At 41.9% G+C, this 144,179-nt stretch overlaps 1 pseudogene; it reads right to left on the bottom strand.

The window, feature by feature from the left end:
• Positions 1 to 59,928: 59,928 nt before the first annotated feature.
• LOC147431234 (uncharacterized) lies at positions 59,929 to 96,749 on the bottom strand (annotated as a pseudogene).
• Positions 96,750 to 144,179: the final 47,430 nt, after the last annotated feature.

Raw genomic sequence — 144,179 nt, 5'->3', positions numbered from 1 at the left:
TGTTGCACCTAATTCTCAAGTGCAAGATACTACTATTGCTACGGAGAGAGCAGAGTCTAGCAGTCAGACACGAAGACACTCTATAAGAGTATCACATACATCCGAGCGGTTTGATCCGGGCATACATCACATTTTGGTCAGTGATAGTGGAGAGCCAACCTGCTACAAAGAAGCTATACAACTGGACGATAGCATTAAGTGGGAGCAGGCTATGCAATCAAAATAAAACTTGATTGTGGCTAATGAGACATGGATTTGGTTGAATTACCAAAAGGCAAAAATGCTTTACCTTGAAAGTGGGTATACAAGAAGAAGTTTACAACGGAAGATTTTGAGCCTAGGTACAAGGCTCGTCTAGTTGCCAAGGGTTTCAAGCAGCAAAAAAGGTGTGGATTTTGATGAGATTTTCTCTCCTGTAGTTAAGATGACTACACTTCACATTGTGCTTAGCTTGGTTGCTATCCAGGACATGGAACTTGTCCAAATGGACGTGAGCATAGCATTTATTCATGGGGATCTAGATGAATATGTCTACATGAAACAACCAGAGGGTTTTGTATGTGATACCCAAAAGCCAAAGGATTTTCACTTAAAGGTATGCACCGCATTTGAACAAGTCACTAGGGAAGCATTGTATCTAGTTGAAAGTTGCAAAACCTACGGAGAGGTATCAAAGGATAGAGACACAACCACCAATAGTTCCTCTTCAATCATCAGTGAGTCATCGACAAAACAAAGTGCTCCTACTTCAATCACACAAAATGTTGATCATGGTCAAGGAAGTGATTCAAAGGATGAACCGAGCTTATCGACAAAATCCCAATTTGTGACAACAATAGCCACAAGTAGCAAATGTACCAAGAGCTTTGAAGTGGTGTGAAATTGAGTAGAACACATCAACCACAATACAAATGAGTGTTTTTACAATCAAAATTACATGAGGGAAAGGCCATACAAAGCTCCAATGATGCAATAATTGCCACCACCTTTGAGGTACCAGATAGGACCCAACAATGTGACACAGGGGGAGACAAATCATAACTTGTGTTGGCCCAATAGCCACCTTTACCTCAAGAAAATCGAGCCATTGTTCGATATATGCATTTGATAGAACTACTCATGAGTCAGCAAGTGTTGCCACCAACTGTTTATTACAAGGAGCGTGTAGAAATTCATGGGAGAGAGCCTAAGGAGGTAGCATATACCACTGAGGATTGTCCTTTTTGGGCAGTAGATGAGGCTAGAGAACCTTCATATGTGGCTCAAACAGAAAAAGACAAGTATATGATGGAGAAAAATATGCTCATGTTCATAGCAAACCAAAATTACAACCCTAGAGGGTATCCTCGTAGGACATGACCACCAATGGGGGCACCATCAATTGCCCATCCAGAAGGTTCATGCTATGAATGTGGAGGTAACCATTGGGCATGATTTTGTCCACATAAGGGAGAGAGAATAAAAATATTTGGATTTTGTGAGGGTTGTGGGAAAGGACACTTGATCCAACATTGTGCCAAGAACCCAGAAAACAAGGGAAAAGCGATTGTGAATGTCATTGGGGTTTTACCTTGTTCTAGTATATATGAAAAAAAGTCAATAGCTCCTGTCAAAGTGGTGACTAGAGCTCAAGATCAAGAAGCAACAAAAAACATGCAGGCAGTGGATGAGCCAAAACTTCCAGAACAAATTGAGTTTGAAAGTTTAACGATAAGGACTCAACAAAAATTGTGAAAAGTGAAAAGAGACAAAATGAAAGCAAAAAGGCTCCCAGAAAAGACGTCCTTAGAGACAAAACTACACTATATGAGGGAACAACTCAAGTGCGAGCAGGATGACAAAGGGAAAGTTAAGGAGCAAAAGAGTCAAACACCATATCGAGTGGATCAATCTTAGTAGAAAAAGTGAATGAGCACTTAAACGCCATGATGCAGGCCTACAAGGCAAGACCAAAAAGAAACCAAAACCTAGAACAAAGATGGTTGATCTATTCACATCCAAAAGTTGAAATAAAACGGTTGGAAATTGCAGATAACTCATAGAGACAGCTCAAGCTCTAATGCAGCCAAAAGTATTGGGCATCCTTGAACAAGTAGTGCCGATACCTGAAAAGGAGGATGAAAGTGTACAACAATCGAACAAAATGGGTGAATCAAATTAATCAAGGAATGAGTTGCCATTGGATATGAAGGTGGTTGCAAACAATATGGATGAGGCCAAATCTCAAGAGATACAACCAATTATTGAAGTGGATAATCCATGGCCACAATCCTTATGGAAACAATTAGAAATTGAAAAGATAGTAGTGCCACATTGTAGTCAGTACCAATCCCAAAAATCAACATGGACCATGAGATTTATCGTGGGGATATACAATCATTGTACAGAGATGCAGGGAAAAAAGTTTCTGTAGATAATAAACATGGAGCGTTAAAGAGTTTAACTTCTTTTGTAGGGGAACACGAGACAAAATCTGAGGTGAGGGTTGTGACATCCCAATGGAGTCTAGCTCCACAGATGATGGACACAAAAAGATTGTGCAATTGATGTTATCTCCTATCAGATGCACAATTACTCTAGAAAATTTTTTGAAGATTAGACCACATTTATGGGGTTAAATGGGAAAAAACCAGGAAAAATTAGGGTTTAAAATTTCTCCATAGGATGTTCTTGAAAATGAAAATGTGGATAAAATGCAAGCTGAGAAACCAAATGCAAAGCTTGTACTAGTGAACAAGGTAGGTGATTATTGTGAAGGAGAAGAAGAAACACCACCTTAGCACTAGAGCGCAAAGGAGTAAAGATGATAGACATACTTGATAGTGAGGTAGCGGTATCCATCACAATGAAGGAAATATGGGAGGAGTAGGGAAGACCAGCTCTCAAGAAGACGCGTATGAAATTGCAACTAGCAGATGGATTTGTAGAGAAACCTTGGCCATTCTTGAAAATATAATCATATCCTCTTGTGGAATTGAGTACTAACATACCTTTGCACTAATAGACGTCCAAAAAAGGAACAACTTTGAGGTTATTTTGGAGTGACCCTTCATGTGTCAACTCAAAATGGTTCAATGTTGGGGCTATGACCACCTCTACTTGTTGAGGCATAAAGGGATCACATGAGGGTCATCATAAAGGACCATAGTTACAAAGATGTTAATCAAACCCCAATGGAATATTTTGATGTAACTACAAAATTCAAAACACAATTACCTGCTTGGTTGATAAAACAAATGCATGTTTGGATGTGTGGAGCATCTGAATGAGGAAGACTAAAAAAAGAAGATTGTATCCTAGAGAGATCGGTTGAGGATACAAGCTACATGCGGGAGCCATTTCTAGAGGAGTAAATTTGAACCCTTCAGATGGGAGAAAATACTGGTGAATCTAGATGTGTGTGTGAATGAGATAACACCCACAATATTTTTCAACGAAGACGATTTTGACATAATGCCCTTCCATATGGTAAAGCTATCTTAGAGCTAGAAGTGGAACCAGAGACAATGAAAACACACAAAATGATTGATTGTAAGCGAATAGTGGACGAGGTTTCTCTTTGAGATATTAGTAAAGATGACAACGAAGAGTTTCATGATTCACGGAGTGATGAGTTAGGCATGATGCTGAGGACGAGCTACCAAGTAACTCAAAAACTGAAGACAAACCAAAACAAAATGAGGTAGTCTTCTACGACATTCCAGATAAGAGATCGACAAGACAATAAAGATATCAAGCAAAATGAGTGCCAAAATAGTGAAATAGACAATACAAACCAATGTCTCAATTATTGAGCAAAACGCAATATCTTATGCTTGTGGGAGTAGATGACTGTGTCATCATCTCTACAAACAAACCCAAAGAAGAAAAACAAAAAGAAACCCAAGGGAGGAATAGAAACATCGAAAAAAATGTCCAAAACAAAACAAAAACACAACTATCAAAAGCTAAAATAGAGTCTAAAAGAAGTTTGGACAATGGAGACGGAAAGTGAAGAGGATTCTAACAAAAAGAGATTTGACGCTCCCTCTCACTATAAAAAATACACCATCCAAGACATATGAATTGTGGTACAACAACCAATGAGGGGGAGTTAAAGGAACCACATACATTTTATGATGGGCTTGAGAATGCCAAGAGAATTGACCTAGCTAAAGAGCAACTTTTAATAGCTACTCTAAAGCAGTATAGAGATGTGTTTGCCTAGTCATACAAGGATCTTAAGGGAGTGGACCCGAGTATATGTCAGTATGCAATACCTCTTAACAACGATGCTAAGCGACATAGACAATGTCCCTATACTTACAATGAGGCATTTGCTAAGAAAATCAAAGAAGAGATAGACAAGATTAACGAGGTGGAGTTTATCTACGAGATCAAATACACAAATTGGTTGTCACCAATCATGGTAGTGCCCAAAAATAATGGCAAATTACAAGTGTGTGTGAATCTCAAGAGGTAAACACTGCTACGGTAAGAGACAACTATCCCTTACCTATCACAGATCATGTGATTGAGAGAGCTATGGACAAGGAAGCATATAGATTTCTTGATGGCTTTTTGGCTATAATCATCTTACAATGAAGCTACATGATCAACACAAAATGGCCTTTGCAATAGAATGGGGCATATTTTCTTATAGAGTGATGCCATTTGGCTTGACTAATGCACTTGACACATTCCACAAGCCAATGAGTCATGCGTTCAAGGATTATTTAAGAAAATCCTTAGAAATTTATATGGATGACATAGAGATACAAGTCTTATGGGCCATTGAAGCTATTATCAAAGATTCATCTACATGTATGCTATCATTGCAAAACCTCTCTATGCTCTCATCACAAAATTTGAATGGACTAAGAAATGTGAAAAAGTGTTTCAACAATTGAAGCAGCGATTGATTTTTGCTCCAATTCTAAACGCTCCTAATTGGAACGAGATCTTTCATCTCCATGTAGATGCACCAGTTTAGAAGCACCTCTTGGAGTTGACGATGATCTACCAAATTCATACCTTTTTAATATACAATTGATGCCAAGATGGAGCAAACACGTGATACCACTACTCACCATTGGTTCTTTGCAGATTGAAAGGCAACCATCAACCATTGAGCAAACATGCTCACTTGTGCTAATAACAAGACGATTATATAATCGTAGAAATGATGGAATACTTAGGCTATGAGTGGATCCATCAAAGATTAAATATGTGTACTTGAGCAAGCTCATGTACACAAAAACACAAAAATTACAAAGATTGATGAGACATGGGGTATATTGGTCTCACGGAGGCAGCAAAGTGTCCATGACTATGTTATTGTATGTGACACTTGTGAAATCCAGGCACCACATATATTGTGTGTACTCTCTCTCTCTCTCTCTCTCTCTCTCTCTCTCTCTCTCTCTCTCTCTCTCTCTCTCTCTCTCTACTCTATAATCTCTCGTGTGTGAAAATTATCTCTCTCCATTAAGTAAGTTACTCAACTATCTACTTAGTTATGCCCTATTTCCTAACAGGGGTGACGAGCTACTGGATGTTGAGTTTGCAGATGACTCAACTTTGTACTTGGAGGGTCACGAGGCCAACCTACACAGGTGTGAGTAGGCTCTTGGGACTTTTTGTTGTGCATCAGGCGCACCGATCAATTGGAGAAAGACATTGGATTTCTCGGTTGGCAGTGCTCCTACGCCTGATTGGCTGCCACGTGAGGATTTTAGATTGATCCCCCCAGGGACTGCAATTTGAAACTTGGGCTGTCAAGTTGGCTTGGACTTGTCTCTTGAGCAGCAGATTTCTCCCCTTGTCCTTCCCATCAGGAGAAAGCTGCTACATTGGAGCTCAGCACGACTTTCTCTAGCAGGCAGAGTTGTAGTGGCCAACTAGGTGTTGTTGGCTACTGTGTGGTACATTACATCTTGTTGGATCTTTTTGAGTTCCTGCATCAGCCAGGTAGAGAGGTTGATCAGGATTTTCCTTTGGTCAGGGTGTGACACTCAGATAGGCCGGGCTAAAGTGGCCTCGTAGGTCATCACTCTACCTTGTTCTCAGGGGGGTTGGGATCATAGACCCAACACAGCAGAGCAAAGCCCTTCATTGTAAGTGTGTTATCAGAGGAGTGCTTCCAGGGGAGGAGCCCTAGAAGGAGTTTTTGCTTCAGCGACTTAGAGCTACACTGCCTCAAGTTGGAGGCCCTTGGAGACCTTTGATCAGATGGATTTTCACAAAGATGCACAGAGTTGGTCTGAGCAAGAGATTGGATGACCGTTTTGTTGTGATTCTGCTTCGCTCCTAGGAGGAGATGAAGATATGAGGAGATTCTTGGAGTAGCACCAGCCTACTTACACAGAGGAGTGCTTGAGAGATCCCCTTGTTTGGAACCCCATGGTTAGCACTCAGAGAGGAGGTTACTTGGTTGGTAGTAGGCCTCATGTTTCTTGGGGTCCCATGGTAGAGAGTCCAGCATGCACTTTAGGTGACTGGCTATAGTTCTGAGGCTTGTGAGAGGAGCTTCAAAGCATCCAACTATAGGGCATGAGAGGGGTGCAAATCATGTGTCACGACATAACAGCGATAGTACCAGCTGAGTGACTTACACCTCTTGAGTCAGCAATGCCTAGATAGATGGGGGCCTTTACGCAACTAAAGGTCCTCATTGTAGTTCGGGCTTGCTAAAAGATTGTACCCTCCCTGTTTTGTGAGATACAAGGTGAGGGTCGCTTACACCCAGTTACAATAGAGGCCCCACAGGTTGCAGAGTGTTGTTTTCAGAGGATACAATTTGTGGGCATCTGTGGGAGGACTTGTGTCATGGATCATGACCCAGCAGCTTGTGAGACTGTCCATTGGATGTTGTGGGCTTGGGAGAGTTGTCCACTAGCACGAGTGTAGTGGGATCCTGGAGAGTGGTTTTGGAGGGATCCTTTCTCCTCAGTCGACCATCCAGGTGTCCCGTTCTTTCAGTACATTGTTCGGCTGGGATGTCACATACTGATAGCAGGGAGAGATATTTGTCCTACTGTAGCACCACATTGGCAGGAGGAGGGTCTTATAGCTGAGTTCTTCTCGGCTTTTTGGGCGAGGTTGTGGGACACCAGGCAGCCATGGAGAGTCATGTTGTTCCAGTGACTGGCTGCACATAAACCTACAGCAGTGGGAAGTTGGTTTGTACACAGTGATCTCTCAATAGCACGTGCAGCTTGTGACCATCCCTTGGAGAGTCAACGCCACTGTATTTGGGATTGCCCTATGGTAGAGTAGGTTTGGCTTTAGGTCCTTCGGCTGATGCGAGTTCTTTTCACTACACGGCAGTACACTTGGGGGGCAGCTGCTTGGTTCACTCTCACGGGCACTGCATTACAATTTGATCTATCTTCCACCAGCAAGATGATAATATACAGGGGAGTTGACCTACACTCCATCCTGGTACTACAGAGCATACCCCACAAGAGTGGTACAGCAAGAGAGAGGTGTGTTGGGAGCTCGTCTGTGGCGTGACACTCTGGTTCATCTGGCGAGCCTATTGCTTCCGTATCTTCGAGGCTCGGCTTGTGCCACCAACGGAGACTCTTCAGGATTTTGACTATAGCTAATCCATACTCTCAGGGGACAATTTGAGAGACTTCATGGCATCTCCGACCGCATGTGGAAGCGTAGGGAGGAGTTCCTTTGACTTTGGCACCCTGGGCCTTTCTTCACCATGGCCTGGGTGGAGCTCAGTTGGCACTACCGTCCACTTGTGTGGCCTTTTCCTCCTCCCATCTCGTCTAGCCTCATTGTACATATGCTATTTTTTCACTCGGGGAGTCTCCCCTTATGAGTGTTGTAGCCCTCTCTAGTAGATGTGGTTGTATCCCTATGGGCAGTTTCATTCTTTGATGGATTTCTTTGCCTTGTGCAGTAGATCCTCAAGGGGTTCACTCAAAAATATGTAGAATAGCACGTGAGTTCAACAGAAGGGTTTCATTTCTCTTATCAACTTACAAAAAAGATACATACAAAATGGTGTTCAAAATCAAAAAGTGGAAATTTTGGTATATAGGGGGTCTTTTTATTGAGAAAATTGGTACATAAGGGGTCTCTATATACCTCAAAAAATGTAGAATAGAGGGTTTTATCAATACCTCTTGAATGCACGTGCTATACAAGATCTCTATATAGTGACCCCCTCCCCCCCACCCGAGAGAGTAGATCTAGGTGTGACTCTACTGGTGGTAGTTGATCTATCATGCCTAATTCTTGATAGGCAATTCTTATCAAAATTGGGCCCACGTTCATGTACATTTTGTTGCATTCATTGCCCTTTAGAATCGCTTTGACAAGGTCCTCCAAGATGTAATTTCCAAGGTCACACTTGATCACTCTTTGTTTAGCTAGCCCCATAGACATCACCACAGCTATGTGTAGGTTGGGCTCTGTGTACCAGGGTGGTTTTTGAACCTTCAAATGGTGAGAAATAAGTCTCAAAGGCAGCTCCATATCTGTGTAAATTAGGTCCTTGAAAGTGAACTGGTGCCCCTGTTTCTTTATGAAGGCCTTGTCATTGTCTTTTGTCTTGATCTTGTGGAGCAGGTTATGATTTTATGCTGGTATGTGTAGATCTTGGTTGATCAAGTCATTTGTGATCATAAACTTGACCGTTTATCCATCTTTAACAATAAGTGTTGCTTTTTCATTGTATTGAATTGAGCTCATCAGCTCGTGTGCTATTTGGAAATATGTTTCCCAAGGAAGAAGGAGGAAGAATGTGTCTAGTTGCAGACATTGCTTCTATCACTTCCCTCTGTTGGTGCAGCGTCATCCACAACTTTTTGGGGAATATAGTCGTATTTACTTTGGTTCCATCAGTCGCTTGGAATTTTCCAATAAACACATTGGATAGTGTAATGTACCCAACATTTATCCATATAAATCATTTCAGATATTCTTGTAAAGTAATTGAGATTCTCGATTTTGTGAGTCATCATGAGTTTATCATAGCAATTGTAATGAAAATCGGGTTCAGAATCTATTTATTTATGATCTTTCTTTATGTGGAACAATAGGTTTATGTGGGAACCTAATCTATGTGTGAAGAAAAAGCTTAGAGATAGTATTTTTAGGAAACAAAGAGAGGTGGGCCAAAATTAGGATACTTCTTTCTTTCTCTCTTTCAAAATAGAATGGGAACTTGTAAGTATAGAGCTTTTTAAAATCGCGCATAGGGTTCGCGTATATATATACATATATATGTATATATATATATATTTTTAATTATTTTTTTTAAGAGCCACGACGATGCGCAAGCTTTTTCCCTCTCCTATTCTTGAAACCTCTCAGTATTCTTAGCACCCCCCTAGGGCCTATATAAAGGACCCTTCTCCTCTCACTTTGAACACACACATCTACAGAAGCGGAGCTCTATGGCAACGACGCGTTGGAGGAAGCCTCTCTCTCTTAACCTCTCACCTTCAAACCATCTCCATCTCCAATCTTCAACGTGCCTTCACCCGATTTGTGAACACACTCTCTCTCTCTCTCCAACAACACGCTTTTCTTTTCTCCATTCCGAAGCTATGGCTCCGAAGCGTGTAACAAGAAGTTCTAAGGATGCCCATACCGTTGCACCACCAAGGAAAGTGTCCAGTCCGAACAAATCTCATACGGAAGCATCAACCGAAGAAGAAGTCGAAGCCGTCCAACCTCCAACACAGGAGTTGGCCGCACACGCTCCAAATCCGGTAAGACAAATTTATAATTCTGCATTGCTATTCATGTTTGACTTGGGAAGCTAAGCATAGGAAACCCCTTAAACCGTCCGAGAAACGTGATTCTATCACATGAAACAAACATATGTTTTCATAGATTAGTGAAAGAATTGTTTGATAAATTGTCACTGTTGTTGAATTGTTATTGCTTAATAAATTGTTATTGTTCGATAAGCGGTTTCTGATTGATATGAAGAATTGGTTGATCATGTTTAATGAATCATTTAATAAGAAGAATTGTTGAAAGAATATATTTTGTCCTCGCGCGTAGCGAGATGATCCCGCGGGTAGCGGAGGTTAAGCTGAGGTTATCGGCTCTCTTTTGTTCCTTGCGGTTAGCAAGATGCATCGCGGGTAGCGGGATGCCTAGCTGTTAGCAAGATGCCTCGCGGCGGGTAGCGGGATGCCTCGCGGTTAGCGAGATGGGAAGGTTGCGCAATTCGCGGTTAGCGAATAAATCCTTTGCAAAGGCTCTGTTGGTTAGACGGAGGAAGTCCGCGAGTAGCGGCAAACTCATGAGAAATTGGAAAGTTATTTTTGTTGAATAATAGGGTTGTTACAATAGACCTTATTTGAATTGTTTTGGTATTGTTTGAAGGGTTGTGTAAAAGAACCTGTGTTTGGAACTAATTAAGGAACACTGTTTGTATATGTTAAACAGTGTGGTAAAAAGGGTGAGTGCGGTGTGGAAAGTGGGGACCGGCTCAGGTTGTTGGTCAAGGATGGGTGGACTCGATTAGTCGAGTACTTTTCACTTTGTCTCAGTTAGTTAGAGATTTATCTCATATCATATTTTGGATTTAAGGATGGCGGCCGTGCCTCTTAAACGCGGGAAAAAGGGCGTTGTTTTTGGATCCTTAATATGTGAAAGGGATTTCTTCTCTTATAATGTAGGATCTAGAATCCATAGAACCCTTAACCTCATCGACCAGGATTGTGGCGTAGGGTCTTGCAACTATGAACACAATAGGTGGAAGTCTTCTTCTCTTTCCTTGCTCGTATCTTTGCTTCGCATTATCAGAGTAGGGTGTTGTCAACGGATTTAGAGGATAAAGAAGGCTATCTTCCAAGTCGCCCCGATCTTTCAAGACGGGGACCTTACAGTTGGTATCAGAGCCTTGGCTTAAAAGATTTAGTTGGCTACTTCAAGCTTCTTCATGTGTATGGTTTTTTTATCCCCATTACGGGACTCGCAGGGATATTACAATATGTCGATTGATGTACATCATAGTTATGGTTGAAACCTCCTTTTATGTTTGCTCTTGGAGAGATCTTTTGTAGACTCCTATATTACATTTCGATGACTTTATGATTAAAAGATTGAGTTTTCTCTACAAAGACATTGTTTGACTGGTTAAGTCATGTACGTGATTTTTTGTGTAGATTGGATGACCCATGACTGGTTAAGTCATGTGATTGAGATAATCATGACTGGTTAAGTCTTATGAGTGAGTTTGACAAATTGGATAAGTCATGACTGGTTAAGTCAAGATTGGTTAGGTCATGTGATTGGGTTTTAATGAATTGGATAAGTAAGGATTGATTAAGTCATACGATTGAGCTTTTAGTGGACTGGATAAGTCTAAGTTTCGAAAGTACCCTATTGATTTGAGTTATTACAAACATTGATGTACACTCAGGGGAATCCTCAAATCACTTCTACGTTGGAAAACCCTCAGAACGATGCTCTCTATATGGAGATTCAGGAGAAGAAGTTGTTGCTTAAACAAATGCAACCACCTTCTTTTAAAGGAGAGGGTGATGATATTGAAAAAGAAGCAGAAGTATAGATTGAAGCTATGGATGATTACTTCTTTGCTGCGAGAACCACACCTGCAAATCAAGCGATGTTAGGGATGTTTCGCCTCTCAGGGGAAGCAAAATTATGGTGGAAACAACATTGTCGTGACATGGGAGTGTTGGAGAACTCTCAGAGTTGGTGGGAGATCAAACAAGCGGTGAAGGAAAGATATTTACCTCCTGTCCATGAAGCAATAAAGATGAACGAGTTCTTTAGCTTGAAACAATATGATTTATCCTTGGAAGAGTACTACTCAAAGTTTGTAAGGCTTAGACGTTATGCACCATCAATGACCATAGAGCAGCAGGTAGCTCGCTTTTGTCAAGGATTAAGAGAACCCATTTGCTCGCAATTGGAAGCCTTGAAACCTACCACTGTACAATATGCTTTACTATGAGCCAAACCTTTAATGAAGGAACAAGGGATTACAAAAAGAATTAAACGGAATCAAAGTTTCAACGATAGACAACCACAAAGGGTTTATGCTGCTAATGCGCAAGATTCTCGATGCTTGAATGCTCGATGCTTTGAATGTGGGGAGTTGGGACATTATCGTAACTCTTGTCCACAACTGACTAATGGAGCAGTAGTAGCAAGTGAAGCAGACTAAGGACATCACTCTTTTGGATATAATGAAGGTCGAGATAGTAATTAGAGTAGGGGTATTCTCATTTTTTCTCGAGATGAGGACATCTCGAATCCCTAAGTTGGGGAGATTGTAATGTATCCAACATTTATCCATATAAATCATTTCAGATATTTTTGTAAAGTAATTGAGATTCTCGATTTTGTGAGTCATCATGAGTTTATCAGAGCAATTGTAATGAAAATCGGGTTCAGAATCTATTTATTTATGATCTTTCTTTATGTGGAACAATAGGTTTATGTGGGAACCTAATCTGTGTGTGAAGAAAAAACTTAGAGATAGTAATTTTAGGAAACAAAGAGAGGTGGGTCAAAATTAGGATACTTCTTTCTTTCTCTCTTTCAAAATAGAATGGGAACTTGTAAGTATAGAGCTTTTTAAAATCGCACATAGGGTTCGCGTATATAGATACATATATATGTATATATATTTTTTTTATTTTTTATTTTTTTTAAAGAGCCACGACGACGCGCGAGCTTTTTCCCTCTCCTATTCTTGAAACCTCTCAGTATTCTTAGCACCCCCCTAGGGTCTATATAAAGGACCCTTCTCCTCTCACTTTGAACACACACATCTACAGAAGCGAAGCTCAATAGAGCTACGACGGGTCGGAGGAAGCCTCTCTCTCTTAACCTCTCACCTTCAAACCATCTCCATCTCCAATCTTCAACGTGCCTTCACCCGATTTGTGAACACACACTCTCTCTCTCCAACAACACGCTTTTTTTTTCTCCATTCCGAAGCTATGGCTCCGAAGCGTATAACACGAAGTTCTAAGGACGCCCATGCCTTTGCACCACCAAGGAAGGTGGGAAGGAAGGTGTCGACTCCGAACAGATCTCATACGAAAGCATCAACCGAAGAAGAAGTCGAAGCCGTCCAACCTCCAACACAGGAGTTAGCCGCACGCGCTCCAAATCCGGTAAGACAAATTTATAATTCTGCATTGCTATTCATGTTTGACTTGGCAAGCTAATCATAGGGAACCCCTTAAACCGTCCGAGAAACGTGATTCTATCACATGATTGTTGTAATTTCGGTTGCTTTGGTCTCTATTGCCAGGTTGGTTCATTGGTGATTGTTGTCTTTGCTGATTTGTATTTGGGAATCCATTTATACCTGTGTTGGTTTGAAAAAGAATTAGTTCATTGTACGGATTTCTTATGCCAAGTATAATTGCTCTGATTGGTTCTTACTCCTCGAAAGCTTGGCTGGGCTGAGTTGGATGTCTGATTTGAAGGGGTTGCTTTGGGTAGCCATGTTTGTTGCGACTTGGTTTCCATTATGGATTTCTTTACCCAAACTTATTTGAATTTCTTTCCCAGGATGTTTGTCCAATCTAGGTCTTTTGTTAAAAAAGTGCGGGAACCAAGAGTGCTAAGGGTAATATGGCCATGAGTCCAAATACCAAATTAAAAGGTGTTGTTTTTTGTATGCTACCATATATGTCCAAAGAGTTGAATATAACTTCTAGTCCCAATTCGCTCTTGACTTCTCTACAATTTTTGTGAGCACTGTGCATAGAATTTTGTTTGTGCTCTCCGCTTGTTCGTTTGCTTGAGGGTAATATGGCATTGAGTTCAAATAAAGCACCTTAAATTATTGCAATAGATAGTTAATCACGTCGATTATGAAGTGATTCCCTTGATCACAATCAAAAGTCCATATCTAGTGAAGATGTTCTCATATAAGAATTGCACTATCATTTTGGCATCATTCTTTTGTGTGGCTTTGGCTTCTATTCATTTGGTCAAATAATATGTGGCCACTACGATTTATTGAGTATGCTTTCTATAGGCCGGTGTTGAGATAGGTCCAACAAATTCTATCTCCCACTTGGTAAAAGCCCTTGCATCCATAATCGGTCTCAATGGCATTTCATCACGTCACATAGGTGCTTTGGTGCATTGGAAATCTTCACATTATTTCACATATTCATGTACAGAGTTGGCCATGAGATTCCTGCAAGAAGTATTGCTTTTGCAATTTTGTTTACAAAAAAGTGACTTCCTACTTGTCTGGCACGAGCTTGCTCAAGAATAGGTAGGTACTCTCTTTTTGCAGCACAGATTCACAAGTTGTTATCGTTTCACCTCCAAATAAAGGTGATTTTCAATCATTATGTAGTTTTTTGCTTCTCGTTGGATTGATTTTTTTTTGGATTTGCTCATGTTTGTTGGCAAGAATCCTCTTTCTGGTAATCCACAATGTATTTTTCCCACTTAGATGCTGCTGCTATTGGGAACATTGTAGCATGTGCTTTGGGATAATTATCAAAGGTAAATCACATCTTAGAAAACCCATGATAATTATCTTAACCTCAAATAATCAGTTTAACTAATTATCTCAGCATAATTACACTGTTTTTAAGAAAAATTAAAAAGGGAAAAATAGTAAAATAATTCAAAATGCTTCAGGATAATAATCAGAGGTAAATCACATCTTATTAAACCCGTGATACTTATCCTACCTTTAGATAATTAGCTTAACTAATTATCTCAATAGAATTACACTATTTTTAGGAGAAAATAAAAGGGAAAAAATAGCAAACTAGTCCAAAATGCTTTGGGATAATTATTAGAGGTAAAATATATCTTATTAAACCAATGATAATTATATTAACCTCAGATATTTAGTTTAACTATTTATCTCAACAAAATTACATTGTTTTTTGGACAAAATAAAAGGGGAAAAATAGTAAACTAATCCAAAATACGTTGAGATAATTATCAAAGGTAAATCATAATTTATGAGACTCGTGATAATTATCTCAACCTCAGATAATTAGTTTAACTAATTATCTCAAAAAAATTACATTGTTTTCTATGGAAAAATAAAAGGAGGAAAATAGTAAATTAATCCAAAAACCTTTGAGATAATTATCAGAGGTAAAATACACCTTGAAGAACCCGTGATAAATAATGTAACCTCAGATAATTAGTTTAGATACTTATATTCATTAAAAGTTATTGATATTGTGTATAAAATAGAGAAAGGAAATTAGTAAATGAATTTATATAATTACCAAATAAATATCTAAGGTCCAAAATCACTATTGAAGGTTGGAAAAACTACCTTAGCATAAATGATTGGTATAACAAATTACTATCAAAAAAATTTGTCTAAATTAAACTTTGAGTATAGGAGAGAAAAGTTATAAATCAATTTTATGAAAATTCCTAAAGCAAGAACATATCAAATTACATCTAGGGTGAGTAATCCATTAACAGAAAGGTAACTTACAATTTACAAAGGCCAAAAATAGAATATTCTTAAAATAGTTCCCCTAATTAGATGATAATTATGGGAAATTACTAATAGTACAAGGAAGTTACAGGAGAAATATCTCATTCAATAAACTATCAAGGATACCTACTTACTCCAAAAATCCTTATTTTTGGATAAAAAAGAAGAAAATAGATTATTCAATTAAACCTCTAATCGATTAAGTCCTTTTATAAAGGCTGCCGATATGGCTCCAAAGAGAACCAGAGGACATCCTCTTACTAAGGAAGAGGATGTTAGCAACAAAAGAAATAAAGCCACTTATGATCATGAGGCTGGGCCTAGCCATAGTGCGACGGAGGAAAGTCTGCAGGCTCTAGCACATTAGCACATGGACGACCAGTCCCAGGTGGATTTCTATTTTGTTCTCTTAAGTCTTTTAAAGAGGTAACTTCCAAGAAACCAACGAGCAATGATTGAAAATAGGAAAGGAATGATTGGGTTATTACTGATTGACCTAGGAAAGAAATGTTTGACCATCCTTAAGACAGCTCAAGACACCTCTAATTCCTTGGAGTATTTTACTCCAGGTACTGAGTAATGATGGCGATTCTGCCATGGATGAGTCGATTTCCTCAACTCGCGTGGAGTCTTTACCCCGTGCTTGTTTGTGTTTGTGGATATTACTTAAGATATCAGGTTTATCCTAGAGGAACCGCCCGGTTGTATGAGCAACCGGTTGGCGTATGGGCACCCGGACTTTGGGTGATGGATTTTTCCACCCCTGTTTTTATAAATAAGGAATGGGTGCCGTTTTTTTCACCCCTGTATAGGTGGTCTTGAGACAAGCCAGTACTGGTCAGAGATACTTCAGAATGACAGTACCTTGTCTTAAGTCTAAAGACATTTGTTTGCTAAAAGAATGTTTTCAATACTGCTTTCAAGGGTTGTGTTAATGAAATTCTATTAAGAAAGTTAAAAGGAATCATTGTTTTAATTGTGAAAAGAATGTGGTACTAATTAAACAACACAGAAATCATGTGTGAGTGCGGGGTGGTAAGCGGGGATTGACTAAGGTTGTCAATCATGGACGGGTGGACCTGATTAGTTAGGTAACTATGCATTCCCGCGCACTAAAACGTTTAGAAACTTCTTCACTTGGAAGAGGAATCTACCAACGGCTGTGCCCTCACATATATTAGGGGGAAAAAAGTGTTGGCTACGGAAACCTTAATCTAATGATGGAAGTTATAGGGTTGGAATAGTTTTTTTTTTATTGTGGTCCCATTTCCACTGCGAGACAGGACTAGGTCTCCTTCTAGGGCTATAAACCTAAACCATTGTCAATGGTAAGGGTGAATTCTTTGGAATTTTTCTTGTTTAAGGACTCTGATTTTAGTAGGCCTAGAGACCTGTCAATGGTCCCATCCTGTTTTTTGTGTCGATGGATTTGGGGACCTTACATTTTTCTTGCTAAAGTTGTAGACTTTGATGAGTGGAGTGATTGAGTTGCAAAGAGAGGACTCTTTTGAGTCTAATTTGTCGACAATGATGAATGTTGAAGAGGAGATATTTGTGGAGAATTTGGATCAGTTTTTCCATGGTTCTTGGAAGCAGTTTGTTTACTTGAGAAGATGTTTTGGGGATATATTTGTTGATTTTCAGATTTGCAAAGGGGTGAAAAATTAAAGAATGTAGAATTCAGTCATGCAGAATTCAGTACTTCATATTTCCAGAATGCAGATTTCAGGGATGCAAATGATCCTGAACCTATATTTGAATTTTTTTATTGAATTTTGGTTGAGTGAAAACTTGATCATTGGACTATGGTTCTACCAGTTTGTTTTGTATGAGCTCTTATAGATGATGATTTACTTGATGGGTTCCAAGCCCTAGCATGTTGCCAATAAATGGTGCACTTGTAAATCACTCTTGATGGCGAGGTGGTGCACAATGTTTATCCTTTGGGGGACAAAGGGCCGTGTCTAATGACCTTAAAGTATGTAGTTGCATATCTTGGATTTAGTTCCAAGCACTATACTTTGCCTACTTTTGAGGAGTTAGCACTGAGTTTTTGGAACAAGGGATGTGTGGGATTCGAGTCCAAAGTTTTTGCTGGGAAAAACTTTTTGCCACTGGGTTGTCCCAGGTGTTAGCCTTGCATATTCTTTCAGTAAAGTGTTATTGAACCTTAGTAGTTTACTTCTCAGTTTGTAATCAGTGAAGAGCTTTGTGCCTCTTCATTCTTCCTAGTATTTGGCCTCGAACCTGATGGTAGCACATTGTAAGAGATGAAGATGATGAATGAAAGGCTATGGCTATGAAGATTCTGTGTTTCTCTGTGTGTTCTGTCTTCAGCTTCCATTGAGTACCTTGATTCTGTTCTAAACCGGCACGGGTGCTAAAACTGTTTTGAGTCTGTAATGAGATGATGCACTATCTTAATGGTTGATTTAGTTTTTATTCCCACTCCCCTATGCCTCAAAAACACCTCTCTCATGAGAGGCAGCCGTGTGTAGCCTCCCTTGTGTTGCAAGTCCAAATTGGACCCTCCAATCCGCCCATGTGTGGCCTCCCTTGAGAAGACAATTCTGCCTTTGAAATTGGCCTCCGGCCATTGACTTTCGACCACCAGCCAACCGGCCGAACGATCGGCGGTTTTCCGACCACTTTTTGACCGTCATCTGGTTATAAAATTTTGGCAAAAAAGGAATATTCTGGCGAAGCCAGTCTCAAGCTTTGCTTGAGATTGCTAGCTGTGAAAATTTTGGTTTTTGATAAGTGATTTTTCTTCACGCACGATGGCTTCTCCTCATAATGGGGGCCTTACAAATGTGTGTTTTTAACACAAAAAATTACAAGAGGTAAATCAGGCTCCATACTTAACAGTCTCCCACTTGGAGACTGGTCTCCAAACCAAACCTGTGACTACTTTTCATCCTAACTTCTTATCTTTTAATGCCGATTGAAAATGAGCAAAATCTCAACTTCTCCTTGTTGACCACCTTCGTAAACATGTTTGTAGGATTTTCACTTGTATGCACCTTTCCTAGCTTTAGTTGTCCCTCTTTCAAAAGTGTGCATATGAAGTGATATCTCACCTCAATGTGCTTTGTCCTTGAATGAAAGGTTGAGTTCTTTGCAAGATGGATAGCGCTTTGGCTATCACTGGACAATACACAATTGTCTTGTTTGAATCCAAGCTCTTCTAAGAATCTGTGAAGCCACAAAATTTCTTTTCTTGCCTCTTTCATTGCTACATACTCTACTTCCGTGGTAGAAAGTGAGACCACTTTTTGCAGCTTTGAAGCCCACCTTGGTGTTGTTCCTCCAACCGTGAAGACATAGCCAGTAGTGCTCCTTCGAGTATCTTTGTCACCTGCCATATCTGCATCAGCATACCCTTGAAGAAAAATTTCAATTCCTCCAAAGTACAAAGCATTTGTTGTTGTCTCTTTCAGATACCTAAGTATCCACTTCACAGCTTGACAGTGCTATTTACCTAGGTTGTCCACATGAACCTACTTACAACTCCCACTGCATGTGAAAGGTCTGGCCTTTGTCTAGACCATAGCATACATAAGAGAACCTACTGTTGCAGCATATGGAACTTTAGACATATAGGCTATCTTCTCTTGTGTCTTTGGACACATATGTTTGGTTAGTTTAAAGTGACCAACCAAAGGTGTAGAAATCGTTTTTGCATTTTGCATTGCAAACTTTCTAGTACATTTTTTATGTAATCCTCTTGAGATAGCTTTATTGTCTTCTTCATCCTATCCTTTGATATCTTCATACCAAGTATCTTCTTTGCAACACCTAAATATTTCATTGAAAAAGATTTAGACAACTCCTCTTTTAGGTCTTTGATGTCCTACATGTTAGCACTTGCAATCAACATGTCATCAACATACAACATTAGGATGATGAACTTCATTTTCCAAATTCTTTGTGTAGACGTAGTGATCTGAGTTTTTGTGAATCCATGATCCAACATCCATCGATCAAACTTCAAATACCATTGTCTTGCTGCTTGCTTTAAACCATACAAGCTCTTCTTTAATCTGCAAACCATTTTTTCCTTACGTTTTACTTCATTCCCCTTTGGTTGAATCATGTAAATTTCCTCCTCTAAGTCACCGTGAGGGAATGCCGTATTTACATCTATTTGCTCCAAATTTAAATCATGAGCAGCCACAAGGCTTAAGACAAGCCTAATTGAGTTCATTTTTACAATAGGAGAAAATATTTCATTTGACGTGGCCCTTCTTGCTGCAGTTCCAACATTCAAGAACTGACTTCGTAAGTGACTTGCTCCGCCTTGAGCGATCATGACCCTTTTGGTTTTTGAACCTCTCCTTAGGCCTTCCTCTTGTTTCCATTGATAGTGCAACACTTGATGATTCTCCTGTGCTTCTCCTTCACATTTTCTTGCTTAGGAGAATACCCACAACATCACCAAAATTAAGAGTATTTGTGCCAGATATAGAATTACTTACAACCATCACAAGGATGTCCCTCCTATGCGGTAGAGACAATAGTATAAAGAGAGCTCACACTTTGTCATTGAAATTGATTTTCACCGATCTAATTTGACTTATGTTTGTGTTAAAGTCATTTAGGTGTTCTGGAACTGAACCATTCTCTGCCATCTTTAGATTGAACAAGTGCTTCATGGAAAATACCTTATTGGATGCCGATGGTTTCTTGTAGAGACGTCAAGTGACTTCATCAAGTCCTCCGTGGGCTTCATCTCTGAAACATTGAAGGCCACTGTTGACACAAGATTAGCTGGATTGTTCCTAATGCCTTTTGATTAAGGACATTCCATGCTTCATCCTCCATTGTTGCGGGCTTCTTTCCAAGACTGCCTAGTGGCAAATAAAGGTCCATCTGGTAGAGATAGTTTTCAATCTGCATCTTCCAATGTTGGTATTTTTTTCCGTTGAACTTCTTGATCTTGAGCTTCCCTTCCTCCACCATTACTCCCACTCAACTCAAGGACTCCTTTCCTTGAGATACTTTAGCTACAAGCAAACCTTGCTCTGATACCAGTTATTGGGAAATAGGGTGTAACTAAGTAGAAAATTGAGTAGTTTACTTAATGGAGAGAGATAATTTTTACACACGAGAGATTATAGAGAGAGAGAGAGAGTACACACAATATACATGGTTCACCCAATGTGGGCTATGTCCACAGGAAAGCAACCACACAATGGTTCTAGTACTTCAAAACAAGAAGTAGATTACAAAGGGATGGGGGACGCATGTCTAACCTCACCATCCTATCTTATTGTAGTATTAGCGAGAACCACGATTAATGGGACGAAGCTGACTCGGAAAACAACTAACAACTCGCATCTAACTCAAGCTGTACTCAAGTGACTGAAATCACCAAAAGCCAATCGCTCATCGACGAACAAATCACATCCGTTACAGCATCAAATGAGATCCAAACATAACAAAACTTCTAGGACATGTTTATAAGACCTAAGCAAACATAATTATGGTCTCAAACCCCACTTTAGCTCAAGTTCCAAAATCGCGATTATTAACAGATTTTTGACCTAGTCATTTTCGACCCAGAATGCATCTATACCCCGCCTATGTTTAGTTTTTTATTTGAAAGTGTAAATTCCTAGTTATGATGAAATTAGGCCGTGGGTTGGTGACGCCAAAACTTACAAATTACTGTGATGTGTTTACGTGCGTAGAGCTCTTACTTGCGGTTGCAATGCAACAAACGCGACTGTAATGTGACAACCGGGGAGGGAGTAGGAAGCACGAGAAGGAGAGGAGTGAGCACCGTTACCTCACACTGTGTATTTCATTCTCCAAAACTTAATCAAAACTTTACAAAGTTGGCTTTTATACCTTAGCCAAGGTGTAAAATGTGTAATGTCCAATGCCCAAGACCTTTGAGGCTCCACACTTATTGTATCTGCACCCTAGGCACAGTAACTGATCTGTTCTTTACAATTTGGAACTCACATTGAGCCCGTAACACATTGAAATATTACAATGGCTTGAAATAAAACGGGACTTTACAATACGTTGCCATTTTGAAAAAACGTGTGATAAATGTGTAACTCCATTTTTTACTGCTTCTTCACTTTGATCTTCGATGTGCATCAATACATCTTTGTTCATGTTAACTAAGTCAATGGTTTTGACATTCCTGAAGCTTCAGATCCGCAATCCCCATACAAAGATTGTACATCCATATTCATATCAGAAGGTAGGTTATCCAACCAAACTTCCTCTATAGGAGCTGGCTTTAGAGTTAGGCTCCCATCATTGATCTCTCTAACTTTTTCCCATAAGTGTCATGGCCAATCTTCCTCTATGAATGGAATTACGCCTAAGGCATCTTTGTTGTCTGACACTATAAGTTCTGGTTCTTTTGTTTCAAGGTGGGGTTCTGCCATCACATCGGGTTTTTCTTTAGTGTCTCTTACTATAAGTTCTTCAAGTTTTGCGATACTTTCAAGCTTAGGTTTTTGTTTTTTAAGAATTTCTTACGTGATTCTTACCAAATTTTGATAAGCTTCCAGCTTAGCTGCTTCCATGTCTGGAGAAGGATAGTTTTTCCATTTGTTTTCCATGTTTTGGCTTGCTTTAAGTCCTACTTGGTAGGCTTCCAAGGCAGCATTAATAGGCTCAAAATTTTAATCAACCAAAGTGGATCTCCAGATTTCACGGTTGTTTCCTTGATTTCACTTCCAGTTTCTTTCACCTTATCCTGGAATAACTTTTTTGCTTTCTCCTCGATTTCAACCCGTTGTTTTTGTTTTCTCATTTCATATCTTTTGCTTCTGCTTCTTTTGATCCTTCGAGAGGAAACTTTTGTATTTTCAGAATCATCAGAGGAGTTGTGTTTCTTTTTCTTGGCCTGGGCTCTAGTGATTACCTTGATTGGAACAATTGGTTCACTCTTTGATGAGCTACTAGGTATCACTTGGACTATGTTTACTACTGTTTTACCCTTGTTTAAAGGATTTTTAGGACAATCTTCCGAAAAGTCTTCTCCCTTTTTGCAACATTGTATGCAATAGGCTTCAACTGGCTTGAGATTTTTTTCAGGCTCTGGACATTCATTTTTCCAATGATCATCTGCACCGCAGTTGTGACAATTTCCCGTTCTTGGCTTAATCATAGGTCTTACCATGGGAGGTCTGACGCCTTGATTAGCTACATAATACATTGGTGCAAGCTCTAGTGGAGCATAAGTCACGGTTTTCTCCATTGGTGGTGGATGTGAATTATACCAATCTCCTTCTACCATTACTGTAGATGGACTAGGCTCCACATAGGGTGTAACAGGCACTAATGCTTGTTCATCTATGACTCCTTTGGAGTGCATGTACTTTACAGGCACTGCATATGTCCTGGGTACGGAGGTTGTTGACCCAACACAGGTTGAGGTCTTTCCATACCCATTGGTGGTCTTTTACCTTGGGCCATATTAGGTTGATATCTATACATGAGTTGTCCTTGTGGCCTCATAGGCACGTACTGAACATTCCCATCATCCTTTGGTCGGAAGTAGCACTCGTGGGTCTTATGGTTGGTCCATTTATCCTCAATTGCACACCATTTTTGTGGCCTAATTGGTTGTCCCTGTTGAGGTATCCCTTGTCATGTTTCCCTCATGGGTGCTTTTTACATGTTATTCATCATGTCGTTCATCCTTTTGATCATATCTTCTATGGCTGAAAGTGGTGTTGCAGCAGCTGTTCCCACTTGTGCTTGTCTAGAAGATGATGTTTTCTCACTTTGGTGATCCTTAGGGACATCTTCTTTGTTAAAAATTTCACAATTTGAAGGAGTACGAGCGGAAGTGCGACGCGAGAGAGAGTGCGAGAAGAAGAGCACGACGATATGGTGAACTCGCTCTACTGTAATGTGTAGAGCATAGTGAGTTCTTATTAGGTTTTTACAAAAGAATATGTGTACATACCTGGCGGCCCGCCCACTTACTTGGGCGACCACATTGGGCTTCATACCCCAACAACCTCCCACTTAAAGTCCAATGTGGTACTTTAAGTGTGAGAGAAGATACTATACAAGCTAATATACAAGAGATGTAGAGAAGTGATGTACTACCCTACACCTAACTGCTTGCGAAAATGCGCAAAGCTCTCTGAGGGAAGTCCTTTTGTAAGTAGATCAGCAGGATTTTCTATGGTGTGAACTTTGACAAGCTGAATTTGCTTATCCTCGAGACTTTCCCTGATGAAATGATACTTCACATCCACATGCTTTGTCTTTGAGTGATAAACTGGATTGCGAGCCAATTGTATAGCACTTTGACTATCACAATATAACACAGGCATCTCTTCTTTGATTCCCAAATCTGTTACTAGTCGATTAAGCCAAATTGATTCTTTCATGCCTCTGATGCTGCAACATATTCAGCCTCTGTAGTAGACTGAGTAACACAATCTTGTAATCTAGAACGCCATGATACTGCTCCACCAACCAATGTAAAGACATACCCTGACGTAGACCTTTGGTTGTCTAAGTCACCTGCATAATCTGAGTCTGTAAAACCCTTTACACTTAGCTCCTGACTCCCATAGCATATACACATACTCTTTGTAGCTTTCAGGTATCTCAATATTCCTTTCACTGCCTCCCAATGTTTCTTGCCTGGGTTTGACATGTATCGACTTACTACTCCCACTGCAAATGCAATGTCTGGGCGAGTAGCAATCATTGCATACATTAAACTACCCACTGCAGACGCATATGGAATCTTATCCATTTCAGCCTGTTCTTCCTCAGACACAGGACAATCTTGTTTGCTAAGTTTCACATATGGTGGCAATGGAACACTCAATGCCTTTCCCTTCTCCATATTGAAACGTTGCAAAACCTTGTCAATATACTCTGTTTGAGATAACCAAATCAACTTCTTTGATCTGTCTCTCTCAATGCGCATACCAAGTATATGACTTGCCTCACCCATGTCTTTCATGTCAAACGATTTTGCCATCTTTGACTTCAAAGCTGAAATTTCTTCCAAGTGCTTGCCAGCAATCAACATGTCATCCACATACAAAATAAGGATCATCCAACGGCCATCCTTAGCCTTCTTTGTATATAGACAATGATCGAACTCACTACGTTTGTAGCCTTGAGAAAGCATAAACTTGTGGAATTTATGGTACCATGCCCTCGGTGATTGTTTTAAGCCATAAAGACTCTTTAACAACTGGCATACCCAATCTTCCTTGCCTTTCTCAACAAACCCTTCTGGCTACTACATGTAAATTTCCACATCTAAATCACCATGCAAGAACGCTGTCTTGACATCCATTTGGTGCAACACCAAATCTAATATGGCAACCAATGCAAGAAAGCATTTCAATGTAGTCATCTTGACCACCGGAGAGAAGACTTCATCAAAGTCAATGCCTTGTTCTTGCTTAAAGCCCTTGGCAACAAGCCTTGATTTGTACTTTGGCTGACTATCATGAGCGGTGATCTTATACCTGTAAACCCATTTACAGGGTAGAGACTTTTTGCCCCATGGTAATTTAACTAGCTTCCATGTCTGGTTTTTATGCAGAGCTGTCATCTATGACTGCATGGCCAATTGCCAATTCTCGGAGTCCTTCATTTGCACTGCTTCCTTGTAACATGAAGGCTCATTGCAATCAGTCAACATGACATAGTTCATAGATGGAACAAACCTATCAGGAGGTCGCATGACACGTCCAGATCTACGCACAATAGGTGGCTCAGGCTCAGCCACAACCTGTGGTTCCACTCTATCCTGTCCTTGCTCCTCTTGAGCCCTGACATTTTGTCTTGTCCTTGCTCCTCTTGAGCCCTGACATTTTGTCTTGCACGTGCAGGTCCATCTTCTTGGAAGACAACTCTTCTAATCTCCTCAACCCTCTCTGGTTTAGAATGATATTTGGATTCATTAAAGTGAACATCATTGCTGCAGACAACCTTTCTGGATTCGGGGTCCCAAAGTCTGTACCCCATCTCACCAGAATTACCATAGCCTAGAAAGATGCACTTTCTACTCTTTGGCTCAAGTTTGTTCCTAAATTCCTTTGGAACGTGAGTATATGCCTCACAGCCAAAGACTCTGAGATGCCTATATGAGGGCATTTTGCCTTACCATACCATCTCTGGCACTGAATCCTTCTGCAAAACCTTGCTAGGAGATCTATTTACAAGATGAACAGCTGTTGATACAGCTTCAGCCCAAAACCCATTTGGCAGCTGTGCATTAGACAACATACTTCTGACCTTCTCTTGTATGGTCCTATTCATCCTCTCAGCAGCACCATTTTGAGGAGGATTGTAAGGAGCAGTAAGTTCACGTTTTATACCTTTTGACTCACAAAAGTCCTGAAAGGCCTTTGAAACATACTCTCCACCATTGTCAATGCGTAAGCATTTAAGCTTCTTGCCACTCTGATTCTCCACAAGTGTCACAAACGTTTTGAAAACACTAAACGCTTCATCCTTGTGCTTGAGAAAGTAAACCCATACTTTCCTCGAGTAATCATCTATAAATGTCATAAAGTAAGAAGCTCCCCCTAGAGATAGGTTAGGCATAGGTCCACACAAATCACTATGAACAAGTGCCAACTGTGTATCTCTTCTACTGCTTCTATGCTTATGTGGCTGCTGTGTTTGCTTACCATACAGACAATGTTCACAGAATTCAAAATCATTAAATAAAAAGCCAGGAAAATAACCAGAACGAGACAAGATTTCCATTCCCTTCTTGGACATATGTCCTAACCGGCTATGCCACAAAGAAACGTTCGGCTGCTCGGTTACATTGATTACATTTTTAGAGACATTTGATACATAAATCATGTAAAGTCCTCCAGACTTTACTCCATGTGCTACTGTCATAGAACCCTTGGATATCTTCCACATGTTCTGTCCAAAAGTGGTGACGTAGCCAGCATCATCAAGTAAACCTGTGCTGATCAAGCTCTTTGTAATGGCGGGAACATGTCTCACATTCTTCAGTGTGAAAGAAGAGCCATTCTTAAACTTCAATTGAACATCTCCAACACCTAAGATCTCACATGTCTGCCCATTGCCTAGCCGAACATGATCTTTAGTGGTCACATAAGAGGTAAACCACTCCTTGTTTGGAGACACATGAAGTGATGCCCCTGAGTCTATAATCTAGTCACTCAGTGCATTTCCATTAGATGCTGTAAGAAGAGCTGAGTCCATTGTATTCTTCAAGAAGTAGATGTCTCCTGACACTAGATTGTCATCCTCTGCAACAGTGTTTGTCACATTTATTTCTTGAATCTTCACTGAGGACTTGTTCTTCTCACCATGGTATTCAGCTTTCTCTTTGCCTTTTTCTGCTTTCCATTCTCTGCAGTCTCTTTTCATGTGACCCTTCTTGCCACAATGGTAGCATTCTATGTCACTCTTGCCTTTAGCACTGCGGGACTTGCTACAAGACTGATTCCTCTTTCCACCTTTGTACTTTTCTTTGGTCCTTCCCCTGACAACTAAGGCTGTTCCTTTGCCTTTTTCCATTGTCTTTCTATTGGTTTCTTCAGTAAGCAAACTTCCTTCTACACCTGCTATGTTCAAACCATCTGGAGGTGCAGAATAACTCAAAGCTGTGCGAAAAGTGTCCCAAGTTTCCGGCAATGTGATGAACAGGAACATAGCTCTAACAGGTTCATCAAACTTGACACCTTGAGCTGCCAACTGACTATAGATTGTGTTGAATTCATTCAGATGATTGGACATAGGTGTCCCTTCTTTCATCTTCAAGTCAACAAGCTTCTTAAGCCAGTATACCTGTGAAGCTGCACTCTGCTTCTCATAAATATCACTCAGCTTTAACCATGCTTGATAGGCCGACATCTCGTCTGCTACATTGAAGTAAACGCTTTCTGCCAAAGTCAGCATAATGGTAGAAAGTGCCAATTCATCCATTTCGCTCCATTCATCTTCGTCCATATCTTCTGGTTTTATCCCCTTGAGCTTTATAGGTTTTATCTGCTTCTTTTGTACCAACACGTGCCAAATCTTCTTCTTCCACAATGGGAAATTGGTTCCATCCAGCTTCTTGATATTGTAAAGAGTAGTGTCCTGTGATCCAGCCATAGCTACGCTTCACAGTAGTTTACTTTCCTGGGAAAAATTCGGCAGAGTTTCCCATGTAAACTGACCTCTGAACCAATATCAACCTGTCAAATGAACCAAGAAAGCTTCAGATTCTGCATAAATTTCGGCAGAGTCTCCTTTGTAAAATGGCTTTGGTGTACTCAAAAACAGACCAAAAAACAGCTCAAAAACCCACTGTGTCTCTGACACTGTAAGCTGCGAGTAAACCTGTCATGCACCTGTACTGTCTCTGACTGTCCTGTCATTGTCCTGTAAGCATAGACTGTGACAATGCCTCAACGGCAGTAAAGCAAAGATGCAATCCCAACTGTCTAACTCACAGTCAATACATCCTAGCTGCCTATCTAAGGGTGCTCGAGGGATCGCTCCAAGACCTGTATCACCGAAAGAATCTCAACATTCAAGAATCCCCCAGCTCAATAAAACCTCACTCAACCCTCAACAAAGGCTGCAGTAAATTTGACAGTACATAGACTTCCCACAAAGTCATACATCCACAAATTTCCCACTATATGCTGTAACCGCTGCGGCGGTTTTTTGCTGCGTGACTCACAGCCAGCAAACCCTCAACAGACATACATCATCTCTGACAATACATCCCATGTGGAAGTACCTACAATGTTAGGATGAAATCTGGAATATCAAGCAGCAAACACAAGCTACCTGATGAACTAGTGGATGTCGCCTACAGTCTGTGTGTAGATGCCTCCGTGTCGTATGTGACACGCCTCCAAGAACTGTGAGTTGTCCTTCGATGTGTAGACAGCCACAAATCAACACTCTGGGAGTGTCAATATCCTCAGCACCTGCAGTCGTAAGCCGAAAACCCCAAATTTGCAGAGTCGGATCTGCACCCGTCGAGACCACGTAGTCGAAAATGGCATGCGCAGACCTTTGTCGAAGCCGAATGGTGGCCGAGATGACCTCAAAATGAAATTCTGAGAACACCCACAGGATTTGGGGCCGTGTCTTCGCCTGTCGAATTTCACTCCAATCTGAGCTGGTGACTCTAGCCTCCTGCAGTGCTGCCCCGAGCCTCGATCTGAGCTCTGATACCAGTAGAAGGAGTACAAGCGGAAGTGCGACGCGACAGAGAGTGCGAGAAGAAGAGCACGACGATATGGTGAACTCGCTCTACTGTAATGTGTAGAGCATAGTGAGTTCTTATTAGGTTTTTACAAAAGAATATGTGTACATACCTGGCGGCCCGCCCACTTACCTGGGCGACCACATTGGGCTTTATACCCCAACACAATTGTCTCCTAAGTCACTAGCATCTGACACACACTCTTCTAGGGTTGTATTGTTAGAATCTGGACACACCCCACGGCAACTAACTACTCAGAAGATTATTATTTTTGTAATTATTCATTCATTGAGGAAAACCTGACTTTTCACCTTGTAAATATTGGGACTTACAGAAGTTTCCAGATTGTATCCCAGTTTTGATAGTTAGATTGAGTAGATGGTTGATTTTGGAACTTTAGGGTTTGAGAATTGTAAGGAATATATACCACTTTTTGACCTTAATGAAAAAACCCTTTTGTCATTCTGAAAACAAGTTTTGAAGTCTGTGAGTGAGCGTACTGTGTACGAGAGAGAGAGAGTGTGAGCTTCATCTTGACGCTACGTGTGCTCCGGTGGTCGGAATCGAGTGCGGAGAAGTGCAGCGTGTTGCCCCCGACGAGAGCTACGCGCCGATACCCACATTGTGCGCGTACGGTCCGATTTTGCGAGCTCCTTCTATGAGCTTCATCTGGTGTTTGGGTGAGCATACGCTGTCCAATTTTGCATTGCAGCATATCTACGCGTTCACATTGAGTAGAACTACACATTAGGAACTTTAGATTTTGGAAACGAAGACTTGCAGATTTCGGTCAGACATCCTACGTGTTTTTGCAACGGGTGTTTTGGGTTGGTATTTTGGTTCATAGACCTTAGGAAGAGCGACCTACTGGTATTAGTAGGGTCTCCTTCAAGTTCTATGGTGTTTCGAGATTGTTTGAGGGGTGTTCGGCTCTAGAAAGCGTTGTAGGAAGTTTCCTCTTATGCACTCTTGAAGGCTGTGACTTAGACAATTGGTAGAGACCTCTGTAGGAATTAGTTACGAGTCTCGGTCGAGTGTAGGTTGACACCTTATGCTTGCTTCCACGCACCTGCGGGTCCAGCTTCTCGTCCTTAGCTGACATTATATGTTAGGTGAGTTCTCGTTGTGCTATCGTCCGTAGCGACGTATCCGTCCAACATTGGCGCCGTTGTCGGGGACGAAAACCTTAGGTAGGTGACCGAGACTAATCCTTGAGGATTGGGATTTTTGGCTTGCCAAGAGTCTCGTTTTACATTTAGATAGGATCAGAGGGTGGAGGACTCTCTAGGTCTTAGAGGGAGTCTAGGAAGCGTGTGTCTGGCCTAGATCCTTCGACTTAGGTAGATTAGGTAGACCAAGATAGTTTTAGGTATTACAACTTCTCAACAAGAACCCTTGGCGGTTTCCCCCTCCAAGCAAGAAGAACCTTTCCCCTAGCGTTTTCTTCATCAAGCACCTTCGCCATCCCTTGCATCAGCCTGGCGTTTTTGCATCAACATCATCACCACACAGAGACCCCAGCATAGCTAGCGTTTTTGTACAAGCTACAACCCTAGCATTTTGGATCCCAGCGTTTGCAGATTTGCAGCGTTTTCAGCCACAGCAATGCAGCGTTTTCAGCAATGAAGAAACTGCAAGTTCAGCCCCTAAAGAAGTAGCAGATTCTTCCCGGAAGGACCATCAGTTTTCAGCCTTAAGAAACCTCATTTTTTAACCCTAAACCTGCAGAATTTCAGCGACAAAGACCCATAGAAACAGCCCCCAAAATCAGCGTTTTTGGACTGGCCGCAGATTTTAGCCCATAGCATTGTTGGACAGTAGATATTCACTTGCATATTTCAGCCCTTAGACCAGTGTCGTCATCCTCGTCGACATAGCCTAGACTTGCATCAGTCTCATGTATACCGTTTATACCAGTTTGTGCAATCAATAGTAGACCACTCTCGCCGACGAGAGTGGGGCCTTCGGAGGAGGGTTTTACGTCTTTGGCGTCATATCTCTCTTCTCTCTCTATCTCTTAGTCTCATTCACTTGCACGCACAGTGTCCATTCACTTTGTATGTGATCATAGCATTCTCTCATTAAGAACGGAAGGCTCTACCTTCCATAAGAACAAAAGGAACCTTGAGCACAGTTCGGAGCACTCATCTTGAGCAAAGCGCAAACATTCATTCCGTTGCACCTTACATTGGTATCAGAGCTTTGGCAGTGTTCTCTATCACTCAAGGAAAGAACCACAAGAACCACATAATTTTTTTTCTTGTTGAGGTCGCAGAACCCAAGTTCGCTTGGGCGTGCCGATTCCTAATCGTGTTTTTGAAGAGTGACAAGAATCCCAAGAAAGAAGGGCTTGTCTAGCCTCCCCTTGTGCCTCTTTTCACTCATTGAGAGCGGACCGTGCGGCTGGCCAATCGACGTGAGATGGGAAAAAGCAACCTTGGTGTGAGCGCAAGGCCGCTAAGGGGTGCACCTGCGGAAAAGAGTAGAACTGGGGTGAAGAGAAGATCCTTCTCTAACACAGATTATGCAAGCGAAAAAAGAATCCCAAGAACAACAAGACTCAAGAACTCAAGAACCCCAAGAACCAAGACCCACAAGAACCCAAGTTCCTCGTGAACTTAAGAACCCAAGACCACAAGAACCCACAAGAACCCACGACTTCAGTGGATGGTCATCACTCAAAGCGGAATGGATACTTCGCTTGGAGGTGATGAGCATGAGAGAGGCGAAGAAGAATTTTCCCCACCAGGAGGTTTTTCCGACCCTCCCCCTTCCCTATCTACGTCAAGGATTGCACTAACTCCTATGGAGGAGTTGGACCAGTTGTTTTTGGAAAGAGAGTTAGAACGCGAAGAAAGAGAAGCAGAAAGAAAGGCCTACGAAGAAGAAATGGCAGCTATAGATCGTGACTACGAAGAAGAAATGGCAGCCATAGAGCGTCAGTACGACTTGGAAGAAAAAGAAAGTCAAGCAAGATTTGATCGCGAGAACAAAGCAAGAATGCAAGAGATGTTGCGACTTTTTTCTCAAGTGCAGGCACAGATGCAACAGAATCAAGAAAAGGAGACTCTCTCAGTCTCTTCTTTTCCAAAGCATGACACACAGGATTTGCATGATTATGAGAAGCATGATGAATTGAATGATGATGATGAGCATGATGATTTGAATGATGATGATGAGCATGATGATTTAGATGACAATGATAAGCATGATGATTTGCATGATCAAGATGTGATTTCTCACAAGCATGAGGATTTTCATGACGATGATGTGATTGTTTACAAGGATGATGTGTTAGTGGATGCTTTTTCTAGCGAATCTAACCTCGTTGCAGATTCCATCAATCAGGAAGGATCGATCTTGGCTCTCGAGTCGAGGTCCAAAGAACCCCCTCAAGAAGAACCGATCTTGGCTCTCGAGCTTAGGTCCAAAGAACCCTCACATGAAGTATTATGTTCTCATGATTGATACGCACACATAAGTGTTTCATTCGTGATCGTTTCCAGTATTTTAGTCAGCGTCTTTATGTGATCCCTTTTCCTAGGCATGACTTATTGTACGTTGAGCACGTTTCACTCATGAATGAACACGAATGTATGCGGATTTCTCATGAACAGCTGAAAAGTATGCATTCAAGGAAGTCTCATTCCATGTCTCTTCCTTGGCATGACACATTCGTAGAACGAGCACATGAAAGTATGAGCACCAAGCATGCGCATTTCCGTTGTGAATTGCCACAGTTGATTGCTCTAGATCATAAGAGAAAGATTCGATCTCATTGTTTGCGTGTGTGTGGTGAACAGGTTAGCACTCCGTCTATTTTTTCATCTACATTGCATGCACAGTCTTTTAGGAAGACAAGATTTTTTCCACTCACTTTACATGGAATAGATATGTTCATGGTTTTGTGTTGGAAATGGTTTCAGGAATTTTCAGCCATGGAGATTCTTGAAGAAGGAAAGAAGCAGGACTATCGACGAAGTTGAAGCATCGAAGGAGCCACAGAAGACTGTGTCGCTTTCAGCGCGGCCCAAAGAAGCAAGCGTTTCAAACCTTTATGAAGTTCAAGTATCGCACGACCCACACAAGCTACAACACGATCAGGGTTCAGTCAGTTCAGCCAGTCTAGATTAGAAGTGATCTGGCACTTTTGTGAGTCTCTTCGTAGACCGTGCATGTCCAGTCACTTAGTGTAGATGCATATCCTCTAGTTGCACACAGCATGATCATAAGCATTCCCATCAGAATCCTTCAAGGGAATTTTCCAGTGTATTTAGCCTATTTTTCCTATTTTTGACATTTTCACTTATTATTTTTAAGTGACTTTTGTTGAAAAGTAGATAGGGCTAAGTTTGTATATAAGCAAACCTAGACTAGCACTAAATGGCAGAAGAGGCAACAGGAGCCAAGCTCAGCAGGCAACTTCTCAACAAGACCCCTTGGCGGTTTCCCCCTCCAAGCAAGAAGAACCTTTCCCCTAGCGTTTTCTTCATCAAGCACCTTTGTAGAAGGGGGAGAAAGAGAGAGGTGGCGGTTAGCGGTTAGAGCACGAGCATGAGAGAGAGATGACGTGAGAGAGAGACAGAGAGACGTAAATTTTCCATTCATTCACATGAGCTTGATTCCTTGATTACAACATAAGGAGTCTCTTTTATAAATTTCCCATGCCCCTTGGCACTTCCCTCAAGGTGCCTCTTTATTCCTCCCATAGACCTTAGTCTAAAGCTTAGGGAGTGGTGCACTTTATGGTTCAACACCTGGCACAGTCCGGTGGTAAAAAGTTTTTTTCAAAGACAAAAACTTTTGACTCGAATCCCACAAATCCCTTGTTCCAAAATCTCAGTGCTCATAGAATACCATGATGCAAAGTGTAGTGCCTGGAGTCTACTCCAAGGTACACATATACACACATTGCAAGGATCAAAATTCTTCAACAAAAATCCTTTGCTTTGACAAACACTTCTTCAAAAAGATTGTGAGCTTTGGCTGCAATTTGTAAAGTTATGCTTTCAACAAGCACATTGAAATCCAAAAACATTAGCTCCATTTTATTTGTGCAAAGAGAAACTCCATTCTTTGATGAAATTTGGACTTCAAGACACCAAACATGATCTCCTTCTAGGCTTACAATGCGAAAAAGCCATAATATCTTTGCGTCATCATGCACAAAAATAAGCATTACTTTGCTTAAAATCACATCATCAGCACATTTCCTAGCATGGATAAGCATACATGCGCCATCATGCTTTATATAGGCACTAATTGTGTGGATAAATACACATATCCCATCACACAACATTGCCTCAAGCAAACAATCATGTAGCATACCAATAGGTTGCTTCACACACACCAAACTTTGTTCTTCATGTTTGAAAATTTCATCAACAAAAACATCATTTTGGTTAGTCACCATTTTAGCATCATGTAAGTCACCAAAATCTTCTTCCAATGTGAGAGAATTCACAAAAGCATTGATGACATCATTTTCGTCATCAACAAGAAATGAGAGATCATTTTCATCTTGATTTTTCTTCAGTGTTTCTTCACAAATTTCAACAAAGCATTCATTTTTAGAGTTGCAATCATTAATTTCTTGAATCATCTCATGATGTTCAACAAACAAATCTATGTCGTCATCATCATCTTTTAAGACTTCAAAATTATGCAATTCACCATAAAAAATTGATGGAATTTGATCCATAATGCTTTGGTTAATGGTGCAAGATGTGAGTATAGAGCTACTTGGGGACTCTCCTTGGCTCTCTTGGCTCATGGGGTCCTCTCTCTTCACTCCAATATACATCATTTTCCCACCAATCCCATGTTCATCATGATCATCATCATCATCAAATACCCCCTCATCTGCTAGGGTATGCCATGCTCTCAATAATTTTTTAAGAAACCTTTGTTGATGAAGCAAATCATGCAAATTTTGAGTATTCTGGTGCAACTCTTTAATGAGATTCAAGTGCAGATACACATTGTGTGTGTTCCCTCCATGCTTGTGAAACCATATATATGATTTCTCTATTGCACCAACAAAATCGGTCACCCATGCCTTGGGTTTATGCAAACAATTTTGTGCAATATCATGCTCAAGAATGTAATATTGCTCCAATAATGTTAATGAGCAATGCCGGGCTTTGTGATCATCATGCCCGCATTGTGACGATGGTTTATTGCCACATTTTTCCCATCTATGGCTATTTTCCCCGCAAAAAATACAAAGCTGCTTACATTTTTCTCCCATGCCTTCATTTTGCATCAATGTTGGTCTTCAAAATATGGCACATGCACTTACAAGTTTCTTGCCATCATGTCGATGACGAGCTTTGCAGCAGAAAAATTTCCAGGCGTGTTCGAGTGACCACTTACATACACACACAGCTCATCCCTTTGTCATTATGAGCTTCATGTTAGAGGCGTGGGAAATGCCGCTAATAGTAATTAATATTTGAGTTACGATTACGTGGGTTTTTTTTTTTTTTAAATAATGGTTCACGGAAAACCTGTACAGATGCATTGCCATCACTGTCGTTCTGTGATCGCCACCACTATCGAGAAGCTTGTACAATCTGATTTGATTTAGAATTCTCTACTTCTTTTACATTTTGAAGCACAATTCCTAGACACAACTAAACTATGGACCAAATGAAAGTGAAGAGATTGACTTTACCTTTGCCAAGACTAGACATTGCTCTTGGAGTAGAGATTCAGGACTGAAAATGTTGTTGTTGGTCTTCAAGCTTCTGATTCCTGCACCTTGAAGGAGGTAGAGGCCTTTGTAAGTCTCTCTCTCTCTCTCTCTCTCTCTCTCTCTCTCTCTCTCTCTCTCTCTCTCTCTAGCCTCTATCTCTCTCGTGATTTCTATATTTAGCTTCACCAATATGATTTCTATTCTCCCCTCTACTAAGTGATTCTCTCTCTCTCTCTCTCTCTCTCTCTCTCTCTCTCTCTCTCTCTCTCTCTCTCTCTCTCTCTCTCGTTTTCATACAATAACAGACATTACTGTTAGCATTTTTAATGAAGCAAGCCGAATATTATTGTACACGTATTAGAAGGACATGCATTAAATGGGTGGTACAATCACAATAAATATTTTTTAACAACCAAAAAATACGTGTACTATTTATGGTAACAAATGCACACTTGGATTCATGAAGAGAGAGAGAGAGAGAGAGAGAGAGAGAGAGAGAGAGAGAGAGAGATACCTAACGAAAGAGATGACCTCTGCGAGAGAGAGAGAGAGAGAGAGAGAGAGAGAGAGAGAGAGAGAGAGAGAGAGAGAGAGAGAGACCTACCGCCGAGAAAACCTTTGCAACCAAGGCGCAAAGCTCCTTCAAGCGTTTTCATGCAATTTAATTCCACCAAGAGAGGTATTTCCAAAGTGTTTGTTGAAGTAGAAGAGAGAGAGAGACACACACACACACACACACAGATCTATTATCGTTCTCCGAGGTCAAATATGGACTATGGGACCAAATCAACATGTCACGTGGTGTGAGTGGAGGTCATAAGTGACTCTCGATGCTCAAAAATGACTGAAATGAGCGTCGCAATAGAGAGTCCACATTGTGGTTGGGAGAGAAAGGTGTGTAGGGAGAGCTCATGGCTGAATATATGGGGAAAAGAGGACCTAATGTGGTCAAGAACTGAGCACTCAAGTAGTGTTTGGTACCCACTCTCTCGCACTTGACAAGGGCATAATGTGAAAAGTCGATGAGACTCCTCGCCAATGCCCCAATGTCGAGAGAGAGAGAGAGAGAGAGAGAGAGAGAGAGAGAGAGAGAGAGAGAGAGAGAGAGGGTTTCTGAGTGTCTGTTGGGTTTGAAAGAGGAAGGCAGAGAGAGAGAGGGAGAGAGAGAGAGAGAGAGATAGTAATTTTGATCTCTTGTTTGATTTGAAAGAGGAAAGATACACACACACACACACACACACACACACACACACACACACACACAGAGTAAAAGAGGGAAGTCATGAATTGGAGCATGGCGTGCGATGGACTGTTTTCTTTACTCAAATTTGAGCCCGCGCGCTATGATCCATACAGAGAGAGATAGAGAGAGATAGAGAGAGAGAGGGAATACAAGAAGTGCGCGCAATAGGCTATTATCCCGTCTCAAAGTTGAGCCCGCGTGCCGTGATCCATACAAGAGAGAGAGAGAGAGAGAGAGAGAGAGAGAGAGAGAGAGAGAGAATACGAGAAGTGGATCACGACGTGCAATAGGCTATTATCCCATCTCAATGTTGAGCCCGTGCGTCATGATCCACGAAGAGAGAGAGAGAGAGAGAGAGAGAGAGAGAGAGAGAGAGAGAGAGAGAGAGAGAGAGAGAGAGAGAGAGAGAGAGAGAGAGAGAGAGAGAGAGAGAGAGAGAGATAGAGAGAGAGAGAGAGTAAGGGGTAGAGAGAGAGAGTGAGGGGTAGGGGGTAAAGTCTCAGAAAATACAAAACAACATTTCTCACCAGTCCACCTTGGAGTAAATAACAAAGCACTGAAACAAATGTCTAAAACTAGAGTGGGATGGTTAGACGGATAGTTAGGGTATCCATACAGGCGCCAACCATTGTAGCCATCTAGAAGAGGTGGTGGGGAAAACACCAAATAACAATTAATGGGAAGAGAGAGAGAGAGAGATAGAGAGAGAGAAAGAGATAGGGATTTCAAGAATTGGTGCACAGCACGCGGTAGGCTATATTCTCCTTGCAATTTTCAGCCCACGCGCCGTGATCCACACAAAGAGAGAGAGAGAGAGAGAGAGAGAGAGAGAGAGAGAGAGAGAGAGAGAGAGAGAGAGATCCTTTGCATTTTTCTCTTACAATGGAATGGCAAGAACAAAAGCAACATCAAGGAAGGCAGGGAAAGGACCAGGGCTTGCAATGAAAGCATGTGGAAGGTCTACTAGTAAGAAGAAAACTTCAGGTAAACCAATAAAGATATTGAAGGGACCAAGAAAACATGGGTTTATTTAGGGATTCACCCAAAACCTCACAAATGTATTGAGCTTGTGTCTCTAAACTTCCTTTCCAAAGAGCAGTAAGGCAAATTTGTGAGGAAGCATGTGCTGGTACAATGAGATGGAAGGCTATTGCCCTGCTCTATCTTCAAGAAGCAGCAGAAGATTTTGTACTGGAGTATTTTAATGATATCACCATCGTTGTTGCTCATGCTCACCGGGTGACAATAATGGACAAGGACATTGAGACTCTCAAGAGAGTACGTTGGAGATACGATAAGCTCCTTATCCCTAATGAGTTTATTGACTCTAAAATGAAGGATATATTGGTAATACCGCTAGGCCGACGGGATCATGGGGTTAAGATTCATGAGGTTACTCATGATGTGAACACCAGATCCAGAGCTGAGCAAGAAGAAAGACGTTACCTGGAAGCCTTGAAATTAAAGAGGATAGAGACTGCTGTTGCTCATGAAGAGGCCCAGAGGAGAAATTATGGGCAAGTTACCACAGACTTAAATGAAAGAAACAATGATATTTTTGGCAACCATTCCCCTTGCTGATGGTACTAGGCAATTAGCTATAGATTCTATTGATATTGGGATTTTGAAAGATCCCAATGCACAAATTACAGACTCTATTGTTTATTTATGCCTAAAAGTAAGTGCTCTTCTCTACCTTTAAGATCCTTTTATTTTTGTATTTGGTCTCTAATTAAATCCTTGTTTTTTATTGTAGCTTAATAAAGAGCCAGCTCCCTCAACAAACCCATACTGAAATATATGTTTTAGATCCACAATTGTCTGTGCCACTCTGAATAAAAAACACTCCTCATGGCACATTGGAGAGATGTTTTGTCCACTGTCCAATGCTTCAGGTCACAACTCTGGTGTTTCCATACGAATCAAATAATCATTGGAGCCTTGTATGCATTGAACTAGACAAACAAGTGGTATGGACTATCAACTCCATACAAGGAGCACATTCAGAGATAAGAGTGTGAGTGTTGATAAAACCTTGAGTCTTTATTTGGGCTATGGTTGATGACCTCAATATTGTTAATAACAAATAACTTTCACTGTTCATAGACGTTGACGGACGCAAAGCGGACCCCGAACCCCAATGGCCTCTAAAACGCCGAGGGCCGAATGGCGCGCCTCGAGCCTGCCACGGTAAAGCGAACAGGGGGCACCACCTAGCTTTGAGCGGCTAGGACGCAAACCACGATGATATGAACACCGCAAACTTACACACCGAGAGAGAGAGAGAGAGAGAGAGAGAGAGAGAGAGAGAGAGAGAGAGAGAGAGATTTACAAATGATGAAAACCCTCGGGGGTGTGAGGGAGAATTATTTCTGCAGTATTTACAAAATGGCACGTCGTGGGGGTAGAGAGGTAGGGAGAGGAGGTGGTGCAACCTACTTGGTGCGTTCTCTAAGACGACTCAATGATTGTGAAACTTGCTACCAAGAGCGTGTATACGTGTGTGCATCGACCATTGGAGTCGAGAGATGGATGTGGTTCATTTCGCATGGTGCAATTCCCAAGGAAAACCCAACACACAAGCCCCCTCCCCGTGATGGTGATAGTGTCAATCCTTCCACTACACTCTACCAAATGCTTGGCTCCTCATGAATTGCCCCCCCCCCCCCCCCCCCCCCCCCCCCCCCCCGATAGTGACCTCTCAATGCCAATTTATAGGTGTTGGCTGCTTGGATTATGGTAATCCAAGTGTGGTTAGGGTAAGCTTAATCGGGGAGACAATGCAAGTGGTGGGCCCGGTGTGGTTGACCCTTGCTTTGTTTTGGGAGGTTTATTAAAAGATGGGAATCTCTAGGTGGGCCTTTGTGACCATCACCTAGAGAGAGGATATTTACAAAAAAATGGGAATTTACAATGGCTCGGGTGAAAACTGAAGAAAATGATGAAAATAACCTAAAGATTACTGGGATGTCTTCGTGGTTGCGTGTTGTCGGCGAATGGTGTGTTGCCGGTGTGTCGGTGTCTAGCGTACTTCTTTTCGGCGTCGGACGAGGCATGCCTTCAGCGCATTTTCTCTTTTAGTTGTTGGCGGCGCGTGCTTTGGATCCTTCTTCTTTTTGTGGTTGTCGTAGTGGTGAAATCCTTTGTTTTTTTCCTGACTTTGTGGTGCCTATATGCGCGTGTGTGTACGTATGTGCATGTGGGCGGATGTGTATATATATGCGTGAGTGCATGTGTGTATTTATATGTGTGCGCGAGCGTGCAGTGGGAACGGGGGGCTTATGTACATAATGTATATATGTTTTTATATTTATTTATTTATTTATTTTTTCTTCTCTGTTCGACGGCCAGCGGCAGCTACGCAAGCTTGGGTGTGTGTGTGTGTGTGTGTGTGTGTGTGTGTGTGTGTGTGTGTGTGTGTGTGTGTGTGTGTGTGTGTGTGTGTGTGTGTGTGTGTGTGTGTGTGTGTGTGTGTGTGTGTGTGTGTGTGTGTGGTGTTGAGTGGGGTGTGAGAACGCGCCGCGCTTGTACAGGCCGAGAGGGAGAGAGAGTGGGAGGACGGGCGGCTGCTGCCGAAACACAGCGCGAGAGACGGAGAGGGGGTTGGGGGTGTGTGTGTGTGTGTGAGTGTGAGGATCAAGGAGAGGGTGAGGATGAGGGTGAGTGTGTGGTGTATGAAGGCGTGCGCTCCATGGTCATGCGTGCTGCACCTTCGGGCTTGAAACGGACGAGAGAGAGAGAGAGAGAGAGAGAGAGAGAGAGAGAGAGAGAGAGAGAGAGAGAGAGAGAGAGAGAGAGAGAGAGAGAGAGAGAGAGAGAGAGAGAGAGAGAGAGAGAGAGTTCTATTATCGTCCTAGGAGGTCAAATATGACCTATGGGACCAAATGAACATGTCACGTGGTGTGAGTGGAGTTCATAAGTGACTCTCGATGCTCAAAAATGGCTGAAATGAGTGTCGCAATAGAGATTCCACATCGTGGTTGGGAGAGGAAGGTATGTAGGGAGAGATCATGGCTGAATATATGGGGAAAAGAGGACCTAATGTGGTCAAAAGATGAGCACTCAAGTAGTGTGTGGTACTCACTCTCTCGCACTTGACGAGGGCATAAGGTGCAAAGTCGATGACACTCCTCGCCAGTGCCCCAACGTCCTGTCTCGCAGTGTAGAGAATGGGAGCTAAGACGAATGGAGGCAATGGTGCGGATCGCACTCAACGGGATGGGCTCAAGGATGTAGGAATGGGTTCGGTTACCTCGTTCCGAGAAGAAGAGAGATTTGTAGTTTGGGGCAACGTGTGTGGTGTAATGGCTGAAGCGAGAACCTCCGGATTTCTCCCAAGCCGTGATACATTGGCGTTGTAAGAAGGCCTCATTAACTTGGGAGTCGATCGACGCATCCTTGACCAAGTGACATGCATCCCATCTTTCAAACCATTTCTTGATATCAAGCATCCACCCCGAACTTAGTATTTTGCTCTTGCATGTCTTTTGAACCATTTGACTTGCTTCATATGCGATTCTAGGAAGCCGATGCAAAGGGCTACGTTGTGTCTTACGCATATACTCCACAACCCTTTACATGCCCAAGACCTCAATGGGAAGCAATCCGGACTCAAGAAGTAAGAGCATGTAGGGTGTTTGTGTCTTGACTTGGAGAAAGTTGGTGAGAAAACGCTTTTGGACATTCTCAAACTCTTTCCAAGTAGACTTCCCGATGCTTCCACCCCACACCTCCACTCCATAAAGAAGCACCGGTGTCACCAATGTGTCAAAGAGGTACTTTTTGAGAGCCCAACACTTGATCTCTCCTGCATTGCACATGTTCTCAAATGCATAATAGGCCCTCTTTCCGGCTTCCAAGCGACACATTGCACAATCCTTCCATTTATGATTGGATGGAACCTCAAGGCCAAGGTACTTGAAGTGATCTACCACTTCAAGTTTCTCATTGTTATATACAATGCATGGATTTTCATCATTAAGGTTCTTTACAAGCATAACCTTGATTTTGGATCCATTCACGATCAGCCCACTCTGTAGGCAAAAGCGTTCCAAGACACTCATAAGCTTTTGTGCATCTTCTAAGGTATGTGCCAAGAGCACTACATCATCGGCATAAAGCAAAAGCTTTATCACCGCATTTCCAATATTAACCTCTTCTATGCCTTCTTGCTGCTGATAGCCGTTTTTTGGCTCTCCATAATTGCCATAGTAAGTTACTCCACCCTACCAAATTCACCCAAACGCTATGGCTATCCCTACCATTTCACTTTACATAGGCGTGTGTGAGTTAGGGGGCTTTTCCCATATCTTCTTAAAAACCCTTAGCTAGGTAGTCACTGAGCTAGTTGAGCCAAAAATATAAAAAAATAAAAAAATAAAAAAATAAAAGTATATTATGGCCTCTTTGTGTGTAGATATTTCATTGTATATATGGCCGAAATATAGGGATCTTTTATAATTATTTTGGTATTTTATTTAAATATTTCTACTTAGGTGTGTGTTTTATTAAACCTATGTACACCTTCTTTCATCCTCTTACACCATAATTATATTTTTTGCCAATATGTACATACTCTAACCTCATATTTTTTCTTTATACAAATCACTCCCACATTTTCACCCTCACCCTCGTGAAAACAAAAATTTGATTTCTACTCATTGGTTACGTTTATTATATTATTTACTTGCATATCTTTTCCTCTTTCACCCAAAATAATTCAAGGTGGGACCATATCATATGATTCCAATATCTTTCCATATCCATAACTCCTCCATATTTTTATTATTATTTTTACTCATTATTCTAGCACCATGTGCTCATTGAGCTAAAGTCCATGAATAGTCCATACACTAGTCCCACCATGTATATATTTCTTTATTCACCAATAATCCTCCTCCATGCATGGGTCAAGGGCAACTTGGATGCTTTGTATTATAATATGACAAAGGAGGGGCTCACTTTTGGATGCATTGTACAAATTCAACAAAGGAGGGGGCCACTAAAAGACTTTTGCAGGCATAAAAACAGGCTTTTTGGTGAGAATTTTGGCACCTATTTCCACTCTGAATTTGGAGCGGTAGTCAAAAGAGAAAATGTAGCCCACGCTTTGAATAATCACCTCAAATTTTTTCATGATTTTTGGAGCTATCAGCGGTGAGCTATGATTTTTTGAGTGGACCCCAGTCTGCCCACTTTTCTCACAACTAGCCCTTAGTCTTCTCTCACCCTTCCACACACCTACTCACTCTTACACATCCCTCTCTCTCCTTCCCTCAGTCAACCCTGCAATTCCCATGGCTTCTCCCACCCTCTTCACCATTACCCTTCTCTCTCATCCCTATAGTTCTTTTATGAACCTCTACATACATACACCCTCTCCATGTCTCTCTCTATTGCTTCTATGTTACAATTTCATTTACCTCTTCTACAAATATCTAAAATTCAGCATCTTAACCATGATAACTTCTGCAAATTGAGGATTTTTCATCAAAAAATCCTCTTTTCATCGTGGTGGTCAACCGTGGCGGCAGCGTAAAGAAGCGAAGAAGAAGAAGAAGACCAGCGGTCATTTTTTCCACAATCTACACAAGGGTGAGTTCAAGCTTCTTCAAAGCTTCACCATCTCAATGATTCTCTTTTAATTCACCCCTCTTCCTTCATCAAAACAACTCATCCTACCCATTGTAAATGTATCACTAACAATTCTAGTGATTATTACCACTAACAACTAACTTCTCTTGTAAAAATGCACCCACACTATCAACATATGGAGTACGCAACCACACAAGTAAACCAAATTCACTCACTCCCATGGAAGTTTCTCTCCTTTCACCACATCAATAATTCTCTTACTTGATCCCACATCCATGTGACTCAAGAGAAAAGAGAGACCCCATTATCATTTGAAATTCATAAAAATTCATAATCCTTGATCTTTCCTAATAAAATTGATTAGGCTTAATCCTAATCAAGGTTTCTAAAATCTATAAATAGAACCCATTCCTCCTTGTAAAAGACATCACTATACCATTGCACACTAGATTGAGCGTACCACACGCCAGTTCTATCTTGGTTGTAAAGAGAGAGTAAGCTTTCTATACACCATCACCTTGGTGCATAGAAAAGCTTGAGCTAGTTTGAGTGAGTGCGAGTAGAAGATATTCTTCCTACCATTGTTGTATCTACCCCAACATCAATGAATTGGTAGTTTTGGGTGCAATTCATGTCCAAAGGCTCACGCTTCTCCTCCAATTTGGCTTGGCAAACTCATTCAGCTTCATAAGGTGACTTGTTTCATTGAAGGTTGTTGTTTTGTTGCTTGTGATTCATTGGCTTTTGTTTGGCTACCATTGTAAGAGGGTGGATGGTGAGAGGGCTCCCATAACCCTAAGACAATGTGCTAGTGATGCTATAACCAAATCTTGTCACTTGATTTCGTAAGCTCTAAGTTCCTTTTTTGTGCAAAATATAAAGTTGAAGCTAAGTTGTACACCATCTCTCTCTCTCTCTCTCTCTCTCTCTCTCTCTCTCTCTCTCTCTCTCTCTCTCTCTCTCTCTCTCTCTCTCTCTCTCTCTCTCTCTCTCTGTCGTGTTTTAGTGTGTGAGAGTGTTCCATTGGTGTTAGGGTTAGTGTAAATTCATTGCTTGTTTGTGGGTTGCTCTAACGATTCTCCTCTTTTGCGTCCTAGTTCGCTCTTAAACTAGGTGGTGCCCCTTGTGTAGTTGGGATTTGGCTGTGGGTTTGTTGTTTTGGTTTGTGTTGTGTTGTGCCCCAGCCCCATTGAGTAGCACGGGAGCCTTGAAGGGTGTCTAGAGGTTGCTCTTCTTGTTGCCCGCCCCGGACCGCCTCACTGCATAAAGTCAAGAACCATGCATTCCAATTCATCAATGAGTAGCCCAAAGAGGGTTGGGGAAAGTGGGCATCCTTGTTTGACACCAATAGTGCTTGCAAAAAATTCTGAAATTATATCTCCCATACGTAATCGACATATCACTTTTTGGTAGATGCGAAAGACTGCATGCATAAATTCTCTCAGCACTTGAAGGCTTTGCATACGTCTCCAAAGATTTCCTCGCGGTATCATGTCAAAAGCTTTCTTGAAATCCGCAAAGCAACAATACAACTTTTTTCCTTTCAATCGAGACGCTTCCATAAGAACTCGAAGAGTGACAAGGTGATCAATAGTGCTATGATGCTTTCGAAAACCTGCTTGGCTAAGTGCACGTTTGCCATTCTTTTCAGCATATTCACTTATCTTCATCTCCATGATACATCTAAATAACTTTGCCATTAAAGAACCAACCATTATAGTGCGATAGTTGTTCACATTGTTTACATCTCCTCCTTTGTGCAAAGGTTTGATTCAATTTGCACTCCAATCATGAGGCATGCCATACTGAAGTGCAAGGTTAAACATATCGCATATCCAATATCGTGTTTTCTTGCTTGTCCATTTAATCATTTCAGCCTTGATACCTTGAAGGTCACCTGCCTTGCGAGTAGCAAGTTTCTCAAGCGCGCGGCATACATCTTCAATGGTAAAGAAGGGAGACATAAACGGAAGGGAGCTACAACACTCCATCTTATCAACATTGGGTTGCTCATAGAGGTTCTTACAATGCATATACATATCCTCAAGAGTCAAGTCACCAAAGCTCTCAACACGCTTGCCTTTTAGATTTTGCCAAAACTTGCCACATGCATGTGCTTTCTCTTGTGCTAAAAGAAGTTGTTTTTCGACTTCCCACCTTCTCCTCTTCTTTTGAACAAGTGCTTTGTATGTGTGTGAACATTCCAAGTAAACTTCCTTGTCTTTGATTACATCCAATCTTAGCAAGTGTTTTCGGGCTTGACTACATTCCATGTCAAACCATTTCTTCTTAGTTCTACCCTTCTTAGACCTTTTGCAAGACATGTGTTTCACCGAAAAGCATTCCTTCGCACAAGAGAAAATTACTTCTTTGAAAACTTTCCACTTGCATTCTAATGTTGGGCTCTCTTGATGCTCTATCATGCTTAACATTTGGTCCACCATATCAGCATATATAAGTGCTCGTTTGAAGTCTAGACGTAGGTACAAATGATTCACATCATGATTGGAGGCTACATGCTCGGGCCGTTTACCACACTTGAGGTCAATACATAACATCCTATGATCCGATTCCGGATTCCATTCACCAAGTGTAAAGCTTTGTATGAATTCTAGAGTGGCTTCCGAGAACAACATATAGTCAATCACGCTAGCACCGTTGTGCTTTCTACATGTAAAGTCATTGGTGCCTTGCCATAGAGATACACCATTTGCAATGAGCATTCCGGTACTATTGCACATATGTAGAAGTGACTTTCCATAGTGATCCACTTCTTTTGCATCATTAGAACTTGGATTATACATGTATGAGTCATCCATTCTTCTTGAGACATGCGGCATTTCTACTTGTTGTGTGTCGTGTTGTAACATATTTGTGCGAGCATTCATTCTCCGAAAACAATGACTTCACCTTGATCCTTGTAATGAGCAATGTCTTCCTCTAGTTCAACAAAGGGCTGATCTCTATCCATATTCAAGCAAGCATAAAAGTTGGAGTCATAGTGAGGAATGTAGCAACCGGCCACAAACATGACTTGACCATTTGGTGGGCTGATTTTCAGCCATAAGTAGCGTTTATACTTATCTTCTTTGACAATGGAAACATCTTTCAAACCCTTTTTGGTCATACATGCTACGCCTCCTTTGCCTCTTCGTTGCTTTGCATTTTTGGCCCACATCAAAGAATGCACATCGTATTTGTCAAATCCAAGAATTTGTTGCGCATCATGCTCCCATGTTTCGACAAGAAGTATCACATCTGAGTCATTGGTAAGCTCATCAATGCCAATTCCCGCATTCCATGGATACCCGTTACAATTCCAAAAGCTTGTTCGCAAGCATGAGTTGGTCTCATAGATCATGTGTCCCTATTTGTTAGGTGGACTTGCATCCTCCTTAAGTGGCTTTTCTTCTTGAGGTGATACCTTAACCTTCTTGCTTCTTTCCTCATATGATTTGTGACGTACATTTTGTTGCATAAGAGTGCGATCCTCATATACATTACAACCTGTTCCTTTGAGGTAGATCCAACCATTGTCAAGGATGATCTTTCTCTTTACCTCATCAGCCATGGTACATACAATAGGTCTTTCTCCCGAGCGAGGGACTCCTTGTTTTCCAACTCGATGTGCACCATAAGCCATGATTCCTGACATGCCAAAGTGTGTAGCAAAAAAATCTTCAAATGCAACTGCAAGAGATTGGGGTGTTTCCATGCTTTCCTCCTTGATTCCACGAATGACGATGTTCTTTGAGCGTTTTTGTCGTTCGTGCAATTCTTGAGTGTCCGCATTCTCTACATTCTTTGCTTGGACAACGGATTGCGTGATAGGAGATGTAGAAACCACATTATCCTTACATATATCAGCCCATGATTTGGATGCATTTCTCATCTCACATACATCATGTCGTATTGTATCTATTGTTTCCTCTTTCAATACATGATTACTCTCAACTTTGCTCAAGCGCTCTTTCAATACATTCATGTCAACAAGAGAGCGTTTACATTCTTGAACTTCATTCTGAAGATGCATCAAGCGTGTTGTTTGCATTTCAAGAACCTTCTTGAGGTGCTCATTCTCTACAACGAGAACTCTTAAAGTACCATTCTCCATTGCAAGTGCACGCAACTCTTCACCTTGTTTGTTGACGGTTTCTTGTAACGAGATCAAGTAAGCCATGATCATTACTTCCGTTGTTGTAGATGATGTGGTTGGATTAGCATCCAAATTCCTTGGAGATTTTGCATCATTCTTCATGGCGAGTGTGGCTTTTCCACCCTTGCGAGTTTTGTCTGACATTGCCTTCAAGTCGGCAACAAAAACGCAAAGTTTTGACAGTTTTTTCAGTTCTGAGATGCTGTTACAGCAAAGCCTTCCATTACACAAAAAACTTCTGTCTTTACATCACTGCGTAGAGGACTTCGTGCTCTTCGATTGAGGCTATAGATCTCCTAAATCGGAGTTCGGATGAGAAAGTTATGGTCAAAAGAGTGAACTGCTGTCTACTAGGTCAAAAAACGGCTGAGAGAGAGAGAGAGAGAGAGAGAGAGAGGGAGAGGATGAGGTGGCGCTAGAGGAAGGGGGAATCTCATAGGGCGGGTGCCCACCGCGGGGGGGAAGAGAGTGTGTGAGAGGGGGTGGGGGGTGTTGTCTTATCCTCCGTTTTGTATGATGTCTCAAGGATGGGGGGGGGGGGGGGGGGGGGGGGGGGGGGGGGAGTCAATGGTGTGGGGGGGATAGTGGGGATAGCGGGCCAAGGAAGGGTGAGTGAAGCCAAGGGGAGGGTGAGGCGAAGAGGGTGGGGAAGAGGGGGGAGGGGTTAGGGGTTAGGGGAAGAATATTAGCGGGCCAAGGGGGGAGGGGGGGGGGGGGGGGGGTAATGAGAGTAGGGGGGGAAAAGTGTGAGGGGGGGGGGTGTAAAGGGTGAGTGTAAGAATACGAGACAGTGGAGGGGGGGGTTTCCATGCGGCTCAACACAGAGGGAGCACGAGAGAGGGGTCGGGGTGAGTGCTCAAAGCTTGCACCCGGCCGGGGAAGGGGTGGTAAATTTGGGAGAGATGATATTAGAGAGAGGTATGTAGGAAAAATGAGAGATGGAGAGAGGGGGGTGTTATTTCATCCAATGCCCGTGGGCGGGGGGGGGGGAAGAGAGAAAGGGTATCTGAAACGAGGGCGGCTGGCTAGGCTGGGGTGTAGACCAACGGGGTGAGGGTGATAAGGCTGGCCAATCGAGGAGGGGGGGGGGGGGGGGGGGGGGGGGGGGTTATGTCCGTAGAGGTGTCGGGAGGATTGACCGGGCGGTGCGAGTCTTCCAAGAGTATCGCCAAGGCTCCAACAAAGGAAAAATAAGTTTTTTTTTCTTCTTTTTCTTTGATTTTCAAAAGTCGTCTATCATTAGCCCTCTCCCTTTGGCTAGAGGCATTCATGCTTCTAGCCTTTCTTCTGCTTCTTTAGCTGTAGAGTTAGAGGGTTCTCCCTCCTCTGGAATGTCTAGCATGAATTCTCGGTCAAACCTAAGAAAATACCTCTTCAGTCTCCATCCATTGACCCTAGTCTTGTGAATTCTCCCATCTGTTTCCATCAGCTTATAGCTGCCGTTGTCATAGCGCTTCTTGATGATGAATGGCCCTTCCATCTAGGTTGAAATTTCTTATCCTTCCTAGTGTCAAATCTCTTGTCGTATCGCAGTACTAACATGCCTTTTTCCAGTCCCTTTTCTTTAAGCCCTTGATTGAAAGTGAGTTGGCGTCGTTCTACCTGTGCTGCATAGTGATTGATTGCTTCTTCCCTATCCATTTGGAGTCTCTCCAGATCCAAGATGTGGTTTTGGAGGTTTACAATCGGACGATGTGTCTGGCTAGCCAAAACTCGTAAGTTGGCTATATGTACCTCAATGGGTAGAATTGCCTCCTTCCCATAAACTAGATGGAAAGGGGTGAAACCTAGTGATGTTCGGAATGTTGTTCTGTAGGCCCAAAGAGCTTCCATGAGATGTTTATCTCAGTCCCCTGTGTGATTGTTCACCTGTTTTGTGATGTTTTGCAAATCATTCCATTTACCTTCTCTACCAGACCGTTGCATTGTGGATAGTATGGTGTGGAATGCCGACGTGTGATGCCTAACTTCTTCATCAGTTCTCCCACCAAATCACGTCTAAATCCTGGTCCTCTATCTGATATTATCTCAAGAGGAGTGCCAAAACGGAAAACGATATGCTCAAAAATGAACTTTGCCACTTCTTAGGCTGTAATGCGGGTGGTGGCCGTTACTTCTGCCCATCGAGTCATGTAGTCTACACCCACTACGATGTACACTTTACCAGATTGGTCCCTTGGTAAAGGACCAATTGCATCTATTCCCCATTTCTCAAAAGGACCATATGAGATGATAGGGGTTTGTGGCTCGTAGGTTAACGTGCGATCACTAGCCACTTGACAAGCCTTGCATGTTTTACACCAATGGTGTACATCCCTGTTCAAACTAGGCCAAAAGTATCCTGCCTGTAGAATCTTCCTACTGGTGATATCTAGAGCAAAATGACGCCACAAACGCCATCATGGAAACTTGAAATTACCTCTGTGATTTCACTGGAGGATGGCACCCGCCTGAGAATTCGATCCTTGCCCTTACAATACAAGTGGTCATCTACAAGGCGGTACCTAGTAGCCTTCCTTACCAGCCACTATTTTTGGCCGTTGGTGTGTCCTACTAGACATTCTCCTGTATCTAGAAAACTGATGACATCAGGCATAGCATCACTACCTTGGAAGAGGGGTAGCTTTAATTTGATTGCCCTTACGGGAACGTCTTGTATTCTTTCTTTAGCTAGAGCATCTGCCTCTTGGTTTTCTGCTCTGGGGACATGGAATAGCTTCACTGCTTCAAACTTCTTTAAAAGGTCCTTAACTTGGCGAAGTTGACCAAGTAAAACCTGATTTTTACAATCCCAGGTGCCATTTATCTGCCTTATCAAAAGCAAAGCGTCGCCGAACACATTTAGGCGCTGAATTCTTTGTGAAATACATTGTTCCAACCCAAGAATTAGGGCTGCATATTCTGCTTCATTGTTGGAGTGGGAGTGTAATAACTGCCCAATGGAGAATACTCTTTCTTGCCGTTCATTGAAAATGACCATGCCTACTGCAGACTGATCCATTGTTCTCTTGTATGCTCCGTCAAAGAAAAGAGAGTGAGCTCTTTCTAGCCTAGGACTTTCTACCATTGGTGTTTCTTCCTTTGCTTTTGTGTTGACCTTCAGCTTCTTCTCATAATGGCAATGAGTGAGAATTCCCGCTAAACTAGCTGTGGTGGAGTTTTCTACTTGCATGGTGTAATCAAACTCTTGTAGTCTAATTAACCACTTTGAGATCCTAGATGAGACATCCATGTGTCGCATTACATATGGGAAAACCTCCTCCATTGTCAGGATTACAAAGGGTCTACGTAGGAGATAGGAGCGAAACTTTGTGGTAGTAAACATTAGTGTCAGAACCATGTGTTCTACTTCAGTAAATCCTTTTTTTGACGGGGTCGTGACACGACTAGAGAAGTAAATAGGGCGCATGAAAGAAGTTTTGGGGTCCTTTTGCATTAGCACTGCTCCGAGTGTATCACTTCCCACACTAGGGTTCACATAAAATGGCTCGTCCCACTTAGGAGGTGAAATAGTGTGAAGCTTAGCTAGGATTTGCTTTACCTCAGTAAACCGCTGCTCATTCTCTTCACTCCATGAGAAGACATCCCTCTGGGTGAGTTGTTGTAGGGGAAGGACCACTTGAGATAGCAGGTGAATGAACCTGCTTAAGTATCTTACCTTCTGAAGGAAAGAAAACAGCTGCTTGGTGGTGGTGGGTGACGATAAAGATACCAGGGCCTGAATCTTGCTAGGGTCAGCCTCGATTCCTTTTGCTGAAATTACATGACCAAGGAGAGTGACTTTGCTTTCACCAATGTGACACTTGTCCACGTTGAGTTGGCCACCCAAGGTTTACAGCCTAGTTAAGCCATCATAGACTTTTCTTAAATGAAGGGCTTGTGAGCTATAAATGCAAAAATCATCTATGAAAACCCGTATTGATGTTCCAAAGTAGGGTTGGAAAACAAAAGTCACATAGCGTTGAAACGTGGTCGGGGCGTTAGTGAGGCCAAACGGCATCACTCTGTAGGCAAAACATCCCCAAGGTGTGATGAAGGTTGTCTTCTTCTGATCCTCCTCCGCAATGCTAATCTAGAAGTATTCCGAGTAGCCATCGCATATTGTGTATCGCTCACGACCTGCCACTTCATTGAGTATTTCATCCTGGAATGGGAGGGGAAAGTGGTCCCTCTTCGTGGCTACATTGAGAGGTTTATAATCCACATAGACTCTCCACTTACCATTTTTTTTGGTGTGACTACTACTGGGGAGACCCATTCTGAGTCTTCGACAGGGTAGATGAAACCTGCTTGTAGCAAACTTCTCACTTCTTTAAGCAACTCCTTTTGTTGGATTACTCCAAGTCTTCTGAGCTTTTGTACTACGGGTTTACTACCTTCCTTGAGCTTTATGTGGTGTTGTACTACTGTAATTCTTGTGATCTTATCATAGCCATCAATGAACAAAGTAGTGAAGTTACCTAGCATGGAGACGTACTCCTTCCTTTCTTCATTGGTTAACTCATTCGAGAGCATTTTTTGTAGCTTACCTGCATCCTCCAAGGACTGCATACCTGATGATCCCTCTTGGTTTGTCAAGGTTGTTTCAGATTACGTTAATCTGTTCGGGCATTTAAGAATGACCCCCATTACTTTGATGCTATTGTCACTTCCATCGGTGGTGGTCGTCTCTTCTCCTGAGGTAGACGAGTAGTCGCTGGTGGACTCATCTTCTGAAGCCTCCAAGATCATGTTGCGCTGCTTTCTAGTCCTCATGTCGTAGAATATGGACTTCCCTTTAGCATCCTTCATCTGGATCATCCCGGTGCTCCAGTCTTGTTTAGCTTCCATAGCCATAAGCCAAGGCCTCCCAAGAATGATGGGGTAGCCCTCCCCTTTGTGTGGCATGACGAGGATGTCTACCTCCACTTCTGTATTGAATGCTTTTACTTTGACCGCATTTACAATGCCTACGCATTTCACTCTTACATTGTTTGCCATCTTGGCTCAGCAGGGTGCCGGCCTACTTACCTCTAGACCTAGATGGTGCATTCTTTTCACTCATGACGCATATTTGCGCGCCACCATCTATGTAGATATTTGAAATTCGTTGCCCCTTGATGTGAGCGTCCATGGTTGGCAGATGTCGTCGAGATCCCTCCTAAAGATAGCCCCAGCTATCCTGGGCCTTGATTTCTTGGTACTTACCATTTTTTTCCATTGCCTCCTCACTCTGGGTGCAAGGTGGAGTAATTGGGGCCAAGTTATCTTCGGGCCCTGCATTAACACATCCTGAACTAAGTCATACGGTTTTACATACTCACCTAGTGAGAAGTCCACGATGTCTATCTTTCACCGTGGTTTAGCTGCTTGCTTGCTAGACTCGGCCTTTCCTTTCATCTTCTCTTCTCTTCACTTTGAGATGCCTCCTCGTGCCTCGCACGCTTCACTCCCATAGCATCCACTTCTTCTACCTTCGCTTTTCCTTTGTGCTTCTCTCGAGCTGATTCTTCTACCTTCGCCTTCCCTTTAGCCTCCAAGCTAATAACACTCACCGCTTGGTTCACAGCAGGTGGCGGGGGTAGTGGCGGAATGAGAGGTTGGGGTGGTGGTTGCTGTTGTACAAGTGGTTGAAAGATTTGGACCTGTGGGATTGGTCCTGGTTGCCTAGATGGTGGCGGTCTTGCTCTTGGCGGAGAGATCTGATTCTGTCTCCCCCCTCTATTGAAATTCTGCCTCCTCGGGTGTGGACAGTAGTACATTCCATGGCCATCTTCCCCGCAGTTATAACAGTGGTACTCTGGGTTCTGCCTTCGTTGTCCTCTTCCTTGTTCTGGGTTCCTGCCAGATGCATGCCCTTGTTGCACCAGATGCACAGATAAAAACTCTAGTTGGGTGGTGATGCAAAATCGGGCCGAGCTTGTTTCCTCTGACTCGTTTACTCTTGCTTGCATGCGCAGCTTCTTGTCTTTAAGGCGGGCTACTTCGACTGCCAACTCATATATTGCAGGAAACCTTCCCTTCACCTTCTCTCTAAACAGCGACCATAGACCAACAATGAAAGGGTCCTTCTTTAGGAAATTAGGCGCTCCTTCTCCTTCCTCCAGTGAGGCAACCCATCTCTCCCATAAGTACACAAATTTGGACTCGTAGGTGGCATACTCCAGCAGGCCTCCCTGCTTTAATTCTGTCAGTATCTGCCATAGCTTCTCCGAGGTTGTGCCTCCACCAAACCTCTTTACAAAAGCAGCCCTTAATACATCCCAGCATTCTTGGTGGCTTGGGGCAATGCATTATACCAGGACTTGGCCTCTACTTTCATCAGTAGAGGAAAAATTCTAAGTCGTGAAATGTCGTCATCTTTGTTGGAGACGACACAAGCAATGTCAAAATCATCCAAAAAGTCGGTGGTGAGATCCTCTCCCTTCTTTCCACTGAACGTGGGGAAAGAAACACTTGCCATGGTAGTGACTCAGGAAATTACAAACCTTTTTTTTCTTTTTCCTTTTTTTTAATTAAAAAAATTACATTAACAATAGCGGCTTTTTACAGGGGTGGGTGGATAGGTTAAAACAGGATAAAGATAGAGACATTAAAGGAATGATGGTAATCTAATATGGGGAGAATGATAGGGTACGGGGAATTGAGAATTTCTCCTAGTACCACCGCACTGAATAGGTGTACGATCTTCTGTTGGTAGAAGACTTTCCTATCTACATAGATATTCACATGCATATGTTGCAGGAATCTGAACGGAAATGTTGTCGGCCCATTTTCCATCATGCACAGAGGGTGGATTACTTACTTATACTCTTACCGTTCCAGTGTTGATGAGTCGGCACATCCACAAGAGGTCATCGCCTTTCATGGGCTCTACCTTTCCTTCGTTGCTCAGCACGTACGGGGTGATGGCGACACGTCTGACCACTCCCAGCCTCTTGGCTAACAGCAATTGCAGGTAATTTCCGTAGTCGGCGTGTGGTATGAATTCTACTCCATTCAATTGCAACTCGTCCCCAGCCCACTGGGTTTCTCCCGTGGTAGAGAGCTTCTTCACGATAAGTTGTACAGGGAGAGGAGGAAGATCCTCCACTCGCTTTCCAAAACAACGAGAGCAGTAGCCGAACCACTCTTCTCTAGGACATGGGAATCTTCTTACCACTTCTTCTTCCGGATTGTCGAAGTGGATTGGTAGCACTCGCATGCGTCGTGCAAATCGATAGGCGACCTTCCGCCCCTTAGCTTCGGATGACTTCTTCTTTGGCAAAGTGGGTACAACCCGGCTTTCTGAGCTTGAAGCACTTTCTTGGCTAGATGCTTCTCCCTTCGGGGTCATGTGTTTCCAGACTGGCTTATCTTCTCCTTGCCTTTGGCTCGAGCAACCCCTTTAGGCCACTTTGGAGTTATAACTTTGACTGCAGTTTCTTTAGGGAAAAGAGGTCTCACCGTTTGCTTCCCTTTCTTGACGTGAATAACTTCTTCGCGATGAATGTTGATGTAGATGACTTCAGCCCTTTCGTTGCCTTCGTTACTGGCACTCATTGATAGTGTGCCTTGGTTGACAACAGTGATGGCACTTCATCGACCTTCCACCTGATGCTCTCAATTTATAGTTAGAACGAGCGACACGACATGGAGAATTTACCTCTTGAATGCTGACGACACTGCAACCTGGCAGTAGCACCTCAATGAAGGTGGCTAGTGCCTCCTTCGTCTCCTCTTCTTCCGTCCTTCACTTAGAAAATTCCTTCAGCCATTTGTCCATGATTGATAGTGGGTGTCACTTTCAGCATTGTAAACTGAAGGGTCTTAGAAAGCCCTCCTCAGTGGGGGCACCAAATGACGGACCCAAAGCGGACCCCGAACCCCGACGACCTCTAAAATGCCGAGGGCCGAATGGCGCGCCTTGAGCCTGCCACGGTAAAGCAAACAAGGGGCACCACCTAGCTTTGAGTGGCTAGGACGCAAACCACGATGATATGAACACCACAAACTTACACACACACACACACACACAGAGAGATTTGCAAATGATGAAAACCCTCGGGGGTGTGAGGGAGAATTATTTCTGCAGTATTTACAAAATGGCATGCCGTGGTGGTAGAGAGGTAGGGAGAGGAGGTGGTGCAACCTACTTGGTGCGTTCTCTAAGACGACTCAATGATTTTGAAACTTGCTACCAAGAGCGTGTATATGTGTGTGCATCGACCATCATGAGTCAAGAGATGGATGTGGTTCCCTTCGCATGGTGCAATTCCCAAGGCAAACCCAACACACAAGCCCCCTCCCCGTGATGGTGATAGTGTCAATCCTTCCCACTACACTCTACCAAATGCTTGGCTCCTCATGAATTGCCCCCCCTCGATAGTGACCTCTCAGTGCCAATTTATAGGTGTTGGATGCTTGGATTATGGTAATCCTAGTGTGGTTAGGGTAAGCTTAATCGGGGAGACAAAGCAAGTGGTGGGCCCGGTGTGGTTGACCCTTGCTTTGTTTTGGGAGGTTTATTAAAAGATGGGAATCTCTAGGTGGGCCTTTGTGACCATCACCTAGAGAGAGGATATTTACAAAAAAATGGGAATTTACAATGGCTCGGGTGAAAACTGAAGAAAATGATGAAAATAACCTATAGATTATTGGGATGGCATCGTGGTTGCGTGTTGTCGGCAAATGGTGTGTTGCCGGTGCGTTGGTGTCGAGCGTACTTCTTTTCAGGGTCGGACGAGGCATGCCTTCGGCTCACTTCCTGTTTTTGTTGTTGGCGGTGCGTGCTTTGGATCCTTCTTCTTTTTGTGGTTGTGCTAGTCGTGAAATATTTCATTTTTTTCCTAAATTTGTGGTGCGTATACGTGTGTGTGTGTGTGTGTGTGTACGTATGTGCATGTCGGCGGATGTGTATATATATATATATATGTGTGTGTTTGTGTGTGTGTGTGTGTGTGTGTGTGTATGGGTGTGTGTGTGTGTGAGTGCATGTGTGTATTTGTATGTGTGCGCGAGCGTGCGATGGGAACGGGGGGCTTATGTACATAATGTATATATGTTTTTATATTTTTTTTCTTCTCTGTTCGGCGGCCAGCGGAAGCTACGCAAGCTTGGGGGGGGGGGGGGGGGGGGGGGGGGGGGGGGTGTTGAGTGGGGTGTGAGAACACGCTGCGCCTGTATAGGCCGAGAGGGAGAGAGAGCGGGAGGGCGGGCGGCTACTACTGAAACAGAGCGCGAGAGAGGGAGAGGGGGTTGGGGGTATGTGTGTGTGTGTGTGTGTGAGTGTGAGGATCAAGGAGAGGGTGAGGATGAGGGTGAGTGTGTGGTGTATGAAGGCGTGGGCTCCATGGTCATGCGCGCTGCACCTTCGGGCTTGAAACGGACGAGAGAGAGAGAGAGAGAGAGAGAGAGAGAGAGAGAGAGAGAGAGAGAGAGAGAGAGAGAGAGAGAGAGAGAGAGAGAGAGGATGAGGTGGCGCTAGAGGGAGGGGGAATCTCATAGGGCGGGTGCCCACCATGAGGGGGAAGAGAGTGTGTGAGAGGGGGGGGGGTGTTGTCTTATCCTCCGTTTTGTATGTTGTCTCAAGGATGGGGGGGGGGGGGGGGGGGGGGGGTAGAAGTCAATGGTGTGGGGGAGATAGTGGGGATAGAGGGCCAAGGGAAGGGTGAGTGAAGCCGAGGGGAGGGTGAGGCAAGCCGGTGGGGAAGAGGGGGGAGGGGTTAGGGGAAGAATATTAGCAGGCGAAGGGGGGGGGGGGGGGGGGTAATGAGAGTGGGGGGGGAAAAGTGTGAAGGGGGGGGGGGGTTGTAAAGGGTGAGTGTAAGAATACAGGAGAGCGGAGGGGGGGGTTTTCATGCGGCTCAACACAGAGGGAGCACGAGAGAGGGTTGGGGTGAGTGCTCAAAGGTTGCGCCTGGGCGGGGGGGGTGGTAAATTTGGGAGAGAGGGAGAGAGGATATTAGAGAGAGGTGTGTAGGGAAAATGAGAGAGGGAGAGAGGGGGGGGGGGGGGGGGGGGGGGGGGGAAATAAACTACCGGGGGGGGAAAGAGAGAAAGGGTATCTGAAATCGAGGGCGGCCGGCTAGGCTGGGGTGTAGACCAACGGGGCTGAGGGTGATAAGGCCGGCCAATCGAGGAGGGGGGGGGGGGGGGGGGGGGGGGGGGGGGGGGGGGGGGGGGGGGGGGGGGGGGGGTGTTATGTCCGTAGAGGTGTTGGGAGGATTGACCAGGCGGTGCCGAGTCTTCCAACAATATTGCCAAGGCTCCACTAGAGGAAAAATAAGTTTTTTTTTTCTTCTTTTTCTTTGATTTTCAAAAGTCGGCTATCAACGTATAAAAATATTACTTCAAGTCTATGGAAGGCTTTGTGGAAATCATGAACTCTACAAGGCAACCTTTAAAGCTGTCAAAGTGCCTAATCAAGCAGATCCAAATTCTTATGGTCGGAGATGTCTTCTCCATGCAGAGTACATACTACAGAGTTTTTTTGCTTTGAATCCATTTATGTCAAAGGTATTTTTGTGCTATGGTTTGGACCAACTTGGTGCTATTATTAATTAAAGTATTGACCACAAGTTAACCTAATTTTGCAAAATGCTATGAAAAATTATACTTTGGAATATTTACAAAGGTACCACGCTTCGATGATTCATACCACGCTTCGATGATTCAACATCTACTATCTCTTTCAACTCCAAGAGTTTTAGATGTAGAAGATAGTTTTGTCGTTGACCGTATAATAACTTTAACAATGAGTGGTGATGAGGAAGTCATGCCAGTTTCCACCACTGGAAACCAAATCCTTAAAATTGACCCCATATTAGAGGAACAGACACCGATATGCTTTGTAGTTGGAGCAGCTGAAATGGAAGTTGGGGTTGATCAATGTGAAGTAGACCAAGCCCTTGAAAATGTAGATGTTAAATGCTACTCAGAGCCGAGGAATGCAACAGAGGTTCTAGGCCAAGTAGAGGAGGATAAGGGAGTGCCTATTATTCTGGCACAGGATGCGGCACATGATTAATATGAGGGAATCCAAGATCCTATAATTGCTGATGTGAAGAGCTCTTCAGAGCCGAGAGAAGATACAGAGTGTCTTGACCATGTAGAGGAAGAGGCCAACATTGCAAGTCAAAGCCCGGAACAAACAATAGAACAGGTTAACCATTTAACCATGGAAACACAAGAGTCTTGTACTGCACAACCACAAGAGGTGGATACCCTTGGCGATAGAAAAGGGAACATCGACACTCAACAACAAAATGTCAACATTAGAAATGACCAGTATGGACTCTTGCTTCAAGTAGATATGGTTGTTTCGGTAATATCCATTGTACTTAAATAATATATTATTTTTTGTTTCTAACTACTTGTATGTATGCAGACAATGACTGCAAAGACTAATTATCTTGGATTTCAATGGATTGTTGTTGCTACGACAGCTATACAGAGTTCTCCGATTTACGTAGTTTCCGCTTGGGAAATCTCAGAGTAGTAAATTTTTGAATTTTTCCACGGTTTAGGGTTGCTATCTGGTCTTCAATGCAGGCCCAAAACTTGAATCCCCTTGTTACCATAGTTTGCAATTTGGCTGAAATTCAGAGATCGTATTTTTATTTTGTGTATAGTCAAAGAAATTTAATACCATTGCGGGACATCTCCACCCAACTAAAGCTAATGTACCACTTTTCTACAAGCCCTTTGAACATATCAATGTGCCTTATGATGCTCTCAATACTTTGTTGATTGATGAAACACCACATAAGGGTTTACTTAATCCACCCAGCACTACTATTTCCCCACCTTCATTTGAAGGGCATCTTCATGATTTTTACCTAGAGGACATTTTGGTCCCATACCTGCAAGGAATGTACTTAAGCCCATTGAGAACATCAAAATTTGTACTTACAAATGTACTTAGTAATTCATTGTTTATGCCTTAAATTGATATTGTCTATGTGTTTCGAATACTCAGAGGGAGAGAGAGAGAGAGAGAGAGCCTTGAGCAAACACTTGATATTAAGATTAAACTAGTCAAAAAAGTTACATTTTGTTGAAGCCATTCAGGATAGACTACGTGGGCACAATTTGAATACGGCCAAAAAGATCTCCACACAGAAAATGCTTCTCCCTTTGTTGCATTACTCTTCGTCCGCACAGCAAGAAATAAAAGTTTACGGAGTCAATGTCAGCAGTCTCCTCCACTATGTCATGTCAAAGTTGCAAAAGATTGCATTGCTGCCTTATTGTAATTAGTATCATAAGATTTAGGTCTTTGTCCACCACTTCCACGTCTATGACAGCATTGTTTGCCAAACTTGCTGCCTCTTGATCCATAGGCAATTAGCAAACCTTCAACAATGTGAGAACTCTTGTACCAAAATGAGATTATTAATGTATGTGTCGCAAGCATATACTTGACAATGAAAGTGTCAAGAGTAATCTCGCAACATATGCCACCTGTTTCTTTCACATACCACCCTCAATCAAGAAGCTTATCACACAAGAGGGAATCAAATGATTTGCAGAGCAGCCTAGTTTTAGCAACATGTACTTTGCATGTATGAATTAACTAAACAAAGCGACCAACAAGATAGAAATTTGCAAGTTTCACCAATTTAGTGGGTACAGAGTTTCAAAGAGACCTCTGAACATCCCTATAAAGCCTGCTCCTCAATGCCTCACTCATTGTTGTGTCAGGAACGGACCAATGCATGGAGTTCCAATTGGTTGGTAGTGAAACCTTCACCAACACTCCTCTCCGATTCCTTTGATTGATTTGGTAGAAATGGTCATAGAAGAAAATACCATAGTCAGCAAGGCTTTTGCTAGTTTTTCCCGTTTATTGCAAGACCCCAATATGAGCATGGGTCACAAAGATGAGACCTATAATGCACTCCAGTGGCTCCCATTCCTCATATGAGGAAGGATAAACATCTATGAATGTAACAAAATAGAAATAAATACAAACATCTGTAAAACATAATTAAATATATGTAATAAGAGAAGGAAAAAACAGATTCACATTTGAAATGTAAGATAACATTTATAGAAGAGTGCTAAATAATTAACTCACAGTTGCATCGTGGATTATGCACCATGGAGACATCACCGCCATTAGCAATCACATCAGAGTGAGTGAAAACATGTTGAACAAAGACTTCTTTCACGGTCTTCTTACCAACCTTGACTTGGAAATCTAGAACTCTTGCTTTCCATGCAGAACGAAACATATTTGTTGCTTTTGAGCTTTTTCTCCTTCTTGGCTACATAAGAACCCAAGAACCTTTGCTTATCCTCTGCTCTTGCCACCTATTATCTGTAGTGAGAGAGTTTGAGATTGAGATAGTCCTTATGCTACTACATGTTCATGTAATGTTCCTTGCAACTAGAGGGATAGAGGTCTTGGACTCAGTGGTTGGCTTGTCTTTTTGCCTATGTAAGAGGGACCAGCCTGAGTGGACCTTAGACTCAATGTTGGAGTGGGTGCAGGCACAGGCCCTTGAGTTCTTTCATCACATGGGAGACCTAGGGGTTATAGACTTGGTTCAGACTCTATGGCCATTGGCCAAGTTTCCAGTGACACCTCCAGACTTGGCATGATGTAGACACATTGTGGTTCACTTCTTTGCTGACATGCAGAGCCCACCATGCTATGTACACATACATGAGGAATTCTGGATAGCGGAGGTTGCCTTGCAGACGGCTTGTTCTTCTTCGGCTTGGGCTAGACACTCTTTGCAGTCACGCCTATCTCAGTGATGCTTGGATGTGGATTATTCCCCATCCAAGCCAGCCTCAAAGATAGCACAATTAGCTACTACTCTGCAACATCATTTCTCTCTTGCTCTCCATGAGGATCGTCTCATGGAACGTGTAGGAACTAGGTGGGCCCCAGTTTCAATGCCAGAGGGGCCAAATACAAGAGGAGCATTAGCGATGCCTTGTGGGAGGAGAGATTGAGCTTATTATGCTATAGGAGCATCATCTATGTGAGCTGCATTAGACGATGTGGTCAGCTTTTTCATGGGCGATATGAGACATTTTTGTCATCTACAATTGGACCTCGTGTCATCCAGGGAGGGGTATGTATGACTATTGTGGACTCTTGGTAGCAGGCCATTATGGATAGAGGTATTATTCTGCCTCGCAAGGCTGAGTGGATTACTATGCAAGTTCAGGGTTGCCTCTTGGGCTTCTTGAACATCTATGCATCCAACGTGGTGGTGAGTGCACGTGCAGAGTTTTGGTCTCACATTGTAGAGTCTCTGTCGCAGGCAAAGCAATGGTGCATTAAGGGTGACTTCAACATGTTGAAGGACCCCTCAGATAGGATTAGAGGTATCCATACTACTGTGCATGGAGTTGATTTGGTAGCTTGGGAGAGGCTATGTATGACTCTCTGGGTGTTAGATGCATGGCAGCACTCTGGCTTTGTGAGGCCCCCAGAGAGCCTGGCCTTCTCTTGTTTGGACCGTAGAGTGGGAGGAGTGAATCTATCTTGGATAGATTGCTTCTACACTAGTGACCATTTCTATGACTCGGGTGGCACATTGGTGTTGGAGGCTCGCCATAGCATAGGCAATCTCCCACAAAATCTATCAATCCGGAGAGAGAGAGAGAGAGAGAGAGAGAGAGAGAGAGAGAGAGAGAGAGCATGACCCGGCTAGGGCTTGGAGGCATCACACAAAGAATGTGCGAGAGCGTCATCGGATGCAAAGATTGAGAGGATTCAAGAGCGTGCATCCTCCAATGCAAATAGAAATCATCCCAAATCAACTAATGCTAATCGCACATCAGGCATCAATACAAGCAATCATCTACACACATCAAGCAACAAAGTGAAACACACTAATCTTGGAGTCTCTCAAGCACAACTCCAATTACATGCATTCATGATTAAGCACACAAGATTGCATTCAAGTCGGCCACCCCAACCATGCCAATCATGGTGTCCAAATCAAGTCACACATAATCAAATTAAGCTCAAGGCTTCTTAAACCTACACACACACAAGCACACCATTAGAGGACAACTCTAATCCCTCAATCATGAGTACGCCCACTCCACTTAATCGAGAGAGTTAGATAAGGACTCCACTAATCGGAGTAGCTTAGCATAAGTAAGAGTTAGACTAGAAAAGATCAACACTTCAAAACAATCAAGGAAAGTAGAGAAACATGATTGACAACATAATGAAGACTATATTAATTAAGAGAGGATTACACTAATTACATGTGATTAGCACTAGCCTTCTAAGCATGGGCATTAAGCTCAAAGGCTAGGCCATCAAGAGCTACTCTAAGGAGAGAGTTCTCAAAAGGACCACTCTAGAATGACCTCTCATTAAGCATAGGGCTCTTTTATAGCTTTGGGCCTCAAACCCATCAACTATGGGATAAAGTGAGCTCTCTAGCCTAAACTCATACAACTTTGGAACTCCTAAATGAGCCCAAGCCCTATACAATGAAAAGTAAATATTGTGCACTATGGCACATCCACAACTTGGTGCAAAATTGGTGTAGCCGTTAGCCGTTGCTAACACTCCCCCCTTCCTAATTTGGCACACGTCCTCGTGTGCCGTCAAGGCAGTCACGAAGGCATGTAATCGTATGTCCTGGAGGTAGGTCTGTCAAAAAGAGAAAGCATTTGATTAAGCACCACAAGTTGAGTCATGGAGATTCAATATGAAGTACATTGAGCATGTAAGGTAAATTGTTGTAAAAATTAGAGTTTAATGTATGGCCAAATTTAAAGTATCATAAAGAAAAAAAACACTTAGACTATTGTAAAGATTAACCCTCCAAAAATTGCAAGTTTATGAATGCTAACACAAGCAGTAAAGTTATGAACCTAGATTAATGCAAACTCAAAATTATGCTAATCTAAAACCCAAATGTTTTATGCTTAATGAAACTTCCTATACCTAGACATGTTCTGGCTATAATTAGACTTACTTACAATTAGTACAATGTCATTTAGGCACTCGTTTGAAAGCTCATGGAAGATTGAATTGCATATCATTGAAAAAATTAATTCACAACACAAGGCGACCATCCCATGGCAGGTCAAGCTACGACTTCAGTTCCTTGTTATCCACAAGGCCTTCTCCAAAAGTCTACTAGCCTACCAAGGTGACAGCTAACCCCTATCAATCTAGGGCATCAGTTCAGGGACTCGACAACGCATGCCAAGGTGGTCCCCCCCACCTACCAAAGACTAATAAGGCGCTAGGCCACATTTAGACACATCACAACATTTAGACACATCAAGTGTCTTGGTGGCCATTTTTGGCCACTTCTTTTAGACACATTTGCAATTTGTGCATTTGATTTTTGCTTTGTTAGCACATTCTTCCACCATTTAGTAAGTTTGTATAGCATTTGGACTAAGAGATATGGAAGTTTACTCTAACCTAAAACAAGCTGTGTGAGAATGCTACATTTAAGGTAGGCATTAGGATATCTAGACAAGCACAACATGAGCTAACATTAAGCTAGGTCATTACCTACACGCATGCTAACAAAAATAAACTCAAATTCTTAACGGATTAATATTGACAAAGCCTACTGTTGAAACTTTAATGATAATTTAAATTTGGCCGTTACAAAACCAAAATTTGAAGCAAATTTACTCAACCAAGCAATGAATGTGTAAAGAGCAATTGCAAAGCATGGCAGGAGTTCACCTTTTGCCAATTTGGATCATCTTGGCAAGTAGTATCCTTGTAGGCCTTCTTTATTTTTATTGAAATCCTTGGTTCTTGCATTAAAGATTAGTGCATAACACATCATGCAAAGAAACCCTTTATTGAAAGCAACAAGCACAAAACTTTTATTGAATCCTAATCTAAGGTCTTGGAACCTAGATTTGCCAAAGCGAAAAAACCCAAGGGAAAAAAATGCCTTTGGTTATGCACCCGATGCTCTAATGTAGCAAATTTATCCATACATAACAACCATGAGAGATAAAATGAGCTTCTACATAAGCAAATCTTGCAATTTTTACCATCTCTCATGCATGATTCAAAAGTAGATTAGTTTCTAGCTCACTTGAAGTATGGAATAAACGATACAAGAGCTGAAAATAGTGCATCTTTTGAATGAAATGAAGTGGCTCTCGAAAGCTGAATTTTACAGTTTAAAGCTTTTCAAAAAGTTGGCTAACAACTACCTCAATAAATTTTACAATTTTTAGAGCAATCTTTGAGCTAGAGATGACTGCAACTTGATGAAATGAAAATGAATGGCTCTTACTAGCCAAAGTATGTACTTGAAAGCTCAAAAAGTTGGCTAAACACTAGCTCAAATGAAAAAATTTGCATTTTTAGACCAAGCTATGAGCTAGCATTACAACTTTAATCCAAACATTTGGAATGGCTCTAATTAGCCAAATTTTGCAATATTTTGCAATGATGACCCCTCGTTGGATCATTGAAATCACACTCGTGCCACACCCCTTCAAAAACAAAGCTCAATTGTTAGTGCTTTTTAGCATATGAACATCCAATACAAGCACTAAAAGAATTCATGATCAATCTCAAACCCAAAAGTTTATAGCTATCCCATAGTCATTCAAGAAAGCCCAATTTTTTTGTGCTATGCAATGATTTTGCATTTAAATTAAGCACTAAAAATGTATCAAGCAATGCCAAGTTCAAATTCTAATGCATTCTTCATTCTCAAACTCAAAAGATACTGCTCTCCCATGTTCATCCAAAAAAGCTCAATTTTTAGTGCTGTGCATTTAATTCAAGCACTAAAATATACAAGCAATGCCAAGCCCAACTTTCAATGCACACCCTCGATGATCACATCCAACTAGCACTCATATGGCATGCATAGCAAGGGGAAAAGAGAGCATAAGATGAAGTGAATTGAAGCTCCCTTGAGGCATCAACACCTGGCACCATCCCTTCAAAAAATCATTGATTAGTGCTATACATTCATATGGTCAACACAACACAAGCACTAAAAATCATGTTCAATCATAACTCCAAAACGCTCTCTTTTGAGAGTTACTACAAACTGTAACAAGCAAGGTCAAAAAAAAAATTATTTTTATTTTTACTGACACTCTCGACCAAGCATGAATGAATTGAATCTCAACTAAAGCTCGCATGTATGCCAAAATAATTTGTCTTTTAATGCAATAAAGGTTTCAATGATGGTGAGCACTAAAGGTGATCATCACAATTCCAAACTTGAATGCCATCCCTGCAAATTCCACGCACAATGGAAGGTGACCCAAATTTGATGCTTTAAGCACATTTGTCATACAGGAAAGAGAAAAGATTATCACGGCATGAGCTTTGTATACCCTTTTGACTAGTCAAGGCTCAAGGTTAAGCTTGATTTATGATGAGAGCTCAAGGTGACAAGAGGGGCAGGAACTCCCTTTTCATAAGGTCAAAATGGAGTTTTGATTGATTTTTTATTTTATTTGTTTCCTTCTATTCTAGCAATTTTTTATGCAGGCGTATGTATCCCAATAAACAAGCAGATGCCGTAGACTCCAATAGTACATACATCAACGACTTCCAGAGAGTAGTAATTCTTTCAGCGGCCTGCAGCGTATTCTTCAATGTTGGGAGCTGATGGAACCTCCGTGGCAGCGAACGGGTCGTGTGTGTGTGGGTGTTGAGCATCCTTGCAGTCAAGGCACTAATGTAGAACATGAGTCGCGAGGTTCAACGTGAGCAGTTTAGGAACCCGATGAAGTTGGATGGCGGTCAATGCAAGTAGACACCTCTGCGAGTCTGCGTGCAGTTGATAAAGCACTCCTAGTATGTGGGGTGAAGTTTTGTCGCCAGCGACTGGTTGTGGGGTCACCATGCAGTGCGCCATGAAGTCAGTTCCCTGGGCTGCATTTCGAGTATCCAACAGGTTTTGTGTGTGTGTGTTTGCAGAGGAGTGTGAGTCTCAGCCAAGTTGTGGCTCCTCCCCTCCTTCAAATATTGCTAATTCCCTGCTTTTCCTCCCACATCGCATCCTGAAACAGGGTCATCCACAGCATGACATGATCCCTGTGTGTGAAGTTTCAGTCATTTTGCAGCACCATGCCAAGATGATGAACTTGAAATCCTGTTTGCAGGCCATCTTCAAGCCGTAAAATTTTGAAATGCAATGTTGGTCAGCAGGGTTATACGTGAACAACTTTCGTTGCACAGCTTGGCCAAAGCGACAATCAAAGCCAGCATGTGGACAAAGTTATAAAGGTGGAGCAGGGTTGTGTGTGTGTGAGAACTGATACGGTGACTGTTTACTACAGCAGGTGGTTTTGATGCCATATCTAGAGGTGCTGAACCGGCAGCAAAGGCACGGATGAGAGCTTAGATTAGTGTGGGTAGGCAAGGTAGGTGTAAGCATATCGGCGCACCAATAGCAGGCCCGCACGGTCGTCTGTTGTGTGTGTGGGGGAGATCTTGAAGCCATGGCAAGCAAACTCATCAGGCTACAGCAAGACTCCGAAGGCAGTTGCTCACTGCATCAAGGTGCAGACCACGATTTTTTGCACAGCTTGAGCAAGTGGCAATGTTGAAAACCAACAAGGCCGCAACAACAATATTCCAGGGCCAGCAAGGATTTGTGCTTGTGCTGAAAATAGTGAGGTCAATACGACATTCTCAGCAGGTGTGCTAGTGCCAAAATATGGCAGCGCAAATCAAGGGTGTGTGTGTGTGTTTGTGAAGATTCTAGGCAGGAGGCGTAAGTGTGTGTGGACGAAGCCAGCACGCATCCCGACAGTTAGGAGTTCGGGCTGTGTGTGTGTGTGTGGAAAAAACGCCAAGCCTCAGGCATGTGGAGAGTGTGTGTGAGTGAGTGCCGACAACGCCAAGCCTTAGGCACGTGGATGCGTGTGTGTGAGTTAGTGGCGCCAAATCTGCCAGGCTAGGAAAAATAGTGTGTGTGAGAGTGGGGTTATTATGCTAGCGCCAAAACTGGCTCATGCATGTTCTTCGATACGTTTCCTTAAAATTGGTGTGTGTGAGGCATTTGTATAGCATTTTGTTTTAAATTAAAATCTCACTTCGGGAGCATTCCCACCATTTCTTTGAGCTCAAGTAACATGTTTCAATGCTCCCTTGAAAACAATTCTCGCAATCCCTTTCGAGTCTCACTACATAGCCCCTATGCTCATGATCTTTTTAGAGCTAACACCTACCAGCACATGTTGGTTCTTATTCTCGAGTTTTAGGTCCCAATATTACTAAAAAAAAATTGAGCGCAAACTTATTTCAAGCATAAAACACCTATTTCTAGCAATTAAGTGCCAGTCTCACATCAAATTGTTCATGACATTTGGTTGAATATTCTTACAAACACTCAAAATTAGGTTCAATCTTTCAATTGAACTCAAAAATTGGTCGCAACCTCATAAGAATATCCACATTTCTGTCTACCTTGAGCGTTTATTAGCCATTTGGTATAATGCATAATTCAATCTACCTTAAAGGGAATTGAAACATATTTCTATTGGCCTACCATGAAAGTGAACATACAAGAGTATGTTTCTAAATGTGTGGTATGCCAAAAGACAAAATTTGATAGAGGGAAGCAACTTGGATTGCTTCAACCCTTGCCAATCCCTAATTCACCATGGGAGAGCATATCCATGGATTTTATCTTTGGATTGCCTAAGTCTATCCATGGGAATACGGGAATATGGACGATAGTAGACAGGTTCAGTAAACAAGCTCATTTGATACCTGTCAAAAAGACTATCAAAACCCATCAAATGGCAACCCTCTTCATTTCACAAATTTTCAAGTACCATGGCTTGCCAATGTCCATAGTGTCGGATAGAGATCCTAGAATGACCAGTAATTTCTGGAAGGGTCTCTTTGAGAATTTAGGGACAAGGCTAAATTTCTCTTCGGCCTATCATCCACAAACGGATGGCCAAAGTGAAATAGCTAACCTAACCATTCTCGATCTACTAAAAGCCTATGTAACGGAAGTAGATCAAAGATCTCAATGGGAGAAGTACTTACCCTTAGTGGAGTATGCTTACAATAACACTGTACATACTTCCATGGGAAAATCACCTTTCGAGGTAATTGAGGGAAGATCAAAAAGTACCTTGCTACTTAAAGTACATGGGAAGATCTTCGCTACAGATGAGTATAGCTGAGACCTACAAGAATCTTTTCAAAAAATTAAGGATGCTATCTCTATCTCACAGCAAAGGCAAAAGGCTGCTGCTGACAAGCACAGAAGAGCCCAAGCCTTTAAAGAAAACGATTGGGTCTTGTTAAAGTTTCCCAAGGCTCGATTAAGGCACACGGCGGGTAAGAATCCTACGGGCCACCAAAAGTACTATGCTAAACTAGCAAAAAGGTACTATGGTCCCTTCCAGATTCTTAGGCCAATCAATGAGATGGCCTATCAACTCAAGTTGCCCAATCATTGGCTCATACACAATGCTTTCCATGTGAGCCTATTAAAGCCTTACAAAGGAGAGCCACCTCAAGAACCAACTATTGAAGACCCACCAGAGATTGAGGACCAAGAGGAGGTGCTACAGCCCGAGTCCATTCTCCGACATGAAGACAAGGTACTAAGAGGCGGTAAGACTATCCGACGATATCTTATTAAGTTTAAGAATTATCCTTTTGAAGATGCTAGATGGATGCAAGGCATACAATTAAAGGATAACCTAAACCTTGTCAATGCTTACAATACTTCCCAAGAGTAAGCAAATGTACAAAATGTTAAAAATGAACAAAGTTTTTTGTCTTATAAGACTCTCTTTTTCTTTATTGTGCACAAAAATGAAATAGTATGCATGCTTAGATCAAGTTTGTGGAGACGACATCTCCCAAACACCAAGTAGAGCTTGTCACTCTACTATGGAAGACTGATAGGACTAATGTGCAGACATGCTTGCGGCAGCCTCAGGCTCTCAAGTGCCAAATGGACTAGTCATCCATTCTGGAATGATGTCATAGGGTAACATAGGGATCCTCTACCCGCTAAGAAAAGGACTCATGAATATGCTTTATCTTCTCTACACCATAGTCGAGGACGACTATGATTTCAAGAGAGAGGTAATGTCATAATAATCAATATCTAATTCTCCTAAATGATTTTCTCATATTAAACTGATCATTTAATGTGGGGAAGTGTCAGGGGAGAAGAAGCTAGAATATTGGTTAAGCTAGCAGACCGGCCACAGTAGGGATCCAAAGGAGGGAAAATAGGGATCCAAAGGGGTGGGCACCTGCAAAAGAGCCATGTGTAACAATGGGCTAAAAAGACCCTAAGGTTCAGCCCATTAAGACTTCCAAAATGCTAAGGTTCCAAAATTCAAAGGTTGTGTCCAAAGGTCAACCCTAGGGGAAATTGGATGCTTTGTGTGTAACTAAAAAGTCTTTGCATATCCCTACATGGGAGGGGGCGAGCCTTGGGAGTAGGGGATGAGAGAGAAAGTCACACACACACACACACACACACACACAGGCTCCCTTTACACAAAGGGAATTAGGGACACATGTCAGCTCCCTAGCCCAGATGCCCACAAGGTGTGCCCAATTCCTATTGGATGGCCTTAGAGGTGGACCAATGAGATTTAGACTAGAGTAAATCTAGTTTGATTAATTTAAAAACACTTAATAAAAGAGCCAATGAAAATTAAGTTTCCTAGAAGACTATTGGACAGTCTCCCAAGGGGTCCAATGAGCATTTAGGAGCCCAATGGCTTGCCTAATTCCTATTGGCCAGGAGGCAAAGGGGTCCAATGAGACTTTAGTTTAATTATTAAATTACCTAAAGCTCTCACAAAAGGGGAAAGGGGGACACATGTCAGAAGGCTATCACTTATGCTGCTTAATAGCCATTGGCTTGACTTGGGGAGGTCCAATGGGGAGCCAGCAAGAGAAAATAGCAAGAGGGCTCGCCCAAGAGAGAGAGAGGGGGCTGATTTTTGCAAGTCATTATCACACACACACTCACACAATCTCATGTGTGAAGAAAGAGAAGACTATCTCTTCCCAAGCTTTAATGGAGAGCTCATCACCTACTCCAAGCTTGTGAGATAGAAGCCTACATCGACACACTCTTGGCTTGTGGATGCAAATCCAACCAAGAGCCAAGCTTCAATGCATGCTCATCTCCTCTACCAAGCTAATTACTAAGCTAAAGCTATGCTAATATGAGTGATTATGTGAGGAGATGTACATCTTTCTCGTAAGATACTCCTTCTTCCTCTCAATCTACTCTCATACCCTGCTAGCTCTCACCATCTTCGAAGGTGTGTGAGGTCTTGGGTCTGAGAACGGGGATAATTCAAGTTGTGTTTGCTAAGTGTTTTGCTTAGTGCATGAAGCTTTCATCTTCATTCCACTAGCTAGTCTTGAAGGAACACAAAGAATTGTATTGTACAATGTCTCTCTTGATGGGAGAAACCATAATACAAAGCCTTTTGGAGGGGGGACCGGCTCCATGCAAATCCGGTCCTCAACTGTTGTCAATAGCTTAATTTCTCTCTCTTTTGAAAGTATTGTTGATGCTATCTAACTAGGTGTTATGCTTTTTGTTGCTCTCTCCACCCAAGCACTCTTGTAATTCTCATTAGGAATCTATTCTAATGAAATGCCCACTATGTTCATGCTAATTTCCGCTACACACAAGTTATTAGGCCATTAAATGTTACATTGGTATCAGATCACAAGGTTTCTATTTTCTTGCTCAAGAAGGAGGTCCTCAAGCTAGCTATAAATGGTTGGTATTATTAATTGCCTCTGAGTAAGTAGAATAGGGATTTTTCAGCCTTGTAGTGCACCTGCCTTTGTGCAGTTAACGGGGCATCACCGTCGAGAGCTATGGTCTTAATAGTGGAGTCCTACAGGGCTTGCCTACGGCTTAACCACTATTGAGCTATTAGAAGCTTGAGAGGAGCCGGTGCTATTTTGGTGTCGAAAGACCCTCTCTTCTATTCCTTGCAATTAATGGTATTCGAGCCGCGGGTACAGTAGCTTGAGTGATTTTTCTAAAGAGGTAAAGAGGAGTAGCAACTAGGGCTTGAAGAGCCAAAGTACACCTAAAAAGTTTACACCTAAAAGTTGTTAGAATGGCTGACAATAGTAAAGAGAGTGAAATTAATGTTGATAACTTTGATTTTGCTCATGAGCAAGATACTAATGATGCTTCAATGCTTGTTAACTATCTTGTTTCTAGGCTTCAACAAGCCATGGACAATCCATCTCTCCAAAGCGAAGTGCAACGGAAGCTCCGTGCTCACGGGATTCTCCAAGCTCATCACCATGACGAGAGAACACCTAGGAAGCCTCCTTGTGAGACTACCAAAAGAGGTCTCTCTCCGATTCGGGAAGAAGAAGAGAATCCGTACGAAGGGCTCAAGAATTTACTTCTTGATGATGCATCTCCTTCCCAAAGGAGAACTCAAGAGCCTCCATCGAAGGAACAAGAAAGAAGTGAGTCTCCCACCACCTCGGTGGAGATGGCTCCACGAAGACGGTGGGCTAAACGCTCTCCATCACTACCAAAGCGGAGAAGACCATCGCACTCTTCTCCACATCATAATTCAAAGAGGGATGATAAAAAGCAAGAGAAGAAAAAGGCGAGAAAGAGGACACCCTCTTCTCCATCTTCTTCATCCTCTTCCTCTTATGAAAGTGATGGTGAAGATGACGAAGATCAAGACAAGAAAAAGGCGAGAAAGAGGTCACCCTCTTCTCCACCTTCTTCAAATTCTTCACCTTTTGAAGAAAGTGATGGTGCAACCTTTGAACCATAAAAAAGAAGAGGCCATCGGAAATCCTATGCCACATGGAAGAGGTCGTCCAAGTTTAAGAAATTCAAAGAGGGAGGGAAGATCATCTCTTTCCTTACCTATGATGGTACCTTTGGTGCTACAGACAAAGTCTTGGCCTTTATCCAGCAATTTGATGCGGCGTTTGGAGATGAGGGCTTCACGGAGTCCTGTAAGCTACGCCATGTAGCTATGCACTTTCAAAAGTCCGCCAGGCAATGGTGGTCTAGCCTACAAGCCAACGGTGAAGCTCCACGAACATGGAAATCTTTAAGAGCTTCCATTATGAAGAAATTTTTGGCCACCGATGCCAAAGACAAAGTACTCACTGAATGGCGAAGCTTAAAGCTCTCTCCCAATGAATCCATCCACAAATATGTAGACAAGTTTTGGGACCTACAACTCAAAGCCACTGTCTTTAAAAAGTTGGATTTTGGAGAGCAAAAGCAGCAATTTTCTGCGGGCTTAACCGAAGAAATGGCGGAGTATGTCAACTCCCAAAGGCCACGTACCATATCGACGGTAATACACCATACTATGGTGGCCTCTCGAATCAATTTCCAAACGGGGGCTAAAAGAAATAATAAGCCCCCGGAAAACAAGGGTTCCAATGAGCCTAAGGGGAAGGACAATGTCCAAAACTCTCCTAAGGGCAACTCCAACAAAGCTAAAGATAAGGGAGTTTACAAAGGTAAGAACAAACTCTCTCCTGAAGAGCTTGAGCGTTATCGCAAGGATAACCGGTGCTTCAAGTGCGGCGAACAAGGGCATGCGTACCGCGCTTGTCCCCAAAAGAACAACCGCCAAGATCCTCCTAGAGCTTCCTTGGTTGAAATCCAAGAGGAGGAGACTCACCAAACTCATCACAAAGAATCTCCTCTATGCCATGCTTGGGGAAAGGTAAGAGAACATGATGCTTTTATTCTCTTTGACCCTAGTTCTACTCACAATTTTATATCTATAGAGTTGGCCACCAAGCTAGGCATACAATCCTACGAGATGGGAGATGTCCTACCCGCAGACAGTGCCTTCAAGGGGCAAGAAGCTTCAGTCACACCCTTAATCGGGAAATTGAGGCTTCATGTCCAAGGCTATGTGGACAAAGAGGACTTCTTTATCTCTCCTCTCAAGCATGAGAATGTAATCCTAGGGGCACCATGGTTTGACCGCCTGGCTGCCGATGTTAAATTTCCTGAAAGGAGAATCTCCTTTAAGTTCAGGGAAAAAGACATATATATATATATATATATATATATATATGCTAAGGAAATGGGTAACACTATCCCCATTGTACATACACCAGCTTTCAACGAGTCAATAAAGAGCTCTATTTCCGTATACATGATTTTTGTTAAAGATTTTCAAAATGAATCTAATGCTTTAGCAAAAGAAAATAAAAGCAACCAAAAGGAATTAGAGTTATCCAATTTCCTCAAGGGGTTTCAAGATGTTTTTATTGACGACATCCCTTGTGAGATACCTCCTAAATGAGGTAATGATGACCATGCAATTGAACTTCTTCCAGGAAGTTCACCGCCTAACAAACCTTCTTATAGAGTTTCTCAAGCTCAACAAGAGGAGATTATGCGGCAAGTGCATGAGTTAGTTGAGAAGGGCATGGTTAGGCCTAGCTCATCTCCATTTTGCTCACCTGTGCTATTAGTGAAAAAGAAAGACGGCACATATCGCATGTGTGTCGACTATAGAGCACTAAATAGGATCACTATCAAGAATAGGTTTCCCGTTCCACGGGTAGAAGACCTATTTGATAAGCTACAAGGATCGACTTACTTCAGTAGGATTGACCTAAAAAGTGGCTATCATCAAATAAGGATAGTTGATCAAGACATTGTACAGACCGCATTTCGCACCACATTTGGTCTTTACGAATACATTGTCATGCCTTTTGGCTTGACCAATGCACCAGCCACATTCAACCGCTTGATGGAGAAGCTGTTCAGGCCTCATCGAACCTTCACTGGAGTGTTCTTTGATGATATTATCATCTACTCTAATTCATTAGACGAACACAAGCAACACCTCCAGGTAATATTTTAAGTTTTGAGAGAGAATAAACTTTATGTTAATCGAAAGAAAAGAGAATTTTTCTTGCAAGAGATTCAGTATTTAGGTCACATTATCTCTCAAGATGGCATCCAAATGGATCCATCAAAGTTAGAGGTAATAAAAGGATGGCCTAAACCAAGGAATCTTCATGAACTAAGAAGCTTTATAGGTATGTGTGCATACCATAGACGCTTCATAGAAAAGTTCTCACAAATTTCAGGACCATTACATGAAGCGTTAGGTATACATGGTCTGCTAAGGGGAACAATGCTTTCGAAAAGCTTAAAGAAAAGCTTATCTCTCAACCTGTGCTTACACTACCGGATCTCTCAAAACCATTTGAGGTCCAATGTGATGCTTGTGGTGATTGCCTTGCAGATGTTTTTCTCCAAGAAGGGCACGCCATAGGCTATGAGAGTCAAAGGCTCGACCTTGTTGAGCAAGCTCTATGCATATATGAAAAGGAACTCCTTGCAGTTCTACATGCCTTAAACTCATGGAAGCAATATTTATTGGGGACTCCTTTCATTCTGCGAACGGATCACCAAAGTCTTAAGTACTTCATGACGCAACCAAGCTCTCCGACAAACAAAACAGGTGGGCAAATTTCCTTTCGCAATTTCATTTTCATATTGCTCACATTGCTGGCAAGCATAATCAAGTAGTTGATGCACTCTCAAGACGGCCGAGAGTGAATGCGGTTTCCATAGCAACTCACAATGATATATCTTCAATGATAGATGAGTACGCTATTGATCCCGATTTTAGAGATGTGATTTCAGCCCTTGCATTGGGGAAGAAAGAAGAACCATTTACTTTACAAGATGGTTATCTTCTCTATGGAAATAGACTATGTGTTACTAACTCACTACGTGAGAAAGTAATGTATGAATCTCATGCTCCACCTTATGCGGGGCATAGGGGAATTGAGTCTACCTTAAAGGGAATTGAAACATATTTCCATTGGCCTACCATGAAAGTGAACATACAAGAGTATGTTTCTAAATGTGTGGTATGCCAAAAGACAAAATTTGATAGAGGGAAGCAACTTGGATTGCTTCAACCCTTGCCAATCCCTAATTCACCATGGGAGAGCATATCCATGGATTTTATCTTTGGATTGCCTAAGTCTATCCATGGGAATACGGGAATATGGACGATAGTAGACAGGTTCAGTAAACAAGCTCATTTTATACCTGTCAAAAAGACTATCAAAGCCCATCAAATGGCAACCCTCTTCATTTCACAAATTTTCAAGTACCATGGCTTGCCAATGTCCATAGTGTCGGATAGAGATCCTAGAATGACCAGTAATTTCTGGAAGGGTCTCTTTGAGAATTTAGGGACAAGGCTAAATTTCTCTTCAGCCTATCATCCACAAACGGATGGCCAAAGTGAAATAGCTAACCTAACCATTCTCGATCTACTAAAAGCCTATCTAACGGAAGTAGATCAAAGATCCCAATGGGAGAAGTACTTACCCTTAGTGGAGTATGCTTACAATAACACTGTACATACTTCCACTGGAAAATCACCTTTCGAGGTAATTGAGGGAAGATCAAAAAGTCCCTTGCTACTTAAAGTACATGGGAAGATCTTCGCTGCAGATGAGTATAGCCGAGACCTACAAGAATCTTTTCAAAAGATTAAGGATGCTATCTCTATCTCACAGCAAAGGCAAAAGGCTACTGCTGAGAAGCATAGAAGAGCCCAAGCCTTTAAAGAAAACGATTGGGTCTTGTTAAAGTTTCCCAAGGCTCGATTAAGGCACACGATGGGCAAGAATCCTACGGGCCACCAAAAGTACTATGCTAAACTAGCAAAAAGGTACTATGGTCCCTTCCAGATTCTTAGACCAATCAATGAGATGGCCTATCAACTCAAGTTGCCCAATCATTGGCTCATACACAATGCTTTCCATGTGAGCCTATTAAATCCTTACAAAGGATTGCCACCTCAAGAACCAACTATTGAAGACCCACCGGAGATTGAGGACCAAGAGGAGGTGCTACAGCCCGAGTCCATTCTCCGACATGAAGACAAGGTACTAAGAGGCGGTAAGACTATCCGACGATATCTTATTAAGTTTAAGAATTATCCTTTTGAAGATGCTAGATGGATGCACGGCATACAATTAAAGGATAACCTAAACCTTGTCAATGCTTACAATACTTCCCAAGAGTAAGCAAATGTACAAAATGTTAAAAATGAATAAAGTTTTTTGTCTTATAAGACTCTCTTTTTCTTTATTGTGCACAAAAATGAAGTAGTATGCATGCTTAGATCAAGTTTGCAGAGACGACGTCTCCCAAACAGGGATTTTAATTACGCGATGATGCATTTTGTTAAATGTTAATTATTGTTGTTATTATCACTATTTTTTTCATGTTAATAACATATCTAATGTCATGACTTACGAAAACCGGTAGAAAACGTAGAACCGGCGGGGCACTTTACAAACCCCGGCGGGCAAAGCAAGAATCCCGGCGGCCCCATCATGTTCCCCCTCCATATTTGGCGGCTCTATGTAACCCTCTAGTAGACATCACATCACATCACCGCTTCCTCTAAATTTGGTCATCCTTTAAAATTTAGAAGAAAAACTAAAGGCAAAAAAATGAATAGTCTTTTAAAAAAATTACAACTTAATGAAACTCTGATCATGGATCATTAGTTCTTTTTTGGACTGCAGTGATTCTTGAAAGGATGTAGAAAGGTGAATCTTTGGGTCGGTATCTCTACATTTGGGATGGACTAATCTCATGTTTGGTTCACCGTTATATTTGCTAAATTGATTGCTATATTGATTAGAACTTCTATCATGGGTCATTAGTTCTTTTTTGGACTGAACTGATTCTTGAAAAGAGATAGAAAGGTGAATCTTTGGGTCGATATCTCTACTTTTGGGATTGACCGATCACATGTTTGATTCACCGTTGTATTTGCTTGCTATTCCGATTAGAGCTCCAATCATGGGTCATTAGTTCTTTTTTGGACTGGACTGATTCATGAAAGGAGGTAGGAAGGTGAATCTTTGGGTCGATATCTCTACTTTTGGGATGGACTGATCACATGTTTGATTCATAGTTGTATTTGCTTGCTATTTTGATTAGAGCTCCAATCATGGGTCATTAGTTCTTTCTTGGACTGGACTGATTCATGAAAGGGGTAGGAAGGTGAATCTTTGGGTCGATATCTCTACTTTTGGGATGGACTGATCACATATTTGATTCACCGTTGTATTTGCTTGCTCATGTTTGAGTACATTGAGGTTTATTCCCTTCAGGATTCACTACTACGCTTGTGTGTGATATTGATTATAACACTAATGTTTGGTTTAAATAATACTTGAAAGAAGAGATAGCATACTGAGCTATGTTTATTGGTATTGCAGGCATCCAATAAGTATGTCTTCCATCGGGAATGTGAGCGGTGATGTTGGTGTCTCAAGCCTGGCTTCCTTGAGGAGACCTCCTACCTCGATGCCAAGTCCTGCTTCGCAGGGCACCACTTCGCAGGGCAAGCGAAAGGAAGGTGGAAAAAGTCCAAGACCCGAGTGGAATTTTGCCACAAATTTAAATAAGTATCAAGATTGGAAATGTAACTTTTGTGGCGAAGAGAAATCTGGAGGAGCACCAAGAATAAGGGATCATTTGCTAGGTGGCAATACCAGAATCCAAGGAGGAAAGTGCAAGGGCTTAGGTGCAGAAGAAGCAGCTATGCGCTTAAAAGCTTTAATTGGTAAGCTAATTTCCACGAGCAAAAGATCAAAACTCTCTACTTTCGACCATCACACCCCCGTATCGATAAGATCAAACCAGTACGAGGGATCATTGGGTGTAACCCCCACCAATGGAAGCACTCAAAGTAGGGAACCAACTTCTCATATCGATGGAAGTACACCTCCAAACCATGGATCTCCTGACTTTCAGGTAGGATCGTAAAAAAGTAGACAGGTTAGCTTACAGACGAGCTTCAAAACACTTGCCTTAGAAGAAGCACAACTTGCACTAGCTAAAGCCGTCTATTTCACCGGGGGATCATTGGCCATTGTCACCCGTGATGCATGGAAGTCAGCTTGGAAACGCATTGGGGAGTATGGTGCTGGATTTACCCCTCCAACATATCACCATATGAGAAACCAACTGTTGGATAAATGTTACACAAGCACACAACAGGATATTCAAAGGGTAATATTAAATGTAACAAAACAATCTGGATACACCATAGTTAGTGATGGTTGGCCCAACGTTCAAAGGCAGCCATTGATCAACATCATGCTTGTATGTCCTCGTGGTGAATGTTTTATCAAATCTATGGATAGCTCTGGTCAAATAAAGTCTGGCAGTTTTATAGCTGACATCATTGGCGACGCAGTTGAGGAACTTGGAAAAGAAAATGTTGTCCAAGTAATCATGGACAATGCCAAAAATTGCAGGGCTACAGGTAGAATACTTGAAAGTCGCTTCTCTCACCTATATAGTGTTGGTTGCAGTACACACAGCTTGAACTTGGTATTGCAAGATTGGTACAAGAGGGAGGACACAGAGTGGTTCAAATGGATAGTAGACAATGCTCGCTTAATAGTCAAGTTTGTTTTGAAGCGTCAGAGGGTTCTTGACATGTACCGTCAGAGGATGTCTACTATGTTAAAACTGTCGTGCGAAACTAGATTTTGCACCAACTACTATACGGTAGAATCACTAATAAAAAATAATAATGCTGTGATGGAGACATTTGTTTGTGCCACTTTTTCAGAATGGGAGGCTGGTCAAAGGGAGAAGAAAAAAAGCAAAATAGGGGTGATCAGAGATCTACTAGTTGATCGCCACTTCTGGGATGATGTGGTGGATGTGCACAATGTCATGATGCCAATTATGCTCGCATTACGCCAACTGGATTCTGCCTTGCCTAACATAGGTAAGGTGTGGATGGCTTGGTGGACTGTTCAAGAAAGCCTTGCAAATCCAGAGGAGCCCCAGGAGCCAATTGTGAATCCTTGGAAGACACCATTCACTCAAAAGAGGAGAGAAATTTTGAGAAAGTATGTGCATGGTCGATGGGTTGGAGCACATAGTCCACTACACAGCGTAGCTTTCTTATTGGATCCAGAGTATTGGGCAATGGAAATAGACAAACTTGATGAGGAGGTGTTGGAAGACTTTTATGATGTGATAGGCAGGTTTTATGATGATCCTGATGAGAATGCATCAGCTCTTACTGATCTTACGAAGTTTAAACTCAAAGAGGGTAAGTTTGGTACAAAATTTGTGGAAAAACTTGCCACGGAGCAACCAGCGTGGAAGTGGTGGATGATGAATGGTGGTAGTGCACCCACCCTTAAACACCTAGCTATTAGAATCCTAGCCCAATGTGCATCCAATTCAAGTTCTGAGAGAAACTGGAGTACATATAAATATGTACATTCCACCAAGAAACCGCCTTCTAAATTCAAGAGCTGAAAAATTGGTGTATATGTACTGCAACCATCGGCTATTGGCAAGAGTGCAAGCTGAGAACTACAAAGAGGGGATGCCGCACTGGACTTATGATGTAACCAATGATGAGGTGGACGAAGACAGTGAGCTGCAAGGGGAATCTCATGAAGTAGAAACTACATGTACTTTAGAAGAGATTGAAGAGAATTTGGAAATTGAACCAACTTTGACCCGTCGCAGCAAGCGACGGCGGTTTAAGTAATAGATTATTGAATCCATTGAGTGACTTCTGGTTAAGTTCAGAAACTGTTTATCTTATAAGCTTTTTTATATATATTTAGTTTAAGGTTTAGGCATTTGCTTAATAATAAACGAAGCCCTTAAAAGCCTTTACAAGGCCACAAATCACTATTAAAGCTTCATAATATACAAAGCCCTAACAAATCGTTGCATTATCACATATCATAATTGAAGCTGAAGTGAAGAAAATTCACAATTCACTAATAAATTCTCGCAAGACAATGAGTAAATGTTTTCAAATGTTACAAAAACTATCCAAGTGATAGTGAAATATTTGTGAGAATATCTTCATTCTCCTGTTCACGTTGACCTTTAAGCTTATTATAGTCTTCAGACATTTTGAACATTGCATATAGCTTTTTGGATATCTCAAACTCACATATAGCACAATGAAAGTTATTCATCATGCTTTGCATCAAGCATGATATATGATACATATGTCTGCATGGCAATCTGAAGTGACGACACCACTCATGAAAGAATGATCTACATATGGGGCAAGGACCACCGTGCTCACCAGAAGCTGGAGGGGCCTCAATAGATGTTGGGTGCTCAATCAATGTGGAAGCATTTTGTTTTTTTATAGTCGCCTCTAACTCTTTTACGTGGCGAGATAGCACCTTCACCTCCCTTTGCAAGTCTCTATTTAGGGTTTCTTCTGCATAAGAGCCTTGTGTAGCTTGTGATGCTTGCCTGAGTTGAGTTTGAAGCTCCTCCTTAACTTGGTGCACTTCCATTGATGCACCTTCTAGTGCCAATGACATCTCTTGCCGTGTGACGGTGATTGCAAAAATGCGAATGTCCTCAACTGTCATGTGAGGTGTCCTTGAGCTAAAGTCCACTGCTTCACCCAAGACATAATGCATGTATAACATCTTGGCAAACCACAATGGACAATCCATATGATGCATAGGATGACCCATAACATCGAGATATATGTTCTCTCCATTGTCTCGTATGTCTGCATTAATGCATTGTGATAGCTTGAGTCGGCCTTTCTTGATGTTGTCATCTGCAATGCCTGGCCATATGGATTTGACCATTTCTCAGTCAATCCTAGTGTTCACCTCTTTCCATTGTGTACCCACTGGGTTGGTCCACTGGGAGCAACGAGCAGCAATTCGAGCGGTGTCGTTCACTCCACCGCCTTGACACATGGATCTGAGACGCTCAAAAGCGCGCTTAGCCCTTTGATTATCATTATCCATATCCTGATTAAACACTATACTTCAGTTACGGCATACAAACTTAATGATAATCAATTGCTATAAGAGTAACCACCATTTTACGACAATCAATTGCTATAATTTTAACCACCATTTTACGAGAATCAATTGATATTAGAATAACCACCATCTTACGACAATCAATTGATATAAGAGTAACCACCATTTTTTAAATCAATGAATGACAATCAGTGACTCCACGTGGCTTATTGCTTGAAACTTAAGAGAAAAAACAAAACTCATAGAAAATTTTTTGTCTATTGAGATATAACAAAGTGTTTTTATTACTCATACATCATCCATGGCGCATAAAACCCAATTTTTAAAAGTGCTTTTATAAGTCACAAGTCCGGCTCTTGGGGTAACAGATGACCAACAAGATATGTTGGCCCATATTACTGACCAACTGCAAAATTTGTCTGTCCACTTAATACAGCAAGGAAGGAGTCAAGAAAGAGATCAAGACCCACGAAGAGCACGATGATAAAACAGGGAGTATCACTGCTACAACTACGGAGAAGATGGTCACGGTATGTACTACTGTCCCAAACCACGACAAAACTATAATAGAGGAGGTAGGAGGAACCAATTGTCACCCCCTAGAGAAAGAACACCCCCACCCAGAGCACCATCCCCACCAACACAAATTCTACGTCCACCCCAGACACCAGCACAAGCATCCATCCCACATCTTCCACCAGCACCACCACCTTATCACCCTGTAAACATCATAAGGCTAGAAGAGAAAGGAAAGCCGTATTAGCGGATCCACCCAGAGCAAAGGAGAGGGACAAGGGTAAGGAGAAGGTAACCTTTTTAGAACCACTTGAAGCCATGACTGTGAAAATAGCTAGGAGGGAGAAAGCCACACAATGAGATGATGAGAGAAACACGAGAGGAGAGACTAGCAAGAGGCCATCCAGGCCACGACGGAAATTGGGCATCACCGACTTCCAGTTAGGGGAAAGTTCTAAGCCCTATGATCTAACATTGGATGTGGCAGAGCAAGGACCAAAGATTACATGGCCACAGCTACTACATCTCGCACCAAAAGTAAGGCGGAAATGGTCCAAAATGGTAAGTACAAGACGCTCCAATGCAAAGGTGGCCGGAGCAATTTCAGGTTGCAACATGGACACCATCCTTCCAATTGTCGATGTCAACATAAAAGGAAAGAGGGTTGGAAACACCTACATTGATGGAGGTGCACAAATCTGTGTGATGAGCAAAGCTATGATGCTTCAGTTAGGGCTTGAGGTTGACAGGCCTTCTCCATGCAAGGCAAAGATGGCAAAAAATGCAAAAGTAAAGTGTGTGGGTGTGGTAAGTGCCGTGAAGATAAAAGCTTTCAACACTGAGGTAGAGGTAGATGTTTTTGTAATGCCTACTAAGGGGGAGGGCTATCCACTAATCTTGGGAAGGCCATGGTTGATGGCCATGAAGGCAAAACAGGACTGGGGCACTGGCCTTCTACACATGACCAATAAGAAAGGGGAGACAATCTACTACAACATGAAGACTCGCAAGCAGAAGCAAATGAATCTAGAAACATCAGCAGATGAAACCACTAGCGAGTCTTCCACTTGTGAGGAGGAGACCACATCCACCGACAAAAGTGATAGTTCTATTGATTGATGGGTATCATTATGAAGGATCCACAAAGGGTAAGCACAACTGGTGATCCATCACCAGAAGGGCAACACAATGGAAAGGAGAGCAAATCACCTGGCCTAGGAGAAAGTAGGTTGAAGGGTATGTTGTCCACGGAATTAACACTTGAGGATAAAGATAGTTTTTTGCAAATGTTGATGGGATTTTCTGACCTGCTTATTGACAACTATGAAAGAATCACAGGCATTATAGTGGTGGAACATCGTATTAAGCTGAAGGAAGGGGTAAAACCAGTTGTGCAAAAGCTACGACGACTGGGGGTCATACAAGATAAGGTACTCTTGGCCGAGGTAAGGAAGCTGTTGGAATCAGGATTCATCTATCCTGTAGAAAACTCAGAATGGGTGTCACCGGTAGTAGTGACACCTAAAAAGAATAGTAAGTGGAGGGTCTGTGTTGACTACAAACCACTAAATGCATCTACAAAGAGGGACCACTTTCCTCTCCCTTTCTTGGATGAAATTTTGAATGAAGTAGCGGGTTTGGAATGCTATACTGTGTGTGATGGTTATTTTGAATACTTTCAAATACGCATAGCCTTGGAAGATCAGCTAAAAACCACTTTTATCATGCCATGGGGTTGTTTTGCATACAGAGTTATGCCATTTGGTCTCACAAATGCACCTGCCACATTCCAAAGATATGTCACATATGTTTTTCAACCGTTCTTTGGAACATCCATAAGAGTGTTCATTGATGATTTTTTTATATATAGCTCCCGCATTTCACACTTAGAAAAGGTAACTGAAGGTTCGGCCAGGCTGCAAAGCCTAGGCGGGCAATTAAATGTGGATAAATGCCACATTGGGGAGAGTAAAGTCATTCTACTAGGCCATGAAATTTCATCAAAAGGTATCAGCACCGACCCAAGCAAGGTGTCCGCACTCATAGCCCTACCTTCACCAACAACCGAACGTCAACTCATCTTTTTTCTACAAAAAGTGAGGTACTTGAGTAGATGCGAACATCTACTATCGCAACTTGTTCTACCACTGCAACAGCTCACTCAAAAATCAGCTTTCACTTGGGACGAGGAAAGCGAACATCACTACAACAAGGTAAAGGAGTTCTTAGCCACCTTGCCAACTATCTCACCACCTAAGTGGGATGAAAAATTCTATGTCACCTCAAGTGTGGGTGATGATTCATTGAGGGTTGTGCTACTTCAAAAGGATACGATGACATCTTTCATGAGGCCAATCTACTTCTCTAGTCGAATGATGATAGCAGCAGAGAAAGGTTTCACCCATGTGGAACACTTAGTCCTAGCTCTTAGGTTTGCAACTACAAAGTTTAGGTCATATTTGCTGCCTAAGCAATTTGTGATTCTAACCATGGATGAGATATTTCCCTATGTCGTACAACACATGGATGTCTCTGCTAGGATTACTAAATGGCTAGTTCGTCTACAAGAATTTGATATACGATACATGTGGAAAGCACGACAAAGGCAAGCTTGGGGGGACTCATGACCTACCAAGTCTTTGAAAGGAAGGAGAAGCAATCTAAAGAGGAAGAAGTTTGATTACCTCCAGTACCACCGATGGTAGAAGGAGCACACTCTCTCTACTTTGATGGAGCTAACAAGCGAGCATCCGACAAAACAGCTGCATGCATAGTGGTCTTTGATGACAAAGGGACAAAGGTATTTTCGCTGGGCCAATTGTTAGATTCGCATTCTAACAATGAAGCTGAGTACGCAACACTAACCAAGGGTCTACAATTGTGCATCTGGCAAGGGGTACAATGCCTTAATTTATTTGGGGATGCTCTACTTCTGGTAAGGCAAGTATGTGGAGTATGGACATGCAAGAATCCTAGCTTGAGGACTCACTTAAGTGGTGTAAGAACCTTGTTGGGTAAGTTTGAAGAAGTTCAAATACACCATATCCCAAGGACTCAAAACCATGAAGCAGATGCCCTAGCAAGTGAGAGACTGCAGGAAGTGGTGGTTGGGGCTATAAAGCTAAAGCTCCCTCTATTTCATGGTAGTGATGCCTTACCTAATATCATGCATTTTTTTGAAACAGGGGAATGCCCATCGGATTTAACAAAGGGACAAAAGCAATGGCTGACGTGGAAGGCCACTAGGTATCGGCTCATCAATGACGGTTTGTACTGTAAGGGTAAGGACGAAATACTCAGGAAGGTCCCTCTCTCTCATGAAATCACGAGAGTAATTGCTTGATGTCACGACAGAGTCTATGGTGGTCACTTTGCCCTAGACATAACAAGTAGGAAAATCTTACAGGCTAGCTTCATATGGCCTAGCCTCAACCGTGATGTACACCACTAGTGCAAAACGTGTAAGTTTTGTCAAAAGGCGCACTAGGTCACTTATGCCTGAACCACAGACACCTATTCTTTCATACGGACCATTTGAAACGTGACGTATCGATGCCATAGGACCATTACCTAGGGCCAAGTCAGGAAAATTCTACATCATCATGGGGGTCGACTACATGACTAGATGGGCAGAAGCTACAGCCACTACTAGAATCACAACGGTAGAGGTATCTAAGTTTATCTACGAGCACATATGCTGTAGGTTTGGCACACCATTAGAGATTATCTCTGATAGAGGGCCAGGTTTTAGAGCAGACTTGGTAGGAGAATTAATGCAGAAACTGAGCATTACAAGGAGGCACTCTTCACCATATTACCCTCAATGTAATGGCCTAGTCGAAAAGGTGAGTGGAATGGTTTCTAAAATTATTACCAAGCAGGTAAACAATCATCCTGGAGACTGGGATAAGTACCTACTACCAGCTTTGTGGACCTACATCCTTGGGATTCACACCGTATCATCAGGTATTTGGTAAGGAAGCAATCTTGCCCATTGAAGTGCAACTACAAAGTCTCAGAGTAATGGCAAGCCAACTTCAACGGCCCAACATGCATTTGAGAGATCACATCATCGACTTCGAAAGACTACAGCTGGACAGAGAAGAAGCAATAAATTATCATGCGGCACAAGCAGAGCACAGACAGCTTAGCTTTAACCAGCATCTTTGGCAAAAAAAGATTGAAGAAAGGAATGTTGGTGCTCCGCTACGACAATCGCTTCGACACGCGCAAAGATAAGAAACTCCTACTCCGATGGGAAGGCCCTTTCATCATCAGGAAAAAGTATGCCAATGGAAGCTACCAGCTTATGGAAGCTGATGGAAAACTTCATAAAACTAGGGTAAATGGTTGGCAGCTCAAACCTTATTTTCTTCAATTTGACCAGGCTCCACCTATCGACATTCCAGATGAGGGTACACCATCAACCGCCACCTTCGACGACAATGATCAAGCAGATGAGTTAGAGAGATGAATGCCTCTAACCAAAAGGGGAGGGCTAATGACGACCGATTTTCGAAACCGCGACCGTGAGAACCATACCCCAAGAAGGGGAGAGCATATTACCAAAGGAAAAACAAAAAAAAGGGAAAGTTCTTTACCATTCACCACCCTTTAGGCTTAACCACTAGCGGGGCGCCACCAATTTGGCCACACCTCTCCATTATCACCAGAACACAGAGCCTCTCTCCTACCGCTAGGCTCCACCAGCCCACTCTCTCTCACTTACTCTGCCGTTGCATCACCTGGCCCAGTGGGCGCATAAAATGAGATACCACCATCACACCCCCTCTGGCGAGCCACCAGTTTTTGTAAATATTCTCTCTCTCTCTTTCATTTTTCCTTTCTCTCTCTCCCTCTCTCTCTCTTTGCTTGTCCATATTCCAGCTATGGTGGGCCGCCATACTATACCCCTCCATCTTCCCTCTCATTCACACCCCTTCGGCCTCACTCTCCTCTCCCCCCCCATTTTCTTCCCAGCTCTGGCGAACCACCGGCCTATACCACCCCCCCCCTATCTTCCCCTCCCATTAGCTCTCACTCTCTCCCTTTGAGAGAGCGGCCCCGCAGGCAAAAGGAAGGAATCTCATATTCTCTCTCTCTCAATTCACTCCCCTCTCTCAATAACCTCTTATCCACATCCTTCCCCCTCCACTCACACTCTCTCTCTCACTCTCCCCCCCCCCCCCCACGGTGGGAACCTGCCATAAGGAAAATACTCTCTCTGTCTATATATAACTCCTAAACCCCCCCCTTCTCGCCCTCTGTCAGATACGGACCACTCGAGCCTCTCTCTCTCTCTCTCTCTCTCTCTCTCTCTCTCTCTCTCTCTCTCTCTCTCTCTCTCTCTCTCTCTCTCTCTCTCTCTCTCTCTCTCTCTCTCTCTCTCTCTCTCTCTCTCTCTCTCTCTCTCTCTCTCTCTCTCTCTCTCTCTCTCTCTCTCTCTCTCTCTCTCCCGCTCTCCCGGACCCAGTTCGAAGGCGCTACGTATACACACACGCCACACACACACCCACCCTCTCACCTTCTCCCTCCCTCGCCACCTCACCCCACCTTCACTCTCTCTCTCTCTCACGTTGTGCGCAGGCGGCCCATCTTCCTCTCTCTCGCTCTCAGCCCGAAGGCGCCGCATTTTCATGCTCTCTCTCTTGAACACACACACACACACACACACCCTCCCTTCCCCACACACAACGCCCTCTCTCCATCTGTCTCCCCATCTCCCATCCTCACGTTCCCTGCTCCAGTAAACAACCAAAATGAAAGAAAATACATATATATATATATATGTATATATATATATATAACATATCTATATATATACATATATATATATATATACATATAGATATATATATGTATATAACATATCTATATATATACATATAGATATATATATATATATATATATATATATATATATATATATATATATATATATATATATATATATATATATATATATATATATATGTATATATACACACATAATCCATATACCCCCCCTCGTTCACATGCACGCTAATATGCACATACATACATCCATACATATACACACTCGCGCTCGTGCACTCACACATATACACACACGCCTACCCACACTCACCCATATACAGTACATGCACGCATATATGCACAATCACAACACAAAGAAGGAAAAAAAACAGAATGACATCGACATCGACAAAAGAAAGAAGGCGGTCCAGTCACGCGTCGCCAACACTAAAACGAGCAAAGGCGCCGAAGGCACGCCCAGGCCAGCACCAAAGGGAGGTAACTCAAAATCTCGGCTTCTCACGACAAAAGCCTACTCCAGCAGCACTAAGACCTCACACCGACCACCTGAACCATAATAACCCACTCTTCCCTAATAACCTAGCCATGGCTAGTGGACAAAATGAGGTCCATGAAGATATTGTTGTTCTCATCATAACTAATAGTAGTTCCCTGTGAGGTATAAATATCTTGAATATGAAATGGACATCCAATGTAGCATGTCTGTTCATTATTGAGCTGTAGCCTTTCCTTCCAAACACTTGCAGCTGTCGGTAAAAGCTTAGAATTTATTCCTTTCTTCACAAACATGGAAGAGATAGACTATTGAATAGCTAAGTAACCTCTTTTACTAACTCTAAGGGAGTCCAATGTACCCTGTATATGCTTGGCCGGCACTGCATTCTTTGAAATGAATCTGTCAACGACATCCCGTTGCAAAACCTTTAAACTTTTTGTCATGCATTATATCCTTTGCAAGACCACTAGTTATCAATGGCTTTTAACTGATTTCCTACATTGGCCTTCGGGTCTATGTTCTCTTTGTTTGGATAGATAGAATCTCTAGAAAGAAAGCATAACTAACATAAGCAAAAACTTAGATTAGTTTAAATTAATTAGACAGTTTACAATGCTCACCTGAATGCTTGGATTCTTTTCTTAAGACCGCCAGAGCCTACCTTCAACGTTTCAAGATTCCGTAGTTTCTTCTTTCGCACACGAGTGCCTAACATTGTCTCTTTGTTTTGTAATGACCGTACCTTTGTTCGCAAGACTTGTGATTCTTGTGTGTGTTGCATTACAGTCTTTTGTTCCTCATAATGCAAGTTTGAAAGTCTATGGATCTCATTTTCTTGGTGCTTCACCATGTCTTTATAAGTTTTTGCTTTTGTTGTTTAGAGCTTTACAGTAGCCAAGCAATCCATTCTCTCCATTACCTGCAAAGGTCAATAAGTTAGTGGAATTTGAAAATGTAGGGAAAGCATTCGTCATGGGATTCAATGGATAGAGTGAGCCTTTTGTCCAAATATCTAAGTGTTTTGCTCCCTCTACTTTGAGTCTCTCTGTCATGATTGGTGTCACTTTGATGTTAGTTTTGCCTCGCTTACACAGTGGCGTATATTGGGGATCCAGGTGAAGGGTCTTTTAAAGAGGACATTTGTGGGGGTGGAAGAAGAAGCCATGCATGCAACAGTGCAATAAAGGGAGGTTTTCTTTAAGGTCAACGCACAAACAATGAGAAAGTAAGGAGAAAGCAGGTTTGGAAGGATACATCCTATTTCCTTTAGTCATACATTCCATGTACAGGAAACTCCCTCCAATTCTAGGACGTTCATTAAATGCAATTGAAAACAATTTATTCTTCAATCATCACGACCATTATGACACTGTGGCAAGAATCTACTTGTAAGTGCACTTTTTGAATGGTTATTCCAAGTTTAGAATTGCTTTTACCACACCTATTTTCTAGAGAGAGAAAGTCAAAATTCTATTTTTCTTAGAAGGACCTCCAAATGACCTCCGAAATTTCCTAATGAGTCCATTCTCTGACATGAAGACAAGGTATTAAGAGACAGTAAGACTATCCGACAATATCTTATTAAGTTTAAGAATTATCCTTTTGAAGATGCTAGATGGATGCAAGGCATACAATTAAAGGATAACCTAAACCTTGTCAATGCTTACAATGCTTCCCTAGAGTAAGCAAATGTACAAATGTTTAAAATGAACAAAGTTTTTGTCTTACAAGACTCTCTTTTTCTTTATTGTGCACAAATGTGAAGTAGTATGCATGCTTAGATCAAGTTTGCGGAGACGACATCTCCCAAACACCGAGTAGAGCTTGTCACTCTACTATGGAAGATTGATAGGACTAATGTGCAGACATGCTTGCAGCAGCTTAGGCTCTCCAGTGCCAAATGGATTAGTCATCCATTCTGGAATGATGTCGTAGGGTAACATGGGATCCTCTACACGCTAGAAAAAGGACTAATGAATAGGCTTTATCTTCTCTACCCCATAGTCGAGGACGACTATGATTTCAAGAGAGAGGTAATGTCATAATAACTAATATCTAATTCTCCTAAATGATTTTCTCATGTTAAACTGATCATTTAATATGGGGAAGTGCCAGGGGAGAAAAAGCTAGAATATTGGTTAAGCTGGCAGACCGACCACAATAGGGATCCAAAGGAGGGAAAATAGGGATCCAAAGGGGGGGCCATCTGCAAAAGAGCAAGGTGCAACAATGGGCTTTAAAGACCCTAAGGCTCAGCCCATTAAGACTTCCAAAATGCTAAGGTTCCAAAATTCAAAGATTGTGCCCAAAGGTCAATCACTAGGAAAATTGGATGCTTAGTATGTGTGCCAAAAAGTCTTCAAAGAGTCCTACTTAGGAGGGGGTGAGCCCTAGAAGTAGGGGATGAGAGAGAAACACATACACACACACACACACACACACACACACACACACACACACACACACACAAGCTCCCTTTACACAAAAGGAATCAGGGACACATGTCAGCTCCCTAGCCCAGATGCCTACAAGGTGTACTCGAATCCTATTGGATGGCCATGAAGGTGGACCAATGAGAATTAGGCTAGAGTAAATCTAGTTTAATTAATTTAAAAACACTTAATAAAAGAACCAATAAGAATTAAGCTCTCTAGAAGACTATTGGACAGTTTCCCAAGGGATCCAATGAGCATTCAACAACCCAATGGTTTTTCTGATTCCTATTGGCCAGGAGAGAAAGGGGTCCAATGAGAGTTTAGTAGCATTAATTAATTACCTCTAGCTCTCACAAAAGGGAAAAGGGGGACACATGTCAAAAGGCTATCACTTATGCTCTTGAAATTCCATTGGCTAAGCCTGGAGAGGTCCAATAGGGTTGCAGCATGAGCAAATAGCAAGAGGGGTCGACCAAGAGAGAGAGGGGGTTGATTTTCTCAAGGCATTATTGCATACACACTCACACAAACTCATGTGTGAAGCAAGAAGACTCTCTCTCTCCTTCTCAAGCTTTAATGGAAAGCTTATCACCTACTCCAAGCTTGTGCAAAGGGAGGCCTACACCAACAACTCTTGGTTTTGAGATGCAAATCCAACCAAGAGCCAAGCTTCAATGCATGCTCGTCTCCTCTACCATGCTAATTACTAAGCTATGCTATGATAATATGAGTGATTATGTGAGGAGATGTACATCTTTCGCGTAAGACTACTCCTTCTTCCTCTCAATATACTCTCATACCCCGCTAGCTCTCACCATCTTTGAAGGTGTGTGAGGTCTTGGGTCTGAGACCATGAGGGAATCGATGTTGTGTTTTATAAGTGTTTTGCTTAGTACTTGAAGTTTCCATCTTCATTGCACTAGCTATTATTGAAGGAACACAAAGAATTGTATTGTAAAATGTCTCTCTTGATGGTAGATACCATAATACAACGCCTTTTGGAGGGGGAACCAGCTCCATGTAAATCCGGTCCTCAACTGTTTTCAATAGCTTAATTTCTCTCTCTTTTGAAGTATTGTTCATGCTATCTAGCTAGGTGTTATTCTTTTTGTATCTTTCTCCACCCAAGCACTCTTGTTATTCTCATTACGAATCTATTCTAATAAAATGCTCACTATGTTCATGCTATTTTCCGCTACACACAAGTTACTAGGCCCTTAAATGCTAGATTGGTATTAGAGCATAAGGTTTCTCTTTTCTTGCTCAATAAGGGAGGTCCTCAAGCTAGGTTTAAATGGTTGGTATTATTAATTGCAAATGAGTAAGTAGAATAGGTATTTTTCAGCCTTGCAGTGTGCCTGCCTTCGTGCAGATAACGGGGCATCACCGTCGAGAGCTATGGTCTTAATAGTGGAGTCCTATGGGGATTGCCTATGGCTTAACCACTATTGAGCTATTAGAAGCTTGACAAGAGCCAATGCTATTTTGGAGCAAGGCTCAAGCAGCAAAGGTGAAAAACACAAAGTTACAATAGAAACAAGAAAGCCTCCTAGAGAGCCAGAGCACACTGCAAAAAGAATTGGAACAAGAGAGGAAGGACAATGTTGCCCTCACTCAAGATATTGAGGATGAGATGAGTGCAAATTGCAAGTTGCAAGTGGAGCCATAGAGATAGAAGAATAGCTAGAAAGACAAAATTAGAATAAGAAAAAGCTAGGAGAATCATGTAGTGTGGTAAAAAACACACTATCTCAACTCTGGGCAATGCAAGACACAATAACTCTAGCTACCACTTCACAAGCACGTACTATAATATTAGAGGAGCTCAAAATGGTGGAAGAGCAGCTGTTTCAAGATAATTATGATAGAAAAATCATGATAGCAGGCCATTTGGACATAGAGGCTCCAAAGGATCAAGAGATCAAATCATTAAAGAAACATTAGGCAAAGACACAATCTGATCTAGCTGCCCAAGCTGAGAGACATGCATAAGAGCTCTAAGGCAAAGAGATGGCAATCAATGTCTTGAAAGAAAAGACAATATTTTCGGTTCAATAGGCATCAACACAAGTGGTGGAAGCAAGAAGGGTAGACCTTCCCCAGTAGATCTACCAAGTACGTTTACCAAGGGTGGGCTACATGACCTTGAAACAACTAAAGAACAAACCAATGCTAGAGAAGAGATGAAAAAATGGATAGCAGAGATTCTAGCCTTTTTCACAAGGAGTTACGCTATACAAACTTAAGGTCTTGAAATCCACCACTCTACTGATGATAAATCTTGATGAAGTGGTCAAGGACTTCGATCATGACATGATTCCATTGCCACTTATGAAGCAAGAAGCTCTATTGTGGAAAAGAAAGATCCTAGCAGCACTTGAGTGCAACCAAAAAGGCAATTACAAGGATGTACTAGTATTGGTAGACCAAGTAATCATAATACTACAAAATCTATGGCACAAGAAGTGGTTCGAGCAGCAAACCACAGGACGAGAGGATCTATCAAAACACACCCAAACATGTCCGGATCAACCCTATTTACAGCCCAATCCCTAGATGACGATCCTAGGAGAGTTATGAAATATGGAAAATCAAGAAACCTTTTGCGTTGAATTATCCAGTACTCTCAAATCCCATCAACAACTACAAGCCAATCAAGTCATATATGGTGCATTCTCTACAGGCAGTGATCACACAAATGCGAGATGTTCCTGATCTCACCTCTCAGATGATGGTCAAAATTTCCAAGATAATCATCACATGTATCACAGACATTGAAGATATTGAAGCATCAAAGAACCTTTGGCAAGTGTTCCTCGAAGGTACACAAGGCATAACCTAGAGCCTGGAGATAGAGGTCCCCAATCGCAACATCATCATGTGGATGTATGCCCATGTCATGTTTTTGCCTTTGCACTACATGCAAACCTTCAAAGAGGCATGCATGATCAGGTTCTTTGAGATGGACTCCACCATCTTCAACCAAATGGAAAAGGATCTGCTAGCGTGACACATAGCTTATCAAAGCGTGATCCTCAAAAAACCATTCAAAGGCCTTGACATCCAAGCAAATATGGTGGTCCGAGCTGAAAAATTCAAAATAATCACATAAAACTCTAAAAAATAGCATTTTTTACTACTAAAGGCAAAGCTAAAGAAAATGCTTGCACGAGGATGTGCAGCAACTAGGAAGGGGGGAATGTTAGCAACTAGACTAACTGGGCACCCTCCTAGTCATCCACCTCTTCATAAAGCCATCATTTTGTACTCCTATTATTTTTTCCAAGAAAACCTTGTAAATGAGAGAAACTCTTATTTTTGAGCGGAATGCTTCCTGAGCCATATCTTTGTAATATATGAGTTATAATCTCTATCTTGAGTTTTGAGCCTTGTAAGCCGGCCATTGGCAAAAAGTACCCTAGGTGATAAAGTTCAAATGTTTGAGTTTGAACACAACCCTTGTATCATTATCTAAAGTTTTGGGAGATTTTAAGCGTACAACTGAGAGCGGGTGCTCTCTAGCACTTTGTAATTAAATTTTCTCAAACTCTGTTTCTCCAAATTTGATTTTGACAATTACATTGTGTTCCTTGTCTTGTGCTCTTTACGTTCAGTATAATCATTTCTCAATTTTGTTGTGGTTTGGGACAACCAATATATAATTGGTTGTTTTTTTATGTTTTGACCATAAGAGAGTGTTCCTAGACCATAGGGCGAACATTCTAGATAGTTTTGTTGCAATTTTCAGGACCTTGATCATGATGGATTGTGATTTTGGTACCTTGCAGGATGGTAACCAAACTTGGTAGGATAGTGGCCCCTAGACCTCTCAGGCCTCCTCCTAAAGTTCTATTGCATTTTGACTTTGTTTGAGTGCCAAAATGGCGTGATGACCTAGAGTGGTGAGACAAGACATAGGCAGATTGCTTGGGTAGAGAGTGATAGATTTTCTAGTGCTATAGATAGTTCCAATCTATAGGTTTAGTTCTTGAGGTTGACACCCTCAAAGAGTTTCCATGCCCCATCCAAGTCACTTTCTTGAGTATTGACAGTATGTTAGTGCTAGACAGCTATGCTGCAGAGGTTTGATCATGGTTGTGGGGGTTGTCTTGGTGGAGTGTGTGTGTGAGGAATGCATGCAAGACAGGGGGAAAGAGAATTGGGATAAGGGGATGAAGCATAGAGAGTTTGGGTTAGTGGAGAGGAAAGTGAGAGAGTCAACTCTCTCTCTTTCTCTCCTTATATTGATTAGAGAAAGTAAGGGTAAGGGTGGTTTCCAACGGACACCTGGCCTACATCCCAACAACCTCCCACTTGAAGGTCATGGTGGCCAATAGTGTCACTAGTATAGCTAGTCTATACAAAGTTGATGAAGCATCACTTATGCAGTGTGTAAATCGCTCTGAGGCAAGGCTCTTCATGAGAGCATCTGCGGGGTTGTTGTGAGTGTGAACCTTGACAAGCTCGACGCACTTGCCAGCCAATGCATCTTGTATGACATGGAATCTGACTTCTATGTGTTTTGACTTTGAGTGAAACACCAGATTCTTTGCCAAAGCAATGGCACTCTAACTATCACAATGCAATATTGGAACCTTGCGAATGCCCAAATCTCCCACTAGACGAGCAAACCATATGGCTTCCTTGCTGGCATCAGACACAACAACATATTCTGCCTCAATGGTAGATGAAGACGTGCAGTCTTTGAGACACAATCACCAAGAGATAGCTGCGCCAACAAACATAAAGAGATAGCCAGATGTGGATCCTCTATGATCCATGCAACCCGCATAATCCGCATCCGTGTAACCTACAATAGACGCATTGTTGTTTTTGAGGTGTAAACACTTGTTAGCTGTACCCTTCAAGCATCTGAGGATTTTCTTCACTACTTTCCAATGCTTCTTGCTAGGGTTTTCCATGTACCTACTAACCACTCCCACTGCATGTGCAATGTCTGGTCTTGTGGCTACCATAGCGTACATCAAACTGCCAACTGCTGACGAATATGGCACTTTTGCCATTTCCTCTTTTTCAGCAACTGTCTTAGGAGAATCATCTTTGCTAAGTTTGGAGTATGCTTGCATTTGGGTACTAAATGACTTCCCCCCCTGCATACTAAAATGTTGTGAGAGTTTTGTTTCTTAAGCCCTCTATGAAGAGAACTGACAATCATTCATTGTGTGGCAACTCTCACACGGGAGATCTCTCAATATATTTTTTGAAGTGAAGTGAAGCTTCCTTCACTTTTTTGTTTTCTTTTTTCTTAAAGGCATAGATTTGGAAAACCGTATTGTGCTTGATCCCTCTTTTGGAGAATTTCTCTACAAACTCTCATAGGAGTTTCTCGATGTTTGGAAAATCTTTACTATTCAATGGTTGGAACCAAGTCAATAATGTTCCTTCCAAGGTCAACCTAAATCTCTCGTACTAAGTGTAGAAATCCGCAACTTGTTATGCACTTAAAACTTGCTTAAAGAGTGAAACATGAGCATAAGGATCCTCCGACCCATTGTACTTTTTGGATGCACACCTTGCCACTTGAGATGGTCGCATTCTTCATGACTCAACTACCATTCTCATCATTCTAGGCTCTCCTAATACAACATATATCGCTTCATACCCACACTGCTAGATACTCTACTGGAATTTCAATCAATCGCTCTCTCATCAGGTCGTGCATCTCTTGCTCCGGTCCAAGTATTTGGAGCTCTCGTAGTATGCATAGTGTCTCAAGACTCACTGTCCCAATGTGTGGTCATGGGAACCCTTGAACCTAAGGATCCCATTGTTCTAGGTATAGAAAGATGTAGTCTATTGAACGTATCTTCCACTTTGGTTCTCACAGGACTCGCTCTCGTGATTTCTTCCCTTGTTTCAGAGACCGTTAGTCTAAAAGTTCTAGGAGCAACATAGTACTAATGGAGAGGTCCTCCAAAGTATGTAAATCTCTCTAGCTCCTTGCAGTCTATGGCAAAGTATCGTCGTTCATACTTATCAAGCATTATCACTTTGGTATCTCTACCTTCCTCATATGTAAAGGCATATAAGCATTTCTACTCCATTAATTCCCCAATGTTGGGATTGTTACACTTATACTAGAGCATCTGCTCTCGATTGTCATATTTGTACAAACCCACATGTGTATTGTCAGTGTTGACTTGAGTTGCCATATTCGCTTGCCTAAGCTTTGCATTTGGAATGTCCCGCTTTGGCGTCTTTTCTTCATGCTCAACATCAATCTTATCTTTGGTGTCTCTTAATCCCCACTTATCTACAATATAGGGATTTTGCACAACTAAATGCATGGTTCTCTTGTCATCAAAGTATTGATTGCCTCTAGAGTCCATAGAAACTATGTCCTTGAACTCAGGAGGTCTGTCTTCTAGTTTCACACAATTGCGATCCATATCATCTTTGCAGATTTTAGCACCTTGGTCACTTTCAAATTGAAATTTCAAGTGCAAGAGTTTCATGGTTGGTGTTGGTTGGGATGGTCGTGCTCCCATGGTTGTTTCCTCTTTGAAACTTGGTGGCTATGAGTTTACAGCCGCTCTATTGGTCAAAATTTAAAACCAATAAAATATTATCACACTTTTGAAAAAATTATAGTTTTGCTTGCAAAATCCACAAATCAACTTGGTATTTGATTTACAGCCGCTCTGTTAGTCAAAATGTGAAACCATCAAGATTTAATCGCACTTTTGAAGAAATTATAGTTTTGCTTGCAAAATCCACAAATCAACTCCAAATTTAGTTTTAAAAAGAATACTATGCTCTTAGGGACTAGTAATAGCTATTTGTGGATGGTGATCCATGTACCTTTGTGTTAGAACTTGTTGAACCTTGGTACACATTTCCCCCTTGGTCTACTGATTATAGTAAATAGTTTTTGTCTAATTTGGATCAATTGAGGTCACCCAAAAGTCAAACTCTAGGTCTGCTTGGCTTTTGCCTTAAAATACTTTCACCTCCATTTGACCCACTTTTTGAACTTTTTTGGCTACCTTGCTTTTGGAAGTTTTGTTTCTAATGGTCTCTGCTACAAGCATGTTTGGCTACCTTGCTTTTGGAAGTTTTGTTTCTAATGGTCTCTGCTACAAGCATGTATGGTCTTTGTCCAAAATATCAGAAAAGGTACATGGATCCACTACAAGAGATCGCTTGGATTTTGACATCAGATTACCGACATCAATGGCAGGCGTCGATATGTAGGTAAATCTGGAGGGAGATCAAATTTTTAAAAAATAAAATTTTCAAATTTCCAAAGCCTATACCGATGCGTATACAAGCTCCCATATCGATGTGGATATCGACATTCATTTTGGCATCTATACTCTCTCTCTCTCTCTCTCTCTCTCTCTCTCTCTCTCTCTCTCTCTCTCTCTCTCTCTCTCTCTCTCTCTCTCTCTCTCTCTCTCTCTCACACACACACACACACACACACACACACACACACACAATTTCACAAGTGAAAAGGAAGAATTAAGTGGGTCTCACCTGTACATACCCAAGTCTCTCGTGTCAATTTTTCCCCCCAATCCCACAGTTAGTCCCACCTCATATGTTCGATGACCACCATGTCAAAAAAGTTTGATTTTGGACACTGTATGACCCCATGCGTCCTATTTGTCCAATCAGGCATCTGTAGCTTTACAAAACATTTTCCGCAACTTCTTCGATTTTGGCCAAACTTGCTCTTGCTCGTTGTTGCCTTGAATTGACTTTTGAAAAATTTTGTCTTTTCCTTGAATCCATGTACCTGTGTTTCTTTGTTTTTTTAGTAATTTTCCTTCTTTTGTTACCATTTCTTACTTAGAAAATTAAAAAACTATAAAAATTATTTTTTTTAAAAGCAAACGTGGCCCAAAAATCTAAAAACTAGCTCGATAAATAAAAGAAGTCGACTTTCAACAAAAAGTCCTTATTTGCAAGTTTTTAGCGGATTATTGCACTTCTTATTATTATTTTTTAGCAAAAACGTTATAATTTGCATATCTACACACACCTAAGGGCTCATTCTCAACAGTTGTCTCTTGCTCTTGAGTCTTTTCACTTTTAGGGCATAAAACCAACACTTGTGGCAAAAGATGAGAAATGAAATACGAATTTCAATACAAAAAGCAAGAAAACAATGCCCTTTTTTCTCCTAGCATCACATTGTGCATTTGGAATGCTCAAAAGCCTCCCCCCCTCCTAGTCTGAGTCCTCTTGGACGACACTATGTCATTGAGGGGAGTCTTAAGCTGATTTCTTAAGGGCATCCAAATGGAGAGGTTCACCTGTGTGGTTTTCATTGAGTGTATACCATGTAGTAAGCCTTGTAATTTGATAACGCATTGACAAATTGTCGAAGGCTATTGTCGATTGAGGTTCTGCGATTGTGATTGAAGTAGTGGCCTCCATTCTTGGGTCATGACTTTGGACTCCCTAGGTTTAAGAGGTTGTATTGTTAGGCCATGTTTTGTTGGGAGTTGTTGCCTCTCTTTGGGCTCTGGTATCCACCTCATTGTGTTTTGTAATGTTCGTGGCATTGGAAACTGATTAGTCGGATTGTTCCTTTTTGCTAGATTAGTGTCTGCACTATTTGGCTTATTGTAGTTGAACTTTTGGAAGCCAAATCAAATCCCCGTGAACTCGTGGGGTTCCCTTAGGTATCCAGACTTTGTGTGTAGTGTCTATTGTGTTTGGCATAGAATGTTCTTGTTCAACTATCCCTTTAGGTATCCACGTCTGCTTTATCCCCTGATTTCTTTGTACCTTGATCCATGTACATAGTTTGAATGTCAACATCAATCACGCCTTTGTCAAGATCAACTTCTGCAATGGGCGCTACCCTTTCATTCCAATTCTCATCGTTTGCTTTCCTAACCATCTTCCAAATTTCTTTCGGCCAATTGTCTCTGACCTTTGGCGTGTTACGTGGTATTTAATAGGTAGACTGATCCGTAGTGTTCACTGCTATTAGATTTGTTAAGACCTTATGGCCTATGTCTGTTTGTTCCTCTTTTGGATGATGTTCCTTCTTGTCATCCAATTTGACACTAGGCTCAGGTTTCATTGATTGTTGTGTTTGCTCTTGATCTTGTGACAACTAGGTCGTAATAGCCTTTAGCTTCTCATGGTATTGAGCTATCACTCTATCTCGTGTGATTTTTCTAACTGATTTTGCACTAATAAATTTGTCATAGTCACTTCCCACTATCTCAATTGTTTTTTTCTATTTTGCATGTGCTCTCATTATTACCTTCAATGGTATTTTTGCTTTTGAATTTGATCCACTCAAAGACAGTAAAAATTTCATGATGTTCATCCTTACCTTTCTTTTTTTTTCTGGGGTTTGAGGACAATCCGGGTATAAGTGTTTGATTCTGGATCTTCCACAATATCCTCCCTCACTCTTTTTACCATGAGGAGTGTTGACTATAGCATTTGGTTGATCCTCTGGACAATCCCTAGCCCAATGATCACCATCGCACCTAAAACAAGATCCCGAAGGTCTCTGTTGTTTAGGTTGTTGTGCATATGGTCTTTGAAGATATGACTTTGGTCTAGATTCACCTTGGTGACTATGAACATTAGAGTCCCCTGGATTAGGCTAAATCCCTCACCATGATTTAAGTTGCACTTCACCAGCTCTAAGTTTGTAGAAGACGAAACATCACCTTCCTGGTCATAGGTTTCCACGGCCCTCGTTGGGTAAGGATCACTATGATGATAATGGCCATGGTGTTCCTCCTTGTGAAACATTCGTACTGGCACTAAAGAGCTCTCTTCAAGATATTGATGGGTGGGTGGTGTTGGTCCATTGGGTTGATATTGAGGGTTTGCTAACATATTTTGATAATATGGAAGGCTAGGTGGATGAGGCCTTTCCCTAATTTATCCCCGATTATAATAGCACTCCTTAGTGGCATGATTCGTCCACTAATCTTTTATGGCACTCCACTTTGGCTTAGGATATGGTTGTGATAGCATAGGGCATTGTGGTGATGGATGATCTCCTCCATAGGTTAATCATCACCTCAAGGGTGGTATTCTCTAGATTGGAATTTCCTTTGGTCCCATTCTTCTTTCTTCCACAAGCTCTTTGGTGTTCATTGATGTTTGTTGGTGCTGTGTTGTTTTCATAATGCTTGGTCCACTAGCTACTGATCTAGATTCTATTGATCCTACATCCGCATCCCTTGACACTTCTCCATATATTTACTTGGTGAGCCCAAGGCTCTTTTTGTGGTTTTTGAACGCAAAAGCCACCACGTGGCATTAGATTTAAATTATTAAAAAAAAATCGTTGCGATGAAAAGCTCTTTAAAAAACTATGCCGTCAAAAGCTACCAACTACCAAGTAAATTAAAAAAAACATTTTGTGTTGCTCTCGGCATCAATTTGATCTTCTCCACAAGCACTCCGCATGTTCTAGAAGCAGCTCGAAGCTTTGTCTACAGGTCGTCTACAGGTCGAAGCTCTAAAAAAACATCGTTGCGATGAAAAGCTCTAAAAAAAACTACGCCGTCAAAAGCTACCAACTACCAAGTAAATTAAAAAAAGCATTCTACGTTGCTCTCAGTAGCAATTTGATCTTCTCTACAAGCAGTTCGCAGGTTCCCATAAGCAGCTCGGAGCTTTGTCTGTGGGTTTGTCTCTAGCCACTGTTAGAGAGAGAGAGAGAGAAGGCTATGAAGCTAGTAGCATCTTTTGACGCTCCTCCTTTCAGCCAAAGTCATCTTCACAGCACGTTACAATTTCCGCATACACATACTCATAGGAGTAATTTCTTCAAGAGGCTGTGACTTCTTTCTAGCTAGTATTGTAGGAAGATGACAAGCATTGTTGGACATGGTTCTACAGATTACTTTTCTCTTTCCATGCTTTTCTTCTGTGCTCCAGAATAGCTTGCATTTACCCTACACTTAACAAACTTATTAGGAGGTTACTTAGCAACTGATTGTTGGGTTGAGGCCCTTTTCCGGTCAGTGGGAAATGCCTCCTAAAGGCATGCAAAGCACTTTAGTTTGCATGACCTAAAGTCCTATATGTAAGGTTGTCAATCCAGCAATAGAGTAGCGTTTTTTTGTCTCTCTCTCTCTCTCTCTCTCTCTCTCTCTCTCTCTCTCTCTCTCTCTCTCTCTCTCTCTCTCTCTCTCTCTCTCTCTCTCTCTCTCTCTCTCTCTCTCCAAGTGCCAAGTGAGTTTATGCTTGCGGTTTCTCGAATCTATGAGAAGGTGATTTGTCAATTGCGCATGGGAAGAGAAATTTCAGAAATTTTTGTAAGCACTATTGGGGTTAAACAAGGATGTCCATTGTCACCAACTCTCTTTGGTCTATGCATCGATCAATTGGAACAAATGGTACTTGACTTTATGCAAGAACAAGGCATTGAAGAGGTCACTATTTGCAATGCGGTAATCATGCTTTTGTTGTATGCGGATGATGTAGTGCTTCTAGCACACACTTTAGAAGATGCACAAAAGCTTATGGTTGTCCTTGAGAACTTTTGCTTGCATAGTGGGCTGATTGTAAATGAATCCAAAACAAAGGTTATGCTTGTGAAAACCAACCATAAGGAGAAGCCATGCATTGTGTACAACAACGAGACACTTGAAGTTGTTGAGAGCTTTAAGTACCTTGGCCTTGAGGTTCCATCCAATCACAAGTGGCATGAATGTGCTATGCATCGTTTGGAAGCGGGAAAGAGAGCATATTATGCATTTGAGAACATGTGTAATGCGGGAAACATCAAGTGTTGGGTTCTCAAGAAGTATCTTTTTGATGCATTGGTGACACCGGTTCTTCTTTATGGAGTTGAAGTGTGGGGCGGGAGCATCTCAAAGTCTACTTGGAAAGAGTTTGAGAATGTCCAAAAGCGTTTTCTTACAAACTTTCTCCAAGTTAAGACACAAACACCATATATGCTCCTACTTCTTGAGTCGGGATCTCTTTCAATTGAGGTTATGGGCATGGAAAGGGTTGTGGAGTACATGATAAAGATGCGTCAAAACCCCTCACATCGACTTCCTACAATTGCATGGGAAGCAAGCAAAAAAGTTCAAAAGACGTATAAAAGCAAGATCTTGAGCACGGGATGGATGCAAGACATAAAGAAGTGGTTTGGGAGATGGGATGCATTACACTTGCTACATGATGCTTCAATTGACTCTCAAGTGAATGAAGCTTTTCTACAACGCCAATGTATTATGGCTTGGGAGAAATCCGGTGGGTCACGCTTCATACATTACACCACCTATATTGCCCCCAACTACAAAACCATGTTCTTCGCTGAGAGAGGAAACCGTACTCACACTTACATGCTTGAGCCTATTCCCTTGTCCGCAATACGCACTATCGCAGCAATTCGGCTTAGCTCCCATTTCCTTCGATGCGAGATAGGGCGTTGGGGCAATGGAGAAGAGTCAAATCGATTGTGCACATTATGCTCACTGCAAGTTCGAGAGTCTGAGTACCACACACTACTAGAGTGCTCAGCTTTTGATCACATCCGAACTTGCTTCTCTCACATTTTCAGCCATAACTTAGACCTACACACTTTCCTCTCCCAGCCAAAGTGCGGGCTCTCCATTGCGACTCTCATCACTATAATTTTGGAGCATCGAGAGTCACTCATCAGCCATACACATACTACATCACATGTAACTTTGGTCCCATAGGTCATATTTGACCTCCGAGGACGATAATAAAATCTCTCTCTCTCTCTCTCTCTCTCTCTCTCTCTCTCTCTCTCTCTCTCTCTCTCTCTCTCTCTCTCTCTCTCTCTCTCTCTCTCTCTCTCTCTCTCTCTCTCTCTCTCTCTCTCTCTCTCTCTCTCTCTCTCTCTCTCTCTCTCTCTCTCTCTCTCTCTCTGTGTGTGTGTGTGTGTGCTGCATCTCCTTCCCTGCACCGCCATGGTTTCATAGCTCCAATTACAACAACTGGTATCAGAGCCTATTGGGCCTCGGTGCTCGACAAGCACAGTGCAGGTACAACCGCTTGCAGAGGAGGCAATTCGAAGTTCGACCTGCATCAAACTATTCATTTTTGGGCTCATCAGGAGTGCAATTGCCTTATAGGGATTTTTCGTCTCTGCTCCTACCCAAAAAACGGCTTCCACAGCTCGCCATGAATGCATGAAGCTTGGCGCAAAATCGTTCACGCTGCTACAGATTTTGTCTTTTGTCTTTTTTATTGAATTTCACATTTAAATCAAGAGTCCATCCTCTTTTTGGGTCCAAACTCTTTAAGCTAGAGGTCATTCACACCCCGCAGCCGCAATCAAGCATGTCGATCAAAGAAAGTGGATATCGGCATTCAATTGTTCACAATTTATGATTGCAGGTGGAAATCCGGAGAGATTTTTTCTGTGCATATTCAAAAAGCAGACATTTGCATCAAATTAAGACATGTACCCTTCGTGGCATTTATAATTGGGTCATAATAATTTGTTGGGATCTTGAACCACCTCCAGAGCAACAGCAGCCTATGAACGAAGCTCAACGAACTAATGATATAAAGGGAGATCTTTTAGAAGAAGCCTTTTGGGTACATCGGACTCAATTGGAAAGACCATAATGGCGATTGATTCGAAATATTTTTGACCAACACATCATAAAGCTATCCTTTGCATATTGAATATGGCATCAAAAGTCGACAAGTTCAATGGATCCGGCTTCCACACTTGGCAGATCAAAGTTAAAGGCTATTTGATGCGGAAAAACTTATGGAACGTGGTCAAGGCTCTCGCAGCCGACGAATCCGGCACATCCGCTGCAGTTACAAGGGCACTATCTGCTGAGCTACAGAGGAAAGACGAACAAGCTTTTGGTATTATCCTAACCTCCTTAGAAGATGATTTTATTCATTATTTGGACAATGTCGATTCTTCAAGTGCTTCCTCGATAGAGTTAGAGAAGCTTTTCGATGCCAAAGCTAAGTATTCAAAAATGACTTTAAAAATGGAATTATATTCCATCCACATGCGTGAAGATGAAAATATTGCAACTTAAGCCAATAGACTGAAGAGTATTAGAACTCAACTTGTTTATGTCGAAGCTTCAGTACCAGAAGAAGATCTCATAGCCATTTTGTTAAAAAGTTTGACTGACAAATTTCATCAGATTGTTACTATTTTAAAAGAGAAAGATCCGCTGCCCTCCTCGGATGGTATCATCAATTCATTGCAGGAAGAAGAACGTAGGGTACCTAGTACCAATTCTACTATTATTCCCAGGGCATATACAGTCTCGAATGTCGTGTCACCCACCAGTTCTTCTGATGGTTCCAGTGCATATGCAATCACTAAATGTGCTGCTACAGCAGCTTCATCTCAACCATTCAATGGAACCAGAACTTGTGCCATTTGTGGGCGCAACAATCATTAGACAAAAGACTGTTTCAAGAAGAATCCTTGTGTTCACTGTGGTAAAACAAATCATCCGTCAAATAAGTGCTTTCAAAAGGGTAAAACTCAAATTCATGTGGTTGAGGGAGACACTGAATCTCCAATATATTCTGTTGATGAGGAAATTTATTAGATCAACTCTTTTCATGTTGTTTAGTCAAAATAAATTGTACGGGCTATAGACACTGCCACCCATGAGTGGTAAGACCTCCCAATTTATCATTTTTGTTCTCAAGTACCATTTTGTCCGCTTCTCATGAGGTTACTGGGTACACCTTAAACCCAAGGTTTGGCAGTGAACCAAAAACTCCACTTTTGGTAGCTAATTTTTTGACCTACATGCTATATGTTCAAGCGGGGGTTACTGATCTAGCACCAGGTTATGAATAAACCAAAAATCCTTGGTTGTGAGAAAACCTAAAACTCACGGTGGACAAGTATACCAAAAACTCGAGGTATCATGAGTTGCTTGTCCAGTTCGGGCTTGAGGGGGGGATTGTTGGGTTCAAGCCCTTTGCCGGTCAGTGGGAAATGCCTCCTAAAGGCATGCAAAGCACTTTAGTTTGCATGACCTAAAGTCCTATATGTAAGGTTGTCAATCAAGCAATAGAGTAGCGTTTTTTTTTCTGTCGAGATTTCTCTCTCTCTCTCTCTCTCTCTCTCTCTCTCTCTCTCTCTCTCTCTCTCTCTCTCTCTCTCTCTCTCTCTCTCTCTCTCTCTCTCTCTCTCTCTCTCTCTCTCTCTCTCTCTCTCTCTCTCTCTCTCTCTCTCTCTCTCTCTCGCCTTCTGCTGCATCTCCTTCCCTGCACCGCCATGGTTTCATAGCTCCAGTTACAACACTGATTAATGCCCCTAACCATGCTTTGAGCAGATCGAGCAGCTTCTACTCACATATGAAGTCATACAAGAGAAAGCTATGGAGAAAAAAGTTTAAAGTACTTGGTCGCGTAGAGATTTAATGGAACCATCAAACGCAGACCCTACGCCTTCGACTCATTGTCTGATCTATGGTGCTAGGAGTGGCAACACCCATCTATGGTGTTGGAAGTGGTAACACCCAGCTAGCTGTTGTACTGGCACCTTATACCTGTTCACATGAAAGCAAAGAGCCATGAAGAAAAGCCTACCTCGTCTACATGGCGAGAGCATTCTTCAATAGCATAGAATCTGTAGGCCAAGCTCCTCCCTATTCATTCTAGCATTAGGAGGTCAACAATGTCACTATTTGCCCCATCGGCATATTGGAATCGACCTTTTTTTGCAGTGAAGCCTCTGCGCCTTCCCCGCGTAGCGATCATAGCAGCTTTGTGTGCAACAAGACCCAGTGGGTAGTTGAACAATATGTCTAGCTTCAACTACCTTACTCAACTCGTTTCTACAGGTGCAACTAGTTATGGCCAGCATTATGCCACTCCAAGTATAGCTCATGCAGATTTAACAACCTTATGCCCTCGACCATCCTTCAATGTTCATGGAAATGATAGGTCCCATGGCTAATCCTCAAGATTCACACCAATTAGTTTTTGTGCAGTATGATCATGTAGCAACAAGCCGGGCAGAATCGACAAGGAGTACCGGAGACCTTTCCAACCCTAGTTAAATTTTGTAGATCATCAAGCTAGAGAGTACTTTGGATGCTTGCCGACCTGATGAGCACTCTCAAAGATCAGATATTTCGTGCGATCAACCCATGGCAGAGGTGTGTTCTACTAGTGCTACTGAAGTAGAAGATATTAGATTTCAATCGATGATCAGTTGGCTTGATCTGTAGTCGAATCACCAAAACTCATTGCCTTTGCTGGCCCATTCAGCACATTCTTTTGTTGAGGCTATCATGATGTTCGCGATGCAGAGAGGCAAAAAAATGAAAAGAGTAAACGTCAAAGTGGACAAGGGAAGAAAAGCTTAGCAAGATCGATCACACCAAAGCTTATGATGGATGTGACCTTGAAGTAATTAAGCCAGTAGCTTCAGTGCTAGATTCTTGCACTTTTAGCAGAGAGTGTAAGGGGATTAGTGGCAAACAGCAGAGAGGCAAAAAAATGGAAAGAGTAAACGTCAAAGTGGACAAGGGCAGAAAAGCTTAGCAAGATCGATCACACCAAAGCTTATGATGGATGTAACCTTGAAGTAATTAAGCCAGCAGCTTCAGTGCTAGCTTCTTGCACTTTTAGCAGAGAGTGTGAGGGGATTAGTGGCAAACAGCTCATTGTGAAGGGAAAGAAATTGGGGAATATTTCCACAAGTGCAAGTCATGGGCTGATGAGCCGTTGGCTTCAATCGCACTCCTCATCCAGCTTCTTTCATAGCCTATCTGAAAATTTGATACAATCATTTCGAAAGGATCTACAGATAAACAGAAACATCTCTCATGACCAATTCAACACAGAATATGGTGTCTGCGGGAGTTGATTAATGTGTAGCTCCAAGGAGATGCAGCAACATTGAAGCGAAAGTCAAGTAGTCAATCATGCAGGTGTCTACGCTGCCGACTAGGATCAAAAGAATAGTCAAAGAACATAAGTAGACTTAATTATTTGCGTGTGACCAGAAACAAGGCTTAGTAACTAGTGCAAATAATTGGAAACTAAGCAGACGCTCAATGCAGAAAACAAATCCATTACTCTTGAAAGTTAGATCATTGTCAAAGGTATCAATAGATCTTTTAGATGTTGCTAATAATCTTGAGTATACCATCTCTATGGCCACAAAAACACACCCATTATGCCCTCACCTTCGGGCGGTGTTGAAGAGAATTGCTACTTGATTGAAACCCTAATTCAAACCCCTTGGAAATAACATACATCAAATGGACTGACAAATTCGGCGTCACGTTGCCTTGAACCACATGTTGATGTATAGAGAAGTATAATGGGGCATTTACAAGTTTTAGTTGGTCATAGCTTGCCACAATGCCTAGTAGGCAGCTAAATGAAAGGTAGTATGGGCTTCATAATTGCTAAATATGACAACGTCCCTGCCACTTTTTGGCTTTGTTTTGAAGGTGAATGATATTGAGCGGAACGCCACCTGTATTAATTCCCATGAGTGTCACGTAATAGTAGTTCTTCAAATGTGCGTTTGGATTATTGATGAGCGGACTGAATATGATGCCTTCCATTATAGGGACACCAACCTCAAGATATCCATTATCATCTGCAGTTAGGAAGCACAATACATAACGCAAGTTAGTTAGCAAGGAGGCAAGAAGACATAATTGATGACCTAAGCAACTTACACACCACACACACACACACACACAGAAGGTAATATTGATGAGAGGACATAAAACATAAAGTTACATCTACGTGTTTTGTGTATGGTAGAGAGGACATATATATCCACAACACTTTATGTTCTAATTGTACAAGCGCGACTCTAGCTCGACAACACTGCAAGGTCCATTATTTGCATCTAATTCCCCATGCACATGTGTTTGCCAAGTGCAACACATAAACGCTACGGGGGAGGGCACGGCTTCCGTTTCTTATAACTTTTTGGAGAGACCACAGTGACAGCTCTTCACCATACTTTTGTATGGCACCTCTATATGACGTGCACTATATACTTTGCACTTTTAGTTTGTGATGTTTCATTGCAAGACGATATGTTTAACTATTCACATTGCTTTTTTGTAGCTTGACTTAAATATAGGCTTGTAGATTGGACAATTGAAAAGTAGCATTACAACATTGCAAGTCAGTAAAGCACCTCATTGATTGTTCAGTTTATTCATTCTTTATTTATTTACTTGTTTTAGAATTTTCCACATTACTTCCTTTGCTTCGTTTTATTTAGATCTCGTTTTCAGAGCTATACACTCGATGTCGATCAACATCTATACATGTTAGTCACACACACAACTCTTTGCATATGGTTGCTAGCCAATGCATGTGATGTATTACACTGAATAAACAAGTAGTGAATGCATGTGCTGTATCACAGTAGTGAATTCACCTTGTGCATCTTTAGTTTAGCTCTAAATAATTGATACCATACTAGGTGTCTAAATAATTGATGCCATACTATATATGTCCTTGTTTCTCCCATACTAGGTGTCAATATGAAGTTCTCAAGACCTAGAAGATTACAGTCCAAGCACCAATAAGCTAGGGAGCAAACTATGGCCAGCTTGAAACTAGCTTACCATCCTCATGCTAGGTCATAGTTTGAAATTACTGCATTGTATAAAGACTGGAGCATGCAATGTGACATCTTTGCTCACAATCTAGAAATTATGTGTCCCTCCTGCGTGGTGGCATACCTCACATACACAGCGATAAACGAGGTCAACAGACAAATGAAATAGACACTCCTACTGGCCTCGCTTCTATATTATTGTTGGGCGCTTTGCCATTGGAGCAGCGACAACAAGACTTATCAGCTTTGCATCAACATTCCATTACCAGTTCAAGATATCCCATCTCTATTCATGAGATCGATAAGTGATATTTGGACATAAAAGAGGAAGATATAATAATTATAGACGAGCTTCCATGTTAACCCAAACGACTTTTGACCTTATCGTAAGAGAAAATATAATGTAACGCATAGTACATTGGTAGATCCCTTCAGCAACAAGTGTATTCTCTTGCTCGGTGATCTTGCCCAACTCCCCCAGTTTGTAGTCACGCATGAGATCTTTGTAACACATTCCATATCACAAGCTCAGTCCATTGGCTACACACAACTTTCTACAAGATGTCATGCTCTGTAAGACATGCAACGGACCTTAAACTGCTTTAGTTCTTGACAATTATTTGTGAAATAAAACCAGTCGTAGTTGAGATCAATTGTACCTTGGGTGCATGTATTATAGATGAAGTGCATGTGCATGACTACATCAACAACTCTACTATGATAATTTATACTCATAGATCAGACGTCCAACACTATTATAACCTTGCCTTGAATAAGTTTTACAATCAAACTGACATTACAAAAGTTGAAATGAAGGCAAACGTGGGTAACATAAATGTCCTTGAGTAGTGGCTCCTAGACCCTACCTTCAACGAGTTGGATTCGATCACACTTGGTGTGCGCTGCATGATCACTGAAAACATCGACTTGACAATTGGTGCAGCAAATGGTGCAACATGCATTGTTGGTTCCATAACACAAAACACAGAAGGTGTAGTTACATGTATCAATATCCTCATTCATAGTACCGAGAATAACTACAAAAGAAGAAACTCAAAACACAAACAACTACAAAGAAATAAAGGCAAAACACACTCAACATCCACCTTCAAAAATACGAGCCAATGTTCTATGCTACCAACCATTTGATGAAAATTTTGAAATACTTTTTGCTTGCAAGGATTTACATGTAGCACGCATACTAGAAAAAGCATTCATCAACAGACATAACAGTAGAAATTTTCTTGGATATAATCTCAACTATAACCATCCCTATAATCTCTAATAATTGATGCACTTAACTTTGTCTCCTCCTATAAATTTTATAGAAGTTTTTAAATGTGTATCCCTTTCATGCAGTGTCGTCCTTGCCAAATTATTCATGCTCTTGTTCTTTTCAGTGCTAGATTCTAAATGTAATTTGTATATGTCCTATTATATTCTATAGATGTTGTATAGCAAGGCCCACCAAGCAAGACTAGTTGGCACTTGTCCACTAAGTAGACGGTGGTGGAGCCAAAGTGTGCCAACCCTAGCAGAGGGCACAGGCAGTGATGTGTATGCTTATAGATGCATGGCAAAGGGCTAGAGCAGATGGGAAGAGCCTGGGTAGGCAAGTGTCAGTGGAGATGTACGCTTTAGGTGGTTTTTAAGACCATATGGGCTCCAGATAGGGCCTGACATGGTGGCAAGTGAAGAATGTCCGAGGTGCTTGTTCTTGGCTTGGATATGTAGAGCTTGAAGTGTTGAAGGAGCAGGTCCACATGGCTCATCAAATGGAGCCACGACGCCCAAGTTATGGCAGATTGAAGTTGAAAGTGATTGCAGATGCGAGATGATAGGCCGAGTGATGCCAGGTAGTCCGAGCTAGTTTGGAGCTATGGATGTGTAGTGCTTGACTTATGGAGCCTACTGGTCTTTTCATATCAACAATCGGAGCTTGGATGTCAAGTTATTAGCACACAAAGTTTTGTTGGGGGCCAAGTTTGTGCCGGTTGGCCGCCTTGAGAGGCATGCCATCAGGTGTTTTTTAGAACTTGGAGGTGGTCTAGAGCATTATATGCATTGCATTGAGTCAGTAGGAAGTGACGGCTCCTCGATCGGATGCCTAGACAGTGAGATATGGCTCATTAAAGTTGATGCTAGATGATGACGATGCGATGCCAGATGTTTTTGTCAATTTGGGGACCAATGGTTGACAGGCCTGGAAAGGTCAAAATACATTAAGGCTTGTGCGAGTCGTGGTCGGGAACAGGATCTGCAGGCATGGTTTTGCATCCCAAGAATTGGAGCCCTGTACAAAAGTTGGCAAGGGGGTGAAGTTGCAGGGAAAAAAAATTTAAAGGGTTTTTTTTTTTAAGGATTTTTGTGAGCTTGAGGGCCTTGGGGGGATTCAACATGGGGCTGCCATGTGGCCCATGGGTAATCCCACATGTGCAAGGACACCAGATGCAAGGAGGGTATATATGCTACGAGCGGCCCCCATTTGAAGCATCAAAAGAGCGTGGAGAGCTTGGGCACTATGTGGCTATGGTTGTGGCACTGCAACGCTGCCGCGAGCGGCTCTAGGTGGTTTTGGCAAGTTGGTGGCGCTCGTAGGCAGCTGAGGGGTAACACCCGCTGGTGAGTTTAGTTCTTTACGTGGCAGGCCGAAGAGGCCGGGTTCACACACCCTTGGGGCAAAACCTTTTTGAGAGAGAGATAGGGAGCACCGACGGCACCGTCAGTGCCCCACTTGGAGGGGTTGTTCATGTGAATGCTTGGGGCTCAAGAAAGCCGGACCCAAAATAGCAAAGCAAGGCTTTCCATGCAGGACTAGCCAAAAATAAGTGGGGAACTAAAAGGGAGGCTTTCCCACGCCCTGAAGGCCCAGTTTCAGACAACTTTCGGGTAGCTCTTTTTGGAGGAGCCAAGAAGGAGGTGAAGGGGGCTCTCCGAGAAGGAGGGGCCGGATTTCTTTGCACAAAGGGGGCTCAACAAGGAGCTGCCAGAGAGCTTCTTTGGGAGGAACTGAGAGAGCTCATGTGGGCTTTTTGTCTTTGGCAAAGGCAAGCTTGGAGGGGTGTTTAAGGAGTAGAGGTGTCATCAAAGAGGGGTTTTTTGCCGTGCCCTCAGCGAGGAGAGGTGCAGAAGCAGTGAAGTCAAAATTGCCAAATTTTTTTTGTTGCTTGAGGTTTCCATGCCGAGCCGATTGTAGCAAGTTTTGATGGTGTTGTAGATGATGTTTTTTTGCCACAATTGAAGCAAACCATGTCGGTTCGTGGTGCCGTTTCTTCCCTTTTTCCCCCTTCCTCTCTTTGCTCTGTTCCATCCGTATGGTGCTAGTGTTAGAGATGTGTGTGCCTCCCCGGGCCTCTATATGTGTGAGAGAGAAAGAGAGAGTGGTGTGTGTTGCTGCAGGATTGTAAACGGGCAGACTGGCGTTGACTGTTGTCATTTGTGTGAGTTTTGAAGGTCAACTCTAGTGGATTGGGGTGTAGTGATTATCCTCGGCTATAGAGAGGCAGTCTGTTTGGGTTTCGAGTGTGTTCTCCTTTCCTCCCATCAAATGGTTTCCTTCGTAACCTCGTCTAGAGTCATACACTTTTTCAAATGTAAATCCTTATTGAGGTGTTCATTCTTGAGCCCTTCTATGAATGAAAGACCATAGGGAGATAGACATGCCAATAACCACCCAACCACACCTATATATAGGCCCTTGGCCCTCTGGCTCATAGCTATATATAGCCACTGTACCGCATGTATATACATCTACCCTTGGCCAGAGCCGTGTCTCCTATAGTCCTACCCTTGGCATGACATTACTCCCCCCTTGGAGAAGCGTTTTCGTCCGCAAAAATAGAAGTGATAGGATCTTCATAACAACACTAATGTTTTTCCACAGTGGTATCCCTCATGGATCCAGCTATTTGTTTGATCAAAACATGGTGCAGTAGGAGGTTCAATGTAATCAAGAATAACATCTTGATTTTGCACATTGTTGTCCATTTGCAACCATCTTGTGTTACCGGTTCCAATCCAATCATAGTGTGTAGACTCCGTTTAGAACGCACATGAGCATGCTAAACGAGTTATCACAACAAAGATGTACCTGAAGGAGTACCACTTTTCACTTTCCATGAAGATAACTTGCTGACATATCTCATCAGCCAAGTGGAAATCTTTGACTTGTTCTCAAATTTCATCATTAAACGACCCCACCATAACTAGTGTTCAAGGTTGAGAACCTGACTTATACATGAAGAGACTAAACCTAGTCGCAAACATGCTTTAACTGATGGTAAGTAAAGTCCAAGTAGAGAAATAAATGCTTATTAATTGAATTGCTTGGTGCTAATGTACGCATGTTGCATATCCTTTAGCCCAAGATTACATTTTAATCTGCCTATCCCCTTGGATAACTGACACTATTGAGGTGTGTTTCCCCCACGGTTTACAGACAGTCTTCCCAGATGACTGGTAAACGAGAATCACAATATCGTATAACATTGTTGAGGAATCAACAATGATCGAAATAACCATCGTGGTTAACTTGAAAAATCCACAAAAACCAAAACCGAGCCATGACCTCTATTGGTGATTAGTAGATCCAAAAGTAATCTCATAGAGATATTGCACATAGAGTGCAAAATGCTTCATAAGCAATGGATGTGATGAATATGCATGCCGCTCCAAATCAGCCTTTGCTAAACACTAGGGCCCATAACACCTAGTGTGCATGCATTTAGCAGAAAACAGATCCGAACCTGTATATCCATGATTATCTTTACCAATACTTATGGCGAATGTGATGCTCGTAGCACACATTAAAGAGGAATGTAAATAGTTAGGAAAAGAAACTAAATAATGTCCGCTTTAATCATTTGCAAGCCGTGCTAAAATGTTTGAACCATAATAGAAGGTGAAACATTAATCACTTCTAGGGATAAACAATGAAACTTTTTCATTAACAACTCAGAGCCTTGCGATATGTATAAACAACCATCTGTAATGCTGTTTAGAAATACTTGTACTTGAACAAGCCATTCTAAGTATCCGACAATTTTTTGGCCACGGAAATTGCTCCTGATACGTCGTGCTAAAAATGGTCTTGAAAACAGATTTGACCAACACTTAGGGACTTTGTCGTGACACATACGTGAAATAGTGGGTGCCAGTGTCAGTCCCAGAGACTACTCATATTCGCCACATGTGGAATATATTTCCACAAAGGATGTCTGAAAAAAGAACATCCTACAAGTACAAGATGTACTTGTGTGTGGAGGTAACTGCAGACACTCTACAATGGCAATAAGAGGGACCCTCATTAGTCTTGCTCCACACTGGCTAAACCGAACTCTTGGAGTCCCTAGACCATGTTGTATCCTATGTGACAACATGTGCCAAATAAACCCGACAAGTGGGTCTGCAACTGCATAATGCAGGAACTTATGTTGGACACTACATACCAAACTGCTTGTCTCTTAGATGACCGTGTCATTTCTCTTAAGAGCAAAAATGGATGAAAACATAGTTCATTCATTCTACATAGAAAAGCAATAAAAAAGAAACAAACCAAATCAGATGCGTACCTGGAGGTTGAACATAGTTTTCACTTATTTGTAGCGAAAGGCACCTGCCCAAATATTTCGCCTGCAAAGGCCTAGGAACACTAATTGAAAATTAGTGAAATGCAAGAAGTATTGAACATGTAACCTTGGCTGTTGCCTTTGCAATTGAGACCCCTTGGTTTAAAGCAACATTGCCAAACCTCTTGGTTAAACGTTGCATGAAAACTACCCAATGAGCAGCCACAGCCCTTGGCCTTGTTCATGACCCCCTTGGGTTTGCTGGCATTTCATTACTTTATATCCACTACCCCTTGGCAGTTTGGGGACTTCTTTCCTTGAAAATTCAAGTGTTAAGGTTCCAAAATTTGACCATCAACCCATACTAAGTGATATAGTAGTCACTCACTGGGTCGTACCCCAAAGGTGACTCATATAGGCACTCTTAGTGCTAATGTAAACTCCACTGAATTTGGAGTTGTAATCACAACTAAATCTTGTTCACACCAAAAAATCCATGATCTTGGTTTTTCGTGAACAGTCGTGTTGTCGAAAATGCTGGCGTCATCTATACACCTTGGTAGAGATAATCCCTTACGAGTTTCACAACTCAAGTTGACGTTTCACACATAAAGTGTGTAGCTTGAAAAGAATGCCCCATAATTTGCTAATGGGAAGACTCTTGCTTGTCCATTAAAATCGATGGGTACTCAACAAAATAGAATTGTTCCATCACTAATGGACTACAAACAGATGGCTTTTAGCCATGCCAAAATATGTGGAATAGATCGCTCTTAGCCCTTCCTGCTAGCTCGTAGCCTTTCCTGTTGGCTTGTAGCACTTCTTGTTACCATATTGACATAGAAAGATTTCAATAAAATCATTTCTAGTTACACCTTTCCCGCATAGAAGTTGGGTAGAGAGAGAGAGAGAGAGTGAGAGAATGCTGGGCTGAGGAAAACCCCTTATTCAAACGTATTGTATGCCCCATGCATATGATCCCGTGCAGACCATGTCTGTGGCTTAGCGTATCCTATAAGCGTACAACTGTGTATGTGTACCACGCCCACGTAGAGAGAGGTACCATAAGTCACATCGGGATGCACTATCCTTGTATGTGACTGTGACTGTATCAAGGTCACTTGAAATGCGGCACTTTGCCTATAAATAACATAAAAAATGTTTTAAGATATCAGTTACTTACCTTGTCCTTGACAGAGTATTTAGTGTTATAGCGGAAGCGTATACAATGATGGAGTGTACGTCCAACAGACTACTACGGTGTGGATACATAGCAAAAAATAGAATAGTAAGCCGTTAGCGTCAATGACGGTCTCAACCATGTGAGCCCTTGGTATATGTGCCTTGCACGATGACATTGGCATGGATGCATCACAGTGCGTTGTTGCATAAACTATGAGCTTATATCCACAAAGTGTCAGATATGTGTGCCATTATCATTGATCCAAAGTCAATCGATAATACTATGGCACATAGAGAAGCCGTGCTTCACATGAAGACAGGCAAAGCACTTTGCTTTATACAATTACTTTGTATGGAGGTTGCCCAAGCACTTTGCTTGGCACATCAGAGAGGTCTTTTCCAGAATGAAAAGTAAAACATAAACAAAAACAAACATAACTTGGAATTGACTAACCTTGTTGCCCACTTGTGGGTAGGTTTCTGGTAGTGTGCTCGAATCCGGCTCATAGCCATATATGCGAATAACTTGAGAGTTGTCGGATGTCCCGCTCATGCCTTCTTGGCTTGGTTTACTCGATCGCCAATGAAAAAATAGGCTGACATGTTGCAAAGACTCCCAAGTTCGTATGTTGATAGCATATTTCGAACATCGAAAACTCCTATGTTGTATGTCTTAGAGTGAAGCCTTGCTTCCTAGAAGTCTAGCAATAAGAAGACACAAAACTGATAATGAATGCTCATAGCAAACAGATACTCTTGCCCATGTACAATGTCCTAGCAAAAGAAAGTCGACCTAGTCGAGCATTCAAAAAAAAGCGGCCTTGCCAAAGCGTACATCTGATTGAAAATCCGTAAATTAACCAATACAAAAAGAGATAGCTAAAGAAGGGTAACTATCGGATTGCACCAAATCAACCACTACTTATCAAGTTGGCATGATAAAAACCTTTGCAAGATTAGTTCAAAATTGTACACTGTAACATGCTTAGTGATGGACTGGATCAACCTGTGAGAGAGCCATGCTCATTGTCGATTGTGGCATAAATGCCCCGTCTGACTCATAGCCATGGATTCCGACAGGCAATGAAACCCCCTTGTCGATGCTCATAACTCAATGCAAGCCTTGCTTTCCGTAAATGTTGTACAAACGGAAAAATAACAATGCATCTGTGCATGTGGAACCCCAAATTTGCCAATCTGTGCAAAGTCAAGTCGTGCTTGACTAGTCGTTGCAAACACTTAAATTGTACAATTAGAGAAGAACTAGGATGGCAGTACACACGCCTTTTGCATGCTATAGAGAACACGCACATGCTTAGCAAGAAGGAAACTTCATACCTCATTAAGTACTTCTATCGAATGCCCTGCTTTCCATTTGCATGCAATACTGACACCTCTACTATTGCAATTCTTGGAATCGGAGCAAAGGGCCATGGTCGTCGAGAAGGTGAAAAACCCAAGTTGACTCGTATGCAAATCAGCGTATCATCAATTGGCAAACCAATTCATGATGAGTAATTGCTTGAACGGCCACAAATTACATGCAGTGTACCACAGCAGAGATCTACAAGAACATGGGCATCGAGGAGTTGCTCGCGGACTGCTGCGAAGCACATGCATCAAATGAGGGGGCGGGGGGGGGGTGTGCCCAGGGTGGGTACGCTCCCTTAACAATTTTTTTACTAAATGGCCCTCTCCTTGGGTGGCCTCTTGTGGACAAAAAAAAAAAACAATTGACTGAGCAGCAGCGATTGCAACTTCTGCACCGATGGGGAAATCCTTCACCCGCTGCCCTGAGATGGTCCCCTGCCGACGGTCATGTGACAAAAAGCAGTGCTCTATCTGTTGCAAGCACACAGAGGGAGAGAGCACTCGATTCTATGAAGGTCAATTCTCACCCCTCCCCCCTTGTAAGTGGGCCTACACATGCCCTTCTTCTTAAAAGCTTCACCCGCCTCCTCTGCTAAGCCCTCTTGCCCACGGTTTTTGTTGTTGAATCTTTCAAGCTCCTCCACAGCCACTTACGAGAGAGAGTGAGAGAGAGAGAGAGGGTTGCCTTATTCTTCAATCAAGAGAGAGAGAGAGAGAGAGAAGAGACAGATCATGCATAACTCATGCAATTGATCTCCTTCCCCCCTCCTCCATGGCTCCTCCTCCCTAAGCTCTGATACCAATGAAAGACCATAGGGAGATAGAATGCCAATAACCACCCAACCATACCTATATATAGGCCCTTGGCCCTCTGGCTCATAGCTATATATAGCCCCTGTATCGCATGTGTATCCATATGCCCTTGTTGGCCAGGGCCGTGCCCGCCTATAGTCCTACCCTTGGCATGACAATGAACCCTTCTATGAACAATACTTCTTCACAATCTTCCTGAGGTTTCTCACGTGGTGGACACCTCTCAAGGTATCACTTGAAGCACAAAGTGGCTTCTCAAACTTTCTTTCTCTCCTCTTGTTTGAAGGAATGAATCTGCAACACAGTATTGTGTGTGATTCCCCACATGGAAAACTCTTTCACAAAAGCGTGAAGCAACACCTCTATATTCCCATAGTCTTCCTTTTTCAAGGGGAGTTGGAAGCAAGTGAGGGCGGTGCCTTCCAAGGTCAATCCAAATCCTTCAAACTGGATGTGGAAATGTGTGATGTATTTAGCTCTCGATTGCCATTTGAAAGACGCTGAGTGGGCATGGGGATCCTCTGATCCATTGTATTTTGAAGCCATGCATTTTGCAACTTGGGATGGGCACATGGGCCTTGTCTCAGTGACGTACCTCATCATTCCAAGAGCTCCTTCCAAAGCTTCCTCATAAGGGAAGGTTGTCATTCTAGGTGTGGCTCTATGCTCCTCCCTCGTATGAACATCTGGACTTGTCCTTTCAGTGTGGTGTGGTTTGGATGACCCTGTAATAGTCGTATAACCACCTTTGATGTGCTCTGTTTCTGACAAGCGACCTCTTCTCATCCATGAATCTGGAATCTTTGTTCCTATCCTATGAACACTCTCTACATGGGGTGAAATTTTGGTGACTTGATGATGGTCACTTATTTCTCAATTGGCTTTTTAGTGGCAGTTTGATTCAAACAAATGACAAAGAACAATTCTCCCCAATAGGAAAGATTTTCCATGTATGCATACCTATACTTATGTGTTGGAGGGGAGCGACTCACACACCCATGAAGTGCATGCAAACACTACCTAGATCAACATAATGTCAATCGAGGACACAAATGCCACGATAGGCACACGGAGGAAACCTCTTTAGCTTGTCAAGCTGAGACCATCCTACACATACAACACTCTGGAAGGCCAACTAAACCACAATCAAGAACCTCACTGCTCTCAACTACACCACCTAGCCACATACACACATACGGAAGGTAACTCACCTAATCATGCCAGATTCGTATGAAACTTAAGGAACACCATCCCCTCACTAGGATACACCTGTCCCCATGCTTCTACACTCTAAACCCTCACTCTAAACCCGTCTGCGGAAACGCATAGGATGACAGAGAAAAATTTTAAAAGTGCCCGAAACTGAAATTTATGAGTACCTATGTGTAGCTTATGTCGCCACGATTCTATAGACTACTAGCACGCAGAAAACAGACATCGTTTGATACACTTACGGCCACAAATAGCTCGTAGATGCATCGGCATGTGCACTTCGTCTCGCGTGGAATGCTTGGCGTTGTCGCGTAGCTCCCCTCGAGCCTACAGCATTGGTGCAGTCGGATATCCAATGTGTTGAGCGAGCCGGGTGTAGCTAGAGGATAAAGCTCACGCTCACTCTCTTTCTCTGTCACACACCGTAGACGGCAACGCTAAAGTTTTGATTATGATTAAAGTCTTCTTTACAAAATGACCTAGTTACCTTATATACTAAGGCTACCTTAGGTTTAACCAAAAATGGGGTTGAAAGGGTCAAATGGCTTTGTATTTACAATCTGGAAGTGCCATTGCACCCCGGCTTCTGAAACTAGAATAACTACTCATTACAAATGACGTTTATAGCCATAATCCACAGCATTTCATAACTCGCAAAAGATAAGACTTTGGTACGAAACTTGAGTTATGTTGTGTTGTTGACCCAGCGGTCAACACTCCCCCCTTCCGCGTTCATGTCATCCCCGACATGACCTGATTGTCGATGGCGATGTGGTCTTTGTTGTCGTTTTGTTGTTGTAAAGAAAGTATAGACTATAACCTTTGTAGTAGCTTGTCTTGTTCGTCCAATCCAATGTACATAGTCTTCACATGATTCAGGAAAATCATATTGATGACGAACTTTAGGTCTTCACATCGACGCTCCGAGTTGCAGCATCTGTTTCTGTCATTATAGGTCTACTGCCATATTTAAATTCAAAAAGAACCCAATGTCATTTAACTTGACTCTTATCATCATGGATAGAGAAAGATCCATCCATCACTTGCCTAGCAAATCTGTCAATTCGGAGTATTTGTGATTCTCAGAAACAACTTCTACAATCTGTAGAATTGAGTGATTGGCTTTTTGATCTTGTGAGCCAATGACAACTTTGTAAGGATTTTGTAGAAATTGTATGGCTAAACCCTTAACTTCTTTAGGCCAAGTTGCACTCCAATGCAAAGTCTGTCTGTCAGGCCGAATCCAAGACTTAATTATTCTAATTTGAGGTTCAAAACCCTGCCGAGCATTCGATGCGCATTATCAAGGACAAGCTTTTGAGATCCTCTGATTACCCTTATGTCTGCTCTTTGTCATTGAGGACTTCTTTGTTCCTCTGCAATCATGTTGTGAGTGTTGTCTGCAGCTTTGTCATTGTAGGCCATTCTTCGACTTGCCATTGAGGAGAAGTATGCTATGATTTGAAATTGGTACTCCAATTCATTTGTCAATTGATTTGAGTAGCATTTCCTTATTGTTGATGTAGAAGGAATATGTACAAGAGGATGGTGATAGGTGTCTTTAGATTAGGGTCTAAAACTTGGATGACCAAAGGGAAAAATCCCGGTGGGAAAAAAATGCCTTTGGTATACGCTCTTATTGGAGTTGAGCAGTTGAACGTGAAGTACATGTTCATGAAAGGTGAGTGCTTGGGTGAAACACGGAAAGAGTGCCTGATGCAAGTGCCAATCATGGGACACTCTATATGCATATGAGAAATTTGTCACCAAAAGCATGCAATGTGAAAGAAGGAGATGATGGGTGTTTCGAGGAATAAATATAGCACATGTGACATCAAAAGATGTCTCAATAGCTTCCACCTTTCCAAGAAGGGTTGTCAATGTAGAAGTTTCTCTACTCGTATCTCACTGTGCTCAGTACGTGAGTGTCTTTTGGACCTTCTCCTTCACTTCACCAGACTTAAGTACTTAGACTTCGACTCTTTTGCTCACTTATACCAGCATGAGTGACACAACGTAAATATGCTCAACTCTTCCAGCTTGAGCAGTACCTAGAATAGCTAAGACGCTTAGACCACAGAGAATATTACTTGAAGCTTTGGGATTAACACCTCACTCATTTTGTGGCTTAGCTAGTCGACTCTGACTTGTATGACTTGTCGATTGCATGTTGACACTGCTTTGTAACAAGTTCTTCGGCTGTTGTAGTGGCTGCTGAGACATACTTCGTGAAGTTTCATCGTTTTCCTGTACCTTCTTCTCTTTGTAGTGCTCAGGCCTCTCGTCAGTCTTTTCTTCATGTGGATTATGGATTTTTTTATTTTTTCTTAATAATAAACAAAGAAAATCTTAAAGAAAAACTTAACAGAAGAAAAATCATTCAAATAGAAATCTAAATGCTATGTACACTATACACATGTCCCTAGGGGCTCATATATGGATTTTGTCCCCATACTCCTTTGTAACACTACTATGAGGGCATATACTCTAAATTTCGTCAAAAAATTATCACAACAAAACGCAAAAATTCAATGCATCTCACAAAACATTGCCCTCTAATAGTCATAATGTTAGGTCCGCATTCAGAATGCCTCCCCCCTTCCTATTTGGAGTCATCCTTTACGACAGGGTATCGCAAAGGGTATGTGTTGTGCTTGGGCAATTAAAAGTTGTGCCTATGCAGGCCTTGTAATGTAGCCCTATTATGCATACACAGTCAATGCATGGAAAAGATTTATGTTGTGCAAGATGTGGGTATAAGCAATTTATTGGCATTTGTTGGCGAGGTTTCCTATTCTAAGCAATGTAATGGTCTTTGAAGCTCCTGTATCGTCGCTTGATGGAAGCGACTTGCTCTCTTCTAACTGTACTGTAATCGTAGGAAGAATTGTAAGAATTCAAGCGGCGATGCACTGACAGCAGTTTTGTTGTTCTTCTTTGGGATCCATTTCTTTGAGATTATTGGTTGTTTTGTTGTTGACGCTCGTTTAAGAACCCATACTTGCCCGTGCTTCGTTTGTGTTTGAAGAGACTTCTTTGGGATCCAGCTTTTTGTTGTGTGAGTCGACAGTGGTCTTTGCTTCAACCCTTGTACGCTTGGTTGGGGACGGGATTTAGGCTTTGAAAGTTGATACTGTGGTTGTTTTGGAATCCAAATGAATTCCTGACTTTTTTGTGCTTGAATCAACTTCTTTGGAGCCCAAACTTGAGTTGTGAAAGCTTGCAACTTTGTGATATTCTTACCCGTTCGTGCATGCTTTCCTTGTTTTTGTTTTGGTGTTGGATCTTGTGATTTGTCATTAGAGATCTTTGTCTTCTTGATCCATATCTGTTTTTGGACGATCTGGCTTTTTGGTATCCAGATTTGTCGAGCTTTTTGGCTTTGACTTGTTGTCTTGTTTTTTTGATGTGTCATGGTTGTTGTTGAAGGGGTTGGTGATAGTGATGGCCTGAGTTGATGATAGGGGATGTCGTAAGATTCATCACTATCGCTACTATCCTCAGCAAGGTTGACTTCTTGTACTTTCCCTTGATTTTTTGGCTGGTAGTGGAAAGTTATTGTTTGTTTGCTCGTGGGTGGTAGTTTCTTGGAGGACTTTTCTAGCCCATTGATTAGAGCATTGTTAGCTCGTTGCTCTGGTTGTATTCCTCCTAGCTGAGTCTTTGCATCCTTATTAGGAGCCATGTATGAGGATGCTCGTGGTGGCTATGTCTTCACGGAGGACTTTGGAATCCACTTTTGATGCACTTTATTCGTGTAGCAATGACATTGATTCCCGGGTCGTTGATCTTCTTGAAGCTCGAAGTGTTCTACTGAGTCATAGAACTCGTCGTCTTCTTCATCTTTTGATTCTCCACATTTCTTTGTTTGCTCCTTATTTCGAGAGCTTGTTGATGTTTGGATCTCTTCGTTTTCTTGGATTACACTCACTGCAAAATAAGGAACGACATCATAGCCATGTTCATCACAAAACTTTGTTGTGGGAGCATCCTCCACGGCGCACACGTCCAGAGTAGCCAAGATGTGTTCCCATCCAAAAGGCTCTAACTCTTCTTCAGGAAATGGTTCTGGGATATAGTCCCTATCCTCTATAAGTCGCTCTAGGATACATTCCTCACATTTCAAGCTACCACATTGTGAAGCTCCACACATCCACAGTTCTTTAGGCTTACCTAACCAAGCTGGAAGTTCTGATCCTGCTACTGTGGCGGAATCAAACTACTCAGTTACCAGTGTTCTTGTCACATCCATATAGCTGTGGTCCCTCGAGTTTATCTTTGTTATGGTTTCCATATGTCTCAGGTATATATGGTCATAACCCTAATCTTGAACCATTTTCAAGTGTCGCATGAATGGTCTTCCCAGAATGATGTCATAGTTGTTCTTCTTGCCAAAGTCAACAACAGCAAAAGTGTGTTCCACAAGAAGTAACAATTACTTTTTCTAGCAGTCCTAGGGGCTTTTCCTTGTGTCCGTCTGCAAGCTACGGGGTCATTCGTGTGGATATCAAGGCAGGTTTTCCCCATTTTTTCCAAATCTCTTTGGTTGCAATGGCCACACCAGCTCCACTGTCAAGGATTGCCATGGTTTTTACACCATTGAATTCCATAGGAAGGGTGGTGTTTCCCTCTTCTCCCTCGTAATACTCGCCTACCTTGTTTAATGGCACTGGCCTAGTATTTAGTTGAGGCATTTCAAGCTCTTTGATGCCTTCCTCAATTTGAGTCATTGGGGTTTTTACACCAAATTTCTCTAGACATTTACCCACATTAGCCCACATGTTTGGTCTTATTCTGAGCAACTCGGCTAACAATATTGTACAGGTGACTGGGGTAGATAGAATATCTACTAGCCCCTTTGAATCGATGGCCTTGTTGGGAGATAGTCTCTGTGATGGGACTGCAACCACATCTGACTTGGTCTCGTACTCTCCCATGTAGGACGGTAGTGTTCTTAGTGAATGGGGTTGACTATCCATAGATTGTACAGATCCTTTGTCGCCCCAATATGATCGCACATCTAGATTCATTTGAGATCCAGTCTCAAATTCCTCTATTGGTGGTAGAAACACTCCTCGTTCATCACCAGTCTTGTCTACTCGTCTTCTTAGGTCATCGGCTTCATTGGCCTCTCTGACTTGTTTCCACAATTCGTCAAGACCATCTATCTCTTTACAATCCTCAGGTATAGCTTGGTGAAATCCCTCGGAAGAGTTATCCGTGGTATTCAGTACTATCCTTGGTTCTAATGCTGGGTCTTTGAGGTTTGGTCTGTGCTCATGACTAGAATCTGGTTCTTTTAGTTCCTGGTTTGGTGGGATTACTTGTGTAGGCATGACACGGATCACATCCTCGGGTTTTGCAACTGGTGGTTCTAGTAAAGCTTGGGCTGTTTGATCATTTTCTGGCGCATTTCAAACCTTTGCTTTTCTAGTTCTGCATAGGGATATGTCATCCACTTGTGTTCTTTGGTTTGGTTGTTTTTGAGCCTCACATCATAGGCTTTCAAGAGGGCATCTAATGTCTCATTAACCTTCTCTACCAACACAGATCCTCCTAAACTAGCACTTCTCGGTTTCTCATTCGTGGATGGTTCTTTTGGAGGTTTAACCATCTGTGTAAGAGAAGGTGCCTCCTTTTCCTCATGTTGTTTTATCTTCTCCTCAGCTTTGGTAAGCTTCTCAGCTAGGGATTTTTGCTCTCGTTCCCTGCGTGCTTTCATCCTAGTCTTTCTAGCTTTCCAACTATTTCGTTTGCTCTTGGTTTTCTGACTAGGTGCGTCTGTCTTTGGTCCATCATCTATCTTTGGACTCGTGTCACTTTCCGCGTTCTTTGTCTCTGGATTCTCATCAGCTTTCTTTTGAGCTTGTGCTCTCGTAACTACTTGAACTGGTACAACATTTTCATTTTCTGAGCTACTATGGAGCTGAACAATCCTAATACATTTGTCGTGATTTTCCTGATTTGGTTTGGTTTTTTCGGGCAATTGGGGATCAAGTGAGTGATGCCACACTCAAGACAATAGGCATTTTCTTCAGTGATCTCCATATGAGTACATTGTTTGACCAAGTGGTTGTCACGACTTTTGTGACAATCTGTCTCTGGTTGAGGAGATTCTTTTAGCATTTCCTCTTGGCTATAAGCAAGCTTTGACCTAGATAAGCCGCTATTTGCAATGAATCGCAATGTCCTTTCGTCCATTTCATACCTTCTTTCTTTCGACTGAAACCCAGGAGGTGGAGGTTGTACCGGCCTCGCCACTCCATGTGTTTCTCTCACATTTTGTTGCTCCGAAGGGTAGTACTCACTTTGGTTGCTATACCACATTGTACCTGGTACTGGCGTTGGTTTATTTAATCCTTCCATCATTGGCATGTATCTCATGTCTACCTGGCAGCAGAGGTTGTTTTCCTAAGACAAGTTGTGGCCTTAAAACTCCTACTGGTCCTGGCGCATTCCCCGTAATGTATCTAGGTGGAGTAGGTGCTTCTGGAACATGTTGTACATACCTCTCCCTAGCATTTTCCATGCTATAATAGCACTCTTCCTCCGTATGGTTCGTCCATTTTCTCTCAATTTCACACCACTTCGGCTCTCCCGAATCAGACCTTACAAGAGGAATCAACCTCTTGACCAAGTTGTCGATAAGCTTTTCTTGACCAATAGGTGCCGTTGGCTTGGCAATGGACTCACTTATCTGTGAAACACTGTGCTGAGAGGATGTGTCATCTCCTTGACTCTTTAAGTCCTTTTCTTTGTATGCCTCACAGTTATCCACTAGATAAAGAGCTTCTTTGATCAACTCGTTTAGTGTCATCCTCCTTATCATATGCAGATCCTTCTGAAGGCCCGCATGTCTCATTCCCTGGATAAAGATCAGCATCAGTCGTGCTTGCATAGGTAATTTTGCTCTCGGACAGAGCTTAACATATCTCTTGATCCGTAATGATGCTTTGCGTACTGATTCATTCTCTTTCTATTTGAATCTATGGATTTGCGAGACCATGTTGTGAGCAATGCCTTTTGGCGAGAATTCTTCAATAAACTCCTCAAACAGCTCATCTAGGGTCTCAAAATCCCATTTTTCCACCAAGTCGAACCATGTAGCTGCATCATCTTCTAGAGTCAATCCAAATCCCGCAAACTGTGTCGCAAAATCTGAAACTTCCTCTGCTCTAATCACTCTTCTAAAAGCCGTTACGTGATCTCTTGGATCTTTATCTCCGGAGTATTTTCTGTTTACCCATTTCTGGACTTGGGATGGTCTAACTCGTCGATTGTCTACAAATCTAACCAGAGATTCTCCCAATCCTTCTCTCGTTATCGCTATTGAAGGGAATCCAGGTGGCTCTCTTCTTGGAATTCCTATAGGAATTCTCGTGTTTGTTGGAGGCATTTGTGGTCCTTCATTGACCAAATATCCACCTCTTTCTAGAACGGTCTGTGGATTTGTGCTTTCTACAACTCTGTATTCTCGTCCATACTTGTCGACAACTATAGATCTCCATTGACAGTCGACTCCGTATGTGTAGACATATAAGAGCTTGTAATCTGTTATCTCTTCTAGGTATGGATCTGAGCACCTATAAAGATTGACCTCATTGTCATCAATGTATCTATATAGTCCTTCACTCTCATGACCAATCATCCAAACTCTCTCAACAAGATGGATCTTTATCAATTGCAAGTTTGGAAGATCCATTGTGGGAGGATATTCCTCTATCATCGGGATCTCCAAGCTTGTGTAGGCTGCGTTTGAATCTAGGGTAGACATGATTTCTGGGCTTAAGAGCTTTTTCTTGGTTCAAGTAGACTTAGTCCACTGTGTTCAAGTGCTTTGGTTAGGGAAAAGGCGAAACTATGTCCAAAACCGCAACCGTTTCGTCACAATTCTCGCAAATTGTCGCTTTTAGACACCCCTATCTTCCGGATGCATTTTGAGGCCTTAAACGATGTTTTTTTTCAAAGTTGAACTAAATGGCTGTCGTTGGCATACATGTAGATCAAGTTTTGCTCTAAGATCTGTAGAGCCGCTCTCAGGCTACGTTTTGATATAAAAACTTTTCCGATTCGATACTGTTTGTGAAAGTTATGGCCAAAATAGTGAAATGCAATGTAGAATGGTCAAAATTACAGTTGGACCCTAAAACTGGCCTAGAGACATCCTACGCGTAGGATGTCTATATGCTCAAAATTTAACAAAATTTGGTCCAGAGACTCCCCTTAAGTCCAGCAACACAATGGTATGCTCAGAATTTCATTTGGACCTAAAAATGGCCTTGAGACATCCTACGCGTAGGATGTCTTTTTGCTCAGAATGACTTGTAATTTTCACCCCAGCTTCTCCTTGATGTGTTGATCACAGTGGTGTGCTCATAGGTTGGTTTGGAGTCCTAAATCAAGCTGGAGACATCCTACGCGTAGGATGTCTAACTGCTCAGATTTTGTCCAAACTTGATCCCAAGATTCTCCTAGTGCTCAGCAACCCAATGGTATACTCAAAATTGAATTTGGATGCCTAGGTCAAGATTTGGGCTACATAAGCTTCTAGTGCACTCCAAGAGTAGGATGTCTGACAATTCTTGTCTTTGCTTGGTAAATAGGCCAAACAAGGTCCAAATTCACTTTTGAAAAAAGATCTGGAATCCTTGAGACACTTAGAACCTCCCTATATAGCCAAAGTAGAATTTTGACCACTTTATGACCCTGGAGACATCCTACGCGTAGGATGTCTTTTTGCTCTGTTTCAGCTCAAACTTGCACTGTAGCTTCCCCTTGATGTGCTAAGCTCACAGTTATTTTTACTTTTTGATTCTGACACCTATAGGTTGGTCAAATGATCAAGAATCTGTTCCAAAAGCCTAATGTCTGTTCTGATGAATTCCCAAGTCAAATCAACTCCAAATTGGACCAAATTTGCCTAGGAGGCTTATCTAAGGCTATATGACAGTATGGTATGGTCATAGGAGAATTTTGGTCTCAGAATCATGCAGTAGACATCCTACGCGTAGGATGTCTTTTTGCCCAGAATGAACCCAAACTTGGACCAAAGATTCCCCTAGTCTTCAGCAACCCACTGGTATGCTTAGATTTGAGTTTGGATGTCAAAAGACCCCAAAACTAGCTATTCTTGCCTTTTTCATTCAAAAATGCTAAAGTCTGTTCAATCTTCCTTTCACTGACCCAAATGAGATGAAATTTATCACATGCACTCAATACAACATTTAGAACATGCCTATGGAGTCATCCTATGGTTTGGTCTCAAAATTAGGCCTTGGACACAATTTGGGTAGGATGTCTGGCAATTCTCGTCTTTTGGCTTTAATGTGTCGAAATTTGATCAAATTTCCACTTTCCATGTGAAAATAGGGTAAACCCCACCTTCTAAACACACTGGTAACCTTAGTTTTTCCAAAAAGTGCTCAGATCACCCTGTAGACATCCTACGCATAGGATGTCTATTGCTTTTTTTTTTTGACTGAAGTATCCCTGATGCTCCCTTATGCTCTCAGCAAGTGCAGGTATGCTTCACAATTGCAAAAACATACAAAATCACTCAATTTAAGCCTTTTCTGAAATTTTACTTTTTCTGACTCCGTCTTTTGGCTTTTGGTCAACAAAAATAGGGAAAAACACCCAAGTCAATATGTTACTAGGGTAAAACCTACCCTTTGAACCCGCTGGTGCAATCAGAATTTTCAAATTTGGTCTCCATAACCCCCTTGAGACATCCTACGCGTAGGATGTCTATGTTTACAAAATTGCAAGTTTTCTTCACAGAACCCTTGCAAATGCTCTTTTATATGCACAGCATCAGTTAGTCATACAAAAATATCCACAAAATCTTGTTTAATGCATTTTTATCCTCAAAAGCACACTTTTCCGTGATTTCAAATGCAATCAAGCACTTTAGCAAATAATTCAGTGCTGAATAGCTCTAGATCAGAATCGGATCACTTACCTAAAGCTACTCCTACAAATCATATGGGGTTTTGCATCTATGAGTAGAAAAACGCTTCACTGCCACACACGGACTAGTAAACGCTTTTATCACCTCACAAATCACTCGACCACCAACAACTACTCTAATCCACAGATCCTAACTAAACCTATCTAGTCGCAGACCTTCGGCAAGACACACGCTTCCTGGCTATCCACTTGATCGCGGAATATCCTCTTCCGGATCCACTTAAGAAAAACGCTTTCTTTAGCCGAAACTAAATCAAGCAACCATCACACGAGTGTTAGTAGGAAACCTACTTAGGTCCTTGTGTCCCCGACAGCGGTGCCAATGTTGGAGGGGAGCGACTCATACACCCATGGAGTGCATGCAAACACTACCTAGATCAACATAATGTCAATCGAGGACACAGATGACACGATAGGCACACGGAGGAAATCTCTTTAGCTTGTCAAGCTGAGACTATCCTACACATACAACACTCTGGAAGGCCAACTAAACCACAATCAAGAACCTCACTGCTCTCAACTACACCACCTAGCCACATACACACATACGGAAGTTAACTCACCTAATCATGCCAGATTCGTATGAAACTTAAGAAACACCATCCCCTCACTAGGATACACCTGTCCCCACGCTTCTACGCTCTAAACCATCACTCTAAACCCATCTGCGGAAAACGCATAGGATGACAGAGAAGAATTTTGAAAGTGCCCGAAACTAAAATTTATGAGTACCTATGCGTAGCTTATGTAGCCATGATTCTATAGACTACTAGCACGCAGAAAACAGACATCGTTTGATACACTTACGACCACAAATAGCTCGTAGATGCGTCGGCGTGTGCGCTTCGTCTCGCGTGGAATGCTTGGAGTTGTCGCGTAGCTCCCCTCGAGCCTACAGCATTGGTGCAGTCGGATCTCCAATGTGTTGAGAAAGCCGGGTGTAGCGAGAGGATAAAGCTCACGCTCACTCTCTTTCTCTCTCACACAGCGTAGACGGCAGCGCTAAAGTTTTGATTATGATTAAAGTCTTCTTTACAAAATGACCTAGGTATCTTATATACTAAGGCTACCTTAGGTTGAACCAAAAATGGGGTTGAAAGGGTCAAATGGCTTTGTATTTACAATCTGGAAGTGCCATTGCACCCCGGCTTCTGAAACTAGAATAACTACTCATTACAAATGACGTTTATAGCCATAATCTGCAGCATTTCATAACTCACAAAAGATAAGACTTTGGTACGAAACTTGAGTTATGTTGTGTTGTTGACCCAGCGGTCAACATCATGTCCCTTGTTGTCTACCAAAATAAGTTTTTTCTTTGTGTCAAGATGATAGACATACTACACGTACATCCACTTGATGTTAGTGAGTTCCCTTGGCCCTCACGTCCTCCATAATATAATAGTTATCCCCTTCTCTTGGTCACTAACTTGTATAACCCCACTCGAGGATCATCTACTTTGGGATGTAGTGAGAAGCTTTAGGTGAGCAGTGGGCATGCTCCATGATGCTGACGCATTCTAGATTCACACATGAGGGAGCTCATTGGATAGTTTTGGGAGGGGAATTGTCGTGCCTTTCCACACTTCAAAAAGGCAATTCGACATAGGATTGGCTGAAGCAATATATAAAGCATGGTGCTATGATTCTATATTACACAGAGTCAGCTCTTTCATGCATTCTAGGATGCCCACCGCACGATCACCATTGGTTAGTGCTATTTCAAGGCCTGCAAGCCTTGGTACGTGTGATTCATGCGTGTGAGAGAGACATCTTGTTGCAAATATCGTGTGCAGTTTTAGAAGATGTATGGTGTGCTCCACGCTTTTTTGGGGCGTGCTGGAGAGATCCAATGGGACCACAAAACTTCATCCACTCTTTGTTGTGTGAGCATGTAGATGGGTCCTCCTACCATTAGATTTTGTGTGAGAAGGGAAAGTGTTCCAAATGTGGGGATCTTTCATGACTTACACCCGTCCCAATGGCAAAACATTGGTGATTGTTCCACCCTTGACTATTGAAACGGATTGTGATGGCCATGAAACTTTGCACAGGTGGAGAGTAGTGAGCTTCCCTACCCTTGCAAAGTTTCATGGCCATCCCTTTTTGTCTCAATGGTCATGCATTGCACAACCACCAATTTTTTGTCATTGGGCTCTCCAAGGACCCATCGATTAAAAATTGGCAATCGTGGCATCCTTGATCGTTGAGATGGATTACGTGGCCATGAAATTTTGCAAAGATATGGAGTAGGATGCTTTTTCCACCCCTGCAAAGTTTCATGGCCATCTATTGCCATTTTTTTGGTTATGTGTGGCAAAATTGCCAATGTTTTTCCTTTGGGCTCTCACCAAGGGCCCAACGGCAAAAACTTGGTAATTGTGCCACCCTTGATCGTCAAAATGGCTTGCAATGGCCATGAAACTTTGCACGGATAGGGAATAGTGAGCTTTCCTTACCCTTGCAAAGTTTCATGGCCATCTGTTGCTATCTTGTTGGTTATGCACAGCACAATTATTAATTTTTTGTCATTGGGCTCGCCAAGGGCCCAACAAAAAAAATTTGACAATTGTGTCATCCCTGATCGTCATGGACTAATTGCGATGGCCATGAAACTTTGTAGGGGTGGGGGTTAGGGTGCTTCCAACACCTCTACAAAGATTCATGGCCATCCTCATTGATCATGCATGGCACAATCACCAATTTCTTGTCGTTGGGTTCGCCAAGGGTCCAATGGTAAAAAATTGCTAATTATGCCACCCTTGATCGTCGAGATAGATTGCGATGTCCATGAAAATTTTCACGGGCAAGGAGTAGGGTGCTTCCCTTGCCCTTGAAATTTTTCATGGCGATCCACTGCCATCTCATCAATCATGCGCGACACAATTGCCAATGTATTGCCATTGGGCTTGATAAGGGCCCAATGATGCCCTTGCAAAGTTTCATGGCCATCCATCGCCATCTCATTGATCATGCATGGCACAATCACTAATTTTTTTCCATTGGGCTCGCTAAGGACCCAACAACAAAAAATTGGCAATTGTGGCACCCTTTACCTATCAAATACAAATCGTACCAGAAAATATTCATAAGACAGCCTTCAGGACAACTTTTGGGTTATTTAAATACCTTGTCATGCCTTTTGGGATAGCAATGCTCCAACCACATTTAATCAAATGATGGAACATATCTTTTGTTTACATAAGACTTATGTTGGATTATTATTTGATGATATCGTACTCTACTCTAAATCCTTGGAAGAACACAAAGAGTATCTCAAGGAAATGTTTCAAGCATTACAAGATAACAAGCTTTACATTAATTATAAAAAGAGTGAATTCTTCTTACAAGAGGTTCAATATCTAGGTCATATTATCTCCAATGATGGAATTCAAATTGATCCACAAAAGCTTGACGTAATAAATGCATGTGTTGATCCAAGAATTCTATATGAGCTACGAAGTTTAATTGGAATGTGCTCATACTATAGAAGATTCATAGCAAATTTCTCTGCTATAGCAAGAACATACCATGATTTGAATAAGAATCACATCAGATATGTATGGATTGATAAAGGGCAAGAAGCATTCACTGAACTTAAAAGGAGGCTTATGTCTCAACCTGTTTTAGTGTTACTTCAGGTCTCTAAATCATTTGAGGTTCATTGTGATACTTGTGGTAATTGCCTTGGAGTGGTTTTTCTCCAAGAAGGGCATGCCATAGCATATGAGAGTTGCCAATTGCACTCTGATGAGATGAGCCTTGGCATCCATGAAAAAGAGCTTTTATATATCTTACATGCTTTGGATTCTTAGAGGCAATATTTGCTAGGAAATAGGACGTAGCTATGTAGATAATAGAGTAGCTTACTTGATGGAGAGAGACAATTTTTCACAGACGAGAGATTATAGAGTAGAGAGAAAAAGAGAGAGAGAGAGAGAGAGAGAGAGAGAGAGAGAGAGAAAGACAGAGAGAGCACACATGAAATACGTGGTTCACCCAATGTGGGCTACATCCACGGGAAAGCATCCACTCAATGGATTTAGTACTTCAAACAAGAAGTACGTTACAAAAGGATTATACCTTAATAGTGCTCCTTCCTTCCTTCACCCTCACCACCTCACATCAACTTCACAATGCACCACAATTTTTTTGTGTATAGAAGAAGCCTCCTTTTATAGGCAAAAGGGTTGCCCTCTCTCATGAGAGGCAGCCGTGCGTAGCCGCCCTTGTATAGACAAATCCAGGTTGGACTCTCCAATGCGCCCGTGTGTTACCACCCTTGAGAAGATAAGTCTGCCTTTGAAATTGACCACCGGCCATTGAATTTGGACACCGACCACTGGCCATTGACTAACAGCCCCCGGACAACCGATCGACCATTTTCTGACCACTTTTTGGCCGTCGTTCAGCCATAATATTTCGGCAAAAAAGAAATATTCTGACGGAACTGGCCATGAATTTTGGGTTTTCCGACAACTAATTATCCTTTATGCACGATGTCTTCTCCTCATAATGGGTGCCTTACAAATGTGCATTTTTAATACAAAAAATCACCAGGGGTAAATCAGACTCCATGTTTAATATTATTTGCTTGGGACGCCCTTTATCACACAAATGGATCATAACGTCTTAAGTACTTCATGATGCAAACCAAGATATCTCTGACAAATAAATGAGGTGGGAAATTTTTTGTTCACAATTTCATTTTTATATTGCTCACATTCATGGCAAGCACAAATCAAGTAGTTAATGTATTATCATGAAGACCTTGTTGCAATGTTGTGTCTATAGCCTCTCACAATGGTCTTACATTTATGGTAGATGAGTATGCTATAGAACCAAATTTTGAGATGTTATGGTAGCCGCACCTCTAGGGAGAACACAAGAATCATATAAGATTCAAAATGATTAACTTATGTATGGCTCTCAGTTATGTGTTATCAAATCTTTAAAAATAAGGTAATGTATGAATCACATGCTCCACCTTATGCTAAGTATAGAGAAATTCAAGCGATAATGAGTGTCATTAAAACATATATTTTTTTGCCTACTATGAAGAAGGACATCCAAGAATATGTATCTCAATGCATTACATGTCAAAAGATCAAATATTATCATCATGGAAAGCAACCTGGTTTGCTACAACCACTTCCAATTCTTGATTCTCCATGAAAGAGTATAGTTATGGATTCTATCTTTGGCTTACCAAAGTCCATCCATGGGAACATAGGAATATGCACAATCAAGCTCATTTTATGCCTATCAAAAAGACCATAAAACCTCCACATATGGCACATGTGTTCATCTCTCAAATATTTAAGTATCACTTCTTGCCAAAAAGCATTGTTTTTGATAGGGATCCTAGAAAGACCAATAATTTTTGTGAGAGACTCTTTGAAAATCTGGGAACAAGGCTCAATTTCTCTTTGGCCTATTACCCTCGAACAGATGTCCAAAGTGAAATTGTTAACTCCATTGTGCTTTAACTAAAAGGCTATGTCATAGAAGTAGATCATTGCAATCAATGGGAGAAATATTTACCTCTAGTAGAATATGCATATAACAATATGTGCATGCACCTTTTGAGGTAATTGAAGGTAGAACAAAAGTTACCCCAATATTACAAATACAAGGGAAAGTTTTTTGTTGTGGATGAATATAGTCATGACTTACGGGATGCTTTCATTAAGATCAATGAAGCTATCTCCATAGCACAACAAGGCACAAAGCTGTTGTTGACAAATATAGAAGTACTATCCAATTTTAAAAAAATGATTGGGTTCTCCTAAATTTTCCCACATCTTGTTTAAGGCACACTACGGGCAAAAGTTGGCAAGGTGAGCTCACAGGTGATCAAAAATACTCTGCTAAACTAGCGCGTAGATATTATGGACCTTTTCAAATTTAAAGGCCAATTAATGAAATGGTTTATCAACTTAAACTTACCTCTCATTGGCTGGTCCATAACGCTTTCCATGTCAGTCTACTCAAAGGCTATAAGGGTGATCCACCACAAGAGCCAGTAGCAAAAGATCCTCCCGAATACAAAGGAGCCAAGGAGATATTGCAACCTGATCATATTCTTTGCCACAAAGACAAAATTCTACGTAATGGTAAGGTTTTTCATAAGTATCTAGTTAAATTCAAAAATTATACTTTTAAAGATGCTAAATGGATGCAAGAGCCACAATTAGTATTTTATAATGAATTACACACACTACATTAATGTATTTACATCGATGTTTTCCATGGAAAATGTATAAAAGAATAACATGATTTTCTCTATTGAAATATGTTCTCTTAGGTTCTTCTTTATTGTTTAAATGTTTTATAGAAATATGTTCTCTTAGGTTCTTCTTTACTGCTTACCGAATGTGGCACACTTGCAACATACTTTCTTCCAAGTACCGAGTAGCCTTGAAGCTACAACAAAAATGTGTTTGTGCTAAAGGGATAGAAATACTTGCGGCAAATTTTCTCCCAATACTGAGTAGATTGGTCATCTACTGTAGAAAGTTATCAATGTGATAAAAGTGGATCCTGAGAAAAAAGTTAATGGACCAAGAATACCTCCTTTGTATATATGCATATTCAAAGATGGCTATTATTTTTAAGGGCAAGGAAATCCCACCAAATTTTATTTTTGGTCTATTAAAATGATTTTCTCTCTTTAGAGTTGGCCATTCTATTGAGAGAAATTAGAAAATAGTAAAAGGGCTAATGATGTAAAATGGGTAGTAAAATATATTCTAAGACTTGGGAGTTCCAGAAGAAGCTGAATGTATTTTATAGAATGGCCAAATCAATTTGATAAGGATTCAATTGACATATTACTAGACAAAAACGAGATATTTGCGAGACTAAAAGAAAAAAACGGATCTTGAAAGCCTCCGAAAGTGGGCATTATGGCTAACCAAAAGGTGGGAATGGGAGCCAAGGTGTTATTATCCACACATGAAAACCTAAAGCTATGTGGAGATAAAAGATGTGGTCCACAAGCTTGCCATACAAAAGAGAAGGTAGAAGGAGTAGTTCTAAAAATAGAAAACTCCCTCTAACGGACCTAATGTGAGTACTTTAAGTTTTAAAAATAGAAAAATGCCTCTAAAGGACCTAGGGTGAGTATTTTTAGAATAACTCAAAAAAACAATGATTCATAAAAAAACGGCTTGCTTGATTTACTAAATATAGTAAGATGAACAACTTTCCTGTTTAGAGTTTTTCAATTTGAGGACCACAAAAGGAAGATTTTTTTGTTTTTCTATGGGATTACATCAGAGAGAGTAGAGGTACTTCTATCTTCCTGACTCTTGACGCTCCATGCAATCTATGGAGACAACTTTGTGTGGCATCCATGAGAATTATAAAGTTTAGGGTTTAAGGTCAATATTCAATTTCCACACCGTAATAGTCTAAGAGTTACCTTATTTACCTATTAGAATTTTGTTGCATCTTTTTGCATTTTGTGATATTGATTTTTTTGTTCAATGCACGCACCGTTTCATAGCAGTCAGAGCACGGAGATGGTTACTCCCCACAATATCCAATGCCCCTTCAGTAGCCGGCTCCCCCACAAAAACCACAGCCACCAGAGCAAGCACTGGCACCTCCCATTCCTACACCCTCTCTAGAGAACATATACACTTTGGAACGGGAGTTGTTTCGTGGGGCAAAGCACCTTCGCACTCTTTCAGCCTACCCAAAGTCTAGCTCAATGGTAGAGGCCTTAGAGGCTATTGCAGCTAGGTTCAGCACGATGCACGGCCCCCGTGCCTTCTAAGATGTTGGGTGTCGGGCTATGGTGGGCGCCACCTTGAACAGGCCATGGTGGCTTGAGGGAGCGCAGAGGAGATTGAACGAGAGAAGGAGAGAGAGATTGGACACAGCACAAGAGAGAAAAAACGCTATTGTGATATGCTTGTATTAATGTATAAAAGAGGCGTTTACATATATATAAAGCAATTGGCCATGCAAACTAGATCTAAACTAATCTTTCCTGCATGCTTCATAAGAGCATGTTTCCACGCGTTGACATGACTGATCGGACCAGGGCTTGAATACCCAACAATGCTTGGATACACCAAAATCCTTGGTTGTCGAGGTATCATGAGAGTTGTCTGCCTAGTTCAGGCTTGAGGGGGGGATTGTTGGGTATTCAAGCCCTAGTCCGATCAGTCGTGTCATCCCATGGAAAGATGCTCTTATAAAGCATGCATGAAAGATAAGTTTAGATCTAGTTTGCATGGCCAGTTGCTTTATATATATGTAAAGGCCTCTTTTATACATTAACACAAGCAAATAACAATAGCGTTTTTTCTCTCTTGTGCTGTGTTGAATCTCTCTTTCCTTCTCTTATTCAATCTCCTTTGCACTCCCTCAAGCCGCCTTGGCCTCTTCAAGGTGGCAACCCACCATAGCTCTGACACCCAACACTTTTTTTTTCTAATAGAGAAAAATTAGCTACCAACAAATGGAGGTTTTGGTTCACTGCCAAACCTTGGGTTTAAGGTGTACCCAGTACCCTCACAAGAAGCAAAACAAAAATGGGCTGAGAACAAATGTTTTGGGAGGTCTTACCACTTATATATGTGTGTGGCAATGTCTATAACCCGTACACTTTTCTTGGGACAATAAACTGATGACTGACAATGAACAATCTAAAACAAGACTTTGTGTTGACAATAGACAAAACCATAACAAATCTGTGACATGGGACTGGTAAAAGCAATGCAGAGCAACATTTAATCTCCATCCAACTATTCTCAATTGTGCAAAGCTCATAAATCTTGGTGGTTAAGGGCTTCTTCATGCAATTGGGTGCTCGCATTATACAAGGATGGTCTCTTGTGTCAACAGTACTTTGAATGAGAGTGTCAGCTTCGATGAGTGTCCTTGCAATTAGAATAGGTTCCATTCTCAAGATATCAAATTGAGAATTCTTTTTAGCTCCAAAAATCTCTTATCAATGATCTCGTGTTTTAATTGATGAAGATATTGTTGAGCTCTGCAGCTTTTGAAATGCTTAAAGATCTTGTGAAGCACCAGCTTTGGGTACTAGCAAAAATTGCCCACAATTGTAGCGTTTTGAAAGGCCTACTGTAGAACTGCCTATGAAGGTTGCCAATATAGCATTTTGAGATGCCATAGAATAACCTTGCAGACTAGCTTCTCTTAAACGAGGACCTCCACTGCCTCAATCAGGACAATGTTTTGAAATGCAATCTGCCTTGCCTGCAACGAAGTCCACCTTGCTTGGGGCAACGTTTCAATATGTTGACAATGCTCCTGCCGGCCCAAGATCCGCCACTGAGCGTCTTGAGATGTTGCCGGTGCTCCTTGCCTGTAGTGCCTACTCCCCACCTACAGCGCAGCGTGTTGATACTATGCCTCCTGTGGAAACACCAACTCCCTGTTGGGTTGTTGCCCTAGCCAGCAAACGATGCAGCCTCTTGATATGCGCTGCCTACAGCACCAACAATGACCTAGAGTTCTGACAGCGTCTTGATAAGTGTCCCACATGGGCTTTGATACCAGTGTTGGGTGTCGGAGCTATGGTGAGTGCCACCTTGAAGAGGCCATGCCGGCTTGAGGGAGCGTAGAGGAGATTGAACAAGAGAAGGAGAGAGAGAGAGAGAGAGAGAGAGATTCGACACAGCACAAGAGAGAAAAAACGCTATTGTTACATGCTTGTATTAATGTATAAAAGAGGCCTTTACATATATATATATATATATGTGTGTGTGTGTGTGTGTGTGTGTGTGTGTGTGTGTGTGTGTGTGTGTGTGTATATGTATATATATATATATATATAAAGCAACTGGCCATGCAAACTAGATCTAAATTAATCTTTCCTGCATGCTTCATAAGAGTATGTTTCCACGGGCTGCCACAACTGATCGGACCAGGGCTTGAATACCCAACATAAGAGTGGGCAGTCATGCACCATGTTGGTTGTGCAGTCTTGTTGTGGAATCATGTGGAGGCCTTTCCTTTGATACGCTCACTCATTTTGTAGAAATTTCATCCCCGACCAAGAGACTTAGTGCCACGATCACTCTTTTGCATAGATGACTATCTACACTTAGCATGAGAGAGCACACCCTTCTATGATACATGACGTACTACGGTGCCTTACCTCACAATTTGAAGGTGCCTATCTACTTTTCCTTCCAACTTTGCACAGAGTTTGTCCTCGGGCTCGACATGGACTACTATGATAGACGTCTAGGAGGGGGTCATGGTTTTGGTAGGCTAGTCTAGCAACAAAGGCTATTGGGGATGACCGAGTTCACGGGTAATTTGTCTTGCCTACATCAGATAGAGCCGATGGTTTCTTGGAGCTTAGTCCAGGGGCTCGGCACACAGCTTGGCTGGGAGGTCTGATCCATGGGTGACACACTCAGCCACCTCATCAAGCAATTTGCACAGCCAGAGGCCCTTTTGAGGTACATTCAAAAATCTTTACTTACAAATGTTTAGTTGGTAGAGCGGTAGGTAGCACTTTTCTAGGTGCACTGTTACATACTTCACTGCTTGCTAGCCCACACGGATAAAACCATATTGAAGTTGCTACTTCTCACACGGTATACATAACCTTCCCACATTTTGCTTTACTTTATTTATTAATGCCATTCATTATGCTTACTATTGTTGTCTTTTTGGTTTTCCACAATTAGGACACTTTTTCTACACCACCGGTGGAGCCACCTCCATCGACCAGACCTTCGATTTTGTTAGTGACCACTACTGCTAGCACAGCTTCACAGGTACAGTCACTCACCTATGGTTTTAATAATTACAAATTACTTTTTGAAAATTGTGTGTTGTTGTGTTTGATGTAGGTTGATCCCTCTTTGGAGCTCCCCAATTGTGTACAGGAGCTCACATGAGAGCTGGACACAACACAATAGAGGGTTGGAGAGCTAAAGTAGGTGCTCAAAGACACTCGAGTGGCCTTGGGGTGTGTGTGCAAGGAATTGAGGGAAGAAGGTGCGGCTTTCTGCAAGACTATGTGACCCTGTATCGGTGCCATTAGGGTTGGCGCTACTCCAAAGAGTCCAACATAGTGGAGTTTGGTGAAACTTTTGCAATGTTTTGAGAGTGGCCTTTTGTGGCTGGAGTTTTTTGTTTTTTGATGGTTTTTCTTGTATATTTTGGTCACCATCAAGCGTGATTTCAAGTGTTGATCACCTCGACTCACCTTGTAGTGTCTGTGGGCAGGCAAGGGCTTGTAGGTCGAGGCGTTTGGAGTTTGAATTGAGCTTGTGGGTAGAATTTTTAGGGATCTTTTGAGTGGTAGTGAGTGAGGTGAGGAATTCAAGTAAATTCCTTGTGTTGTGTTGAGTTGTAGAAGCTTGGGAGTGGTTTGAAGGTTTAGAGGAAGACAAAAAGCAAACATGGGAGCACGTGAAGCTCAAAGTAGAAGCTTGGGAGTGGTTTGAAGGTTTAGAGGAAGACAAAAAGCAAACATGGGAGCACGTGAAGCTGGCAATTTTTGACAGGTTTGGGAAGAAACTAACCGCAACAGAAGCGACGACAAAATTGAGAGGTTTGCAGCAAGATGTTCATGCTAACTTTAAAGAGTTTTTGCAACACTTCAAAGGGCTTTGGTGTTATTGCCTGATTTATCAGAGCTTTCAGGGCAGTCAGGCTATTACATTGTGAACTGTAACTAAAACCTTTTATCTTTGAACCTTAGGGATAAGTGAACATGGGTATTTTATATTTTTGGAGAAGTTAGTTGTGTGTCTCGTGAATTCTCAGGACGAGAAGCAGTTATGTCTATGCCTGTTGATGTAGTTGGCTCTCTCCTACATTGGTTCTATGCTTTCTGCTGTATTACTGAATGATGATGATGAATGGCACACTATCTTCTGATGTTACACACCTGTTTTCTTTGCAGTATGGTGTTTGAAGTATGCAGTTTCCTGCTTCCTGTTTGATATGAATTGTATGTTTACTGCATTGGTTATTTGTTATGGCAATGTGTGCCTAACATTTGGCGATCCTGCAATTGGTTCGAATTTCGCCTAAAACCATATGGGTGCTAAGGAATGAATCACAGCGGCAACCTGTTCCCTGATAGTGACCATTTGCGGGATTTTGCGAACTGGAAAACACCGGGGGAAGAGTCTGAGGAGTATGCATCACAATTCTTGAAAGAATTCTACCCACACTTGCCCTGCGAAGTCAGAATTCTCATTCTCGAAAAGGTAGTTACAAAACTGTTACCCTTTGGAGCCTGTAATTTACCTTCAAACTACAATGTGCATAATCAAAGAATGCTAGTACAGTATTCTAGACAAGGGAGAAGCAGCAATGCATGAGTGAATCACGGCAGGGGTCCAATGTACCACAACATTATGGAACAAGGCTTATATTAAGAAGGGAGTTCTCTACAAGAGGAAGACAAGGAGAAGAGTCGGGTAATGATGACCAAGAAGAACCAGTAGGAGAACTTGCTGCAGGGGCAGAAATTGTTGGGGAGGGGACTGAACTGCATGAACCTGAAAACAGGCTGCAGGAAACCCTACCTGCAAACCAAGAAGTCCAACAAACAACTCATCCCACATCAGACCCACTTTTGGGACCATTGGTCAATGTATTGTTAGCCCAAACAGTTTTGAAGTCTCTGTACAGTTTCTGTGCAAATTGTCTGCAGTTTGTTGCAAAATGCAGTTTCAATTTTTCGGTTTGCAGAATGCACTTTCAGTCTTTCAGTTTACAGACTACAGTTTCAGGTATTTCAGTTTGCAATGCAGTTTAAGCAGTTTCAGGGTTTAAAGAGGTACAAATGCTCTCTATTCTTTTGATGGGTGATTAATGGCAAAGAAGAAGAAAAAGTGTACTATTTGTCATAAAGATGGGCACTCTGTAAAGCAATGTCCTTACGTGTGCAAGCCTTGTCAAAAGGAAGATGTATGTGTCAAATATTGTATGCATAAACTGTGCAAGAAGTTGTATCGAATTGTCAAATCTTTTCGAGATGCATCAGATCATGAGGAACTATGTGATGCACAAGAGGATTTGGATGATTTTTCTAATCTTCTTGACAAGGCAGAAGACTGGCATGAAGGTCGTGAAGGAAAAAGAAGAAAGTCGTGCTCTAGTATGCGTAGGATACAGGTGTTACAAGAAGCAATTGAAGCCGTGACAGAGAAGTATGAAGATCAGTTTTAGGAGGAAGATGAAAATGATGATGACTGGGGAGTTAAAACACCAATGTTCCCCTTGGTTGGGAACAATCAGGTACAATCATGTTTAACTTCTCCAAATGCACTTGTTGCAAGTCTCAAATCAATGAAAGAAGCTCAAGCACAAAGCCAACCTGAAGAAGTCAAGAAGGTGATGTTGGAAAGGGCAGAAGAAAAGGAGCATCCTGAGAGCCAAAGAAGCCAGAAGGAGCACTTAGTATCCCAAAACAGAATAAACTCAAGGGTTTGCACAATGTTGAAGTACCAACAGTTTTTCAGGGACCTGCAGTTTCAAAAACTGAAGTTTCAAAGCCTGAATTTGAATTTTCAGCACCTGAAGTTTTTCAACCTGATTTTGATGTTCTTGAATATGGGATCAAAGTTGTAGATACTCAGATTATTGAAGAGAAGAAGTTGATTCAGGAAGGAGAGTTTGTTCAATGCAAGGGAGATATAGTCCAAAAGATGATGAAGGAAGAAGGAGGAAGCCAGGAGCAACTCATGAGCCAAAGGAGTCAAGAGGATTGCCAGCTATCCCCAAACCTCACATCGAAGAGACTCTCCTCTGTGCAGGAAGAGAAGGCGATTTGCCCAAAAGAAGAATTACTGATTGAGAAGAAAGGAATACAAGTGGGAGTGAGCCAAAGAAGACACCAATATCCCATACAAACCCATATACCAACATTTGACATCAATTTTGAAGATGTTGAAATTCAGGGAGACATCAAATTTCAGTGTAATGCAGTGGAAGAGCTGAAGATAGATAAAGACATAATGTGTGCTACTGATGAGGATGATGTGATGAATCAGTTTTTTATGAATCTTGATGAGGAGTATTCGACAGGTGACAGTTCGAAAGGTGTTTGTGTTGATGGAGAAGAGTTTTTTGGAGTTTTGAAAAGTGAAAGCCAATTTCCGAGAGTGGATATGAATTATTCAGGTTGTGAAGACAAGGATCTTCAATTTCAGATCCCTGAATTACCAGTTTTGATACCAAAGGTTCTTGATTTGCAAAGTTTCAGAATTCAGGTCCCTGATCCGCAGATTCTTGATTTGCAAAGAAGTTATGTACCTGAACTTGCTGAATTTCAAAGTCTATTTCTTTCTCAAGTGAAGATGATCAATAATCTCTCATTCGAGCTAGAAAATGAGAGGCATTCAAGTATGGTTGCGGCAAATGAAGCGCTTTCCAAAATCAGTCAACTTCAAGAAGAGAAGACATCATTGATGGCGGAGATTTCTCAGGTTCAAACTGAAGCCCACTTGCATATTTCTTACTGTTATGAAGTTCATGATGCTCTTAAGCAAGTTGTTTTGGATAAGGATAATCAAATTGAGGACTTGAAGCTTCAACTTACTCAAATCAAGAATGTGGAGTTTTCTTCAAATCTTGATGTTACAGAAGGTTTCTTGAATGATGATGTTGTTATCAATGATCTTTATGATGTTGGTTCTTTTACAAATTCAGTCATGGATATTGGAAGTCTGTCTTTTTCCAGTGAATTTCAGTTTACTGATGATATTCTTGATGATTTATACCAAGTTTCTGATGTCAATGGTTTTGTTGATGCTGAGGAGATGATTTTGACCGATGATTATGCAAGTCTTTTGGAAGTTCTTGATGATGGTGAAGTGGATTTTCTTGGAGATTGTTCTACATTTCTATGTGATGTTGTTGATGGAGGAGATGATGTTGATATTCTTATATCTCATTGGTTTTATATCTTCATGCTTGATGACATAAGGGAAGTTTTTCAAGAAGCAGAAGTCAAAAGTTTTGAGTTTCAGGGAGATATCACTGATTGGACAGTTTTGCAGCTACAAAGTGGATTTCTTTATGTTTTTGATAAGGGATGTGAGGAAGCCATATTGGTGGTGTTTTTTATGTGTAAAGGAGAGTTTAATCTGTTATTTTTAAGCCTTGAATCAAATCAGTTTGATGAAGAAGCAGATCAATTTTGGTTTTTCTTGAATCAACATTTTCAGGGAAATCAA

This window comes from Adiantum capillus-veneris, chromosome 21, assembly GCF_014529385.1.
Source record: "Adiantum capillus-veneris isolate H3 chromosome 21, ASM1452938v2, whole genome shotgun sequence".
Classification (NCBI taxonomy): domain Eukaryota; kingdom Viridiplantae; phylum Streptophyta; class Polypodiopsida; order Polypodiales; family Pteridaceae; genus Adiantum; species Adiantum capillus-veneris.
The sequence above is the reverse complement of the archived record's forward strand: the minus strand, read 5'-3'. Positions and strand labels throughout refer to the sequence as shown.